The following is a 110727-nucleotide window of genomic DNA, read 5'->3' on the forward strand; positions in this document are numbered from 1 at the left end:
TTAAGAATGATGGAGGCCACTGTGTTCTTGGAGACCTTCAATGCTGCAGAAATGTTTTGGTACCCTTCCCCAGATCTGTGCCTCAACACAATCCTGTCTCAGAGCTCTACGTACAATTTCTTCGACCTGATTGTTTGGTTTTTGCTCTGACATGCACTGTCAACTGTAGGACCTTGTATAGACAGGTGTGTGCCTTTCTAAATCATGTCCAATCAATTGAATTTACCACAGGTCTCATAGCAAAGGGTCTGAATACTTACATAAATAATGTATTTCTGTTTTAGTTTTTTTTATCAATTTGCAAAAAAATTCTGACAACCTGTTTTTGCTTTGTCATTATGTGGTATTGTGTGTGGATTGATGAGAAAGAAAGTGAATTTAATCAATTTTAGAATAAGGCTGTAATGTGGAAACAGGGAAGGGGTCTGAAAACTTTCTGAATGCACTGTATTTCCACACTTTGATGTTGGAATAATACTGTGAAATTGGGAAAACTATCACAATGCCCTTTTAGTGTAAGAGCTGTTTGAAAAGACTACCTGACATTTTTGCCTGTTTTGCTGGAATTTGTGTTTTGGTCTGCCTGGTGACACCACCAGGCGGTAAATTAGTTAATATACCAATAAGAAAGCGTTTCAAAGTTTTCCCCTCCCCTCTCAGACCACTTCAAAACAGTCCTAACAATATTCTTGCTTGAGAAACTGTTATTTTTGTATATTTTTGACAATATTTATTGAAAACAATCACAGTGAGGTACTTCATTGTTACCCAGATTTGATTTGACATTGAGATAAAAATGGCTGCATTGGTCCATTAAGGAATGTTTAGTCAGTCCTGATGTTCGTCGCTCCCGAAACGACCGACTGGAGAGCAGCCATATTAAATTTTGCCATATTCAAAGCACTTCACTTCCATACCTTGTCGCTTAAAGCTGCGAGAAATAAACACTATTCGCTTTCTCTGTCTGTCTCTTTTTCGACGAAAACACTCAAGGAATGTTCAAGCAACCCCACCGCTCACACACTAGCTCTTGAGTTTCATTCACCATACCAGCAACCCCTCAGAAGAAGGCTACAGTCCAGAGAGGGTGTAACCTTACATTCCATCATTCTGCTGTGAAAGCAGCTAGCTATAGCTAGCCTATCACTCTGCTAATGCCCTGCTGGTGCACTGGGCCATTTTCATTCGGCACTAAACATAAGAAAAACGGTTGGAAACACGGAGGTACTACCTGGTCCAAAAACGATTTGCTAAGGTGTGCCACAATGAACTGGACCCTTGAAGTCTCCTCTATGCCTTCTCTTCCAAGTGTTCTCTTCCAAGTGTTCTCTTCCAAGTGTTGTAACACTGGGCAGTCTCATAGAGCAGCGGTTCTGTGCAGAGGAAATTAAAGAGTGTGTGTCCTAAAAATCACCCTATTCCTTATTTAGTGCACTACTTTTGTCTCTAGCCCTATGGACCCTGGTAAAAAGTTATGCGTTATGTAGGGAATAGGGTGCCATTTGGCAGGCAGCTTAAGCCTAATAGCCAGTAAAAAGAGGAGACTCTAAAGGGCACTAAGCTATGAAGTTACCCTCCCAAAGCCTTAATGATTAATGATTAAAATAGACAGAAGGGAGCCGCTATAGAAGGAGGCGATATCAACGGTAGGTTGTGTTGTTATTGAGTGAATGGAAGGGATTGTGTATGTATGTGTAAGTCGATATTTGAATACTCATTTCACTTTAGATCTCAATACAGACACACACTCATTTTAACACTTTATTGAGATCCAAAATGAAATAAAGCTTTCAAGTGTGTGTCTGAGCACGTGTGTGTGTGTGTGTGTGTGTGTGTGTGTGTGTGTGTGTGTGTGTGTGTGTGTGTGTGTGTGTGTGTGTGTGTGTGTGTGTGTGTGTGTGTGTGTGTGTGTGTGTGTGTGTGTGTGTGTGTGTAAAGAAAGAGAGCGAGAGAGAAAGAGAATCCCACACTGGTCTGAAGCTACTGCTTCCTCTGAGAAAATGCCTGAAAAGCCTAGAGGGATTTTCTTCTGAAAGGGAAAGCTTTTCTCCTCCCCCTTCTCAGGCCTTTTCTCTTACTCCCTCTCTCTCCTGCGCTCCCACTTGCTCCAAAAACACAGTGCTGCCAGAGAAGCTGAAACGTGGAGCCAGTGAAGCAATAGGCAGCTAGACACTTCACAGCTCTGAGCTCAACTTACTCGAACGGGAAAGCCACTAACGAATGGGAGTTTTCCTTCTTATTCTGGGTCGCAGACCACTGTCATGTGGACCTTCCATTATTGATGGCAGGAACTTGGCTATTGAGAAACATGGCAAGAAGACCTCTCTCTCACTGGAGTCAAATTGAAGTTATCTGGATTGGATTATAAAGAAAAACGTGAAGAAAAATTCAGCAGGATAGAAGAGATACTGTCAGAAAGATGGTAACAAAAGGCACTTTTTCTATTGGGCTGTCATGTGCTTTTGTTTCAGTTGTCTCATGTTACAGTACTTCTCCGGGTCTATGAGTTGTGGTGCTCCACTGACCTACTGAGTTAATAACCTGCGGGTTTGAACGAGTCCGTGTTGTCTTTCTCAGTGGCTTCTTCTCTAATGCATGAATGGAGAGTGTTCTGTATGCATTTTATTATTCGAAGCACACTGTTGGCAAACTGAGATATAGAGTACAGTATGGATTTCAAAGATGAATAGCAAAGCAAGTTAGCCTACTACTGCAGCAGGTGCTATGGCCTTGATAATGTTGAATAAAAACGTGTAATCTGAAAGAAATAAGTGAACGCTCACTACAAGTATTTACCAATTTCGATCTCCTAAAAAAGTTACACATATTAAATGCATTGCCCCTAAAGCACAATGCACTGTATGTTGTTAGGGACACTGTGTCATGCAGCTAACTGAACACATCATCCCAAGCCCCTCAGGTGTCCCTCCACTACTCCACTACTAAAAGAAGCTGCAGCACCGTGTCTTTGTTATGTTGCGACGGCAAAACTTAAGCCCTTTGATTCTAATTGAATTGATATGAATTGCACTCATCAACGGGATAGCCAATGACGGTATAGGGGCTAAGCAGGAGTATTTCTCACACTGGGCAGTATACAAGGCAGAGTGCTTTGCATTTTGGAATAATGTGATTCTTCAGTTCAGTGAGCTGCTTCTATAAACTCTGTCAAAGTCCGGCCCAGAACCCCACAGAGTCCTTTCTGTCTGTTGGGGACTAATCCTGGTCACAATGGGGACTAATTAATGACAGCGGTTCAACCACATGAAGAAGCCGAAAGTGGTGCGACCACTGAGACATGAATGGGGTTTTGGAAGGATGTGGCGTTTTTCAACTTTTATGGAGATGTTTTTGGCTCTATAATGTTGGAAGGAGGAAGACATAGCGGATAGCTTTAGTGGACTAGCGCTGAGATTGGAGTCATTCAAACATGTGCCAAAAACCTGGAATCTGAGTAAACAAAAGCTGCAGACGATGATTGTTTTCAACGCATTCTCAAAGCAAAAACTATGACGTCTGAATTTGTCTGATCATTTGCATAGCTTATAACGTGCATTTGTTTTGCAGTGCATGTCCATTTGATCAGCCGCCAGTTTTTGGCACTGCAGGGTTGATTGAATCCCAGGCCAAGTGATACCATACATGAAATATCTGTTCCACTTTCAGCTTGCATCGTTGAATGTTACAGTAACTTCCCTGCAACCTTGAGTGGGAGGTAGCAGCTCTAGACATACCTCTGTATCTTCCTTTCCAAGGTGTGTCCCTTAGTTACACATCTAATGTAGGCTTCACTCACTTCACTCACAGGGGCTACAGCTCAAACCGTTGCTTGGGAAATTGTGTGACTTCATGGCTGCAATGTTCTTAGAACTTCCTACATTGTGACTGACGCTGTCGTCACGTTCCGCCCACCTGATTTACATTTGTTATCCTATCAGTTAAAATGATTCGATTACCATACTGTGCCTGTTCTAGTTTTCCATTTTCCATTTTTTTTTTAAAGCTCAATGCTGTTATACAGTAATACTGTATGTTAGTCATTCACTACTTACTGGTCTGTTTGTTTAATACATGACAAATCACCATGTCAAGTAAACGATTGACTAAGAAAATTTAAAAATTCCTATCAAACTTCCTTGGGTCTAGATGCCACATCAGCATGTGTGCTCCAGTCAAACACAACTTGGTGGTCTGATGCCGAACAGATTGGATTTGGGACGCCACGCCAAAAGGGTTTGTCATGGGATTCAAACTGTATTCAAACGTCATGTAAATGATCAACCCCAGAGCCTGAGCAGCTCTTTTGGATGAATTCTCAACAGTTCAAAGTCAACAAATGTTTATTGACAGCTAAACACGTCTCTCCAATGCTCATAAATGACTGTGACAGAAACAACGGAGAGTACAACATACAGTATGAGAAGGTCATGAATTTTACAGGAATACAGGTCAATGATTTGGTTGAATCTCAAATTGTTGGCTATAGTATAGCATATACATTGTGGAACTCTTTCTTGGCATGTGCCAACACTATTTGACTCACTGAATCAACACTATTGATACAGTAGGCTATGTGAGAACTACTTTGTCCATTAAGGATATTTCACAATACCATGGCACAATACAGCAACATGATGCTCATAAAGTATGAAGTTGTGGGAACATATGTTTTTGGTTTTATATTGGTTTTGGGAACGGAGCCATATGTTTCCTTAATAAATCGGAGAGTGTTTTAAACACTCTGAGAACAGAAGTGAACATTTCACCTGTTCTGGAAACATTTATTTTTAGGTTGCAGGGAGGTTCTTAGAACATTTTAATCTGGTTCTTTGAAAGATTTCCTGGGAGCTCTTTTATTAAGAGGTTTTGGAATAACTTCTTTAAAACTTTCACTGAACGTTTCAATAAAACACTATTAATAACACTGCTAGTTTATTTTGGATTAACTTTTTTTTTAAACTTCAAGCACGTATAGGACACATGGAAATTCAGTTCCTTAGGCATTAATCCAGCCTGGTCAATAGAAACATTTCGGACATTTCTTCTCTTTCGGACGTTTGAAAAGGTCTTGAGGACGTCGTTATATGCCTTCCTTGGTGCTCAACCCCCACAAAATTTTTTATTAAATTAAAAATTAAAAATAAATAAAAACAACGACAAAACTGGGCACCAACTCTTGAGACTTGGCACTAGACCATGCTGCTTTGACCATTGCGCCACCTCAGTTCACAAGGCTCTAGCAAGCAGGAAGAGTACATGATGATACTTGATGGAAACGGCTCATTGTTTTTAAATATTTTGTTTTAAGCCTTCCCCAAACCATAGCCCTAACCTTAAACTTGGAATAAATGCCTAAATTTAACCCTTTGAGTTGTTTCTATTTTAACCCTGCAACCACACGGAATTAACCCTATAACCACGTGGAAATAATGCACCCAAAAATCGACTTTCATTCATAATAAAGCAAATTCCGAAGTGAAACTATGAGACCAACACATGTATTGTGACTCGAGTTCTTCACAGATCTGGGTCCAAAATTCTAACTTTTCACACCTACTCATTCAAGGGTATTTCTTTATTTTTACTATTTTCTACATTGTAGAATAATAATGAAGACATCAGAACTATGAAAAAACACATATGGAATCATTAAGTAACCATAAAAGTGATAAACAAATCAAAATATATTTTATGACAGCTTTGCACACTCTTGGCATTCTCCCAACCAGCTTCATGAGGGTGTCACCTGGAATGCATTTCAATTAAGAGTGCCCAAATAAATGCTTCACAAGAGTTCAAGTAAAAGACACATGTCAATGTCAACTGTTCAGAGGAGACTTAGTGAATCAGGCCTTCATGGTCAAATTGCTGCAAAGAAACCACAACCAAAGGACACCAATTAGAAGAAGAGACTGGCTTGAGGCCAAGAAACACAAGAAATGGATATTAGACTGGTGGAAATCTGTCCTTTGGTCTAATGAGTCAAAATGTGAGATTTTTTGTTCCAACCGCCATGTCTCTGTGAGATGCAGAGTAGGTGAACGGATGATCTCTGCATGTGTGGTTCTCACTGTGAAGCATGGAGGAGAAGGTGTGATGGTGTGGGGGTGCTTTGCTGGTGACACTGTCTGGGATTTATTTAGAATTCAAGGTACACTGGTTTGCGCTTAGTGGGACTATCATTTGTTTTTCAACAGGACAATGACCCAACACACCTCCAGGCTGTGTAAGGGCTATTTGACCAAGAAGGAGAGTGATGGAGTGCTGTATCAGATGACCTGGCCTCCACAATCACCCGACCTCAACCCAATTGAGATGGTTTGGGATGAGTTGGACCACAGAGTGAAGGGAAAGCAGCCGACTAGTGCTCAGCATATGTGGGAACTCCTTCAAGACTGTTGGAAAAGTATTCCTCATGAATCTGGTTGAGAGAATGCCAAAAGTGTGAAAATCTGTTGTTGGTATACTTTCAGAGATTGTTGAATTATTGGTGTCTATCCCAGTTTTAAGTTAACGTGGTGTTATAGATCCCCATGAATCCTGTGCTCTCCGTCTTGTGATAATAGAACTGTTGTAGCCAGCCAAATGCACTTCAAAGCTCGCCCACTTTTTAGCCTCAGAGAGATCTTGGCATTAGCAGAGAACAAGAAAAAAACATAGCAACTGTCAGTGCCGTTCACCTACATAAACATACACACACACACCACCCACCAGTGTCTCCACACTCAGTGTTTAATGAAGGCAAAATCATTCACTGTGATACCTGGAGTGCAAAGAGTAAATGGGATGCCCTACGGGCTAAGACTATCCCTATTAGCGCTGCGTCCAACGCTTTGGCCTATTTAACTAGGTGAAGGGTACTCTGGGAGCCATTACTTACAACTCCCAAAAAACAAACAAACAAGTATTTTTCCTGATGTTTTTCTCGGAAAGCAAGCAGAGGACAGCTTGGAGATGAAAAAATACAATGTTTTTTCATGTTAAGTGGGTCGTCAGTATTCAGCTGTCGAAAAAGTGCCCGGGAAAAAAACACATGAGCAATTTCATGGTAAAGGAATCGGAGTGTCAGCGTAATTCTGTTAATGTGGAATTGTCCAGATATGAAAAACATATATATTTTTAAAAGCTGCCCGCTGTTCCTCTCACAATGGGATATTTTTCTTTGGGTTGGTTTGCCAGAATTGGCATGTGAACCAGTTCCACAGGTGCACCTCCGCCAGGTGAAGCGGTTGAGGTGTAAGGATGCAGGGGCTCACTTTGAACACTTTTAAAAATCCTTCCTTCAAATTATAAATCAATATGATTCCATAGATGAAAGCTAGGTTAAACTTTAACTTTTACCTAGCAAAGCATTTCAAGATATTCAAGGAAAGGAGGAATTAACTATGCAATGTCACACTATGGATTTTTCATTTAAATCATAAGCATTGTTGCTTTTGGCCAAAATGTGACAGGAGATGGTTTATGGGAGCATTTAATTACACTAAGCCCATTGTCATCAGAGGCATGGCACAATACAGTATAGGCCTTAATGTATTTTATTCATCTGTAACTCAAGATTCAGATCATTTGTATTTGCCCTTGAATCCCAGCACACCAACAGGCACCTGTTTTTAATACTGGCCCTTCCGAGGACAAAGACAAACAAAACATCAGACACCCCTAACACTGCCGGAGAGTCTTAGAGGCTTGTTAATTAAAACTAGTGGTGTATACAGCAGGCCAAATCCATTTTCTAGCAACACAACATACAAGACTTTGCTAAAGCTAGATAGATGGATGGATGGATGGATGGATGGATGGATGGATGGATGGATGGATGGGTGGATGGATGGATGGATCGATCGATGGATGGATGGGTGGATGGATGGATGGATGGATGGGTGGATGGATGGGTGGGTGGGTGGATGCATGCAGGGACTTGTCTTGTTGGGGGCCTTCTTTATTAGGCGGGTTCAGCTTTAAAGGATTTAAAATGGCTTAGTTCAATTGTGTGCCCCTTTGCCAAAGCCTTGAGCCGTGGTTTACAACAGGGCCTCAGACAAAGACAGTACTGTCCCAACAACCAACGAGAGTAGCGCTCTCCTGAAGAATTAGAGGAAAAAGAGAAAGAAAGGAGGGGGTGGGAGAGCATGCTGGGAACAGGGAGAGAGTTGTTGCATGTTGGAAGCTTCTTATACCTTAAAGCAGTTTGTTCTTAGTTTATTTGCAAATGTGCTGCCCACGCATTATACATGTGTTCGCTGAAACAAGTATCCTGCCCATTTACTGTATATCGTACTGTCCTAAGTTGCTCTAAATGCTGATACATGAGGGATACGGCACAAGTGACACAAAGTGCATAACTCGAAAATGAGCCATACGCCCCGAGTAGGGCTCCCGAGTTGCGAAGCAGTCTAAAGCAAAGCATCTCAGTGCTAGAGGTGTCACTACAGACCCTGGTTCAATTCCAGGCTGTATCACAACTGGCTGTGATTGGGAGTCCCATAGGGCAGTGCACAATTGGCCCAGCATCGGCCAGGGTAGGCCATCATTGTAAATATTAATTTGTTTTTAACTGACTTGCCTGGTTAAAGAAATTAAATAAATTGAAACTGGAATTGCGTTTCAGTTATTTGATCTCTCTAACGGTTATTTTAGCTTTCGCTTGTTTTGGGAACAATGTGGAATTGGCCTGCCCACCACCTTGTGTCCACACAGACATAATAATGTGGTTTTGGGGAGATGTGTCGTCTGGGATTTGCTGTCTACCTGTCTGTCTGGCCAGACGAGCATGATGAGTCACTAGAGTTTACCAACGGGTCACTGCTCTTTCTCTAAAACCACAAACCATCACTTCTAATCAAAGGTGACATTCCTTGGAGCATTGCAGAGTTTATAGCCTACTTTCCCTGCGTACTGGTTAGGGTTGCGGTCTTTGGCCCAGAGGGGCTATTGACTTGCCTGTCCATCCCTCACAAGGGTTTGTGGAAAAATGTGAGGATTAGTTCTTGAAATCATGAGCCCATGGTATGTCGCACAAAGGAATAGTGGGTCATTTGGTTGGAGGTCAGAGATGATCTTTACACTAAGCACATTTGCATTTGTTTTACACGCCTTTAAGCTTTTGACCTTGCTGCTGATTACAGGGTTCAAACACTGCCAGTCTACACATAGCGTGACACACCTTGACAGGTTGTTTACATAGCCGATGAAATCCAAGAGCAGTCCTGCCTTCGTTGACCAGTGCCTAAGGCAGTAGAAGGAGGGAGGGAGGGAGAGAGAGAAAGAAAGAAAGAGTAGGTAGAGTGGGGGGGGGGTAGAGAGAGAGAGAGAGAGGGGGTAGGTAGAGAGAGAGAAAGAAAGAGTAGGTAGAGTGGGGGGGTAGAGAGAGAGAGGGGGTAGGTAGAGAGAGAGAGAGGAGGTAGGTAGAGAGAGAGAGAGGGGGTAGGTAGAGAGAGAGAAAGAAAGAGTAGGTTGAGTGGGGGGTAGGTAGAGTGAGAGAGAGAGGGGTAGGTAGAGAGAGAGAGAGGGGGTAGGTAGAGAGAGAGAGAAGGGGTAGGTAGAGAGAGAGAGAGGGGGGTAGGTAGAGAGAGAGGGGGTAGGTAGAGAGAGAGGAGGGGTAGGTAGAGAGAGAGAGGGGGTAGGTAGAGAGAGAGAGGGTAGGTAGAGAGAGAGAAAGAAAGAAAGAGTAGGTAGAGTGAGGGGGTAGGTAGAGAGAGAGGGGGGTAGGTAGAGAGATAGATAGGGGGTAGGTAGAGAGAGAGAGAAGGGGTAGGTAGAGCGAGAGAGAGGGGGTAGGTAGAGTGAGGGGGTAGGTAGAGAGAGAGAGGGGTAATTAGAGAGAGAGGGGGGTAGGTAGAGAGAGAGAGAGATAGAGGGTAGGTAGAGAGAGAGGGGGTAGGTAGAGAGAGAGAGGGGGGGTAGGTAGAGAGAGAGAGGGGGTAGGTAGAGAGAGAGAGGGGGTAGGTAGAGAGAGAGAGAGGGTAGGTAGAGAGAGAAAGAGAGAGAGAGGGGGTAGGTAGAGAGAGAGAGAGGGGGTAGGTAGAGAGAGAGAGAGGGGGTAGGTAGAGAGAGAGAGAGGGGGTAGGTAGAGAGAGAGAGAGAGGGGGTAGGTAGAGAGAGAGAGGGGGTAGGTAGAGAGAGAGAGGGGGTAGGTAGAGAGAGAGAGGGGGTAGGTAGAGAGAGAGGGGGTAGGTAGAGAGAGAGAGGGGGGGTAGGTAGAGAGAGAGGGGGGGTAGGTAGAGAGAGAGAGGGGGGGTAGGTAGAGAGAGAGGGGGGGGTAGGTAGAGAGAGAGAGGGGGTAGGTAGAGAGAGAGAGGGGGTAGGTAGAGAGAGAGGGGGTAGGTAGAGAGAGAGAGGGGGTAGGTAGAGAGAGAGAGGGGGTAGGTAGAGAGAGAGAGGGGGTAGGTAGAGAGAGAGGGGGTAGGTAGAGAGAGAGAGAGAGAGAGAGAGAGGACTATAATATGAGCTGTGTTCGAATACCCATACTAACATACTGTATACATACTTAATGAGTATATACTACATACTATATATATATTTTTTATTTTTTTTATTTTATTTTACCGTTATTTTACCAGGTAAGTTGACTGAGAACACATTCTCATTTGCAGCAACGACCTGGGGAATAGTTACAGGGGAGAGGAGGGGGATGAATGAGCCAACACACAATATATCTGTAAGCATATCGGAATTGGACGGTATTAGCTAAAAATGCCAACATCGGCATCGGCCCGATTTCTAGTTCAACACCGATGTGCAAACTGGATGTCAAAGCTGACGTGCATACCTGTATAACATAGGTAGATGACGTAATGACACCACGAAAAATATAGCGCTACACGTGCAACACAGCATTCCTAACCTAGCCCACAATGTCTGCTGTGTGGATCGAGCAGTCAACAAGTCGAGCAGTCATTTGAAAGAGTAAAAATTTCAGCGAGACAACTCAAAAGCTCAATCCATTAGCGCCAAGATAATGGAATTCATTGCCCTTGACAATCAACCGTTCTCTGTCGTGGATGATGTTGGCTTTCGCCGACTGGTCGAGCACCTTGAGCCCCGGTACACACTAAGTAGGTTATTTTTCAGATGTTGCCCCACCTGGAGTTGCACAGTATTGTTGAAATGCATATCCATTAGCTACTTGCTATGGGCGTCACTGATATTAGCTTCAAGACTGACATTTGGACCAGCGACGTCAGCCCCATGAGCGTGCTGAGTCTGACAGCACAGTGGGTCGACGAGGATTTGGTACTGAGGAAAGCCGTATTGCATGCTCAAGAATATGTTTGTTCTCACACCGCTGCTGCCATTTCAATGGCATTTGAGAACATGTTTCAAACTTGGAAACATGAACACTCCTAGCTCCATTCGAACAACTGTCTCGAGAAATAAGCTCAACTGACAATGCTTGACATGTATGATGAAATCTTGGTTGAGACTGAACAAATGAACAACGAAATATCGCAGCAAGTAAGTGAAAAAAATAGGTTTTGATTACGTTTTACTGGAAATTGGGACATACTTAAATGCCAACAAAATAACTTGGTCAGTGTGTGTGTCTTTCAACTATTTAACTGTACTAGAACGCTTTAAAGGTGGCAAAAATGTTAAATATCGGTTATCGGTATCAGTATTGTTTTTTTTTTGGCAAGGAAAATATTGGATCATATTGGTCATATCGGTGCATCCCTACTACATCATTTCAGTTGAGCGTACCAGAGCTTCGCCTGTCTATCGGAAGTTGATGCTGTTGCTTTGCAACCTCTTGCTAGCTTGTTAGCATAACAAATGACTAGCTAAACATTTTATGATTTCAGATGTGTTCGTAAATTCAATCTGTAGTGCCAGAGTGTGCTCTGGGCCTTCATAAATTCAGAGCGTTATCCGATTGTCCGGTATAAATTCAGAGCGTTATCCGATTGTCCGGTCTAAATTCAGAGGGTTATCCGATTGTCCGGTCTAAATTCAGAGCGTTGTCCGATTGTCCGGTCTAAATTCAGAGCGTTATCCGATTGTCCGGTCTAAATTCAGAGCGTTTTCCGATTGTCCGGTCTAAATTCATAGCGTTATCCGATTGTCCGGTCTAAATTCACAGCGTTATCCGATTGTCCGGTCTAAATTCAGAGCGTTATCCGATTGTCCGGTCTAAATTCAAAGCGTTATCCGATTGTCCGGTCTAAATTCAGAGTGTTATCCGATTGTCCGGTCTAAATTCAGAGCGTTATCTAATTGTCCGGTCTAAATTCAGAGCATTATCCGATTGTCCGGTCTAAATTCAGAGCGTTATCCGATTGTCCGGTCTAAATTCACAGCGTTATCCGATTGTCCGGTCTAAATTCAGAGCGTTATCTGATTGTCCGGTCTAAATTCACAGCGTTATCCGATTGTCCAGTCTAAATTCAGAGCGTTATCCGATTGTCCGGTCTAAATTCACAGCGTTATCCGATTGTCCGGTCTAAATTCAGAGCGTTATCTGATTGTCCGGTCTAAATTCACAGCGTTATCCGATTGTCCGGTCTAAATTCACAACGTTATCCGATTGTCCGGTCTAAATTCACAGCGTTATCCGATTGTCCGGTCTAAATTCACAGCGTTATCCGATTGTCCGGTCTAAATTCAGAGCGTTATCTGATTGTCCGGTATAAATTCAGAGCGTTATCCGATTGTCCGGTCTAAATTCAGAGCGTTTCGCTCTCGGTGCGTTCAGTGCGCACACTGGACACTCTGGCCGAGGAGTAGGGTTGATCCGAGCATTCAATGGCAATCAAGCACCCAAGCTAACTGGCTAACATTGGCTAGCTACTTCCAGACACAAATGAGAGAACACCCCACTCTGACCATTTTACTCGCCCTAGCAGAGCTGGTTAGGCTGTTTTCATGTTATCCAAGAGCATTGGTGACTGTAACTGTGCTGCTGGCAACAATTTAATTATGCTTTTTTCCCCAACGTTTACTGACACCGGCCATATTCAACGGGTGTTGTCGAGTGTTCGTAAATTCATTAGTTATTCTGCGCGAGAGTGCTCTGAAATCGGAGTAGATTGACAGAATTAACAATGTTCCTTGATACGCACAACGACTATACCACTTAGCTAAGAATGATGTGAATAATCAAGTAAAAAAGTTGGGTAGGTAGTTAGATATCAGACAGTTACTATACTGCCTGGCAAGTTAGATGTATTAGTAGCCAACTAAAATTAGGTAACTAAAGTTAGCTAACATACCGGTAAAGTACATACTGTTGTAATGCTATGCGGTTTGTAAGGATAGCATAGCTAACAAATTGTCAGCCAACATAACGTGTAACATAACTTATTTGAAAAGTCATTACTTTATTACAATGCTCAACATTTTCTGAAACATTTGTCATAATTAGTTAAAGCAATGACTTTGTATCCGCTCTCGTACGACTTCGGTTGCCATTTTCTTAAAATCTGAAAAGTTATGAAGCCACTCCCATTTTCTGAAGAATTGCATTGTGGGCCCTAAAAGAACGGAAATAGTGTCCACTGCATGTATACTTAGTATTTTGGCAAACTTAGTATGACATCCGGGAACTTTTGGCATACTAACCAATTCCATACTATGACTAATAAGCATACTATATACTGAATTCACATCACAAATAGTACGGTTAGTGCAGTTAGTATGAGTATTCAAACACAGCTTAACTCTTCAGTGCTTACCTCAGTGAAATACCCAGGGGACATCCCTCTGATAGACAGGACAAAGACCCACCCATCACGACAGATGCCACAGCAGAGAACAGACAATCCATGTCAAACAATGACCTTTGATTGAAAGGCTTCAAGAGTGTGTTGAATAGGGTTAAACCTCTGGATATACAGGACAATAGATGCCAGATGGAAAACCCCAGGATGTCTCACACACACACACACACACACACACACACACACACACACACACACACACACACACACACACACACACACACACACACACACACACACACACACACACACACACACACACACACACAGCAGGACTTACTTGAGTGGGCGGCAGGGTAGGCGGTACTGGAATGTTGCTGTCAGCTGGATTCAGAAGTAGTCTACTGTCTGTGTGGACTAGGGGGAATCCCAATAGTGTAATGTGCTTTCCTCTCCCTGTCTCCTCTCCTTTGTTTGCACTGGTCTGAAAGCATTAGATTGGTGAAAGTAATGTGGTAGATGCCCAACAAGGATTTGCTTACACCAGCTCAGTAATATCAGTGCAGGTAAAGGAGCCGAGAAGAGGAGGCTAATACCTCCTATTGAGATACATCCTCCATTATAATGCTTGTGGATTCAAGTTTGATTAAATATTTTGCTCTGGGTCTGGGTCCCTAACCCTATTCATTTTAGTTTTTTATATATGGAAATAGAGCTAGATACAGAAATATACTGTAGAGCTGTTATGTGTTGTCACAAGGATGTGGGGCAATGATAGTGCAAGGGTGTAAATGGGAGTTAACCAAATTGTTATAAGCCAGAAGTAATTTTAGTGAGAGAAAGCGCTGAAATACAAAGCAATACATCAATAATACTAAAAACAATGCAACAAACGAATTAATCCTCACCTTTCCCCTACACTATGGTATGGGGGTCGTTGTGGTCAAAATATTTTTCAAACGGGTTTCCTATTTTTCATAATCTGTTTTTGTTGCTGAGTTGTTTATACTATCACATTTCATTTAATCACAAATCATCAGATATTTGATTAAGAGGGCTGACAAGTTGCTTTGAGCCTGGCCAATGCTTAGCATGTAGTCAGAGGCCAAAGGGGCTGCTATCAGAGCCCCATCTGAGACACGGCTCCTTTATGCAAATACCGGACCCATCTGCCATCAAAGACAGTGTTTTCCCTGGGAAGAAGTCATGCTGAACTGTGCACGGCCCCAGCCTGTTTGGCATGTCATGCTGGCAGTTGGTCAAGTGTAATGGGATACAAAAGAACTCATAACACCAGACTTCCTTCCTCCACTCACTTTACTTGGCTTAAAGAGGCATTCTGAACTGGATCCAGCTGCGTCTCTATGTTTACTGTAGCTCAACGGGGTCCCACTCACCAGAATATATCACCATCCAAGCCACCCATGAGGTGGAATGAGTCAGGGTGAGAGGCAAAATGTCCAATGAGTTCAGCCTGTCTGGATTGAAAATGTATCTTGTCAGGATTTGGTCATTTTAGCCAGGTGTGAAGTTAATGAAAAGAGGCTGCCATTTAAGGTTATATTTCATTTTTAGCTTTATTTAACTAGGCAAGTCAGTTAAGAATAAATTCTTATTAACAATGACGGCCTACCATGGCGAAACCCGGACGACGCTGAGCCAATTGTGCGCCGCCCTATGGGACTCCGAATCACGGCCAGATGTGATACAGCCTGGATGTGGCGGTCAATGTGCCTGCTAGCTACTACTAGCTAGCTTCATTCATTGACAACACAGAGCTGGAACTTATGTAATATTATTTTATAGGTCTGTAATAAACCATTTATAAGGTATTTAGGTAACACATTACTAGACACCCAGTGTCATAACACATTATGACACGGTCATAACCATGTCATAATATGTCATAACAGCTGACATAACTTATCATAACAGCTGACATAACTTATCATCATATCTCATAATATGGTCACTAGTCTCAACGCCAACAGTGAAGAGGCGACGGAATCCGGGATTCTGGCCTTCTAGGCAGAGTTCCTCTGTCCAGTGTCTGTGTTCTTTTGCCCATCTTAATATATATATTTTTATTCGTCAGTCTGAGATATGGCTTTTTCTTTGCAACTCTGCCTAGAAGACCAGCATCCCGGAATCGCCTCTTCACTGTTGACGTTGAGACTGGTGTTTTGTGGGTACTATTTAATGAAGCTGCCAGTTGAGGACTTGTGAGGCGTCTGTTTCTCAAACTAGACACTCTAATGTATTTGTCCTCTTGCTCAGTTGTGCACCGGGGCCTCCCACTCGTCTTTCTATTCTGCTTAGAGACAGTTTGCGCTGTTCTGTGAAGGGAGTAGTACACAGCGTTGTACGAGATCTTCAGTTTCTTGGAATAGCTTTAATTTCTCAGAACAAGAATAGTCTGACAAGTTTCAGAAGAAAGTACTTTGTTTCTGGCCATTTTGAACCTGTAATCGAACCCACAAATGCTGCTTCTCCAGATACTCAACTAGTCTAAAGAAGACCAGTTTAATTGCTTCTTTAACAACAGTTTTCAGCTGTACTAACATAATTGCAAAAGGGTTTTCTAATGATCAATTAGCCTATTAAAATGATAAACTTGGATGAGCTAACACAACGTGCCATTGGAACACAGGAGTGATGGTTGCTGATAATGGGCCTCTGTATGCCTATGTAGATATTTCATGAAAAATCTGCTGTTTCCAGTTACTATATTTATTTACAACATTACAATGTCTACACTGTATTTCTGATCAATTTGATGTTATTTTTTAATGGACAAAAATGAAGATTTTCTTTCAAAACTAGGAAATTTCATAGTGACCCCAAACTTTTGAACAGTAGTGCATGTATTTATTTAATTATATTTTAAATGACTTTTAGATAATACACTTTATGACACGGTCAAGAAGCATTATGACCATCCTGTGTCACTTAGATTAAGAAAATACACTTTATTACGCTGTTAAAGAAACACTATGACCATCATAATCATATAAGCCAGATAGGCCTATCACGTACATTCCCTTATGTCAGTCATCAGTCAAAAAGAGGGTGTCTTGTCCTGCTCCTGAAATCTGCTCCTGCATTCATACCAGTCATTGGCAACAGAGCATTGGGGTAAGTTCATGTCTGACATCAGTGTGTTCAAAAATATAAACGCACCATGTAAAGTGTTGGTCCCATGTTTCTTGAGCTGAAATAAAAAATCCCAGAAATGTTCTGTACACACAAATATCTTATTTCTCAAATTATGTGCACAAATTTGTTTACATCCCTATAAGTGAGCATTTCTTCTTTGCCAAGATAATTCATCCACCTGACAGGTGTGGCATATCATATTCGTCTGAGGAGGGGTGCTGAGGAGTATTTCTGTCTGTAATAAAGCCCTTTTCTTGGGAAAAACAAAATCATTCAAAAATTGTTGAATGTTGCATTTATAACTTAATGACTCCAACCTAAGTGTATGTAAACTTCCGACTTAACTGTATATATACTGTACACAGTACCAGTCAAAAGTTTGGACACACCGATTCATTCAAGGGTTTTTTCCTTATTTGTACTATTTTCTACATTGTAAAACAATAGTGAAGACATCATCAAAACTATGAAATTACACATATGGAATCATTAACATTAAGTAACCAAAAAAGCAATAAACAAATCAAAATATATTTTATATTTGAGATTCTTCAAAGTAGCCACCCATTTGCCTTGATGACAGCTTTGCTTTGCACACTCTTGGCATTCTCTCAACCAGCTTCCCTGGAATGCTTTTCCAACAGTCTTGAAGAAGTTCCCACATATGCTGAGCCCCTGTTTGCTGCTTTTCCTTCACTCCGCGATCCAACTCATCACAAAACATCTCAATTGGGTTGAGGTCAGGTGATTGTGGAGGCCAGGTCATCTGATGCAGCACTCCATCACTCTCCTGCTTGGTCAAATAGCCTTTACGCAGCCTGGGGGTGTTTTGTGTCATTGTCCTGTTGAAAAACAAATGATAGTCCCACTAAGCGCAAACCCGATGGGATGGTGTATTGCTGCCCGAACGCTTCGGTAGCCATGCTGGTTAAGTGTGCCTTGAATTCTAAATAAATCACAGAGAGTGTCACCTGCAACGCACCCCCACACCATCACACCTCCTCCTCCATGCTTCATGGTGGGAACCACACATGTGGAGATCATCTGTTCACCTACTCTCCGTCTCACAAAGACACGTCAGTTGGAACCAAAAATCTCAAATTTGGACTCAAGGACAAATTTGACCAAAGGACAGATTTCCACAGGTCTAATGTCCATTGCTTGTGTTTCTTGGCCCAAGCAAGTATCTTCTTCTTATTGGTGTCCTTTAGTAGTGGGTTCTTTGCAGCATTTCAACCATGAAGGCCTAATTCACCCAGTATCCTCTGAACGGTTGACGATGAGATGTGTGTTTCTTGAACTCTTTGAAGCATTATTTGAGCTGCAATTTCTGAGGCTGGTAACACTAATGAACTTATTATCTGCAGCAGAGGTTACTCTGGGTCTTCCTTTCCTCATGAGAGCCAGTTTCATCATAGCGCTTGATGGTTGTTGTGACTGCACTTGAAGTGTTTCAGATTGACTGACCTTCACGTCTTAAAGCAATGATGGACTGTTGTTTCTCTTTGCTTATTCAAGCTGTTCTTGCCTTAATATGGACTTGGTATTTTACCAAATAGGGCTATCTTCTGTATACCACCCCTATCTTGTCACAATACAACTGATTGGCTCAAACGCATTAAGAAGGAAAGAAATTCCACAAATTAACTTTTAACAAGGCACACCTGTTAATTGAAACATATTCCAGGTCACTACCTCATGAAGCTGGTTGAGATAATGCCAAGAGTGTGCAAAGCTGTCATCAAGGCAAAGGGTGGCTACTTTGAAGAATCTCAAATATAAAATATATTTTGATTTGTTTAACACTTTTTTGTTGCTATATGATTCCATATGTGTTATTTCATAGTTTTGATGTCTTCGTTATTATCCTACAATGTAGAAAATAGTAAAAATAAAGAAAAACTCTTGAATGAGTTGGTGAGTCCAAATTTTCACTGGTACTGTATGTATAACATAAACATACCATTGACACGTAGGTTATGGTGTAATGGAATGTTTTGCCTTGTGTGATTGGTTTAGTGGGTTTTGACACTTATGTAGGTGTCATGACCAGCCATAAAATAACTACCGTAGTAGGTTTTGTGGGTTTTTCCACTCTATGTACAGTAGGTGTCATTAACAGCCATAGAATAACGCAGCTTATGTCACAACAGGTCTAAATATATGTGTCATGACAGTTATGACCATATTATAACAGGTTATTACAAGTTATGTCAGCTGTTATGACATATTGTGACATGGTTATGACTGTGTCATAATGTGTTATGACGCTTGGTGTCGAGTAAAGTTTTGCCAGTTTTATCAAGTCTGTGTTCACCATTTATGAATCATTAATCCCACATCTATAAACCATTTACTTATCAATAGTAGTCATTTTGCAGCCCCTAATCTAACTAGCTAACAAGTGATTTTGGGCACTGATAAACAGCGTGTAGCTTGTGCGTTATTTACAATAGTTTGACAGCTGCAGATGATGATGTTGTAGACATGTTATTGTTCTCAGAAATCAGCCCTGAGCAACTTCCCAACTCAATAGACTGTATGCAGACTAGTTTTACATGCACATTTTTTAAACTTGAGAAATACTACACCAAACACCTTACCTGGATGTAAAATTGTGCTACTAATGTCTAAATTATTTACAGATTTCTTGATTTTATCATAGATTATTTCTAACTATTTTAAGGAAGTGTGCGAGGAAGTGGGGGGGGGGTGGCTATGTTGTTGCTACGGTGACCCAGAAGGGACCAACAACAGTACCTACCAGGGCATGATATGCAAACATAACACACCCACATCAAACTACACCCCCAAGACAGCTCTTGTTTGGCTTCAGTCATGGCCGCTAGCATTACTTAATGAGCAGTCTTAAAAACGAGGCCAAATCAGGAACTGCAGTGGACGTTTAAAGCCGCAGTCTATAGTTTTATTTCTGGCAAAAAGTATTGATCTCAGCAGGGTTGAATGGGAAGGCCTTTGCGAGAATACTGATACACCGATTTGCTAATTGTTTTAAACGCACGTGTGTCTTGTTTGTCAAAATTTTTGCTTAATTTTGTCCTGAGCCCATAGGGGACAAATAATGGATAGACTGTATAGAAGCAAATATAGAACAATGTGCTGGCTCAGTCTGGTATACCTTCAGAGTACTTTTTTATTGAACATGGCGCTAAGTCTAGGTCAGAACTCATTCTTGAATGATGACTCATTCACAGCTGTTATACATTAACATCTGATGACCGGCCTCAAAGGCAGTTCTGTTCTTCAACTCCTGATGTATTTTGACAGATGTGCACAATTAGCAGAAATAAGCATTCTTTTCAGTTGAGTACGAAATCTTTCTAACAGACACAAAGATTTCATGTAATTAGGTAACTATCGATGGAGGTTCAATACAACCATAAGTTTTATTATTGTATTTTTTTATCCATGTCCTGTTGGTGTAATGTACTAATAATGTGAGCACAACTGCAAAGACATACCTCGACCTACATTAACATAATGGTCAAAGTAAAACCTTGATTATATCCTGTAGAACAGTGTTTTTTAGATGATTCCTGAGGGACAGACTCATTTTTGTTTGAGCCCAGCACTAACAAACCTAATCCAACTAATCAGGAGCTTGGCGATTATTATTTGAAACAGGTGTTAGTTCTAGGCTACAACAAAACATTTGAGCACCATGCAGGAATGGATTGAGAAATGCTGCTGTATAATCCACAGTGTGTTTTGCTCATGAGGGAAGTGCATTAGCAGGTTATCATACATTAGCATTTAGCATGACTTTTGAGTCATCTGGCATATATTAGCATAGCATATGTTAGCGTATCTCTCCCTCAGCCAGTGTGAGGCCTTTGAAGATGTTGGAGGCCTGTTTACCCTAGACCTCCCAGTGGCCTTGGCTAAGCCAGAGAGCTAAATCAGGTCAAGTCTAAAAACAGTCATTGCGGGATTGGAGATCAACACAGAGGGGAACTTTGAACCGACTGTGAGAGCTAGCATGCTTTTTCTGCATCTCTGTGCTGAGATATCCTATACAATCCAATATACAGTACACTGTGCAAGTATGAAACGTGGACCAACGCTGCCAACTGACTGTGCAAAATATGCAAGTTCTCTCTCAGTCCTAGACAAAGCCAATCGCATATTCAAGTCAAATACAGATGACAGGCCTACAAACCTAAAGCTCAGCTGCATTCAGATGAAATAGGAATCCAGTCTTGAAAATCCATGGAATTTCCAGGTAACTGTTTTCAGGTAGCATGTTCACGAATCCTCACAAAAACCAACAATTAGGCTGCGTTTACACAGGCAGCCCAATTCTAATACTTTTTTCACTAATTGGTATTTTGATCAATCAGATCAGCTCTGAAAAAGATCTGATGTGAAAAGATCTGATGTTATTGGTCAAAGAACCAATTAGTGGGAAAGCAGATCAGAATTGGGCTGCATGTGTAAACGCAGCCATAGCAATCCAAATAGTAAATGTGCTACGTAAATCTGACCAATTGTGTCCAACTGTCTGAAAACAATTAGTCAGATTTATGTAGCTCATCCCCAATCACATCATGTTATTCTATATTCTGATTGGTCCTTGAATCCATAGGAAGCCCATTTGTAAAAAGGATATGGGCTACATGTTTGATAATGAAGAAGCATTTCTCCAATAGCAAGCATTTCGCTACACCCGCAAGAACATCTGCTAAATATGTGTATGAGACCAATAAAATGGGATTTCATTTGATTTAAATAGATGAATATCCTTCTCTTCAGTTTGCTCCTCTTCCTTGGTTGGAGAAGGAGTGTTCCTTTCACAATATTCAACAAAATGATCAGTCTTTGGCTTTTTGGATATGTCTAGACTTCTAAAGGCTTAACAATATTAGGCCTAACAATATTCAAAGCATCTGTCAACGATCTACACAAAATACTCTGTCAAAGTGGAAGAAAAATTCTAACATTTGTAAAATAAGAATGAAAAATAAAACATTAAATACTATATCTCGATTAGATATGTATTCAACCTGTGTAGTGGAGGGTATACACACTTATTTTTCAGTAGGCATTACATATACTCACTTCTTAATCCCCACGATGCGTATCAAAGTAGCCATATCAATTAATAAGGCTGGTAGCAAAGATTAGAATGTTTAGCTTAAAATGTTGATAAACTATTATTTCTTCACATTTTAGGCGCAGCAATGTGCACACAGGCATTAGGCTACACGCACATGTTCCAACAAACAGTTTGCGGATAAACACTGTTCTGAAATGCACAACATACATGCAAGCAGTTTCATGGACAGATATGGAAAAATCCATTCGAAATGTAGAAAGAGATGCAACGAGATGCAACGAGAAAGAGATGCAACGATCTAAAGATGCAACAACTATCATGGGTTGCTAATATGACTAGGATAGTGACTTTGGCTGCTAGACAATGAAAGAAAGTTGAAAGAAAACCAATAGAACAAGAGAATGCATAATGAGGAAGTTTTTATAAAATAATTGCCTCCACGTTTCTATGGTGCGATTTTTGCTATAGGCTACTTTGAAGCAAGGTGAGACATGCCTCATAATATGAAGAAAATCTTCCAGGTTTCAAACAAGGAACAGGAACAATATAGCGATGCTAATGATAGGCCTAACCGTCTTCTGGCAGATGGAAGGGCTTTCCCAAAAACCTTCTCTATTAACTGTTAACTAGCTACAAAGTAGCTTATTCCTACCTGGCAGAATGATATCATGTAGCTTTGGCCTGGTGTTTTAGGTTATTGTCCTGCTGAAAGGTGAGTTCATCTCCCAGTGTCTGGTGAAAAGCAGACTGAACCAGGTTTTCCTCTAGGATTTTGCCTGTGATTAGCTCCATTTGTTTCTTTTTTATCCTGAAAAACTCTCTGGTCCTTAACGATTACAAGCGTACCCATAACATGATGCAGCCACCACTATGCTTTAAAATATGTAGGGTGATACTCAGTAGTGTAGTGTGTTGGATTTGACCCAAACATAACACTTTGTATTCAGGACAAAAAGTTTAATGCTTTGCCACATTTTCTGCAGTATTACTTTAGTGCCTTGTCGCAAACAGAATGAATGTTTTGGAATATTTTTATTCTGTACAAGATTTCTTCTTTTCACTCTGTTAATTAGGTTAGTATTGTGGAGTAACTATAATGTTGTTGATCCATCCTACGTTTTCTCCTATCACAGCCATTAAACTCTGTAACAGTTTTAAAGTTACCATTGGTCTCCTGAGAGGTTTTCATTCCTCTCCGGTAACTGAGTTAGGAAGGATGCCTGTATATTTGTAGTGACAGTGTATTGATACACCATCCAATGTGTAATTAATACATTCACCATGCTCAAAGGGATATTTATTCAATGTCAGGTTTTCTTTTTTTTACCCATCTACCAATAGGTGCCTTTCTTTGCAAAGCATTGGAAAACCACCCTGGTCTTCGTGATTGAATCTGTTTGAAATTCACTGCTCAACTAACGAATCTTACAGATAATTGTATTTGTTGGGTACAGGGATGAAGTAGTCATTCAAAAAACATGTTAAACACTATTATTGCACACAGAGTGAGTCCATCCAGCTTCTTCTGTGACTTGTTAAGCAAATTTGTACTCCTGAACTTATTTAGGCTTGCCATATGAAAGGGGTTGAATACTTATTGACTCTAGATATTTCAGCTTTTCATTTTTATTCATTTGAGGATAAAACAATTCTAAACATAATTCCACTTTGACATTATGTGATATCATGTGTAGGCCAGTGACAACAAATGTCATTCCCACAAAAAATCAAATTTTTAGTTCAGGCTGTTACACAACAAAATGTGCATAAAGTTAAGGGGTGTGAATACTTTCTGAAGGCACTGTATATGTGTAGAGTTAGAGAAATCAATGCGTATGTCCATATCAGTGTCACAGAACCTAAAGGGACATTACACTCCAAAATCAAACATTTTTCCGATGTTTTTCAACATTGTGGAACTGAATTTATCTTGACATTTGACTAATAAATATGACTGTTAATACCAATTCTTGGTATACAGTCTGAAACAAAGCACTGCAAAAACTTGGTAAGTTTCCTTACAAGCCAGAATGTTGAATAAAATTCAGCTGGTCGACCTTTGAGGCAAAATACCCAAAGAAATGATTACTTACCCTAGTTTTTAGAGCACTGGCGCTGGAGTTGAAATGTCGATCACCTGGCACATGCACAAAACCATGTAAACACCTGCAAGACTTCGGTGCATGTACTTCCGTCTTGTGCACATGCCTTAGGTTATGCACAAACACATCTTGATTGCCACACACCGAAACCTACATTTTGAAGTCAGTTTAATAATACTTTTGTCCCAAATTTCGACCAGCTGAAGGACGAACTCCACAGTATATCGTCAGAGTAAGTTCAAAGATAATTTTATTCAACATTTGTGATAGAAAAACACTTAAACATCCCTTGTCTATCTAAATGTGCATGACTATGCTGTACACCAGTGGTTCCCAAACTTTTTGAGTTAATGTACTCTACTGCAACTGAATTTTTCTCTGCCTGGAGTACTCCTGAAGTACCCCCTCATGTGCATTTTACCAGTATGCTGGTAAATGAGTCTTCTCAAGTACCGTCTGTGGATACGGTACTGGATGCTTCCATTCCGTCTGTGGATGCTTCCATTGTGTACAGTAGTGGTTCGCAACCAGGGGTACTAGAACCCCTGGTTGCGAACCACTGCTGTACACAATGGAAGCATCCCCACATTCGGGACTATTTGACAGTATGCTACTTTTTCAGGGGGGACAATGTCTAACAAAGTTTGATTTTGGCGTGCAACATCCCTTTTAGACTCCCCCGATTGCTTCTGTGTGTTTTGTTTGTACTATTCTCCACAGGTGGTCCAAGGAGCAGTACGCAGAGCGCAACCCTGGATAAATGTGGCCTAGTTCTTATTGCCGTGACTATCTAAAACAGACATATGTAGCATAGCATATACTGTATGTAGTAAAACTACCCTCATGCCTGATGTTAGTGCACAACGGTGCCCGTTTACACAACTTCTTTTCTATGGGGACCTGTGATGTGAAGGAGACCATACATTTCTTTGTTCTCTCACTCAGACCACGATTCTTCCCTTGCTTGAAGTGTACCAGCTTAAATTAGGTGCATTTTGGAAGGACATGAAACACAGAGCTAAGCATATCCAGAGCATACCAAAGGCTTTCTGATTAGTTTAGTTCCCCACTCAAACAAAAACCTTGATCTTCCAAAACGTCTGTTTTTAATTTCCCTGAAACTAAAAATGAAGTCAGAGAGTGAAATTATGACATTTTAGAGGAATGTTTTGGTTTTGGGGCATTGTTCCTTCTTTGCAGCGTTCCAATCACGTTTTGAGGATGTTGATGATTATTCTGAATACGAAGACACAACTAGAGGCTACAATGCCCCTAAAATTATATCCATACAGTTTACTTCAATGTTCAACATTTTTGGGTTGCTGACTCTAAAGTGATATTGCTTTGAGGCATTCCAGAGGGCCCAGCGCAGGAGTAAAAGCCAAGAAAGATATCTGTCCTGTGGCTTTACGTTTACAGATTATCTATCTTTTTGGACTTTCTACGGTTATGTGGACTTTCTTCAAACAAACCGGCGCTGTCAACACTAGTGGAGGTCAAAATATACACTCACCTCTGAAACTATTCACATACACACATACGCGCGCGCACACAGACACACAGGCACACACACACATATTTTGGGATTTGCACTCTGGCAAACATACCTGCATTGCATTCCAATTGCTGCAATGAAAAGGGTCAGGGTACGATGGCATTATTATTCACTCTTTGGTCATGCGTTCCAATCTTATATGAAAGTGAAATTAAATGAATTTGATGTTTGAACTTGTTGATGTTGAAGTTGACTTGAAACTAAAACGTTCCTCTATCACTCTCACTCACTCTCTCTCCTCACTAGAATCCAGAATCCCTGGACTCGTCCATTCAGAGTGCCCTGTCGGCCCTGTTCCCGCCCTTCGAGGCCACAGCGCCCACCGTCCTCAGTCAGCTGTTCAGGACCATCGAGGAGCGATACCGCGGTGATGCGCTGCACTGCCTGCTGGACTTTCTCATCCCGTCCAAACACCTCCTGGAGATCGTGCAGCAGGCGGCTTGTGTGAGTACACACACACACACACACACACACACACACACACACACACACACACACACACACACACACACACACGTGCATAAATACCCATACAACCAAATGCATATATACACACTCACTCACACACACATTGACACACAAAAACACACACACCTCTCTATCTCTCTCAGACAGACACACACACACACACAGAGAGAGAATAGATCGAGCAACTTGACTGTAACAGTAAAACTGCAGAGGTTTACAACTGAGGTTCTAGCTGTACCTCAGCAAAAAGAGATCAACAAAAGGTTTACTTGTCCATCAGGGGATAAATCCAAGCTGTTCTTTATGCTTCATCAATCCCGAATTCTATTATTTTCTGTGGTTGCTAGACAGACACGCAACTGAGCTGACATCGCTCAGCAAAGGATTATATTGTATTGTTTTTATTGTACAAAAAAAACAAGTCTAGAATACCAGGCATTTGTCTTATTGGAGGCTCAATAACAGTCTGGTGTAGGCCAGAATCAGTTTTCCATAACCTCAGCTCAGTAGTGTACTGACATAAAGGTGAATTTGAGGTGAAATAAATGGTGAATCTATCCTTCCCTCATTGCATTCCAGTCTGTCAAATGCAATTTAAAGTAGACATAAGCCTGATTTGTTTTGGATTCTAGTCTCCTCACATGGAACATGTTACATAGCTTAAGTGCACCCCTAGTGGGCACCCCGGAAATTTAAATGATGGATCATTTAATATTTTTTCTTCTAGTCCAGCATTAACACACCTGATTAAACTAATCAAGGGTGTTGATAATTGGTTGAGTTTCGCTGGTGCTGGGCTGGAACAAAAAAGTGCAGTCCTACCGCAGGACTAATGACGAAAAAATACTGACCTAAGAAATTGTAAATCCATGCAACTTACCCCCTCTCCAACCTCTCCCTTCCTCTCCCCAGGCTGCGTACTCGGATGTGCTTTTCCGATGTGAGGGCTGGCCCCTATGCCTCCGCGACAGGACCGTGATCCAGCTGGCCTCGCTCAACCCTCTTCTGCTGCGCCCCGGAGACTTTTACCTGCAGGTGGAGCCCTTTGGAGAACAGGCAGCCCGCATCGTTCTCAAAAGTCTCTTGGAGGAGGGCTGCCGTGAAGTGGAGGAGACCCCCATCCCCGAGATCTCTTACCCGTGCATCTTCACCCTTGACTGGCTGAGGGAGGTGAACGACGGCCGTCATGGCGCCCCGTTGTCCCGCTGCCTGCTTTCCACCGACCAGGGTGTGATGAAGGTGCCCTGGGCACAAGTGGCCATTCCAGAGTTTCTGGACAAGCCCAAGACCATCACTACACCAAGTGTTATCCGTGACGTTCCGTTTGAGCCGATGCCGTTGCATATTCCCTCCTCTTCCGACTCTACTTCTTCCGCCCTTTCCCTAGAGACCATGATCCTTCCTGCCAGGGATGGGATCTCTGTGTCTTTGAGACTCATGGATGGTACCTCGAAACTAATCAAGGGGGACCATGAAAAACCCATTCCCAAACCGCGTGCCAAACCACTAGTCAAGCCTGTAGGCTGGGTGTCGCCTAACACCTGGGACACCAGCCGGAACTACCGCGGGGTCGAAGGTGACTACGTGGATTTAGTGGAGTTCGCCAAGGAGAAAGAGTCTCTTACGGGATGCAGTAAGACTCCCAACTCTTCTACTCCCCCTTTGTTCAAACCAGTCAGGCCCCCTCCCCCTGTACCGCTCATGAACAGCACCCCCTGTGGGCGCACCCTCAGATTTTCAGAAGAGCCTTGCATGCCATGCAGCCAGAGGAGGCTAGGTCAGGGGTCTAGTGGGCAGGAACTAAAATGCAGGTACAGGGACTCCTACCTGGCAGCTCTGCGCAACCCAGTTCCCTTTGAAAGGGGGAGTGTAGGTCTGCTAGATGCTCTGGAGGAGTCTGGCCCCTGTGAAGGGGAGGAGATGGGCTTCAGGGGTCACGCCAGAGGTCCGGGTCAGGACCCTGGGGAGTGCTGTAACCACTATAAGGAGTCTATTGTAGGTCACGAGCCACACCAACATGGACACTTCGGTAAGGAATCCCCATTGGACCTAAATCACATACCACACAAATCCATCGAACCTGCCATAACTCACAAACCAGGAAAAAATACTAAAGAAATTCAAATAATCCATAAACTGTGCCAAGGGGAACCCTATCTTCAGACACACCACATGGCCCATCAAACGGGACCTGACTCAAAGGTAGCATTACCTCCGGCAATCTCTCACCCGGTCATGGTTGATGCATTCGAGTGTGACTACACCTCCAAACCAATTTGGAACCCAGAGGCGGTGAAAACCATTGGTAAACACAAAACCAAGCCTAGGTCACTGTCCACCGTGTCTGAGAAGGCCAGAGGAAGTCCTCTGGTCCATAAACTGAACTACAGGAGCCACAGTGACATCTGCCCAGAGATGATTCCCCCCAGTTCCCAGGTGGTGCAATGTAAAAAAGGCACGGCCTTTGGCCCGATGTCCCCCAAGCTGGACAGGCAGCAGTCGGCCAAGAAAGGTAATAGTGACTATGTACAGCATCCATATTAGAACGTCTCTCATTTGTCAGATGAAATTTCCTCAGTTATCAGTTTTCAGATGAAACAACTGGCAGTTTCGTCTGACAGCTGAGTGACTTCAACATATGAATGCCGTAACTGTGACCACTGTGAGAACTAACCGTTTAATAACATGTTTAAAGGGACGTTGATGTTGTTTGGGATAACAACAGATTTAGAATTAAATGAGCCTATACTTGCATTGAGTTGGCAATGAATTGAATCCTAGATACAGTGTCAGTAGATTTTTACTGCTCTGCAGTTGTATGAGATTAATGTTTTGTATTTGCCGAGGGTCGAAATACACACAGACACACAGAATTGCAACATTTAGGCTATTGTATTGTTGTACCACATTCAGCATACTGTCTTGCTTCATAAAAAGTGCATGTTTCAAATGGACACTGAAACCATCTCTGTGTACACCAACTAATTTAAACTCAACATTGACCCTTTTTACTGAAGAGAGTGTGCTGTGTCAAATGTCAGAGGATGCCATAAAGAGGCTCCCTATGATGTAGGGGTCCGGAGTGAATATGATGTTCCTGGGGTGGGATTCCAATTCCCCCTCCCCTGCTCTCTGGTCTGTTCTCCTTGGCAGAATGGCTGCAATCACTTCATTCCAGATACCAAGGGAGGAGGACAGAAATAGCTCTTATAAGGCTGTACTCTGAGAAGGGGCCATTAGGCAAGTGTCCATTGGCTATGGTAGTAAACATGACATTCCTTTAATGGAGAGAAACAGTTCCTGTTCCCTAAGCACTCACAAGGGCCTTAACAAGGACACTCAGAGGACTGTCAGTGAGCTAGGGAAGAAGGACAGTGCACTGTCCCCATTTCTTATTACATACTTCCTCCCTACACCCTCACAAGGGTACTTAGAGGTCTGGAGACATGTTAGTCAGAGACTATTGGACTGGTGAGGGACAGGGAGCACAGACAAGCCTTTGTTGGCTCTGGAAGAAGTTAGAATGCTAGAAATCAAAGCCAGGCTTAACAGCCTAAAAGTGTTTGGCTGCAAGGAGAGAGCAAGTCCAATGTCAGATTTTTTTTTTTCAAAACAATTTGACCAGGAAGACTTTACAGTAGAGCTTTGTTCTTCAACCCTGTGTGTTTCACAAACCGTGTCTATCTTCATGGTTAAATTGAAATTCATATGATCTGTCATTTCTTTTCACCACAAGATCCCCAGCCTGGCAAAGTTCAAACGCGGGCTATTGCACCCCCCAACAGACCTGACACCAAACCCCAGAGCCCAAAAACGAAGCTCTCAGCGCCCCCCATCCAACCCCCCTCCCCCGTATCCAGTTCTCCTCCATCTCCCTCCACCCAACACTCCATTTTCAGAAGCATCAGCGGCCTGCTTCACCTGGGCATTGTCAGTCTGCCAGGTACAGTGTTTGTTCTGCATTGCGTTTAGTGTTATCCAGTGTTGTCCAATAACAAACACTCATTTTCGTTTTCAGTTGTAAAACGTGTTGCTACGATCTGCCCTTATGAATACGACCCTGGTCCACACTTTTCTCCATCTAACCTCTCCATGACACCCGCTCTTGTCTCCTCATCCTCCAGGGAGCAGAGACAGGGTGGGCAGGGCCGTGCTGGAGGTCCATGGGGACAGGCAGGGCTGGACATCTCCTCTGCTGTCCGCCCATGAGGTGTGCAAAGTGCTACTCTACCTCCACTCCATCCCCAGGTAACACCAATCAATCCCTAATCATCTTCGGTGATAGTTCAAGGGAGTTTACTGTATGTGATTTTGTATATGGTGTAGGTGATCAACTAGTCTGGTCTGCCCTTACCTTACTATAATATACAGTCATTCATGTGTTGTGTCCTTTTACTAGACATTGAAAACACATTGTGTGAGATGAGAAACGAAATGAATGACATGGAAATTAGTATTTTACATTGTTTGGAAATAATTTAAGTGACCCTCTCAGTACTTTCTAGTGCAAGTTGTCAAAACATCCCAGTCATGGATTTTTGGTTATATTTTTTAACCAAAGGGGGGCAGTAAAACATTACTGTACATGTCTCATACACATGCCTAGTGCTTGAGCCCTATTTGAATACTATTAATGCTATTAATGCATCCTTCCTTCTTTACTTCCTTCCATCCTTCCTTGAAGTAATCACTGACCTGACATCGTTTGTGGACTCTACCTTTACATTTTTGTCATTTATAAGACGCTCTTATCCAGAGAGACTTACAGTGCATTCATCTTACAGTAAGATAGCTTTTTATTTTTTATTTTTTATGTAACCTTTATTTAACTATGCAAGTCGGTTAAGAACAAATTCTTATTTAAAATGACAGCCTACCAAAAGGCAAAAGACCTCCTGCGGGGACGGGGGCTCAGATAAAATAAATAAGTAAATAAAAAAATAACAGAAATATAGGACAAAACACACATCATGACAAGAGAGACAAAACAACACTACATAAAGAGAGACCTAAGACAACAACATAGCAAGGCAGCAACACATGACAACACAGCATGGTAGCAACTATAGCTAGGTGAGACAACCACATGTCACAGTCGTAGTAAGTACATTTTTCGTCAATAAAGAAGCTATCAGCAATGTCGGTGCTAGTAGTGCATGTTCTTATTTCATTTTTTAAATCGTCTAGCTTTACCACCAGCTGACATGGTCTCGGAGCTGGGACTATTTAAAAGCCAAATGTCCTCATAATACACATTTTACAGTCTAATCTGTTTACATAGCTTTAATAAAGGACACACTTTGAAGTTCAAGGTGACGGCTGCCTGGTTAAACAGATAGGCCCTTTAATGGTGTTGCCTTTGTGTCTCTCATTTAACCCTTTATGATGCATCTCATCGTGACAAACCACAATGACTGCCAACTGTCTGGTATGCATGCTTTGAAAGAACAGGGGGAAGGTGGGGGCTTGAGTGGAGGTACTCTCTCTGTGTGTGAGAGCTAATTATCAACATCCAGAAAAGAGACGTTCAATTCTACAACCACCTAAAAGGAAGCAATTCCCAAATCTTCCATAACAAAGCCATCAGCTACAGAGAAATAAACCTGGAGATAAACCTGCCCCCTAAGCAAGCTGGTCCTGGGTCTCTGTTCACAAACACAAACATGCCCCAGGACAGCAACACAATTAGACCCAACCAAATTATAAGAAAACAAAAATAGAATTACTTGAAACGTTAGAAAGAATGTACCAAAAAAACAGAGCAAACTAGAATGCTATTTGGCCCTAAACAGAGAGTACACAGTGGCAGAATACCTGACCACTGTGACTGACCCAAAATTAAGGAAATCTTTGACTATGTACAGGCTCAGTGAGCATAGCCTTGCTATTGATAAAGGCCCCCGAAGGCAGAGCTGGCTCTCAAGAGAAGACAGGCCATGTGCACACTGCCCACAAAATGAGGTGGAAACTGAGCTGCACTTACTAACCTCCTGCCAAATGTATGACCATATTAGGAGAGACATATTTTCCTCAGATTACACAGACCCACAAAGAATTTGAAAATAAATAAAATTTTGATAAATTCCCATATCTATTGGGTGAAATACCACTGTGCAATCACAGCAGCAATATTTGTGACCTGTTGCCACAAGAAAAGGGAAACCAGTGCAGAACAAACACCATTATAAATACAACCTATATTTATGTTGATTTATTTTCCCCTTTGCACTTTAACTATTTGCTAATCATTACAACACTATGTATACATACTATGACATTTGAAATCTCTTTATTCTTTTGAAACTTTTGTAAGTAAAAGTTCCACCTCCCGGGTGGCGCAGTGGTCTAGGGTCTCTGCGCCACCAGAGTCTCTGGGTTTGCGCCCAGGCTGGGCTGGGTTTGCGCACAGGCTCTGTAGCAGCCGGCCGCAACCGGGAGGTCCGTGGGGCGACGCACTATTGGCATAGCGTTGTCCGGGTTAGGGAGGGTTTGGCCGGTAGGGATATCCTTGTCTCAGTATGTAAAATGTATGCACTCTACTGTAAGTCGCTCTGGATAAGAGTGTCTGCTAAATTACTAAAATGTAAGTGTAATGTTAACAGTTCTTTTTGTATTGCTTATTATCTATTTCACTTGCTTTGGCTATGTAAACATATGTTTCCCATGACAATAAAGCCCTTAAATTGAATTGAGCGAGAGACCCTTTGAATTGAGGGAGGGGGGGGGGGGGGCAGAGACACAGGCAGAGGGAGAGGAGAGGTGAAACCACTAAAACCACGGAAATGACACCTCAATCAGGTAAAGTGAGAGAATGCCAAGATAGTGTGAACAACTTTCTAACATGCTCCAACTCACTTCCCTGTATTTTCCTAGAAAAGAGGTGCGGGACCTGGGAATGACAGTGGTGATCGATGCCAGGAAGAAACCTCCCCCCTCCTTCTTCTACAAAGCCCTACTGATGGTTCAGGTTTGGAAAATAAGAGTTATTCCTTCACATTAAGAGTCAACTGTCAAACTATAATCCATCTGCCGATCTAGATTCTGCGATAAAGAGTTGATAGTGGGGTGTCATACCATGAGGTATCTACTTTCTCAGGGTGTTAAAGGTCATGAACAGTCATGTTTTTCATGAAATTGTATGATATTTGAACGGAACCAGATTAAAGTATGACGACCAAAGTATGAAAAATGACAGTTGCTTCTACATTGATACATTTTGACCATAAAGTTACTGGTCCCTTCCCCCATGCCAAACACTTGGATTCATTTTAAAGAAGACAAGGTTAACTCTCATTTTAATACACCAAAGGCTACATGATATTCGCTTACCTAATTTAAATAAGTACCGCCTTGTGAACAACATCAGAGAATTATTGGTTGCAAAGGGGTGTAGTTTATATAGCTAGATAGCTACTGTACTGGTAAAAAAAATTGACTGTAGGATGTCAGCCGTTGTGACCCGTTTCAGGAAACTAGGCACATGTCGCGGGTCACTACTTCACAGGAGAGCCGTTTGAGCGTAAACTTTTCTTTTAAATCAAAATGCGTTTTTTTGGCAGAAATGCCTTCTGGAACATGTGAACTTTCATGTGCCTTAATAACAAACTTGTATGCCATCTGAAAATACAAATACAATTGTTAAATTAAGAGCGTAGTTGGTTTTGCCACAGAAAAAGTCAGAAACCTTCCCGCTACCCATGATTGGCTGAGATAATGAGTGGGCTGGACAGGCCAAGAGATGAGTTTGGATCGGTCTGCCATATAGCATGCTTCTGTCTATTTGAGCTGGTCTGTATGTCTAGGTAATCCTCTCTAACGCAGCTTAACAAAAATGTGTCTTAACAAAAGACTCTCGTCTGAGTGTGCCAGAGTGTAGAATAACTAATGAATTTACAAACGTAAATGGTCAAGAGTCTTTGGGTCATAACCACAAAATACATACTTGTCATCAATAGCTATTTTGAATCTGTGTTTAATATAGGTTTTTACAGGGGTGCTTGTCTGCTGTTGTTAGTACAGAATGCTCGGATCAACTCTTAAAGAGATGGGTGGGGCTAAAGCTTAAGAGGGTGTGAACAATGCTGAATGGGTGTAGTCAAAGAAGGTCTCTCCATCAGTAGTACCTAAACATTCAAAGGCTATTTTCTCAAAAGTAAGTTTACAAGTTTATTAACTTTCAAGGCAAAATTACTTTCCCATTGTTCCTCAACTCTAGTTTATGATATACCATGTTGTAGCTCTGAGTCTCTACTTTTATCCAATGTAAAAAACAAAATTTCAAATGTTGCTACATAAGACCGATTTGAGCCGGTCGGTCACAAATATAATTAAAAGCTTACACTAAACAACCAACCCGTCTGTACTAAAGAACAAGCGATGCAAACATTTTTCAATGGACCCTATATTCATATTGCATACATTGTGATGATCTGCAATGATGTCTTGTCCTGACATGTTTCCTTAATGGTCGTCTCCATAGGAACAAGCCCTGCATGCAGTCCGCATTGTGCTGATGCTAGTAGATAAAGAAGCAAGCCCTCACCCTGAAAGACACCCTGGACTACAGGTCAGAGGGCATACATACACACATGTGCAAGCACACACACACATAATTCTGTTTTGCAAGACACCATGGATTTGTCTAAAGGGGGAGGGGGGGTCCTCTCCTTGTCTCCTCTCCTTCATATACACTCATCTGAAAGCAATAGGAGGGATACGTCCTTTCCTCATTTTCAAAGCCTGCAATCTGGACTATTGAGACATGTCCACACGGGCCCTCACTCTGTAATATGACTGACCGCTCCCCACATGCCTCCTGTCAATCAGATGGACATGGTGACTTCTCTGAAGGCCCTGCACAAGCTGGTGGATGGACAACAGCTGACCTCTGACTTGGGCGGGACCTTCCCCTACAGCCACACTGATTGGCTGCAGTCTCATCAGGTGCAGTATAATATTTATAAATGGTTTCAACATATGTCATGGCCTCTTTAAATCGTTTGTATGGTCAAGATTTGTAGTAGATTTCTAGTAAATGGGATATCCAAGTGTCATCAAATTCCTTTTACATCGTGTTGACAGATGTAGGATCTTATTTCGATCAACCTGTTGCAGGAGAACTTTCCTGCAATCCAGGAAATGTAAAACTTGCAGTGTAGTTGAGGTTTAAAAAGGCCTCTTAAGTTTTTTTAATTTCCACTTAGAAATTTCAGACTACGAAAATGTTTTAAATCAACCCCTACATGTCCATTAATTATAATCCACATAATAATTCAAATTTCCTGTTGTTGCAAGATTAGTCAACAAGGATCTTCTCGGGAAAGTGGGCGAGCTTGGGCTTGTTTGCATAGCTGTTGTCATTGCTATTCCAAAGCATAAATACCCCCCAATCTATTGCATTGGCTTTGTTTTAAGTCTGAATCCTAAAATCTATTTTCTTAATCCGTTTCAGAAACTAATTTCCTTTGTGACGGACTTGCAAGGGGCAGCCCATATACTACATAGAGCAATCAAGAAAATTGATGGCAATCCAAAAATGGACACCGCCCAGGTAGTTACAGTTTCATGAAGTAACTTAAATAAAACATTTTTTTATTTTTTATTTTTATCTTTAGGTTGTTGTTGTTGTTTTTTGTTCAGGACGTCCAGCTATGTATTCAAGATCAGAAGAACTCAATGAAAGAGGTACTGCAGGACATCCGATTGGTTACTTTACAGAGAGAAGGTGGGGCCATCCTGGCCAGAATGAGGAGGGAAGAGTTTCGATTTGACAAGTCCGATGACTACAGGTATTGGTAATCAAATTCATGATTTGTTGTGGATAACTGATGTGTGACACCCATACAATTGTGAAAGCCCTACATGACACTGCCCAAGCTAAAACGGGCTTTGTGGCAAGTGACCCCAATTCATCCATCTCTATGGTATCAACCATCTAGGTGATGCCACGACAGCCATTTTGTGCCAGAACTCCATAAACCATCTATCATTGTGAAGTGGTGAGGACAGGAGTGAATGTTTGCTAACGTCCACGTCTTACTACAGTGACGCTTTGGAGTCAGTGACGGTCCTGTATAACCAGGTGGAGGAGAGTGTTCATACGCTGGTGATGAGGTCCAATGAGTCACTGCAGCACCTGGACTTCCTGCTCAAACTCAGGGAGGCGGAGTCAGATCTCGACACGGTAGGTCAGGAGGTTGCAACTTTACAGGACATTCAGATAGAAGTACAGTGTCTTCAGAAAGTATTCACACCCCTCCCCTTGACTTCTTCCACATTATTTTGGGTTATAGGCTTGATTTCAAAATGGACTAAATAGAGATTTTTCTGTCACCTGCCTACACATAATACCCCATAATGCCAAAGTGGAATTATGTTTTTTTACATTTTTACAAATGAGTTAAAAATGAAAAGTTGAAATGTCTTGAGTCAATAAGTATTTAAACCCCTTTGTTATGACAAGCCTAAATAATTTCAGGAGTAACAATTTGCATTTTTACATTTATTTTATTTTATTTAACCTTCATTTAACTAGGTTCTTATTTACAATGATGTCCTACCAAAAGGCAAAAGGCCTTCTGTGGGGACAAAACACAAAGCATGGCAGCAACACATGACAACAGAGCATATGTTGTGTTGCTACCATGCTGTGTTGTCATGTGTTGCTGCTATGCTATGTGGTTGTCTTAGGTCTCTCTTTATGTAGTGTTGTGGTTTCTCTCTTGTCGTGATGTGAGTTGTTTGTAATATATTTTTTTGATTGTATTTTTTAAATCCCAGCCCCTGTCCCGCAGGAGGCCCTTTGCCTTTTGATAGACCGTCATTGTAAATAAGAATTTGTTCTTAACTGACTTGCCTAGTTAAATTAAGGTTTAAATACAATACAAATAAAAGCACTGTAACAACAACATGGTAGCAACTCAACATGGCAGCAGTACAACATGGTAGCAGCACAAAACATGGTACAAACATTATTGGGCACAGACAACAGCACAAAGGCAAGAAGGTAGAGACAACTATACATCACATGAAGCAGCCACAACTGTCAGTAAGAATGTCCACGATTGAGTCTTTGAATGAAGAGATGGAGATAAAACTGTCCAGTTTGAGTGTTTTTTTGCAGCTCGTTCCAGTCGCTAGCTGTGGCGAACTGAAAAGAGGAGTTTAACCACATAATACACATAATAATAATATCACATAATAATTTGCATGGACTCTGTGTGCAATAATAGTGTTTAACATGATTATTGAATGACTGCCTCACCTCTGAACCCCACACATACAACTATCTGTAAGCTCCCTCGGTCGAACAGTGAATTTCCAACACAGATTCAACCACAACCTCTCAAACAAGGGCAACTATTGGTGGATTATTATATATATATTTTTTAATTAAAGCTGACCATTTTTATCCATTTGAGCATGGTGAAATTATGAATTACACTTTGGATGATGTATCAATACACCCAGCCACCACAAAGATACAGGCGTCTTTCCTAACTCAGTTGCCGGAGAAGAAGGAAACCAATCAGGGATTTCACCATGAGGCCAATGGTGACTTTAAAACAGTTAGAATGTAATGGCTGTGATAGGAGAAAACAGAGGATGGATCAACATTGTAGTTACTCCACAATACTAACCTAATTGACAGAGTAAGAAGAAGGAAGCCTGTACAGAATGAAAATATTCTAAAACATGCAATTTGACAGAGCTTGAAGAATAATTGGCAAATGTTGCACAATCCAGCTGTTAATCGCTGCCCCAGGTGCTTCTACAAAGTATTGACTCAGGGGTGTGAATACTTATGTAAATGAGATTTCTGTATTTTATTTTCAATAGATCTATAAAAATATCTAAAAACGTGTTTTCACTTTGTCATTATGGGGTATTGTGTGTGGATTGGTGAGATTATATATATTTTCCATCCATTTTGAATTCATGCTGTAACACAACAAGATGTGGAATAAGTCAAGGGGTATGAATACTTACTTACATTGTGTACAACAGACATTCTTATTTGTCACTTAGAATAGGAAACTACACCTGCCTGCTCTTAAAGATCGTACACTTTTTTTTCATTTTCGCCTAAAATGACATACCCAAATCTAACTGCCTATAGCTCAGGACCTGAAGCAAGGATATTCTTTATACCATTTGAAAGGAAACACTTTGAAGTTTGTGGAAATGTGAAATTAATGTAGGAGAATATAACACATTAGATTCCATCATCTTTGAAATGCAAGAACATGTAGATGATGGCCACCATACAGCAGCAGTGTGTGTGCAAAGTCTCAGACTGATTCACAGTGAACCATTACATTACTACACTATATATTGTATCAAGTCTGCCAGGAGTTTTTCCAAATGAGCCGAATTGGTCAATTTATACATTTTCAAGTACATAACTACAGAGAACATACCTTTTTTATTACCATAGCATTTTTGTAAGTTTACACATGGCAAGGAATGTCATACATGTTGAATAATTAGCTTCCCTACAGAAAAGACACTAACCTTCACACATCTAGATGACCGGGCGGGGTGGGTGTGGAGCCAAAGACAGCAGGGGTTCAAACTGAAGAACCCAGTTCCAACATTTGAATATAAAAATAGATTTGATCAAACACAGCTATGCTACCTGTTATCTCTGGGACCCTCAGGATGACAAATCAGAGCAAGATTACTGAATGTAAGTACATTATTTACCTTCAGAGGTGAATGTGTCAAACCAGTTGCCGTGATAAAAGCGTTTTGTGGTTGTGCACTCTCTTCAAACAATAGCATAGGTATTTTTTCAATGTAATAGCTACTGTAAATTGGACAGTGCAGTTAGATTAACATGAATGTATGCTTTCTGCCAATATAAGACATGGCTATGTCCTGGAAGGTTTAGCACTTTAGCAACAACCTTCCCGGTTTAGGGACACCGATCCCGTAGAGGTTAAATCAAGGGCAGCTAAAATGATTGAAAGAAAATGAATACTCTATTCACCTAGGTCTGATTAGTATGCCTTATGATATATATTTTTCTATCTGATTGTGTACTTCATAGGCCAAGATGTGGTTTAATACAGAAGGAGAGCAACAGCTAAAGGTTTCCAACTCAACTGAGGACACCCTGGAGAGTGTGAGCCAAGCCCTTCAGCACTTTGGCTCCTTCCTCACTCAAGCCAAGGTACAGCTGGGTTGGGGTTAGACTGTTTAATAAAGCTTATGAGGTATATTCAAGTCAATGATCGAAAATGGTTGTAAAACTCACGGAGTGGGCCTTTAAGGGCTGATTCCTTAGTTGAGCTCACATTTCTCTGCAGACCCCCTATTGACATTAGTGGAGGCTATTCGCAAAGGTCTGGTTTATGTAGAAACAGTTTTACTAGTCGGAAGTTTACATACACCTTAGCCAAATACATTTAAACTCAGTTTTTCACAATTCTTGACATTTAATCCTAGTAAAAATTCCCTGTCTTAGGTCAGTTAGGTTCACCACTTTATTTTAAGAATGAGAAATGTCAGAATAATAGTAGAGAAAATTATTTATTTCAGCTTTTAATTATTTCTTCACGTTCCCAGTGGGTCAGACGTTTACATACACTCAATTAGTATTTGGTAGCATTGCCTTTAAATTGTTTAACTTGGGTCAAACGTTTAGGGTAGCCTTCCACAAGCTTCCCTCAATAAGTTGGGTGAATTTTGGCCCATTCGTCTTGACAGAGCTGGTGTAACTGAGTCAGGTTTATAGGCCTCCTTGCTCGCACACGCTTTTTCAGTTCTGCCCACAAATTTTCTATAGGATTGACGTCAGGGCTTTGTGATGTCCACTCTAATACCTTGACTTTGTTGTCCTTAAGGTAATCAAATGGCTACCCGGACTATTTGCAAACCGTAGTCTGTTTTTTTTATGGCGGTTTTAGAGCAGTGGCTTCTTCCTTGCTGAGCGGCCTTTCAGGTTATGTCGATATAGGACTCGTTTTACTGTGGATATAGATACCTTCGTACCTATTTCCTCCAGCATCTTCACAAGGTCCTTTGCTGTTGTTCTGGGATTGATTTGCACTTTTCGCACCGAAATACATTCATCTCTAGGAGACAGAACACATCTTCTTCCTGAGCGGTATGACGGCTGCGTGGTCCCATGGTGTTTATACTTGCGTACTATTGTTTGTACTGATGAACATGGTACCTTCAGGCGTTTGGAAATTGCTCTGAAGGATGAACCAGACCTGTGGAGGTCTACAATTTTTTTTCTGAGGTCTTGGCTGATTTCTTTTGATTTTACCATGATGTCAAGCAAAGAGGCGCTGAGTTTGAAGGTAGGCCTTGGAATAAATCCACAGGTAAACCTCCAATTGTGTAAGTGGTGCGGAACTGGTGGCAGGGAAGTCATACGAAGGAGAGCAAAACTAGGTAATAGCCGGAGCAGTTTAATACAAAAACCCAACGGCATAAAGAAATAACCAATATGGGTACAAAACCCGACGCGCACCAGTAATCATGTGCACAAGCACTTACAACAAACAATTCCACACAAAGACATGGGGGGAACAGAGGGTTAAATACACAACACTTAATGAGGGAAATGAGAACCAGGTGTGTAGGAAAACAAGAAAAAACAAATAGAAAATTAAAAGTGGATCGGCGATGGCTAGAAGACCGATAACGCCGACCGCCAAACACCGCCCGAACAAGGCGAGGAACCGACTTCGGTGGAAGTCGTGACAAATTGACTCAAATTATGTCAATTAGCCTATCAGAAGCTTCTAAAGCATGACATCATTTTCTGGAATTTTCCAAGCTGTTTATTAAAGGCACAGTCAATTTAGTGTATGTAAACTTCTCACCCACTGGAATCGTGATACAGTGAATTATAAGTGAAATAATCTGTCTGTAAACAATTGTTGGAAAGATTACTTGTGTCATGCACAAAGTAGAGTTTTAATGACTCCAACCTTAGTGTATGTTAACTTCCGACTTCAACTGTATGTAGACCTTATCTCAAGTTAAGATTTGACTCTGAAGAGAGGAAAAACTTCTTTGACCGTATTATTTTGAGATATCCATTTCATAATTCATTTCCTTTTACTCCACAGCTGCAAGAAAAACACAGTTGGAGCATATTTCCTCAGAACAAATAACGAAAAACCTATTTATCACAATGAATTGCGCTTTTCAGAGCTTACGTAATGTGCAGATGGGGAGGAAAAGCAGGAGTTGTGGGAATTTAAATCTTTGTTATTCATCATAGGAGAAAAAACAGCAGACCTTGACACTGATGATGGAGGTTGAGAAGATTCTGGGTCCCACCAACTCTAACACTGAGATGGAGGTTTTTCGGACCGTGATGAACACTTTCAAATCCAATATGGCCGACTTTCTGTTGCGAGCAGAGAAAAGGCATACCGAGCTTGACAACATGGTGTATGTCTATCGCTTCTGTGAACAGGTTAGTTGAGCAATAACCTGGTTCTTTCAAAACCTCTTCTTTCTTTTTTACTCTTTTATTATTTTATTTGTATTTTATTATTTACTGGGTCAATTCCACTTAAATTCCAGTCAGGTACAGGATATGAATTACACTTTGATGGAGGACTGACAGGAATTAAAATGGAATTCATTCTAACTCTGCGTCATTTCTCCCATGATATTACTTTTACCATCACTACCACCATGTTTCTATGTTGTAAATCATATCATGTATGAACTGAAGGAAGGAAGGATAAATACATTTACGGACATGCCCCTTTTTAACCCCTAGCCACAACAGTCGTAAATCCCTCCCATCAATCTTTTCTGAACCCCAACTTCCCATCCAAGTAATACACAACAAAAACACTTCACTTCTAATACTTCTGAAATAACACTATGACACTAACAAATCTGCTCTCTGTATTGTTTCCTGTAGGTTGCTGCCCTAGCCAAGGAATGCAGGCAATATCTTGAGCAGGTAGAGACAGGGTGTTACCCTGCCAAAGCCAATCTAAGTACACTTAAGACCTACAAGGAGAGATTGGGTGACTGCTTCTCGGCTCGACACTTCCAGACTGTGAAAGCCAAAGCCTACAGTGCGAGGGGCTCTGGGGGGATGAGGCTGTGGAATGCAGCCTGGATCCAGTGCCAAGAAGTCAGCCAGCGGCTGGGGGAGAGATTGCAACAGCGGGGAGGAGCAGCCGGCAAAGACCAGCAGCAGCCCACAGCCTGCGGAGCTCAAGTGAAGAGCAGGGTGCTAGAGACAGGAAAGGAGAGCGAAGAGGAAAAGGAGGAGGAGGTGGGGGCCCCTTGCTCCCTCGCTCCGGCCTCAACTTCCCCTCAAGGGGTGGCCGATAACTCAGGGAGGGCCTCCCAGGACCAGATGGAGAGCAGAGAAAGCAATACTAGGGACTGCGCTCACATCACATGTTTTAACCTCCCTTTCAAAGCGGACTCGAAAGGGGGCAAAGGAGCCAAAGAAGTGTCCCAGTCACCTAAATTCCCAGGCAAAGAGGGGAAACTGATTCCAGTGATGCCTCAAGATGGAGGAGGTGGCCCAGGGAGGCGCCACAGCGAGGCGGACCTCAAGAGGGGGGATCCAATTGGCAAGTGTGAGGTGTTTCCATGGAAACACAGTGCCTTGGGGCGGTCCCTGAGTGAGGGTTCCTGTATGAGCTCTCTCCTGTCCTCAGAGTGTGGCTCCTCCCCCTTATCGGCAAGGCACTCCCATAGCCGGCACATAGTAGTGGCACTGCAGTCACCCCAAAACCCTCATGATATCTCCCGTAATGGAAGTTTCTGCTCTGGCCACTCCTGCTGTAAGTCAAATGGGGATAGGGAAGGTGGTGACCCCATACAGGTGTCTTCAGTGTCCTTGACTGACCCTAGTGGTGATGAGACACAGGAAGCCTCGTCATTAGCCGACACACAAGCTGAAGAAAATGCCAGCAATGTCCTGTGAGTGATGCACCTCCACCTTCTCAACAGCTATCAGAAAAATGTTTTCCCAGAAATGACCAGCATTGATGCGGTACAGAGGTCAATGCAACGCAGACCGTGGGGGATAGAAGAAGGATACCGGATTGGCGCACGTTCAACAAATCTGCTCTTACGCTCTTAAAATCCATCATGACGGATGTATTGTAACAGGCCCACAATGTGGTTACTAAAGTCTGATTTGGGTGTATTTGGCTATTTTTGCTGCATAACATTTAGAAGTAGTCCTTTTCAGGTTTAGAAGAAGTGACTGCTAAATGCTAACTCCCGTTCGTATAATCTGGTAGCATAGAGAAATCAGAGGTGTTAGTCAAAGTTGTTTTTAACTGTAATGCAGTTGATTGGTAATGATGTAATGATGACATGAACATGTATTCGGTTTGAGATCCATACAAGCATTACACTCCGATTTTTACCTCAACATAGTATGACAGACACATTTTAACAATAGCCTAAATGTAGGCTAATTTTGCTGGGGGACAATGAGGAGATTCGGGATCTTTCCCTCACTGCATCATTCCCCCAAGTGTTTCCATGGCATTTCCATTGTTTTGGCCGAGTTCCATTGACCTCTTTACAGCAGCTATGCCATTAGTCACACAAGCTATTATCAATCTGCAATTGTTATGGGAATGGGTTTATGGGAAATACATCTTAAATAAACAAAGGAAATTTACAGCATACAGTGTTAGTAGAAATGCAGCATCGAGATGGTTTCTCTTTGGGTCTTTGTTAGATTTCAGATTAAGATTAGTTGCCTGTAATCTTTACAACAACTACATACCGCACAGCAAGCGGTACCGGAGTGCCAAATCTAGGTCCAAGAGGCTTCTAAACAGCTTCTACCCCCAAGCCATAATACTCCTGAACATCTAATCAAATGGCTACCCAGACTGTTTGTAAGTCGCTCTGGATAAGAGCGTCTGCTAAATGACTTAAATGTAAATGTAAATTACACCACTGCTACTCTCTGTTATTATCTATGCATAGTCACTTTAATAACTCTACCTACATGTACGTATTACCTCAATTACCTCGACTAACCGGTGCCCCCGCACATTGACTCTGGACCGGTACTTCCTGTATATAGCCTGTTATTTTACTGCTGCTCTTTAATTATTTGTTACTTGTATTTATTTTTTTGTGGTATTTTTCGTAAAACTGCATTGTTGGTTAAGGGCTTGTAAGTAAGCATTTCACGGTAAGGTCTACACCTGTTGTATTCGGCGCATGTGACAAATACAATTTGATTTGATTTGATTAAGGAAATCGGTCACTGTTAATTTGTATAATCTCCTATAGATGATGTACAGATGTTCAAACTACCAACAAACTATCAACTGCAACTCTGTTGAAATGCAACAGCTTGCTAAAGTTACAGGGTTATGTTACAAGGTTAGCTTTAGGGTTAAAGTAAGTAGGGTGAGGGTAAGGGGTAAATTAGAGAACCCATTCTCCAAATTCCTCCTCCTTATAATTCCCAATTTCCTGTTTCTTGTGTGGACAGGAAGTTGCAGAGGATCATGGAGGAGCTGTTGTTGACTGAGAGGGAGTATGTACGATCTCTAGGCTACGTGCGAGAGCACTACTTCCCTGAGCTGAAGAGGCCTGATGTGCCTCAGGACCTAAGGGGCCAGGGGGGGAACATTTTCGGCAACCTGGAGAAGCTCCATGACTTCCACCGCCATCACTTTCTGAAAGAGCTGGAGGGCTGCCTCCGAGAACCCTTCAGAGTGGGACGCTGCTTCCTACGACATGTGGGTTCCCATGGTTACGAACCTTAACCGTGTGATAACTAAACCTAACTTGAAGCGGATATTTCAATCTTTTGCTCATAAATCCCCTGTTAATACAGTCCCCAAAATGTTGCATGTCAGCAGTCAAGTTTTCAAGAGCGCTTTTACTACAGAACAAAAACTGTGATGATGCGTTTTAAGTGAAGGACGGCACCCTTTCCAGGGTAGTGTCCTCATCGCTTCACAGAGAAGTTAAAATAGACAGTTAGTAACACTGGTATAACAGTATTTAGTAACACTGGTATAACCGTATTTAGTAACACTGGTATAACAGTATTTAGTAACACTGGTATAACAGTATTTAGTAACAGTATTTAGTAACACTGGTATAACCGTATTTAGTAACACTGGTATAACAGTATTTAGTAACACTGGTATAACAGTATTTAGTAACACTGGTATAACAGTATTTAGTAACACTGGTATAACAGTATTTAGTAACAGTATTTAGTAACACTGGTATAACCGTATTTAGTAACACTGGTATAACAGTATTTAGTAACACTGGTATAACAGTATTTAGTAACACTGGTATAACAGTATTTAGTAACACTGGTATAACAGTATTTAGTAACACTGGTATAACAGTATTTAGTAACAGTATTTAGTAACACTGGTATAACCGTATTTAGTAACACGGGTATTTAGTAACACTGGTATAACAGTAGTTAGTAACACTGGTATAACCGTATTTAGTAACACTGGTATAACCGTATTTAGTAACACTGGTATAACAGTATTTAGTAACACTGGTATAACAGTATTTAGTAACACTGGTATAACAGTATTTAGTAACACTGGTATAACAGTATTTAGTAACACTGGTATAACCGTATTTAGTAACACTGGTATAACAGTATTTAGTAACACTGGTATAACAGTATTTAGTAACAGTATTTAGTAACACTGGTATAACAGTATTTAGTAACACTGGTATAACAGTATTTAGTAACACTGGTATAACAGTATTTATTAACACTTGTATAACAGTATTTATTAACACTGGTATAACAGTATTTAGTAACACCGGTATAACAGTATTTAGTAACACTGGTATAACAGTATATTTTAATCCAACTGCTCTGAAACAAACAATCAACAAGTGTTTTACAATAACATTGCTTTACTTTTTGGGGTGAGAGACGTTTCAGTCTTTTTATTATAACTTATCTTTTCATCTCTTTGGCACTCACCAACAACAAGTGATGTGGACCGCATGCCACAAGTCAGGTCAATTATAATCTTGAGAAATAAACAGGCACGTAGGTTCTACAGCTGTGTAAAACAGAATACAACAATAATACTTTATAGTTTATTTGTATTTTCTATTGAATTCTGTGCTTCTACCCCTATCCAGAGAGAGAGCTTTGGTCTGTACGCCCTCTTCAGCAAAAACAAACCCCAGTCAGACAGCTTACTCATCAACCACGGCCATGACTTTTTCAAGGTGAGGACGTCAAATAAACTGTCAGAGTACACTGATATTACAGGATATAATGCAATACTCATCCTTATGTGAAGTATTTGTAGTAGAAGTCCCCCCGGAACAATGGTGTTTGCCCCAAAAAATTGAAATACCCTTTATTAATAGTATATTATAACATGCATGTCCTAACAGGGTTGGGGTCAATTCTATTTAAACTCGGTCAACAATCAAATTCCAATTTTAGAAAAAAATGCAATTGGAATTTCAGTTTTTAATTTCTGATTTGAATCAATTGATATGGAATTGTCCCGAACTCTGTTTTCCTAACACTCCAGCAAAAACAGCTGCAGCTGGGGGACAAGATGGACCTGTCTTCTTACCTGCTGAAGCCGGTGCAGCGGATCAGCAAGTACAGCCTACTGCTGCAGGACATGGTGAGGGAGTGCGGGCCCCACAGGAGCCGTGAGGAGGCCGAGGTCCAGCACGCCCTGGAGGTCATCCAGTTCCAGCTACGGCATGGCAACAACCTGCTGGCCATGGACGACATCCAGGACTGTGATGTGAGTGAGGATTGGGGAAGAGGGGATTGGAGGGAGAGGTATTAAAGGAGGACTGAAGAGTAACAATGTAAATAATGGCACTGGAGGAGATGGCTGCCGTTTTACGGGCCCCGAACCAATTGTGCTATTTTGTGTGTTTTTTCACGTTTTTTGTAACTTATTTTGTACGTAATGTTTCTGCCACCGTCTCTTATGATCGAAAAGAGCTTCTAGATATCAGAACAGCGATTACTCACCTCAAACTAGACAAAATATTTTTTCTTTAACGAGTCGGACACGAAGGATTTACCGGACCAGGCCCAAATCCCTGTCATTCGACATGAAGAAGAGATGCCGATACAGGGGACGCAAGTCCGGGTGCCTTGTGAGAATTAGTCAGCGAGTGGGTAACCCGCATCTACCATACGTTCTATTGGCCAATGTGCAATCATTTGAGAATAAACTGGATGAGCTCCGTTCAAGACTATCCTACAAATGGGACATTCAAAACTGTAATATCATATTTTTCACAGAGTCGTATCTGAACGACGACATGGATAATATATAGTTGGCTGGGTTTTCCGTGACAGAACAGCTGCCTCCGGTAAGACGAGGGGTGGTGGTCTGTGTTTAATTGATCAATAGCAGCTGGTGTGCAACATCTAATATTAAGGAAATCTCAAGGTTTTGCTCACCTGAGGTGGAGTATCTGATGATAAGCTGTAGACCACAGTATTTACCAAGAGAATTTTAATCTATATTTTTCATAGCCATCTATTTACCACCATAAACCGATGCTGGCACTAAGATCGCACTCAATGAAAAGTACAAGGCCATAAGCAAACAAGAAAATGCTAATGTAGAGGCGGTGCTCCTAGTGGCGGGGGACTTTAATGCAGGGAAACTTAAATCCGTTTGACCTCATTTCTACCAGCAGGTCACGTGGAACCAGAGGGAAAAAAACTAGACCACCTTTACTCCACACACAGAGACACGTACAAAGCTCTCCCTCGCCCTCCATTTGGCAAATCTGACCATAATCTGACCATGATCTATCCTCCTGATTCCTGCTTGCAAGCAAAAACTAAAATAGAAAGTACCAGTGACTCTTTCAATATGGAAGTGGTCAGATGACGCATATGCTACGCTACCGGACTGTTTTGCTAGCACAGACTGGAAAATGTTCTGTGATTTATCCAATGGCATTGAGGAGTATACCACCTCAGCCATCAGCTTCATCAATAAGTGCATCGACGACGTCATCCCCATAGTGACCAAAAGTACATATCCCAACCAGAAGCCATGGATTACAGGCAACATCCGAGTCGAGCTAGAGCTGCCGCTTTCAAGGAGCAAGACACTAATCCAGACGCTTATAAGAAATCCTGCTACACCCTCTGATGAACCATCAAACAGGCAAAGCATCAATACAGAATTAAGATCGATTCCTACTATACCGGCTCTGGCACTCGTCAGATGTGTCAGGGCTTGAAAACTGTTACGGACAACAAAGGGAAACCCAGCCATGAGCTGCCCAGCTAAATGCTTTTATGCTCGCTTAGAGGCAAGCAACAATGAAACATGCTTGAGAGCACCAGCTGTTCCGGACGACTTTGTGTTAACGCTCTCAGTAGCCGATGTGAGGAGGTCAACATAAACAGGTCAACATTCACAAAGCCGTGGGGCCAGATGGCTTACCAGGGCGTGTACTCAAAGCATACACGGACCAACTGGCAAGTGTCTTCACTGAAATTTTCAACCTCTCCCTGACCGATTCAGTAATACCTACATGTTTCAAGCAGACCACCATAGTCCCTGTGCCCAAGGAAGTGAAGGTAACCTGCCGAAATGATTATCGCCCCGTAGCACTCACGTTGGTAGCCATGAAGTGCTTTGAAAGGCTGGTCATGGCTCACATCAACAGCATTATCCCGGATACCCTAGACCTACTCCAATTCACATACCGCCCCAACAGATTCACACGCGCAATCTCAATCATACACCACACTGCCCTTTCACACCTGGACAAAAGGAACACCTATGTGAGAATGCTGTTCATTCACTACAGCTCAGCGTTCAACACCACAGTGCCCACAAAGCTCATCACTAAGCTAAGGACCCTGGGAATAAACATCTCCCTCTGCAACTGGATCCTGGACTTCCTGACGGGCCGCTACCAGGTGGTAAGTGTAGGCAACAACATGTCTGCCATGCTGATCCTCAACACTGGTGCCCCGCAGGGGTGGCGCCCCACTTAGTCCCCTCCTGTACTCCCTGTTCACCCACGACTGCGTGGCCAAACACGACTCCAACACTATCATTAAGTATACTGACAACACAACAGTGGTAGGCCTGATTACTGACAACGGTGAGACAGCCTATAGGGAGGAGGTCAGAGACCTGGCCAGGACAACAATTCTCTCCCTCAATGTGAGCAAGACAAAGGAGCTCATTCTGGACTACAGAAAAGTCCCCATTAACATCGACAGGGCTGTAGTGGAGCGGGTCGAGAATTTCAAGTTTCTTGGTGTCCACATCACCAATGAACTATCATGTTACAAACACACCAAGACAGTCAAAAAGAGGGCACGACAACACCATTTCCTAATCAGGAGCGTGAAAAGATTTGGCATGGGTCCCCAGATCCTGAAAAAGTTCTACAGCTGCACCATGGAGAGCATCCTGACCGGTTGCATCACCGCCTGGTATGGCAACCGCTACAGAGGGTAGTGAGTACGGCCAAGTGCATCACTGGGGCCAAGCTTCCTGCCATCCAGGACCTACAGTATATACTAGATGGTGTTAGAGGAAAGCCCGAAAAAGTGTCAACGACTCCAGTCACCCAAGTCTTAGCCTGTTCTCTCTGCTACCGCTAGGCAAGCGGTACCGGAGCGCCAAGTCTAGGACCAAAAGGCTCCTTAACAGCTTCTACCCCCAAGCTATAAGACTGCTGAACATTGAATCAAATGGCCACCCGGACAATTTACATTGACCCACCCCCCCCATTTGTTTTTACACTGCTGCTCCTCACTGTTTATTATCTATGCATACTTTACCGCTACCTACATGTGCAAATTACCTCGACTAACCTGTACCCCCCGCACGTTGACTCAGTACCAGTACCCCCTGTATATAGCCTCGTTATTGTTATTTTATTGTGTTACTTCTTATTATTTTTTACTTTACTTTATTTGGTAAATATTTTCCCCGTGTTATGCGGGGGAGCGCACAATGTCCCCAGTGCGCACACACAGCTCCTCGAATCGGCCGGGCTAGAGTGGGCATCGAGCCAGGAGGGATGATGCCGGCTCAGCGCATCTGGTCTCCAGTGCGTCTCCTCGGCCTGGGGTATACTGCACCAGCCCTACGCACAGTGTCTCCAGTTCGCCAGCACAGCCCAGTGCGGCCTGTTCCAACTCCCCGCACTTGCCGGGCTACAGGGGGGATCCAGCCAGGACGAGTGGTGCTAGCTCTGCGCTCGAGACCGCTAGTGCGCCTCCGCGGTCCAGTGCATCCGGTGCCTCGGCCAAGGACAAGGCCTCCTGCATATCTCCCCAGCCTGATGAGTTATGTGTCTGTGCTAAGCAGTAACCCTCCTGCATGTCTCCCCAGCCTGGTGAGTCCTGTGCCTTCTCCCAGAGACAGGCCTCCTGTGTGTCTCTCCACTCCTGTGGTGATCCATGGCAAGAGGCCTCCAGTGGTGATCCATGGCAAGAAGCCTCCAGTGGTGATCCATGGCAAGAAGCCTTCAGTGGTGATCCATGGCAAGAAGCCTCCAGTGATGATCCATGGCATGAAGCCTCCAGTGGTGATCCATGGCAAGAAGCCTCCAGTGATGATCCATGGCAAGAAGCCTCCAGTGATAATCCATGGCAAGAAGCCTCCAGTGATGATCCATGGCAAGAAGCCTCCAGTGATGATCCATGGCACAAAGCCTCCAGTGGTGATCCATGGCACGAAGCCTCCAGTGGTGATCCATGGCACGAAGCCTCCGGTGATAATCCATGGCACGAAGCCTCCGGTGATGATCCATGGCACGAAGCCTCCGGTGATAATCCATGGCACGAAGCCTCCGGTGATGATCCATGGCACGAAGCCTCCGGTGATGATCCATTGCACGAAGCCTCCGGTGATGATCCATGGCACGAAGCCTCCGATGAGGATCCATGGCATGAGGCCTCCAACGAAGGACGTCAGTCCGGAGCCTCCAGCGACACCCTCTAATCCAGAGCCTCCAGCGTCGCCCTCTAGTCCGGAGCCTCTAGCGTCGCCCTCTAGTCCGGAGCAGCCAGAGCCGCCCTCTAGTCCGGAGCAGCCAGAGTCGCCCTCTAGTCCGGAGCAGCCAGAGTCGCCCTCTAGTCCGGAGCAGCCAGAGTCGCCCTCTAGTCCGGAGCAGCCAGAGTCGCCCTCTAGTCCGGAGCAGCCAGTCGCCCTCTAGTCCGGAGCAGCCAGTCGCCCTCTAGTCCGGAGCAGCCAGAGTTGCCCTCTAGTCCGGAGCAGCCAGAGTCGCCCTCTAGTCCGGAGCAGCCAGAGTCGCCCTCTAGTCCGGAGCAGCCAGAGTCGCCCTCTAGTCCGGAGCATCCAGAGTCGCCCTCTTGTCCGGAGCAGCCTGAGCCGCCCGGCAGTGCAGGAGCTGCCCGTCACTCCGGCAGTGCAGGAGTCGCCTTTCACTTCGGCATAGCCGGAGTTTCCCGCCTGTCCGGCACTGCCGGAGTCTCCCGTCTATTCGGGGCCCGCTGAAAGGGTCCCCAGTCCGAGGTCGGCGGCGAGGGTCACCACACCAAAGGCGCCACATAAGTGGGCCAAGACTATGGTGGAGTGGGGTCCACATCCCGCACCAGAGCCGCCACCGCGGTGAAATGCCCACCCAGACCCTCCCCTATAGGTTCAGGTTTTGCGGCCGGAGTCCACACCTTTGTGGGGGGGGGGGGGTACTGTCACGTTCTGACCTTAGTTCCTTTTTTATGTCTTTATTTTAGTTTGGTCAGGGCGTGAGTTGCGGTGGGCATTCTATGTTGTTTTTCTATGTTTTGTTCTGTTGTTAGTTTTCTATGTGTTTGGCCTAGTATGGTTCTCAATCAGAGGCAGGTGTCAGTCGTTGTCTCTGATTGGGAGCCATATTTAGGTAACCTGTTTTCTATTGTGTTTTGTGGAATGGTTGTTTCCTGTGTTAGTGTTTGCACCGTACGGGACTGTTTCGGTTGTTTGTTTGTACTTTTGTTATTTTGTTCAGTGTTCTGTTGAGTTATTAAATATCTCATTATGGACACTTACAGCGCTGCACATTGGTCCGATCCTTGCTACTCCTCCTCAGACGAAGAGGAAATCCGTTACAACACAGTCAAATGTCAATGTACTAAAAAGGGTTCATCTTACCACAGATGCATCCTGACAGAATACAGCCTGCCCTCAATGTAATTTCTCTTCTCCTGTAGGTCAACTTGAAGGAGCAGGGGCAGCTGATTCGTCAGGACGAGATCCTGGTGTCCTTCAGAAAGAAAAAGTGTTTCCGCCACATCTTCCTCTTCCAGGACCTTGTCCTCTTCAGCAAGACTAAGAGGACCGACGTGGGCAACGACACTTATGTATATAAACAGTCATTCAAGGTATGCAGGTATACAAAACACAGCACAATATACCCCAATGTGAAACTTGAGCCAAAGCTACCTGTCACAGATCCCTCCGGAACTTTCATTACGCACACCTGTCCCCTATTCCCACTGATTGGTATTTGTATAAGTGTGCCCTTTGGTTTCCATTGGGCTGTCAATTATTGTTTCATTGTCCGTTGGTGTGTGTGAGTACCTGTGCTGTGTGTTTTGGCTGTCGTGCCATTGTGGATTGCGCAGATGATTACGCGTCTCGTCCCATCTGTAAATCATTGTGCGCATGTGTTATATATTCGAGGTACTCCTCGCTCTTTTGTTTGGGTAATTTGGGGTATAATAATAAAAAAATATTACGCATTCCTGCAGCTGTATAATAATTTATACCAGCGTGACACTACTTTCCTTGGAAATGATTGAAACACATGCTTACGTCATAAAAGGGCCATGTGGAGGCCTTGCGCCACATGAAAAGTATTATGTGACATTTCCAATTTGAGCTACTGTAGCTACCCTCCAAAAGTTTCACTTCCAGGCCCACTCTATTGCGTGGAAAACTGTATATGATTCACTGTACGTTAACAAATACCCTGTTTGTAAATGGAGAAGGAAACCTGTCTGTCTAGGTTGATTACTTTCAACATATACATACACTGTTATATCCACGTATAGTCCTTTATATGCCTTATAAAGGGTTTATGAACACTTCATAAGCCTTTTACAAGTTGTAGTTTGTTTAACCTGTTGGGGATGGGGGCGCTGTTTAGACTATTTATGCTAATGTGGCTAATTTTTTAAACGGCTTCCCACAAAATCCTTGATCGTACAATATGCATATTATTATTATTATTGGATAGAAAACAGTCTATAGTTTCTATAGGAGTTGAAATTTTGTCTCTAAGTGGAACAGAGCCCATTCTACAGCAATTTCCCTGACATGGAGTCAGATTTGAGAAACGTTGGCCACTTTTCTGAAGTCATTTAAACGGGCACTGTCGTTGCTATGACTATACGGACACTTCTTACGTCTTCCCCTGGATGCCCTTACGTGATGACGATTCCAACGGGCTCGATTGCTCGTTCACAGGCCCTACAAATGAAAAAAACCTTTAGCTAGCAAGTCTTTTCTTGCTGCGTAACGCGCGTGGAAGACACCGACCCTCTCCTGTTCCAAGCGTTAGTTTAGCCTGTTATATTTCTCCGGTCATCTTTTCACTCGTTATAGGAGTTACAAACATCACAAAGTAGTTAATTTAAAGCGTTTTATAGCAATTTATATCCGTTTAGTGCGATTTTGGGACATTTATTTTTGCAACGATGTGAAAAGTTGGGAACGCTTTTCAGTTCATCCCGAACGTAGTTGACATTTCCACATGGCAAGAGGACAGCTTTCCACCAAAAGACGATTTCTCCCAAGAAAGGATCCTTTGCCCAAGATACTGATGGAAGAACAGCTCAAGGTAGGACATTTTTATTATGATAAATCGTGTTTCTGTCGAAACATTTTAGTGGCTTAGGACGCCATGTTTTTTGACGTAGCTTCGCTTGGCGCAAACTGTATTGAAAAGTAAGGATAAATTAAAAAATGTAATAACGCAATTGTATTAAGAATTAAATTGTCTATCAATCCCTGTCCACCCTATATTTTTTAGTCACGTTTATGAGTATTTATGTATAAGAGTAGATCACTGTCTAAGTGGCGCAAGGACAAATTCTGACCAGCCGAGTTACATTTCACATTGTCTAACCATGATTTTGGTGGCGAAATATAAACATTTTCGATCAAACTGTATATGCATGTTGTAATGTGATGTTACAGGAGTGTCATCGGAAGAATTCTGAGAAGGTTAGTGAAAAAATTAATATCTTTTGGCGATGTTGACTTTTATCGCTCACTTTGGCTAGAATCAATGCTGGGCTGCTAATTGCTATGTGCTAAGCTAATATAACGATTTATTGTGTTTTCGCTGTAAGACACTTAGAAAATCTGAAATATTGTCTGTATTCACAGGATCTGTGTCTTTCGATTCGTGTATGCTGTGTATTTTTACGAAATGTTTGATGATTAGTAGTTAGGTAAACACGTTGCTCATTGTAATTATTCTAGTCCATTTGTGATGGTGGGTGCAATTGTAAACTATGCCATATACCTGAAATATGCACTTTTTTCTAACAAAACCTATCCCATACCATAAATATGTTATCAGACTGTCATCTAATGAGTTTTTTTGTTGGTTAGGGGCTATAAATATCTTAGTTTAGCCGAATTGGTGATGGCTACTGGTGTTGGTGGACAAATAAAAGATGGTGGATTATGCTAATGTGTTTTTAGGTAATAGATGTACATCTTTACATATTGTGTCTTCCCTGTAAAACATTTTAAAAATCGGAAATGTTGACTGGATTCATAAGATCTGTGTCTTTCATTAGCTGTATTGGACTTTAATGTGTGAAAGTTAAATATTTTAAAAAAATATTTTTTTTGAATTTCGCGGCACTGGTTTTTCAGTGGGGGGGGGGGGGGGTGTGCCGCTAGCGCCACGCTGATCCTAGACAGGTTAAAGACCATGTTTTCTGTTCTGACAGACCTCTGACATTGGGATGACCCACAATTCGGGGGACAGCGGGCTGTGCTTTGAGATCTGGTTCAGAAGGAGGAAGTCCCAGGACACTTACACCCTGCAGGCCGGGAACAGAGAGGTGAAGGTTGCCTGGACCAAAGACCTTGAGCGTATCCTCTGGGAGCAGGCTGTACACAACAGAGGTCAGAGTTACCCCTGAGATTAGTCAGCCAATCAGATCTCTCGTGTCCTAAAATGATCTGGTCTGTATTTGAAAACATTACTAGCAGTCAAATCCTTGCTTGCTCTGTTCTTATTTCCTCAATTCCTCTCAAAGGGCATTAGAGGTGACGGTCCCATGGAAAGACTATGAATCGTCCCCTCCAATGCACTTTGAGAGGAATGGAAAACACAAGGACTGTGGAAGAAAGGATTTGCCAGCTTGGAAAGTTTTCAGATCCAGCCACAGAGGTTAACCTACTATATTTTCCCACACTACCACTGATCTGAAAAGAGTTGATGGAATAAAGCAATGACTATTAAACCAACACTTTCAACTGTAGTCATGTGGAACAGACAATGAAAATAAGCAATTTCAGATTACTGGTATCTGGTATACAGCCCCCATTACTTGGCAAGCAACCAATCCGATTGTAGGACTAAGTGGAAGAAGGGAGGGTCTTGATGGGAAGCTCTTGCACCAAAGATCTATATTAAGCGCTGATATAATGTCCAAGACACACTGGTGGGATTGAGACAAGAACACAGCTATAGATTTGTTGGTTCTATGTTTGAGTTTTCTTATTGTGTTCCTCCCCTAGTAGGTCAATTACTTGCTTACTAAATCCTTGTTTTCGTCCCCTTTGGGACATAGGTAAGGCTATAATGAACTCCCTCTATTTCAGGGCTCGCCAACCCTGTTCCTGGAGAGCTACCCTCCTGTAGGTTTTCAATCCAAACCTCAGTTGTAACTAACCTGATTCAGTTTATTAACCAGCTAATTATTAGAATCAGAAAGTGGAAGGGGTAGAGTGTAGTGAACTTGTTTGTTTGCTCATTATTAAAGACCAAAATTGGCACAGTTTTATTTTACGTAAATACAAAAATATACCAGTTTTACTTGAGGGCCAAAATGTAGAAATCTGCACCATACAGGTTGCAAAATAGTTAGGAAGAGATTTTCGATGTGCCGATTCTGTGGCACATGGTTTATGAATTGATACGAAAAACAACTCTTGGTTAAAAGCATACTATTATACAAAATTCTTGCCACAAACAGAATGTTATGAATATGGGGCGTACAACCATCTCAGCTCTGCAGATTTTGCTACAAAGAGACAGAATCATTGGATCACTTGTTATTGCTCCTTTGTAGCTTGTTTCTGGTCACAGGTTCAAGAATGGCTGAAAAATCACAACATTTATCTAAAATGAACCCTAGAAATAGCACTGTTGGGAGATTTGAAAAACCATAGTCAGTCAATCAACAAAATAACAACACTTTTACTTCTAGAAAAATATGTATCTTTAACTTACAATCTGGAGATACTATGCGATTAGACAGGTTCAGGATTTTGTGAAGAATCACAGCACAGTTAAAAAATATATGGCACATGGAAATCATAAGAGGGCGGTTTACGGAGATAGGTGGGATGGACTGAGAGTATTTGAGGGGTGGGTTTACGGAGATAGGTGGGGTGGACTGAGTTGCTGAGGGGTGGGTTTATGGAGATAGTTGGGATGGACTGAGAGTTGCTGAGGGGTGGGTTTACGGAGATAGGTGGGATGGACTGAGAGTTGCTGAGGGGTGGGTTTACGGAGATAGGTGGGATGGACTGAGAGTTGCTGAGGGGTGGGTTTACGGAGATAGGTGGGATGGACTGAGAGTTGCTGAGGGGTGGGTTTACGGAGATAGGTGGGATGGACTGAGTTGCTGAGGGGTGGGTTTATGGAGATAGTTGGGATGGACTGAGAGTTGCTGAGGGGTGGGTTTACGGAGATAGGTGGGATGGACTGAAAATTGCTGAGGGGTGGGTTTAAAAGCTCATATTCTATAATAGTTATGACTGAAAACACTATGTATAATGTATCAGTACTATCTATCTAGATGTAATGTATATCAAAGTATCAAATTACTTTATTCTTACTCTGTAACTACTGTAAAAAAAAAAGCCATTTAAAACGTGTGTAGAATGTACATAAAATAAAAGTTGGGGGGAGGTGGTGTATGGGTTAATAATAATAATAATATTAGAATCAGGAGCGCTAGATTAGGGTTGGAATGAAAACCTATAGGATGGTAGCTCTCCAGGATCAGGGTTGGAATGAAAACCTATAGGATGGTAGCTCTCCAGGATCAGGGTTGGAATGAAAACCTATAGGATGGTAGCTCTCCACGATCAGGGTTGGAATGAAAACCTATAGGATGGTAGCTCTCCGGGATCAGGGTTGGAATGAAAACCTATAGGATGGTAGCTCTCCAGGATCAGGGTTGGAATGAAAACCTATAGGATGGTGGCTCTCCAGGATCAGGGTTGGAATGAAAACCTATAGGATGGTAGCTCTCCGGGATCAGGGTTGGAATGAAAACCTATAGGATGGTAGCTCTCCAGGATCAGTGTTGGAATGAAAACCTATAGGATGGTAGCTCTCCGGGATCAGGGTTGGAATGAAAACCTATAGGATGGTAGCTCTCCAGGATCAGGGTTGGAATGAAAACCTATAGGATGGTAGCTCTCCGGGATCAGGGTTGGAATGAAAACCTATAGGATGGTAGCTCTCCAGGATCAGGGTTGGAATGAAAACCTATAGGATGGTAGCTCTCCGGGATCAGGGTTGGCGAGCCCTGCAGTCTAGTTATTTCTGTCTATGGTATTATATTGTGCCTCGCTCCATGAATGGTTGACCTGTGACAGTTTATCTAGGTAAATGTTATTATTGTGGTTGGTTTGTTCCAGAGATCCATATGCAGGAGAGGGTGTTCATGGGTATCGGGAACAAGTCCTTCATGGATATCCAGCCTAGCGACACAGCCATCAATAACAGGGCAGTCAACTGTGCTCTGATGGGAAGAGGTACAAATCCATAGCAGACTATAGAGATTACATTAGGACAAATTTAATTCCATTGGAATTCAATTCATCCCATGACTTTTACGCATTCATTCATCAAATTAATCTAATATTGTAATTAGACTCTGAATGGATATTCAGATTAAGAATTTCACACCCTCATAGATGTTTTTGCCCAATCCTAGTTGTTCCTACTTTGGCAATTCTCTTGTTGTCCCAATCCCGTCCTCTCCCATCTCATACAATTTGATCTCATCTGGCCCTCCCAGAATCCAAGGCGTTGGCCTCCTCAGGGACGTCTGGCTTGCAGGGCAGGTTTCCTGTGCTGCGGCCAAACTCCTTTGGCTCTGGGAGCTGTTTATCAACCTCCGGCAGCCACTCCTCTTCCTCCTCGGGGAGAGGGTCCCTGGCCTCCCCGACGGGGGGGTACCTGTGCGGCCCGAAGCTGAGGGGGGTTGCTGGGGGTCAAGGGGGGTATTCGGAGCGCCCTGGCGTCCTGGAGGAGAATGACATGGACCAGGAGAGCGGGAGTCAGAATCTACTGAGTGAGTGGTTTTAATAAGGAAGGTAGCATGTTTGAAATGTAACATGTTAATTTGAGGGATATTGACTTGTATTGGTCTTTCGATGGAAATGCTTAAGTTATCATTTGGTGACACCAACCAGGTAAAGAAAACCAAAGCATGAATGGTTGTCTTTCCTTGTCCAAATCCTGCTTAAAGAGTAAGGAAACAAATGTAATTTTGTAATTTGGGTGAACTATCACTTTAAGTCTCATGTGTCAGACTCTCTTCCTCGCATTAAGCTGAGGCATCTGATGCCAACAGCGCAATATTTATCTTAAAACAGTGCAGAGGTGGAAGATGGCTGTAGATGGCTAGGTAACTGCTGTTTGACTTCACATGAAACTAAACTGCAGTTTTTAATCCTAGTGCTAAACTTGTGAATAGCAGCTAATTGCTATATGTTTGTAGAATGATAAGTCAAATATCGACTGAGGGGAATGAAGCTACAGAAGTGTCATAACTCTCCTGTGACGATCTGAAGGATCATGTTACAGTGGGTCCGCTACAGTGTGCTCTCTCTCGTAGAGGGGGAATGGCATGACTCTCCTGTGACGACCTGAAGGATCATGTTACAGTGGGTCCGCTCTACAGCGTGCTCTCTCTCGTAGAGGGGGAGAGCGGGAAGTCAGCTGTTTTATGTCATAAAATATGCTGCCCCTACGCTCTATAGTGTTCGAGATTGGAATGTAAACTGTGGAACACAGAGAGACCCTTGGAAATCAAAAGTTTGAATAATTAAACAATATTTCTATGTTTGAGAATGTGGGAGTGGTCTGTGGACACTTAAAGGACAGTCATGACGAGTGTGATTTATTTGGTGATGTCATGAAGGACGGGAAACACACATTACTGTGTCTTTGGTTGAGTACACTTCTTAATTATGGGGTTTACATCTAAATATTGTGAAACTTATGTGATTAAACATGAAACTATTTGTTAAAAGATGTAATGTGATGTTAACCTGTTTGGCGTGCAAGCCCGACGTTGGTACATTTATGACAACAGCCAGCTCAAAGTGCAGGGCGCGAAATTCAAAATATATATATTTTTAATATTTAACTTTCACACATTTACAAGTCCAATACAGCATATGAAAGGTACACATCTCGTGAATCCAGCCAACATGTCCGATTTTTAAAATGTTTTATAGGGAAGACAAAATATGTAAATCTATTAGCTAACCACGTTAGCAAAAGACTCCACTTTTATTACTCCATCAGTTTTTGACTCCATCAGTAGCTATCACAAATTCGGCCAAATAAAGATATAAATAGCCGCTAACCAAGAAAGAACCTCATCAGATGACAGTCTGATAACATATTTATTGTATAGCATATGTTTTTTTCAAAAAATGTGCATATTTCAGGTATAAATCATAGTTTACATTGCAGCTACATTCAGAAATTGCACCGAAAGCAGCCATAATATTTACACCAACGTCAAATACCTAATTACTCATCATAAAACATTTATGAAAAATACATGGTGTACAGCAAATGAAAGTCAGGCATCTTGTGATGCCAGACAATATTTCCGATTTATTAAGTGTTTTACAGCGAAAACAAAATGTAGCGTTATATTAGCTTAGCACAATAGCCAGAAACACTTGGGCGCCGGCGACTACGACAGATATATGAAATAACATCATAAATTGGGTCTTACTTTTGCTGATCTTTCATCAGAATGTTGAACAATGTGTCCTTTGTCCAGATGAGTCGTTGTTTGGATTCAGAATGGCAACTTTCTCTCTCCATTTAGCAAGCGCGCTAGCCGGGTTGCACGGATCTCTCCATGTAAACAAACGGAAGAGAACGGAACACGGCAAAACTCCCGAAAAAATGTCAATAATCTGATGAAACTGTATTGAAAAAACATACTTTACGATGATATGGTGACATGTATCAAATAAAATCAAAGCCGGAAATAATAGTCGCCTATAACGTCAGCAAAACAAAAGGCAACCCCACTGTCCAAATCGCGTTCTTCAGAGTACCGGAAATGGGGTACACGTCATTCCAAGAGGATTTATTCCATCCCAGATCGAGATAATCACCTCATTTCTTCTCTCACAGCCTTCTTGACACCCAGAGGAAGGTGTATGACGTGCATGTATACTAATAGCTCTTGTGCCCATTTATAGGCAGGAAGACGAAGAGAGCATCGATTTCAGACTTTGAACTTCCGGGTCAGGAAAAGTGCTGCAGAATGAGTTCTGTTTCACTTAGAGAAATAATTCAAACGGTTTTAGAAACTAGAGAGTGTTTCCTATCCAATGGTAATAATAATATGCATATTGTACGAGCAAGACTTGAGTACGAGGCCGTTTGAAATGGACACATTTTATCAGGCTACTCAATACTGCCCCTTGCAGCCATAAGAAGTTAACGTTCTAAATGAGAAATTACGTGTTTTCATATAAAGTTAACCAAATCAGGGGCCACGTGGGCATTGACATTACGTCGGCGTCATGGACCGCCCTTTCCTCAGAAGTGTATAAAACCTGCTCCTGACAAAATTTACATCAGACCAGAAAATATGGAGCTGACGCTACATGTTGAAACGGTTAAGACCTATAACTCTATAGGCCACGGAGACCAGACAGCGTGTAGCGTTGGCTACACGGCTGGAAATGGTTAACTCTGAGACTATCAATCACTACAGAATAAGAGTAAATCCTAGACGTAGTATTACTAGTCTGCAGCTGGAAATTACGTAAATCTAGTATGAGAATACCGACAACCGCGGAAGTATCTATTCTATGCAACGACCATCTGTCCGTCTGGCGTATCCATTACAACAGACACTATCCAGAGCCGCGGAGAAAGCTACAACCAAGAAATACATTGTGACTTCTGGGGACGTTAACTAGAGAGTCTCTGATGAATTGAATCTCCAGCAGACGGACCGGTGATTCCAACAGAGAAGACAACAACGACATACGGGCGTAAATATATACATTGCAATTATTTTCGAGTGAGAGGCCGTTCATGTGCAAAGGATTAGCATTTCTCCACCCCTTTCCATTGTCTACCAAGCCGTCATCCCGGTTTAGCCCACTACGGACTTATCAATGCATTGAGTTAGCAACCAATAACTATGTTTGTTTATGTATTTCTGTGATAATTTAATTAGTTAGTAAATAAATAATTAAGCCAATTTGTATATCATTGATTCATCATTTAGGCTAGGGTTCGTGCAGATATCCAAGGGTTTGCGATGTTCAGTAATGAGAACTGATGAGGTAATAATGCTACATTAATAGAAGACTAATTGATAAGATATGAAAATATCTGAAGTCGATTTTGGAAATAGAGAATATATAAACATTTTTCAGTGGTGCCCAGACTTCCTAGTTAATTAAAGTTTACATGATTAGTTTAATCACATAATAATAATTACACAGAGAATTTTATTTGATAATACAACAGTCTTCACATTAATGAAAAGTCACAAACACGACAGCAGCAAAAGGTTATCATGGCTGTAGTCAATTTTGCTTGTTTTCGCCTTTTTCAAAATAGCATTTTAGTGTTTAAATTGTGAAGAAATGTATTAAATTAGCTTTAACTTGATCAAAATTAATTGGAAGGGGGGTGTGGTCTGTCTGTTTTACTGTCTGGCTACTGTGGATGCCTCAACACAGACCAAATCTGGTCAAATTGGCTTTTGCCAGACAGGCAATAAATTCCATGTGTGCTTTATTATTAACATGAGAGGGGATCTATGTTCTACTATATGACGTAACTAAAGACAGAGAACTGCCAGGCACAAAGCGGATCAGTTTATTATTTTAAATCAGAATGAATAAGCACTCCTACTCTGAGATGGTTTATGAATATCGACCCTGGTGTATACAGCCCCTCAATTCTTTCAGATTAGAATGTGGACAATAGTCTTCAAGTTTCCCTTCCTTTTCCAGTGGACAGCTCCGAGTCTTCGGGAGAGAGCGTGAGCGGCTTCAGCAGCTCTGTCTCCTCTGTGTGCGCCTCCATCGTCAGCCTGAAGGAGCCTCTAGCCCGCAGACCTGAAGACAACGACCTCCACAAGGCTAAGAGTCCCATCTGGTCTACAGTAAAATCCACCTCACCCTCGCTCCCACCCAAACCACCTGGCCTGACTAAGGAGCCTCCCAAGGTGTGTGTTGAGACTAACCATGAGCTGTTAATTTTCCCATGAATATCATGCTATTAGGCTAAGTCATATGTTCACTTAAACCTCTAACGAGTCACAAACCCGGATCCGGGACCCCCCCATCAAAAAAGCTGACTAGCATAGCCTAGCCTAAAGCCACAGGGATATCATATAATAAAATGTTCATGAAATCACAAGTCCAAGACACCAAATGAAAGATACACATCTTGTGAATCCAGCCATCATTTCTGATTTTTAAAATGTTTTACAGGGAAGACACAATATGCATTTCTATTAGCTAACCACCATAGCAAAAGACACAACTTTTTTTTTCAACCATTTTTTTCCTGCATAGGTAGCTATCACAAATTCGACCAAATAAAAATATAAATAGTCACTAACCAAGAAACAACTTCATCAGATGACAGTCTGATAACATATTTATTGTATAGAATATGTTTTGTTAGAAAAATGTGCATATTTCAGGTATAAATCATATAAAATATAAATCTCACAAAAGCAACTAAAATAACTACAGAGAGCAACGTGAATTACCTAAATACTCATCATAAAACATTTATGAAAAATACACAGCATACAGCAAATGAAAGACAAAGATCTTGTGAATCTAGCCAATATTTCAGATTCTTTAAGTGTTTTACAGCGAAAACACAATTTAGCATTATATTAGCTTACTACAATAGCCAACCACACAGCAGCATTGATTCATGCACGTTAGCGATAGCGAATAAACCAGCAAAAGATATCAAAAATTTCACTAACCTTCTCAAAACTTCATCAGATGACAGTCCTATAACATCATATTACACAATACATATATTGTTTGTTCGAAAATGTGCATATTTAGCGGCACAAATCGTGGTTATACAATGAGAATAGTAGCCAAGCTACCAACAAAATGTCGGGAGAAATCTTAGGAGAGGCACCTAATCTAATCAATAACTAATCATAAACTTGACTAAAAAAATAGAGGTTGGACAGCAAATGAAAGATACATTAGTTCTTAATGCAACCGCTGTGTTAGATTTTTAAAATTAACGTTACTACGACATACAGCGTGCGTTAAAGCGAGACTGCACCGAAATTAATGGCGGAATAGTAGTTTTACATTTTTCAACAGAACAACGAATTAACATCATAAATAGTTCTTACTTTTTGATGAGCTTCCATCAGAATCTTGTGCAAGTGGTCCTTTGTCCAGAATCATCGTTGCTCGGTTGTAGATTGACGTCTTCAACTTAGGAATTAGCAGCAAACATTAGCTATGTGGCCCAGACGTGTCCAACTCTTCATAACGCAGCACAAAGAAATATCCGAAAATCGCAATATACTGATATAAACTGATATAACTCGGTTTAAAATAACTACATTATGATGTCTTTAACACCTATATCAAATAAAATCAGAGCCGGATATATCTAAAGCCTATAACGAGAGCTTTTCAGAATGCCATCCTGAGGTCTGTCTTGCGCCATGACGAACGTTGAAAAGAGTGCACCTCACGTTCCAAGACCCTTTATATGGCCTCAGATCACTGCTTACTGACATCTAGGGGAAATCGTATGCAGTGCATGTCGACTCATAGATTACATGCAAATTAATAAACTGACCCTGGAACAGAGTGCCCGATTTCAGATTTCTCACTTTTTGCCAGGAAGTTAGCTGCAACTTGAGTTCTGTTTTACTCACAGATATAATTCAAACGGTTTTAGAAACTAGAGAGTGTTCTTTATCCAATAGTAATAATAATATGCATATTGTACGAGCAAGAATTGAGTACGAGGCAGTTTAATTTGGGAACGAATTTTTACAAAGTGAAAACAGCGCCCCCATATTGACAAGAAGATTTATTAACCATGCATTGATGTTGTGCACCGGACACCAGGTCCGCCTTTCCTCCTGTGTCTCCCCTCTTCATCTCTATCCTCAACTACATCTGTACAGTTTAAATAAAGCATTAAAAAAAGTTGACCTTTAAAAAAAAAGAATCATGCTGTGATGTTAATGGGAGGCATTAACTGATGTTCTGGTAATTTTCCCCACAGGTTCAAATTGCAGTCATTGGGAAGTCAACTGAGGTTTGAGCTCTGAGTTTGGTAAGTTTGTCTGTAATGATGACATCACTCTGCACCATCTACAGTTGGCCTGTATATATGTTTGGCTATTTTCTAATATGATTTTGTGTTTGTGTTGCATGTAACTATTTTACACATGGATGTTATTTGTTTTCAGTCATTTTCCATAGGTTATCAAATTCAATCTTATTCGTGTATCTTTTTTCACAGATTTGGAATTATCCAGAACAGAAGGAAAGCATGAATTGTGTTACTGTATAAAGAGGAGTGTTATATGACTCTGTTATATGACAGTTACTGCACTCTACTTGTACCATTCTGTTTTTTTGTTTTGTTTTTATTTAACCTTTATTTAACTAGGCAAGTCAGTTAAGAACAAATTCTTATTTACATTGATTTACAAGGATTTTATCATTTCCCATTAACATGAAGTTTTATATTTTGTAAAAAAAAGAAGCATTTCTGTCATATTCAGTTTGTTTCTGATGTCAAGACTTTTACCCATGATCATGTTGTTGTGTGTCTTATTGGACCATTCAATATGTAGTAAATATTCTTACCACAGAACCTGTGTTGGTGTGCATTACTTCTACTTATGCTATGTTTGCATTAAATGTATTATTACATCTTTAAGGACCAGAAAGTCTGGATTACCAAAGTGTTTAGTATGTAAGTGTTTGGAAGTGACTCCCAAATAATCTGTCAATGTTAAATCAACATAAACCAGTCTGTGGGTCTCCTCAAAATGTCTTTCATATGAAGTTCAAAAATTATCTCCAAAAATTATGTCTTTCATACTGTCAGGTCTGATGACTTGCATGTATCACAGAGGAACAGGGAGGTTGTCTTCTATGGCTGTGGGTTTTGGCATAGATATGGAAATATAGCACACGTTCTATCCTGGCAAATGGCGTCTTCAGTTATACTATCGGGCAGCACCATCAGAGAGTAAGAAGCGAAGCAATAGGGTTCTGTCCATGTCCATGTTAAGCAGATCATTCATTATTAAGCAAGTAAGGAGTTTTTGTATGGGAGGCAATGAGAGAGTGTTGAATATAGTCAAGATAATAATGTATTGCTGTTATACCTGACGCTTATTTGATCTAATAGAAGTTTTGTAATGCTTAGGTTGTTACGAGTGTACTGATATAAGTGTGATGCACATGACATCCCAGCAGCTTTGAGAAAAAAATGGTTTATATAGGAGTTCGAAATTAGAGACGGTCTATGCATATTCATAGCATCTCACTTTCCACTGATTACAGGCGGTTGACGTCAACGCCCCTCATCGAATATTCAAAAAAGTATTAAAATAACTAAATGTGTCCACCAATCCAAAGAGAGGAATAGGCAGGAGCTTGACAGCTTGCTGTTCCGCTATGTGGACAACAAATCCCGTTGTTAGGGTAGAGACACAAGCTTCTCATCATAAAATCCAGTATCTCTGCCGCCATTGAAAGCTTTTCATCATTTTAAAGTAGTAAATGTTTTCTTCTTCTACTTCTACGAGTGTATTGGTATTTTGTAAATAAACTGGAAATGTGCATACCTAGTCTGCTGGAGTGTGTATAGTCTGAACAGGTATCTAGCTAAGGTTGGTGATTTACTGCCATCTGCAGTTATGGAATGTTTGCTCAGGGTTTAATTGAATTGGATGACCCCTCCTGGATGGAATTTTGTGATCCTTTCTTAACCCATAGCACGTTCCACCCAGGTGATGACACTATCCATGCTAAAATGGGCGCTATCTATCCAGAGCCCTCTTTCTCTATGGTTTAGGGAGAATTTCTGAGGAGATGGCTGCCGTTTTATGTGCTCCTAACCAATTGTGCTATTGTGTGTGTTTTTTCACGTTATTTGTAACTTATTTTGTACATAATCTTTCTGCCACCGTCTCTATCTCAGACTGGCATTCTAGGCAGAGTCCCTCTGTCCAGTGTCTGTGTTCTTTTGCCCATCTCAATATTTTATTATTATTGGCCAGTCTGAGATATGGCTTTTTCTTTGCAACTCTGCCTAGAAGGCCAGCATCCCAGATTCGTCTCTTCACTGTTTACGTTGAGACTGGTGTTTGCGGGTACTATTTGATGAAGCTGCCAGGTGAGGCATCTGTTTCTTAAACTAGACACTCTAATGTATTTGTCCTCTTGCTCATGTCACGTTCCTGACCTGTTTTCCTTGTTTTTGTATGTGTTTAGTTGGTCAGGGCGTGAGTTGGGGTGGGCATTCTATGTTATGTGTTTCTATGTTGGGTTAAATGTGTTGCCTGATATGGTTCTCAATTAGAGGCAGGTGTTTGATGTTTCCTCTGATTGAGAACCATATTAAGGTAGGCTGTTCTCACTGTTTGTTTGTGGGTGATTGTTTTCTGTGTCTGTGTATGTCGCACCACACGGGACTGTTTCGTTTTCGTTCGTGTATGTAGTCTGTTCCTGTTCGTGCGTTCTTCGTGTTTATGTAAGTTCACATGTTCAGGTCTGTCTACGTCGTTTTGTTGTTTTGAGTTTATTCAAGTGTTCATCGTGTTTTCGTCTTGTTATAATAAATCATTATGGATTCAACCTACGCTGCATTTTGGTCCGACCCTTAGACGAGCGTTACAGCTCAGTTGTGCACCGGGGCCTTCCACTCCACTTTCTATTCAGGTTAGAGCCAGTACAGCATTGTACGAGATCCACAGTTTCTTGGCAATTTCTCGCATGCAATAGCCTTCATTTCTCAGATCAAGAATAGACTGATGAGATTCAGAAGAAAGTACTTTGTTTCTGGGCATTTTGAGCCTGTGTCACGGCCGTCGTCGAAAGGAGAACAAGGTGCAGCGTGGTGAGCGTACATTTTACTTTTATTAGAAAGTCGCCAAGAAAACAACAAACGAAGAAACAACCGTGAAGCTTACAGGGCTATAGTGCCACTAACAAAGATAACTACCCACAATCCCAAAAGGAAAAAAGGCTGCCAAAGTATGATTCCCAATCAGAGACAACGATAGACAGCTGTCCCTGACTGAGAACCATACACAGCCAAAACATAGAAATATAAATCGTAGAAATAAAGAACATAGAATGCCCACCCAAATCACACCCTGACCAAACCAAATAGAGACAAAAAAAGGCTCTCTACGGTCAGGGCGTGACAGCCTGTAATCAAACCCATAAATGCTGATGCTCCAGATACTCCACTAGTCTAAAGAAGGCCAGTTTTATTGCTTCTTTAACCAGGACAACAGTTTTCATAATTGTTTTGGGTTTTTTGCTCCGTTGCACCCTAGTATTTTTATTACATTTTTTTATTTTACCTTTATTTAACTAGGCAATTCTTATTTTCAATGATGGCCTAGGAACAGTGGGTTAACTGCCTTGTTCAGGGGCAGAATGACAGATTTTTACCTTGTCAGCTTGGGGATGCGATCTTGCAACCTTTCGGTTACTTGTCCAAAGCTCTCTACTTGCACATTCATCTTCTGCACATCTATCACTCCAGTGTTTAATTGCTCAATTGTAATTATTTCGCCACTATAGCCTATTTATTGCCTTACCTCCCTAATCTTACTCCCTAATCTTACTTCACTGTATATAGACTTTTTCTATTGTGTTATTGACTGTACGTTTGTTTTTTCGCACTTCTTTTGTGTCGCACTTCTTTGCTTTATCTTATCCAGATCACAGTTGTAAATGAGAACTTGTTCTCAACTGGCCTACCTGGTTAAATAAAGGTGAAATATCGACAGTGGGGAGAACAAGTATTTGACACACTTCCAATTTTGCAGGTTTTCCTACTTACAAAGCATGTAGAGGTCTGTCATTTTTATCATAGGTACACTCCAACTGTGAGAGACGGACTCTAAAACAAAAATCCAGAAAATCACACTGTATGATTTTTAAGTAATTCATTTGCATTTTATTGCATGACATAAGTATTTGATACATCAGAAAAGCAGAACTTAATATTTGGTACGGAAACCTTTGTTTGTAATTACAGAGATCATACGTTTCCTGTAGTTCTTGACCAGGTTTGCACACACTGCAGCAGGGATTTTGGCCCACTCCTCCATACAGACCTTCTCCAGATCCTTCAGGTTTCGGGGCTATCGCTGGGCAATACGGACTTTCAGCTCCCTCCAAAGATTTTCTATTGGGTTCAGGTCTGGAGACTGGCTAGGCCACTCCAGGACCTTGAGATGCTTCTTACGGAGCCACTCCTTAGTTGCCCTGGCTGTGTTTTTCGGGTCATTGTCATGCTGGAAGACCCAGCCACGACCCATCTTCAATGCGCTGGATATTGAAATATTGGCTGGATTCACATGATGTTTGTCTTTAATTTGCTGTACACCATCAATTTTTCAGAATTGTTTTATGATGAGTATTTAGGTATTTGACGTTGGTGTCTGTAATTACTCTGGCTGCTTCGGTCCTATTTGTGACGGTAGCTGTGATGGTAGCCGCAATGTAAAACTGATTTATACCTCAAATATGCACATTTTTGGAACAAAACATAGATTTATTGTATAACATGTTATAAGACTGTCATCTGATGAAGTTGTTTCTTGGTTAGTTTGGTTGGTTCTTGGTTAGTTAGGTTCTCTTGGTGCATGCTACCTGTGCTGTGAAAAATGTCTGTCCTTTTTTGTATTTGGTGGTGAGCTAACATAAATATATGTGGTGTTTTCGCTGTAAAACATTTTTAAAATCTGACATGTTGACTGGATTCACAAGATGTGTATCTTTCATTTGCTGTATTGGACTTGTTCATGTGTGAAAGTTAAATATTTCTAAAAAATATCTTTTAAATTTCGCGCTCTGCCTTTTCAGTGGAATGTGGGAGGAGTTCTGCTAGCGGAACGCTGGTGCCAGACAGGTTAAGGTCTTGCTCACACCGGCTACGGAGAGCGTGATCACACAGTCGTCCGGAACAGCTTGTGCTCTCATGCATGCTTCAGTGTTTTTTGCCCCGAAGTGAGCATAAAAGGCATTTAGCTAGTCTGGTAGGCTCTCGCCACTGGGCAGCTCGCGGCTGGGTTTCCCTTTGTAGTCCGTAATAGTTTTCAAGCCCTGCCACATCCGACGAGTGTCAGAGCTGGTGTATTGGATTCAATCTTAGTCCTGTAGTGAAGCTTTGCCTGTGGGTATAGCGGGATTTCTTATAAGTGTCCTGCTCCTTGAAAGCGGCAGCTCTAGCCTTTAGTTCGGTGCAGATGTTGGCTGTAAATCATGGCTTCTGGTTTGGAAATGTAAATATGGTCACTGTGGGAATCACATTGTCGATGCACTTATTGATGAAGCCGGTGACTGAGGTGGTGTACTCCTCAATGTCATTGGATGAATCCCGGAACATATTGCAATCTGTGCTAGTAAAACAGTCCTGTAGCGTAGCATCCGTGTCATCGAACCACTTCCATATTGAGCGTGCCACTGGTACTTCCTGCTTTAGTTTTTGCTTGTAAGCAGGAATCAGGAGGATAGAATTATGGTCAGATTTGCCAAATGGAGGGCGAGGGAGAGCTTTGTATGCATCTCTGTGTGTGGAGTAAAGGTGGTCTAGAGTTATTTTTCCCTCTGGTTGCACTTGCTGGTAGAAATTAGGTAAAACAGATTTAAGTTTGCCTGCATTAAAGTCCCCGGCCACTAGGAGCGCCACATCTGGATGTGCATTTTCTTGCTTGGTTACAGCTCGTTGAGTTGTGCCAGCATCGGTTTGTGGTGGTAAATAGACAGCTATGATAATATAGCTGAAAATTATCTTGGGAAATACTGTGGTCTACAGATTATCATGAGATACTCCACCTCAGGCGAGCAAAACCTTGAGATTTCCTTAATAGTAGATTTCGCGCACCAGCTGCTATTGACAAATAAACAAAGACCACCACCACTCGTCTTATCAGACGTAACTGCTCTGTCCTGATAAAACACGAAGAAGCCAGCCAGCTCTATGTTATCCGCGTCGTCGTTCAGCCAAGTCTCGATGAAACATAAGATTTTACATTTTTTTATGTCCCGTTGGTAGGATAGTCTTGAAAGTAGATCATCCAGTATTTTTTCCAATGATTGCACGTGGGCCAATTATACGGAGGGTAGTGGTGCTTTACCTACTCGTTGGCGAATTCTTACAAGGCACCCGCCCTCCTCCCCTTTTCCTCTGTCTTTTCTTCACGCAGATGACAGGGATTTGGGCCTTGTCTTGACAAAGCAGTATATCCTTCGCGTCGGACTCATTAAAGAAAAAATCTTCTTCTAGTTCGAGGTGAGTAATAGCTGTTCTGATGTCCAAAAGCTTTTTTCGGCCATAAGAGATGATCACAGCACCATTATGTACAAAATGAGTTACAATCAATGCGAAAAAACAAACAAAATATAACAGTTAGTTAGGAGCCCGTAAAACGGCAACCCTCTCCTCCGGCGCCATTATTACCCTGCTTTCCGTCAATGTGGATAGAGGCGTGCTCCCTCCGCTGTCTCCTGACGTCCACAATCAGCTCATTCGTTTTGAGGGAGAGGTTATTTTCCTGGCACCACTCCGCCAGGGCCCTCACCTCCTCTATGTAGGCAGTCTCATCATTGTTGGTAATCAGGCCTACCACTGTTGTGTCGTCTGCAAACTTCATGATTGAGTTGGAGGTATGCGTGGCCTCCCAGTCATATGTAAACAGGGAGTACAGGAGGGGGCTGTGCATGCACCCTTGTGGGGCCCCTGTGTTGAGGATCAGCGTAGTGAAGGTGTTAAGGGTAGGCAACAACAAGTCTGCCATGCTGATCGTCAACACTGGGGCCCCTCAGGGGTGTGTACTTAGTCCCCTACCGTACTCCCTGTTCACCCACGACTGCGTGGCCGAATACAACTCCAACACCATCATTAAGTTTGCTGACGACACAACAGTGGTCGGCTTGATCACCGACAACGATGAGACAGCCTATAGGGAGGAGGTCAGAGAACTGGCAGTGTGGTGCCAGGACATCAACATCTCCCTCAATGTGAGCAAGACAAAGGAGCTGATCGTGGACTACCCCCAAGCCATAAGACTGCTGAACAATTAATCAAATTACCACCGGACTATTACATTCACCTCCCCCCCACCCTCCATTTGTTTTGTACATTGCTGCTACTCGCTGTTTATTATCTATGCATAGCCACTTCACCCCTACCTAAGATGTCATTGAAAATAAGAATGTGTTCTTAACGGATTTGCCTAGTTAAATAAAGGTTAAATAAATATTGTGTTACTTTGAATCATTTTTTATTTAGTTTATTTGGTAAATATTTTCTTAACTCTTCTTGAACTGCCCTTTTGGTTAAGGGCTTGAAAGTAGGCATTTCATGATAAGATCTACACTTGTATTCGGCGCATGTGACAAATGATTAGATTAGATTTTATTTGTTGCCTACCTTCACCACCTGGGGGCGGCCCGTCGGGAAGTCCAAGACCCAGTTGCACAGGGCGGGGTTCAGACCCAGGGCCATAAACTTAATGATGAGCTTGTAGGGTACTGTGGTGTTGAAGGCTGAGCTGTAGTCAATGAATAGCATTCTTACATAGGTATTCCTCTTGTTCAGATGGCATAGGTACAGTGCGATGGCGATTGCATCATCCATGGATATATTGGATTGGTATGCAAATTACAGTAAGTCTAAGGTGTTGGGTAAGGTGGAGGTGATATGATCCTTAACTAGCCTCTCATATCACTTCATGATGACAGAAGTGAGTGCCACTGGGCGATAGTCATTAAGTTTAATTACCCTTGCTTTCTTGGGTACAGGAACAATGGTGGACATCTTGAAGCTAATGGGGATAGCAGACTGGGATAGGGAGAGATGAAATATGTCCGTAAACACTCCAACCAGCTGATCTGCGCATGCTTAAAGGACGCTGCTAGCGATGCCGTCTGGGCCGTCAGCCTTGCGAGGGTTAACTTCTCTAGGATATGTGGGACGGTAGCGTCCCACCTCGTCAACAGCCAGTGAAACTGCAGGGCGCCAAATACAAAACAACAGAAATCCCATCATTTAAATTCTTCAAACATACAAGTATTTTACACCATTTTAAAGATACACTTGTTGTAAATCCAGCCAAAGTGTCCGATTTCAAAAAGGTTTTACGACGAAAGCACACCAAACGATTATGTTAGGTATGAGCCAAGTCACAGAAAAAGACAGCCATTTTTCCAGCCAAAGAGAGCAGTAACAAAAAGCAGAAATAGAGATAAAATGAATCACTAACCTTTGATGATCTTCATCAGATTACACTCATAGGACTTCATGTTACACAATACATGTATGTTTTGTTCGGTAAAGTTCATATTTATATAAAAAAATCTGAGTTTAGACGGGACGCTACTGTCTCACTTGGCAAAAAGCCTGAGAAAATGCAGAGCGACAAATTAAAATTAATTACTATGAAAATTACTATAAAATCAAACTTTCATTAAATCACACATGAAAGATACCAAATTAAAGCTACACTGGTTGTGAATCCAGCCAACATGTCAGAATTCAAATAGGCTTTTCGGCGAAAGCATTCGATGCTATTATCTGAGCATAGCACCATTGTAAACAAAAGAGAGAAAACATTTCAACCCTTCAGGCGCGACACAAAACGCAGAAATAAAAATATAATTCATGCCTTACCTTTGACGAGCTTCTGTTGTTGGCACTACAATGTGTCCCATAAACATCACAAATGGTCCTTTTGTTCGATTAATTCCGTCGATATATATCTAAAATATCCATTTATTTGGCACGTTTGATCCAGAAAAACACAGGTTCCAACTTGCTCAAACGTGACGACAAAATATCTCAAAGGTTACCTGTAAACTTTGCCCAAAAATTTCAAACTACTTTTGTAATACAACTTTAGGTATTTTTTAATGTTAATAATCGATAAAATTGAAGGCGGGATAATCTGTGTTAAATACTGGAGGAAAACAATGTGTAGCATGCTTTCTGGTCTCCCGCCTCTAACAAACAGGACACGTCGAGTGACTCTCGTTCAAGATGGCCGTACTTCTTCATTACACAAAGGAATAACCTCAACCAATTTCTCAGAACTGTTGACATCCAGTGGAAGCCGTAGGAACTGCAAGCAGCTGGTTTCCCAATGAAAATCCATTGAAAAGAGAGTGACCTCAAAAAAAAGAAAATCTGAATGTTTTGTCCTCTGGGTTTCGCCTGCTAAATAAGTTATGTTATACTCACAGACATGATTTAAACAGTTTTAGAAACTTCAGAGTGTTTTCTATCCAAATCCCCTAACAATATGCATATCTATTCTTCTGGGGATGAGTAGCTGGCAGTTGAATTTGGGTATGCTTTTCATCCAAACGTGAAAATGCTGCCCCCTACCCTAGAGAAGTTAACACGTTTAAATGCCTCGGGAGCGGCCCGTGTCGGTGGCAATATGTTATCCTCAAAGTGGGCGAAGGAGGTGTTTAGCTTGTCCGGGAGCAAGACGTCGGTGTCCGCGACGTGGCTGCCATTTCTCCTTCGCCAATGTAATCCATCCACCTGACAAGTATGGCATATCAATTAAACAGCAAGATTATTACACGTGTACACCTTGTGCTGGGTACAATAAAAGGCAACTCTTAAATGTGCAGTTTTGTCACACAATGCCAAAGATGTCTTCATTTTGAAAGAGCACACAATTGGTATGCTGACTGCATTAATGTCCACCAGAGCTCTTGCCAGAGAATTCAATGTTAATTTCTCTACCATAAGCCGCCTCCAAAGTTGTTTTAGAGAATTTGACAGTACGTCCAACCAGCCTCACAACCGCAGACCACGTGTAACCTCGCCAGCCCTGGACATCCACATACGGCTTCTCACCTGTGGGATCATCTGAGTTTAGCCACCCGGACAGCTGATGAAACTGAGGAGTATTTCTGTCTCTAATAAGTCCTTTTGTGGGGAAAAACTCCTTCTGATTGGCCGGGCCTGGCTTCCAAGTGAATGGGCCTATGCCCTTCCAGGCCCAGCCATAGCTGCACAGCTGCCCTGTCATGTGAAATCCATAGATTAGGGGCTAATGAATGTATTTCCATTGACTGATTTCCTTATATGAATTGTAACTCAGTAAAATCTTTTAAATTGTTGCATGTTGAGTTTAGATTTTTGTTCAGTGTATTTCCTAGAAGTAAATTGTAATTTGACATTGATGTACATTTTATTCCTGACATGATGACTGAATGAAAATGACTTCCCTATTCCCTATTGTCACACAAATGTATGCAGGAAATTGTGCAACTATTGTATAGGACGAGGTCGCTACAAGGTCAATACGTCAATAGAGTGTATGTGGATGTTTCTGTGTGAGTGCGTGCGTGCTTGCTCAGGCATGTGAGCACGCGCACGAGGGCGTTCGACGGAAGAAAACCAACACGCACAGATGACTTCCCAACCCACGTTATGCATTACGCCGTCAGCTTCCGCAAAATGGTCAAATGAGTCAACTGCCAATGAATTTTGGTGACGCGCATGACCACTACAAATATGACTTTCGTTCACAGTCAGAGTAGCTGCGCAGAGTAGAGAATACTTTCAAGAGCCTGACACAGACTATTACCCGGCTGTACATCAACGCGATAATGGCTCAAGGTAAGATTGTAATAACTGTTTGAAATGTTTTATTTGCATTGTTTTATTGAGTGTGTTGTATCTCTGTAAATCTTCTCTCTAGTACGTGCATAGCATTATTGAGCATTTGAACATAACTGTGAATTACATTTTTGAGTTTCATCAACAGTTTAACAACTAATGCATTTTCTTTTCAATATCAACGAAAAACTAGACAGTGGACAGTGGCAGATCATTTAAAATAGCTTATCATGTTATTGCTTCCTAAAATAAATACTTCCTTGCAGGACTGAGCCATATGCCAGAATATGTATCTAAATATTTGAATCATTTAGAGGATTTCAATATAACCTTAAAAGGCTGGTGAACAATTGATTCGTTTAGAAAAAAATCTCAAAACTAAACAGCAAAGTGAAACCTGATCCATCCCTTCACTATGGACCAGGGTTCTCCAAACTCGGTCCTGGGGACACCCTGGGTGCACCTTTTGGTTTTTGCCTCTGCACTACACAGACCGAGTTTGGGAAACCCTGCTATGGACAAATGATGGCAAATATCTTACCAGTAGCTGGTTTCTTTTATGCCTGCTACATTAGGTTAGGTTGCCATTGATGACCTTATCCAGCGGTGTCAATCAAAATTTGCCTGAGGGCCACATGTGCACAATTTAAAAATATTTCCTCGCCATCAAAATTTACACCAAATTGTTATTTTCCATTTAAAAAAAAAATGTTATTCTCCCTGGCTGTTTAGCTTTCATTTAGGTGATTATTAGCGAGCTGGACAAAGGCAAGAAACTGTATGAATCTAGATCCATCTTTTCTACACAGTTTCAATTTGGTTTTAGTTATTTTAAGGTATATTGAGTTTTTTTATCCCTCAAAAAAATAATACAAAAATAAATATACTACATGGCCAAAAGTATGTGGACACCTGCTCGTCGAACATCTCATTCCAAAGTCGTGGGCAATAATATGGAGTTGGTCCCCCCCCTCCCCCCCCGTTGCTGTTATAATAACCTCCAATCTTCTGTAAAGGCTTTCCACTAGATTTTGGAACATTGCTGCGGCGACTTGCTTCCATTCAGCCACAAGAGCATTAGTGAGGTCAGGCACTGATGTTGGGCGATTAGGTCTGGCTTGCAGTCTGCAATCCAATTCATCTCAAATGTGTTCGATGGAGTTGAGATTAGGGCTCTGTGCAGGCCAGTCAAGTTCTTCAACACCAATCTCGACAAACAATTTCTGTGTGGTCCTCGCTTTTTGCACGGGGGCATTGTCGTCATGCTGAACCAGGAAAGGGCCTTCCCCAAACTGTTGCCACAATGTTGGGAGCACAGAATCGTCTTGAATGTCCTGGCATCCTCCAAATCCAGATTCGTCCGTCAGACTGCCAGATGCTGAAGTGTGATTCATCACTCCATAGAACGCATTTCCACTGCTCCAGAGTTCAATGGCGGCGAGCTTTACACCACTCCAGCCAACGCTTGGCATTGCGCATGGTGATCTAAGGTGTGTGTGCGACTACTCGGCCATGGAAACCCATTTTCATGATGCTCCCGACGAACAGTTCTTAGGCTGATGTTGCTTCCAGAGGCAGTTTGTAGTGAATGTTGCAAACTGGTCGTCCCGTTCTGTGAGATTGCGTGGCCTACCACTTCACGGCTGAGCCGTTGTTGCTCCTAGATGTTTCCACTTCACAATAACAGCACTTACAGTTGACCTGGGCAGTTCTTGCAGGGCAGAAATTTGATGAACTGACTTGTTGGAAAGGTGGCATCCTATGACGGTGCCACGTTGAAAGTCACTGAGTTCTTCAGTAAGGCCATTCTACTGCCAATGTTTGTCTATGGAGATTGCATGGCTGTGTGCTCAATTGTATACACCTGTCAGCAATGGGTGGGACTGAAATAGCTGAAACCACTCATTTGAACATACTTTTGGTGCTTCTACAAAGTATTGCCTCAGGGGTGGGAATAGTTATGTAAATGGATCTTTCTGTATTTCATTTTCAATACTTTAGCAAAAATGTATAAAAACATGTTTTCACTTTGTCAGAATTGGGTATTGTGTGTGAATGGGTGAGAAAAATAATAATTTGAATCAATTTTGAATTCAGGCTGTAACACAACAACATGTGGAATACATCAAGGGGTATGAATACTTTCTGAAGGCACTGTAGTCAGTAAAACCTGCAAAACGTAATGTAAACCAGGGGGACAAAACACACTATCCTCCCCTGTGCCCAATAAAAAAACACACACCCCTCACCAAAGCAAAACAAAAAGTTAGACAACCCTCTATTTTGGATGCTATGCTGTATGCGTGAACACTTTGCCTAGCTGCCAACCTGCTTGCACCAATCTGCTGTAATTACAGTAAAATACTCAAATGCAAAACCTTCCCCTCAATGAATTTCAGGTGAGGTACACTGTAATATGACATACAGAATTTTCCTTGCCACTGAGCTGCCTGTTAGTTAAATTCACAGCAGCCTCTTTACAGTGCATGTTGGTGTGATAATGGTGTGAAAGTTCAAGTTTCAAGTTTTAATGTCACATGCACAAATACAGTGAAATGCCTTTCTTGCAAGCTCTAAATCCGACAATGCAGTAATCAATAACAATGTAGTACTAAAAATAACATAAGGAGGAACAAAAAACAGACAATAAATTGAAATAACAAAGAAGAACACAAGAAAGTAAGTAAGCATACTATATATAGGGTCAGTCAGTTCCAGTACCAAATATACAATGTGCAGGGATACTGGCGTGATAGAGGTATATACTGTATGACTAGGTGACTAGGAATAAGGATATATGATAAACAGAGTAGCAGCAGCGTATGTGATGATTGTATGTGAGTGTGTGTGCATGTGCATAGAGTCAGTATAAATGTGTGTGCATCTTATGTGTGTGTGAGCAAATGATGAAGTGATTGTGTGTGTGTGTGTGTGTGTGTGTGTGTGTGTGTGTGTGTGTGTGTGTGTGTGTGTGTGTGTGTGTGTGTGTGTGTGTGTGTGTGTGTGTGTGTGTGTGTGTGTGCGTGTGTGCGTGTGCGTGCGTGCGTGTTGGAGTGTTAGTGTGCGTGAGTATGTAGGGTCCTGTGTGTGCATAGAGACAGTGCAAAAGTAAAGGGTCGACTCAGATAGTTTGTGTGGCCATTTTGTTAGCTATTTAGTTAGCTATTTAGCAGTCTTATGGCATGGGTATAGAAGCTTTTCGCTTTTCGTCGTGGGTGAACAGGGAGTACAGGAGGAGACTAAGCACACACCCCTGTGGGGCCCCCTTGTTGAGGGTCAGTGTGGCGGAGGTGATGTTGCCTACCCTCACCACCTGGGGTCGACCTTAAGGAAGTCCAGGATCCAGGTGCAGAGGGAGGTGTTCAGTCCCATGGTCCTCAGCTTGGTGAAAAGCTTAGAGGGGACAATGGTGTTGAACGCTGAGCTGTAGTCAATGAACAGCATTCTGACAACTGCACCAACCAAAACTGTCATCCAACATCTAAAGGTTGGATGGGGTGAGAACTTCTTTTCACATTGCCATAACCACTAAATGACAGCTTAACATGCTGTCTATAGGCCATTGGGGTTGATGTCTTAACAGAACCAAATGTAATTTTTATATATATATAAAAGCAGACTTTTATTTTTCTGGCTCACCATTGCTGATGACACAAGTGTTGTCTCCCACCTTGTCAGCTAACCATAAGCTTTAGCCCAGTCGTATGCATCTTCAATGCATCTGAGGAATGTGTTTCAGAGGGAGTTAAGTGTTGCTAAGGGAACTTTGGGCTTTTAATAGCAGACAGCAGCTGTAACTGCAACCAGAAACTGTGGCGAACTTAATTTGTCCTTGGAATGATTTTGCGAAGCCCCTATGAACCCATTCAAACCTTTTACACCTTGCACACACACACACACACAAGCACGCAGACACATACAGACAACGCTGAGAAGCACGCATACACTATACAGACAGAGAAAGAGGGAGAGAGAGAGAGAGAGAGAGAAGAAAAATTAAACATGTTTATTATTTGTTTGTTTATTATCTATTTCACTTGCTTTGGCAATGTAAACGTGTTTCCCATGCCAATAAAGCCCTTAAATTGAATTGAATTGAGAGAGAGAGAGCTCTTGCCGCTTCATTCGTGATTAGGGAGAACGTATTTATTTTTCCTGGGATTTACTGTACCTGCTTCTGTGCATTTTTCCCTGACTAGGATCTTTCATTGCCCAGACCTTATTGGGTTTATTCTGGCCCAGTAATTCTGCTTGGCCTATAACAGGACACTTGATGTGGTGTTGTTCAAGTTTAGAAGACTGGAAGCAAAACAAGGGAGTGTAAGTCTCGAGTGATGGCATGGTGGAGATGGTGACCTCATGGTAGTAGCCTGCTCAATGGGGGCATGTGATCACATAAATGGGAAGACCCCCCCCTACACACATAGCTCACCTAGATCTCTGTCCGGAAATATATTTTTGCACTATTCATGTTTGTGACAGACTGTAATACACTGTCTTCCCAGTGCAATAGAACAAAGCAAAACAACAATAACTACACCTTAATTACAGAAACCGTTCCGTTTAAATTCAGACTGCACATTATCTTACATCAGCTTTCATTCCACAATGCGAGAGTGTCTAATAAAAATGCATTTTATTTGATACCAACTGTGTAATACAAGAATGAAAAGCAGCAATAAGTAAACTTTACCATTACATTGATTGAGCTTGCGTTGTCTGGACTGTGTTGTCGAAAACAACATTTTAGTTGTTTATCTGCTATCAATCTGCCTAATGGTCTCCAGATTCTAGGTTTGTAGTCCTGTTGCCTCTAGCTGTGGAAAAGCACAAGTTCCCAGACGCTTTATGACTGAGTAAAATAGGCTTATTGACAACTTAATTTCTCTTTAGGATGAAAGAGCTGGACTGGAGACTTAAGTTTGTCTCCTTTGAAAGACCACTTTTCTTCAACTACAAGGTGTAAAACACATGCACAATTCCCCACGGTTGGTCAAATGTAGAAGATACACTATCCAGATGTTCCTACAGAAATGGATTTGTCATACATGTAGTCAGGGTTGGTTAGGTTACTTTTTAAATGTAATATGTTACAGTTACTAGTTACCTGTTAAATTATAATCAGTAATGTAACTTTTGGATTACCCAAGCTCAGTAACATAATCTGATTACTTTCATGTACTTTCCATTTACTTCTCCCTTAAGAGGCATTTAAGAGGCATTAGAAGAAGACAATAAAGAATCTAGCAAACGCTTCTACAATGCAGCTCAAAAGTGATTGGTGAAACAAGATGGTAATGTTATATTGCGTGTCAGTGACTGATCAACCCAGCATACAGTGGTATCTTAACACTTCAAGTGTTAACCAGTGACCAGTGTTAGAACACCAAGCTTTAATGCACCATGCAAACAAAAACAAACCATTGGAAACAACTGTCACTTAGTCTTTGCTGTTATGTACTGTCTAGAACCAATAAGGGTACTTCGGTTTGATAGGTTTGGATTTCTAAACTTTAAATATTATTAGTCATTAGCTGTAACAAAGACCTGAGGGGTGCCATAGCCGAGGGGCTACACCAGAGGTTAATGTTTATCTGTAGGAAGAAGGTATATGGTGGGGGCAATTAAGCTTGGAATGTACTGAGTGTAGGGAAAGTGATCACATGTGGCAAGCATTGATAAGGGGAGAGAGCCATGGATTAGTGATGAAGGGGGTGGAGGGCAGGTCAGGTCACGTTAAGGAAGAAAGAAAAGTTTATGGCCCGTATCACTTAGTTTCCTGCCTAGCAAATAAAATATGCAATGTTTGTTCAGATGTGTAGAAGGAGACTCAGCATAGAAGAAAGGTTTACATATCAGTGCTTGTGTGAATATGTCCTTGTCTGATGCAGCTGTATTGACCCTCTGGGAAGAATAAACTTGGTTTGAGCTTTCATTGTGTCCGGTGAGTTTTAACTCTGAGAATAAGAACCTAACAGGTTCACCCCATAGGAGAACCCTTTGAAATCCCTGTTGGTTCCAGGTAGAACCCTTTGGGTTCCATGAAGAACCCAGGGTTCTACATGGAACCCAAAAGGGATCTACCTGGTACCGAAAAAGGTTCTATTGGGAACCAACCACTTTTGGAACCCTTTTCTAGGAGTTTGGGCATAACCTTTGTCACCTCACATTTTGTTTTCATGTCGTTTTCTCCTGCCAATATTATTTAACAACAACCAGTCTTGTCTTAAAGAAGCAGGATGACTGTAAATAGGAAATCAGAGGGTGGGATCTTATTCACACACCGAGCCCTGGGGACAAGGAGGTGTACAGTATTTGCTTGCACACCTCGCAGGGAGTGACAGAACACTGCTCATTCATGTTTTCTTGTTTTCTCTCTTGTGAAATACTTCCCTTTTTTAAATGAATCAATGAAAGAGTTCAAGTCTGTGTCTCTATGGGTTGGTGTAGTACTTACCCACTAGTGGTACTTGAGTAAATATAGTTCCCAAGATAGTTATTTGCAAAGCAGCATTTCCTGTCTGAAGGATTCCTATGATTTTTACGGCAATACAAGTCTTTCTGTTACACAACAGGTAAGGTTTTTTCTCTTTACACTCAACAACAGGAAGTGAACTCTTATGGTTAGTTTAAATAACAATGAAAGTCCTTCAATTCATGCCTGCTGCCAGAGATAAGATGGCAGAAGGTCTGAAAATGTCTGGAAACAATTTGCGTCAGTCCTTTAACCATTTGTCTAAGGCCTATTTACCACAAGTTAATTCGACACCCTTAATGATTTATCCATGCATACGTTTTATTCTATAGGCTATACACTTATTAATATGATTAAGTATACCATAGCTTATGTACATTTTCTTTAAAACTAAAACTGCTAAAGGAGTCATTTTGACAGCTCATGTATAAGAAAAATGTAAAGTCATGCCCCCCTCCGTCCTTGACACTTATAATGATGTTTAGGCTACTGATGTTTTCATCATTTGACCACACGTCTTGCTGACCATGCATCTTTGTGGTTGGGGTATTTTATTTATTTTGTTGTTATAAAAATAAGCTGTTGCCGTGTTCCAACACATATGCTTTTAGTTTCATAGTTGTAATAAAGGCATTCCCCAAATAAAATTGATTGAACATATGAAATGTTGTGTTTTTTGTGTGTTTGTTTTTACATACAGTATATCCTATAGTAAAATAAACTAATGGAATTGCTATGGTGTTCTAAAATTAATATTATATTCCAATGTTACCGAAGACCTTCATAAACAAAACCAAATTATTGTTTTTGCAATAGCATATATGAAATGTTCTCAATTACACTGTTAGAATGTTGGAGTCCGAATGGCTGGTCGTTAGCTTGAGTCCCAGTGGTTCTAGTGTTAACAGACATTTAGCAGACGCTCTTTCTGTAAAAGCACATAGTCAAAGAGCTGGACAGCTAGCATAAATACAAGCAACTCTCTCCTCAGAGGTTAGTAGAATACTTCATTGTAGTGCTAAAAATAGAATGAAGTACCAGAATTGAAATGCTACAAAACAATGTAAAGCAACTATTATAGACATTTCCAGAGTAGTAGTGCCGTTGGCGGTGAGAGAAAGGGGTGGTCTACTTGGAAGGAACCAGCTTTGAGAGTTGGGGAGCCAGTTTGAAGAGGAAGGTCATCAGCCTAGCTAAAAACAGGTAGAGACCCAATTGTCTTAAAAGCAATGGGGGAGTTTGGTCCACCACTGAGGCACCATGAAAGAGAAGACAATTAATCGATAAAATAATATTTGTATAGCACTTTTGACGAACACATTTGTCAGAAAGTGTTAAGCCTTATTATACTGAAGACTGGATTGACACCCCCAAAAAGTTCCCTTGTAACTGGCTGGGTCAATCCTGAGGTATTTCTACTCACTGTTTCCTTTCTCTCTCTCATCCATCTCCCAGCACTGGACATTGCCCGATGGGACCTGGAGTGTGAGTTCAACAACACAGACCACCGCACGGAGCTCAACGGGGTGGAGCGCCTCATCGTGAGAAGGGGCCAGCCGTTCACCATCAACCTGCACCTCCGCTCGGGCGTCTACCAGCCTGATGGCAGCGCCCTTGACCTCACCGTAGAGACAGGTACTGTGTTATCCCTGAGTTGTCGATTAATCAATTCCATGTGAAAAGCACTAGATAAATGTTATTGAATTTTTTATTAATCTAGTGCAGGCGTTCCGCTAGCGGAACCCCTCGACAACATTCCGCTGAAAAGGCAACGCGCTAAATTCTAAAATATTTTTTAGAAATATGTAACTTTCACACATTAACAAGTCCAATACAGCAAATGAAAGATAAACTTCTTGTTAATCTACCCATCGTGTCCAATTTAAAAAAGGCTTGACAGCGAAGCACAACATTTGATTATGTTAGGTCAGAGCCAAGTCACAACGACACACAGACATTTTTCCAGCCAAAGATAGGAGTCACAAAAAGCAGAAATATAGATCAAATTAATCACTAACCTTTGATGATCTTCATCAGATGACACTGATAGGACATCATGTTACACAATATATGTATGTTTTGTTCGATAATGTGCATATTTATATCCAAAAATCTCAGTTTATATTGGTGCGTTACGTGCAGTAATATTTTGATTCCAAAACATCCGGTGATTTTGCAGATAGCTACATCAAATCCCAGAAATACTCATAATAAACATTGATAAAAGATACAAGTGTTATTCACAGAATTAAAGATAGACTTCTCCTTAACCTGTCTAGCCCCGGAGTGCCGCTAGCGGCACACCCCCCCCCCACCCCCACTGAAAAGGCAGAGCCGCGAAATTCAATTTTTTTTTTATTTTTTTAAATATTTAACTTTCACACATTAAAGTCCAATACAGCTAATGAAAGACACAGATCTTGTGAATCCAGCCAACATGTCCGATTTTTAAAATGTTTTACAGGGAAGACACAATATGTAAAGATGTAAATCTATTAGCTAAACACATTAGCATAATCCACCATTTTTTCTTTGTCCACCAACACCAGTAGCTATCACCAATTCGGCTAAACTAAGATATTGATAGCCACCAACCAAGAAAAAACCTCCTCAGATGACAGTCTGATAACATATTTATGGTATAGGATAGGTTTTGTTAGAAAAATGTGCATATTTCAGGTAGATGTCATAGTTTACAATTGCACCCACCGTCACAAATGGACTAGAATAATTACAATGAGCAACGTGTTTACCTAACTACTAATCATCAAACATTTCGTAAAAATACACAGCATACACTAATCGAAAGACACAGATCCTGTGAATACAGACAATATTTCAGATTTTCTAAGTGTCTTACAGCGAAAACACAATAAATCGTTATATTAGCATAGCACATGTGCAAACATTACCCCAGCATTGATTCTAGCCAAAGAGAGCGATAACGTAAACATCGCCAAAATATATTCATTTTTTCACTAACCTTCTCAGAATTCTTCAGATGACACTCCTGTAACATCACATTACAACATACATATACAGTTTGTTCGAAAATGTGCATATTTAGCCACCAAAATCATGGTTAGACAATGAGAAAAGTAGCCCAGCTGGTCAGAACATGTCGTGCGCCATATTAGACAGTGATCTAGTCGTATACATAAATACTCATAAACGTGACTAAAAAATATAGGGTGGACAGCGATTGATAGACAATTTAATTCTTAATACAATCGCGGAATTACATTTTTTAAATTATCCTTACTTTTCAATACAGTTTGCGCCAAGCGAAGCTAAGTAAAAAAAAATGGCGTCCTAAGCCACTAACATTTTTCGACAGAAACACGATTTATCATAATAAATTGTTCCTACTTTGAGCTGTTCTTCCATCAGAATCTTGGTCAAAGAATCCTTTCTTGGGTCTAATCGTCTTTTGGTCGAAAGCTGTCCTCTTGCCATGCAGAAATGCACACTGCGTTCGGCATGAACTGGAACGGTGCCCAGAGATTCACAGTGGCTCAGAAATAAATGTCTCAAAATCGCACTAAACGGATATAAATTGCTATAAAACGCTTTAAATTAACTACCTTATGATGTTTTTAACTCCTATAAGGAGTAAAAATATGACCGGAGAAATATAACTGGCTACACTAATGCTTGGAAAATCAGTAGGTCGGTATCCTCCGCGCGCATGACGCACCAAGAAAAGAGTTCCTACCTACAGGGTTTTTTCATTTATAGTGGCTGTGATTGGGCAATCAATACCATTCAAAGCGTCATCACGTAAAGGCATCCAGGGGAAGACGTAAGCAGTGTCCGTATACTCATAGGAATAACAGTGGCCTTATAACTGACTCCAGAACAGGGGCCAAAATGTGTGAAATCTGACTCCATGTCAGGGAAATTACTGTAGAATGAGTTCTATTCCACTTAGAGACAAAATTTCAACGCCTATAGAAACTATAGACTGTTTTCTAACCAATAATAATAATAATATGCATATTGTACGATCAAGAATTTTGTAGGAAGCCGTTTCAAAAATTACACGATTTCCATAAATAGTGACAACAGCACTCCCTAGCCTTAACAGGTTAATGCAACCGCTGTGTCAGATTTCAAAAAAACTTTACGGAAAAAGCATAATCTGAGTACGGCGCTCAGAGCCCAATCCAGCCAAAGAAATATCCGCCATTTTGGAGTCAACAGAAATTAGAAATAACATTATAAATATTCACTTACCTTTGATGATCTTCATTAGAATGCACTCCCCGGAATCACAGTTCGACAATAAATGACTGATTTGTTCCATAAAGTCCATAATTTATGTCCAAATAGCCACTTGTTGTTAGCGTGTTCAGCCCAGTAATCCATCTTCATGAGGCGAGAGCACTACATCCAGACAAAACTCAAAAAGTTCCGTTACAGGTCGTAGAAACATGTCAAATGATGTATGGAATCAATCTTTAGGCGGTTTTTAACATAAAACTTCAATAATGTTCCAACCGGACAATTACATTGTCTATAGAAAAGCACTGGAATGAGAGCTAACTCTATCGGGACCGCGCGTCACGAGCCTGACACTCTGCCAGACTACTGACTCATTCAGCTCCCATTCCCCCCTCCTTTATAGCAGAAGCCTGAAACAAGTTTCTAAAGACGGTTGACATCTAGTGGAAGCCTTAGGAAGTGCAACTTGACCCCATAGACACTGTGTATTCGGTAGGCCAAGCAATCTCAGATTTCCCACTTCCTGGTTGGATTTTTCTCAGGTTTTCGCCTGCCATATGAGTTCTGTTATACTCACAGACATCATTCAAACAGTTTTAGAAACTTCAGAGTGTTCTCTATCCAATACTACTAATACTATGCATATATTAGCATCCTAGACTGAGTAGGAGGCAGTTCACTCTGGGCACGCATTTCATCCAAAAGTGAAAACGCTGCCCCCTAGCCCAAACAGGTTAAATCCTAAAGGTTAATCTTAATTAAAACATAAGATCATTTCAGTGTTTCCCCTAGACATTTCCAAAGGCATGACACAAAGGGTCCCAAAACAAACATCTACGGTTCCTGACAGCAGAAACCGAAGCCTGGGCAGGGTGAGTAATGGTAAACGAGGCAGGGTAGAGTGTCAGCTAGCTAACTGTTCTTTAAGAGTCAATAGTCTTATCACTGATAATTGGAGCAGGATCAAACAGTTTCGCTATCCTCTAAACAACAGTAGTGTCAGAGCTCTCGTCGTAATGAGGATCGGACCAAAGCGCAGCGTGGTAAGTGTTCATGATTTTTTTATTAACCAAAACACTTGAACAAAATAACAACATGAAGAAACCGAAACAGTTCTGTAAGGTGCATAAACTAGACAGAAAACAACTAACCACAAAACACAGGTGGGAAAAGGCTGCCTAAGTCTAAATCTTAACTTCCCTGCAAGTTTGAAAATACCTCATGCATGTGCTGCTGCATAGTGTGTGACACTATAACAACATACTCTCTGCTATATTTTTCTATTGTTTTAACCCCTTGAAGTCTAAGGCCTTTTTTTCACTACCTTTACATTTTTGGCTTCTACGGGCATTTCTGTAATAGGAACCATCCACAGGTATTCACTGGAGCTATCCAATAAGTCGATTTTGGAACTGGCTTGCTGTTTAGATTTTGACCAGAGACCCAGTCTGTAATACCTACATGTTTCAAGCAGACCACCATAGTCTCTGTGCCCAAGGACGCCAATGTAACTTGTCTAAATGACTATCGCACCGTAGCACTCACATCTGTAACCATGAAATTCTTTGAAAGGCTGATCATGGCTCACATCGACACCATCATTCCAGACACCCTGGACCCACTCCAATTCGTATACTGCCCCAACAGATCCATAGATGACGCAATCTCTATTGCACTCCACACTGCCCTCTCCCACCTGTACAAGAGGAACACCTATGTGAGAATGCTGTTCCTCAACTACAGCTCAGTGCTCAACACCATAGTGCCCTCCAAGCGCATCACTAAGCTGAACACCTCCCTCTGCAACTGGATTCTGGAATTCCTGACGGGCTGCCTTGAGGTGGTGAGGATAGGCAACAACACATCCACCACGCTAACCCTCAACACGGGGGCACCTCAGGGGTGCGTGATTAGTCCCCTCCTGTACTCCTTGTTCACCTACGACGGCGTGGTCGCATATGAACGCAGCACAATCATTAAGTTTGCTGATGACACAATGGTGGTAGGCCTGATCACCAAAGACGATGAGACAGCCTATAGGGAGGAGACAAAGGAGCTGATCATGGACTACAGGAAACGGAGGCTGAGCATACCCCCATCCACATTGACAGAGCTGTAGTGGAGCAGGTTGAGACCTTCAAGTTCCTCTGTGTCCACATCACTAAGTAATTAACATGGACCAAACACACCAACACAGTCATAAAGAAGGCACGACAATGCCTCTTCCTCCTCAGAATGCTGAAAAGATTTGGCATGGGCCCTCGGATCCTCAAAGTTCTACAACTGCACCATTGAGAGCATCTTGACTGGCTGCATCACCGCTTGGTATGGCAACTGCTTGGCATCCAACCACAAGGTGATACACAGGGTAGTGAGTATGGCCCATTACATCACTGGGGCTGAGCTCCCTGCCATCCAGGACCTCTATACCAGGCGGTATCAGAGGAAGGCCCTGAAAATTGTCAAAGACTCCAGACACCCACATTTAAAAATATCACATTTACATAAGTATTCAGACCATTTACTCAGTACTTTGTTGAAGCACCTTTGGCAGCGATTACAGACTCGAGTCTTCTTGGGTATGACGCTACAAGCTTGGCGCACTTGTATTTGGGGTAGGTACTATGGCAACGTGTTTCTATTGGCATTGGGAACTTGTTTATTTTCCCCAATGGTCATTATGATCTACAAAGTGATAAGGAGTAAGAAAAGCTAATGGTGAGGTCCAATGTTGTTTCAAGGAAAGGGAAACCGTTTAAGCCTGTTCAAATTTTCAGTGATAACGCTATTGACTCTTGCAGAATAGTTAGCTGACACTCTACCCTGCCTCCTTTAACATTACTCACCCTGCCCAGGCTTTGGGCTTTGGTTCTGTTGTCAGGAACCATAGATGTTGCGTTTGGGACCCTTTCTGTCCCGCCTTTGGAAATATCTAGGGAAAAACACTGAAATGATCAGATGTTTTAATCAAGATTAATGTGCCAGATGTAAGTAACAGTCATAAGAGGGGTGGAGTGGCCATTGTACAGACCACAGCAGTTTCTACAGTATCCACCAGTTTGAGAACAGGAAGAGGACCACTCCACAGGAAGCATGTGTCCTTTCAAAGATAAGGCTATCACAGTGAAAGTTAAACTATTTTTTAATGGGCTGTAATATAAACTTTAATACACATAACAGCCAAGGAAGGAATCTAAGTTGTTTCAGCATGCTGCTGAATGCAAAGGGGTTAAAAGGCGTGATTCTTTGGCGTTATGCCCAGTCTGAACACAATGGAATTTCATTTCAGGCAGTTTATCTTAACGGAGGTCACTTGAAGGAAGCTGAGTTTCCATCGTCTTTGATCCCTGTGGAATTGTCCACCATTTTCCAATGTTCTCGCTGAAGGGTTTGGGAATAGCATGTCAATTGTACTGTCTGAATTATGAAAATGTTTCATGTGTGACCTGAAAGCATCTGTGTGCTTCATATTTGTTATAATACAGTAAAGAACGTAATTCTTATAAAGGACAGCAACTTCTGTCGAGGTAATGACTTTTGTCAAGTCCTATTTAAACCCTCACTTTAGACTAATGAGATCCATTGACACATCTTATGACAAAGAATGACAGAATAGCTATGGCCAAAATTACTTTACCTCCAATGGTAAAATAAGTAGGTAAGCTCTAGTGTTTTGGCTTTGAAGTCCTTTACATCATCCCTAGTGTTCCATCTTTCCCTCTTTCTCTTCTTCATGTCCTCTACTAGGTCCCCAGCCCTCTGACCAGTATGGTACACAGGCCTCCTTTGGGCTGACCGACCAAATCGACACCTCCCACTGGAGCGCCGCCATCACAAGTCCCCCCGGGAACATGGTGTCCCTGTCCATCTGTTCCCCCCCGGACGCGCCCATCGGACGCTGGCGCCTGACCCTGGGTCAGGGGGGCAGGGTGGACTTTGTGCTGCTCTATAACCCCTGGTGCACCGGTAGGTAAACATTCCATACATCATTCTGTCTCTGAGTGTAGTAGGGGCTATGCATAGTTGAGTGGAATGCCTTAAGAGTAATTGACAGACGCAGAGACGAGACATAGCTATGCGGAATGTGTTGACAGTTGGAGAAATTGCTTGAGCCGTGCTGAGAATTAGAAAAGTAAGAGAGCCAACAGTCCAATATTTTAGAACATGTATGCGTACATGTTTTGGACTGATAGGCGCTTTAGATGTCTCTGTTACAAAGACAGCCAGCATGACCAATGGAGAGATGCAGGTTTACAGGAAGGATCCCACAGTGGGGAGAACAGGATGGATGAATGGATGGATGAAGGGTAGTTTTGGAGATGATATGATAATCATACAACGGAGAATGGGATGGATAAGTATTTTCCAGTATCTCTAAATGTTTAGCCCTATCATGTGCTGTATCTACAATACATGTTACACTTAGACATTTTATTACCTTAGACATCAAAGTAAATGGACAGCAGATTGTCTCATTAAAGATGCACTCTCAAACTTTTGTATCATTTCAGCCAGTAGATTTGAAAGTGGTGCTAACGAGCCAAAAGTGGTCCACATTTTTTGTGTTCTAATTCATCCAATTGCTTCCTACATCATCCCCTCCGTATGATATGTTACAGGTGATGTGGTGTACATGGACAGTGAGGAGAAACTGAGGGAGTACATCTTGGCTCAAGATGGTATCATCTACCGAGGCAGCTGGAAATACCCCATCCCTACACCTTGGAACTATGGCCAGGTACCAACAGCAGCACAGCTCTGATCGTTGTATAAACAGCCTCCTTGAGGAGAGACAAACCAGAATTTGGTGGTAGTGATAAAGGCTTGGCTTTTGAATTTGGCTTACGCTTACCCTGATAAGGGAGAAATAGCCATTCATCAAGAGATGTATGTTGAACTGCTTTCCAATGTAACTACTGTACTGTGCACTTTCAAAGGTGAGATTATGCTGCCTCATAGTACTGTATATTTAGAGATGTAGGATCTTAATTTGATCACCCTTTTGCAGGGTGATACTTGTAGTGTATTTGAGGTTTAAAAAGGAAGTTTATCATTTCCATTTTATTCTTATGAAAGAAATTATCAATCAACCCCTACAAAAATATCCAATAATTATAATCCACATAATAATTTACATTTCCTGTTGCTGCAGGAATATTTTCCTTCTGTAGGTAAGAAGCTCAAATTAAGATCCTACATCTGTATGAGTGGCCTGACAAGTTTGATAAAGTGAGAAGATAAATTATGGTTGAGAAGAACTTGTGATGAGTGAACTGTTGACTGATAAAATCCAATTGAGGCTATTTTCTTTCCACATCAAGATGCTTCCATTGGTTCAATCTGTGTATAATTGACAGATCATGATAATCCCACTGAGATGGTGAGACCAAGGTTCAATTGTTGATACAACTCATTATCTAATTGGTGTGTGTCATAGTTGCATATCGTGCACACTGTTGTTCAGCTTTACTAAACGTTTGCACATGATATTTTCAGAAGAGAATCAAAGACGAGAAGCATACTTCTAATCCTTTGATCTTTATTCGATCTTTTGCTCACCTTTGCATGCTTAGTTCCCTTTTGAAAATAAATAGCAGATTGATTTGACCTTGTGTGGTTTTCTCTGTGTGGTGTAGTTTGAGGATGGGATCCTGAATGCCTGTCTGAGAATCCTGGATATGAACCCGAAGTGCCTGCGTAACCCTGGGAAAGACGCTTCAGGGAGGAGAAACCCAATCTATGTGTCCAGAGTCCTCAGTGCCATGGTGAGATCACATCAATCAGTTTCACATCCTGTCATGCACTGCATTACACACTGCAGTTCATACAGTAGAATCGAATATAAAATATACACTTGAACATATAGTAGATGGCAAATAGCAAGGCTCAATATAACAAAGCTGAATGTGAAATGAAGAGCCTGACCATTGTTGTCCATGTCCCTCAGGTGAACTGCAATGACGACAAGGGAGTCTTGCTGGGCAGGTGGAATGATGACTATGACGGCGGGGTGAGCCCTCTGTCATGGAAGGGTAGTGTGGAGATCCTCCGGAACTGGGACACAAATGCCTGTCAGCCTGTGCGCTTTGGCCAATGCTGGGTGTTTGCAGCAGTGGCCTGCTCAGGTTAGACATAAATGCATAGACATTAAGACTGAGTTTTTTACATACTGTATCATTATATTATGTAAGAGACATTCTGTCCCCTTTTTGTATTGCACAAGACACCTTTAGTAACACATTCATCACTAAGATAAGGGCTCTGGGACTAAACACCTCCCTCTGCAACTGGATCCTGGACTTCCTGACGGGCCGCCCCCAGGTGGTAAGAGTAGGCAACAACGCGTATGCCACGCTGATCCTTAACACTGGGGCCCCTTGGGTGTGTACTTAGTCCCCTCCTGCATTCCCTGTTCACCCACGACTGCGTGGCCAAACACGACTCCCAACACCATCATTAAGTTTGCTGACGACACAACAGCCTGATCACCGACAATGAGACGGCCTATAGGGAGGAGGTCAGCGAACTGGCAGTGTGGTGCCAGGACAACAACTCCCTCAGTGTGAGCAAGACAAAGGAGCTGATCGTGGACTACAGGAAAAGGCGGGCCAAACAGGCCCCCATTAACATCGAAGGGGCTGTAGTGGAGCAGGTCGAGATTTTCAAGTTCCTTGGTGTCCACATCACCAACAAACCATCATGGTCCAAACATACCAAGACAGTCGTGAAGAGGGCACGACAAAACCTTTTCCCCCTCAGGAGACTGAAAAGATTTGGCATGGGCTCCGAGATCCTCAAAAGGTTCTACAGCTGTACCATCGAGAGCATCCTGACTGGTTGCATCACCGCCTGGTATGGCAACTGCTCGGCATCTGACCATAAGGCGCTACAGAGGGTAATGCGAACGGCCCAGGACATCACTGGAGCCAAGCTTCCTGCCATCCAGGACCTATATAAATTAATAGGTGGTGTCTATTAATAGGCGACAGCCCATAAAATTGTCAGAGACAATGTCTAGTCACCCAAGTTATAGACTGTTTTCCCTGCTATCGCACGGCAAGTGGTACCGGAGCGCCAAGTCTAGGACCCAAAGGCTCCTCAACAGCCTCTTCCCCCAAGCCATAAGACTGTTGAACAATTCATAAAAATCATTATCGGATAATTTCCATTGACTCCCCCCCCAGCCACCCCCCCCCCCCCCCGTACACTGCTGCTACTCGCTGTTTGTTACCTATGCATAGTCACTTTGCCCCCACCTACATGTTCAGATTACCTCAACTAGCCTGTACCCCCTCACACTGACTCGGTACCGGTGCCCCCTGTATATAGCCTCGTTATTCTTATTGTGTTACTTTTTATTATTGCTTTTTATTTTAGCCTAGTTGGTAAATATTTTCTTCTTGAACTGCGCTGTTGGTTAAGGGTAAGGGCTTGTAAGTAAGCATTTCACGGTAAAGTCTACACTTGTTGTATTCGGCGCATGTGGCAAATAAAGTTTGATTTGATGTGATTCTATGAATAGGGGGGCAGGTAGCCTAGCAGTTAAGAGCCTTGGGCCAGTAACCAAAAGGTTGCTGGTTCGATCCCCAAGCCAACTAGGTGTCCCCTTGAGCAACTTTACCCAAAATGTTTCTGTATATCACTGGATAAGAGTGTCTGCTAAATGACCTAACTGTAAAATATATACTTGTGTATGATGTATTTATAATGCCATATGTTAGACCTGTAGTAGAATAGTTGATGAGTAGTATTGGCTAACTGTACATGATTTATGTGCCCTCTCAGTTTCACGAGCCCTGGGCATCCCTTGTCGACTGGTCACCAACTACAATTCAGCCCACGACACCAATAGTGACCTGGTGATAGAGCGCTACGTGGATGAGAACGGACAACTTGTTCAGAAGTCCAGAGACATGATATGGTGAGACCTTAGGAGGACTATCAAATTGGTGGATTTCCACTCAGACAAATTCAATACAGAGCTAGCCATGTATTTGTTCATGCTTTTTGCCAACAATCTGGAAATAGTCAAGGCATTCCGGAGGTTGGGTATATGAGCAAATGTCCTTCAGTTGTAGCAGACCGTCTGGAAACGGTTAAGGGGTTACTATTGTTGTGTTGTTGTAGGAACTACCACTGCTGGGTCGAGAACTGGATGACCAGACCTGACCTCAAACCAGGTTTTGACGGCTGGCAGGTCATGGACCCCACTCCACAGGAGAAGAGTGAAGGTGAGGCCTAGATGGTATTGACAATAACCCCAACTACAATAACCCCAACTACAATAATCTCAACTACAATAACCCCAACTACAATAACCCCAACTATTTCAGATTAGCCCATAAAAGGGCCTGACCCCAATTCATGTGTAGTGATTCCAGAAAACTCCTGAATTGCTAATCATCAGGATATGGCTTCAGATATGTCATAAAAACATGTAATCTTCAGTTCCCTCACAGATTGTCCTTCTTTCAGGGGTTTACTGCTGTGGCCCTATCCCACTGAAAGCCATCAAGGAGGGCGAGCTCACCTATAAATATGACGCCTCATTTGTTTTTGCGGAGGTCAATGCTGACGTGCACACCTTTATGAAGAGCAAAGATGGCAGCACGAAGAAGATCATCAGCTCCGTCCAAGTGGGGCTGAAGATCAGCACTAAGAGCGTGGGCAGTGATAGGAGAGAGGACATTACACACCTGTACAAGTACCCTGAGGGTAGGGAGCTTCACTATGACACCACTGTAACATTCCACCAGGACACACAAATGTCACATTACACCACAATATGCCGCCAAGACAGCAGATTAGAAAGAATATGTGACTTTCCTAAGTATTTGAAGTAGTCTGTTCATTATATGTACAATCAGATACAGTATGGAGCTTCAAAATAAGAAATATATGGTGAAGTTCACTAAAGACTACTCTGGAAACAAGTTCTTATTCTTCCCTAAATGTGTCAGAATGTATCAGAGTTAATTTACAGTATATGAAAGCATGTATAACTTTTGCTTTCTGTGCCCCCAGGTTCTGACGAGGAAAGGGAGGCCTTTACAAAAGCCAACCACCAGAACAAACTACTGCAGCAGCAAGACAATGCTGGCCTGCTTATCGTCATCAAGGTTTCCACGGAGATGAGAAAGGGCTGTGACTTTGACGTGTTTGCCGTGATTACAAACAACACGCCCAATGAGAAGAAGTGCCGTCTGGTGTTCGGCTCCAGAGCTGTGTCCTACAACGGCATTCTGGGAGAGAACTGTGGGTTCAAAGACCTGCTCAACGTACAGTTGGCACCTGGAGAAGGTCAGTTGGCTTTGTATAATGGAAAGATTTGTGTATATATACACTGCCTACGGAAAGTATTCAGACCCCTTGACTTTTTCCACATTTTGTTAGTTTACAGCCTTATTCTAAAATGGATTACATTGTTTTTCCCCCTTATCAATCTACACATAATAGCCCATAATGACAAAGCAAAAACAGGTTTTTAGAAATGTTGGCAAATTTAAAACATGAAATATCACATTTACACAAGTATTCAGACCCTTTACTCAGTACTTTGCTGAAGCACCTTTGGCAGTGATTACAGCCTCGAGTCTTATTCGGTATGATGCTACAAGCTTGGCACACCTGTATTTGGGGAGTTTCTCCCATTTTTCTATGCAGATCCACTCAAACTCTGTCAGGTTGTATGGAGAGCGTTGCTGCACAGCTATTTTCAGGTCTCTCCAGAGATGTTCGATCGGGTTCAAGTCCGGGATTTGGCTGGGCCACTCAAGGACATTCAGAGACTTGTCCCAAAGCCACTCCTGCATTGTCTTGGCTGTGTGCTTAGGGTTGTTGTCCTGTTGGAAAGTGAACCTTTGCCCCAGTCTGAGGTCCTGAGCGCTCTGGATTAGGTTTTCATGAAGGATATATCTATACTTTGCTCCATTAATCTTTACATCTATCCTGACTAGTCTCCCAGTCCCTGCCGCTGAAAAACATCCCCACAACATGATGCTGTCACCACCATGCTTCACCGTGAGGATGGTGCCAGGTTTCCTCCAGATGTGACGCTTGGCATTCAGGCCAAGGTGTTCAATCTTGGTTTCATCAGACCGGAGAATCTTGTTTCTCCTGGTCTGAGAGTCTTTAGCTTCCTTTTGGGAAACTCCAAGCGGGCTGTCATGTGGCTTTTACTGAGGAGTGGCATCTGTCTGGCCACTCTACCATAAAGGCCTGATTGGTGGAGTGCTGCAGAGATGGTTGTCCTTCTGGAAGATGTTCCCATCTCCACAGAGGAACTCTAGAACTCTAGTCAGAGTGACCATCGGGTTCTTGGTCACCTCCCTGACCAAGGCCTTTCTCACCCAATTGCTCAGTTTGGTCGGGTGGCCAGCTCTAGGAAGAGTCTTGGTGGTTCCAAACTTCTTCCATTTAAGAATGATGGAGGCCACTGTGTTCTTGGGGACCTTCAATGCTGCAGAAATGTGTTGGTACCCTTCCCCAGATCTGTGCCTCGACACAATCCTGTCTCAGAGCTCTACGGACAATTTCTTCAGCCATTCTGACATGCACTGTCAGCTGTGGGACCTCATATAGACAGGTGTGAGCCTTTCCAAATCATGTCCAATCAATTGAATTTACCAAAGGTGGACTCGAATCAATTCGTAGAATCAATTTCTGTATACTTCTGGCCCTTCTTTGGACACTGTGTTAACTAACCTCCAGACGAGCTTCAATGCCATACAACTCTCCTTCCGTGGCCTCCAACTGCTCTTAAATACAAGTAAAACTAAATGCCTCCAGTCAAGTTGTGGAAACATCTCAAAGATGATCAATGGAAACAGGATGCACCTGAGCTCAGAGTCTCATAGCAAAAGGTCTGAATACTTTTGTAAATATATTTTGGTTTTTAATAACATTTGCAAAAAAAAAAATCAAACCTGTTTTCGCTTCGTCATTATGGGGTATTGTGTGTAGATTGATAAGGAAATTGTTTTATTTAATCCATTTAAGAATAAGGTTGTAACGTAAGAAAATGTGTAAAAGTCAAGGGGTCTGAATACTTTCCAAAGGCACTGTATATGTGAGCGTGATATACTGTAGCTCATTTAGAGTTTAAGATCATGTATGGAGTTATCTTTTCATGTTATTTCATGTCTAATGCTAATTTGTGAATGTGTGTCTGTGTGCATTGAAATCATACTGTCCAGTGTTCTATGTATCTGCTTATGTCAACATGTCAACATCCTGAGGAATTGGATGGTGTCTCACTTTCTCTGCTTTATGTCTCGCTCCAGAAAAGCGGGTTGCTCTTAGGATGAACTACTCCAAGTATGCAGAGAACCTCACTGAGGACAACTTGATCCGGCTGGCGGCTCTGCTCCTAGACTACAGTACCCAAGAGGCTTACCTCGCTGTGAGGAACGTCGTACTGGTTAACCCCGAGATCAAAGTCAGGGTACGGCCACTATTCTCACTACTTTAAAACTTTACAAAACACAAGAATACAGTGATTAACATGAGTAATAAGTATACTTGTTGCAGCAACCTCAGTGGAGTACTCTGACTAGGGAATCAAAAATGTTAAAGCTTTTGGTCCCAAGCCAAGGACGCTAACCACAGCTCCAAGATAACTAAGTTCCTTGGAAATACTCATGCCAGAACAGAGGTCACAATGTGAAAGAACTGTACCAGCTGGCATTGCAAGCTTGAGTGTAATTATCAGAGATATCAACAACAACAAAAAGATCCTACATCTGTAGCTAAAGACATCCATAGATAGTCAAGATATTTATCTAAACTTTCATAAAAAATAATCAACTGTCTTATGTCAACATGTGTCAACATCTGATAAATTGTTTGAAAGAACCGTTCCAGCTGGCATTGCAAGCTTGAGTGTGATTATCAGAGATGGAGCGTTCTCCATGTTCGCCTAGCCGATGAAATGCAATATGTCAAAGCATTAAGATAATTTATGTTCCCTGATATATAGATCCTTGGGGAACCCAAAGAGAACCGTAAGCTGGCGGCTGAGATCACTCTGCAGAACCCTCTCCCAGTACCGCTGCAGAACTGCTGCTTCACCGTGGAGGGGTCCAATCTTACTGGAGGACAGATCTTCACTGAGAGGTAGGAGCGAACCATGACAGGGTGACGTTTATTTCCAAACGGGACTGTTTACAGATCAAGTGCATTTACCGCTAAAAGTAACAACATAAGTGTAAATAGGACCTATTAGTGAGGGTCAAAGCAACAATTACATGTAATGTTTGTCAGGGATGTCTAAAACGATATGTATAATTCATAGACATATAATCAATCATGTTTTAGTCACCAAGTGGTGCATGCCCATGCCTTGGTGGAGTTGGAGGTGTTCATGAGAATGGAAATGTATGTTTTGTAGCAGACTCACAATAGTGTTTACATGTCAAAAGCAGACTAAAAGTCTTATTAGTGCTAAGTTGGATACTGAATTCCCAGCCATGTACAATTCAAGCACACTTTAACTATCCAAGTGTTTTGCCAAGACCACAATTTCATGAATCTTCTCAAAAAATGTTTTGGATTTGAAAACAAACACTTTCACCTCAAAGACTAGGAAGTTCGCTGGACGGAAGCTGACTGTTTCACCAGGTCGTAAATGTTTGTCTGAATTTATTCAGTATTTATAATAATAATTTAATTGTGAGAGTATCATTTTGTCAGAGTTGGTTTTCCAAGCATTCAGATGGTATAAGAGACCCAGATGCAGACACGGGAGACAGATGGTTTGAGTCTTTGATATTTATTATAATCCAAAAGGGTAGGCAAGAGAATGGTCGTGAACAGGCAAAAGGTCAAAACCAGTTCAGAGTCCAGGAGGTACAGTGTTGCAAGCAGGCTCGAGGTCAAGGCAGGCAGAATGATCAGGCAGGTGGGAACAGGCGGGAACAGAGTCCAGAAACAGGCAAGGGTCAAAACTGGGAAGACTAGCAAAAAGAGAATAGAAAAAGCAGGTGCATGGGAAAACCTTGCTGGTTGACTTGAACATACAAGACAAACTGGCACAGAGAAACAGGAAACACAGGGATAAATACACCAGGGAAAATAAACAACACCTGGAGGGGGTGGAGACAATCACAAGGACAGGTGAAACAGATCAGGGCATGACAGATGATTGTGATGAGTTGTGGGTTTGGTTGGCATGTGACTCCTAGATGTTTGGCTCCATGCGGTGTTACACAATCGAGATGAGAATATGAATGGATTTGTTCATTAAAACAGTTTTGAATGAGTTTGACGAGCTTCTAAAACATAATTAAATATCCTATACTATAATAGGGTTATTTAGCACATGCTTTAATCCAAAGTGTTTTCTAGTTCAGACATATATATATCTATGTAGAGAACTATGGCTGATACAATACATACACAGTCCTTGCTGGTCAGCTCAGCAAAATAATTACAATCACACTATCACACTAGGATCTACATTTGAGACAGTTTACTACAGAGGGAAAATAATCCTGCACCAACAGGAAATGTGAATTATTGTGGATTATAATTCATGGATATTTTTTGTATTTTTTGTATTTTTTGTATCTATTTTTCATTAGGGCAAATCAAGTCTGAAATTACAAAATGGACATTACAAACTTTATAAGCCTTTTTAAAACTAAAATACACTACAGGTTTGCATTTCAAGACTCAGAAACAAAAGAGTGATCAAATGAAGATCCTACATCTGTAGCTAAAGACATCCATAGATAGTCAAGATATTTAACCTGTTGGGGATGGGGGCGCTGTTTAGACTATTTATGCTAATGTGGCTAATTTTTTAAACGGCTTCCCACAAAATCCTTGATCGTACAATATGCATATTATTATTATTATTGGATAGAAAACAGTCTATAGTTTCTATAGGAGTTGAAATTTTGTCTCTAAGTGGAACAGAGCCCATTCTACAGCAATTTCCCTGACATGGAGTCAGATTTGAGAAACGTTGGCCACTTTTCTGAAGTCATTTAAACGGGCACTGTCGTTGCTATGACTATACGGACACTTCTTACGTCTTCCCCTGGATGCCTTTACGTGATGACGATTCCAACGGGCTCGATTGCTCGTTCACAGGCACTACAAATGAAAAAAACCTTTAGCTAGCAAGTCTTTTCTTGCTGCGTAACGCGCGTGGAAGACACCGACCCTCTCCTGTTCCAAGCATTAGTTTAGCCTGTTATATTTCTCCGGTCATCTTTTCACTCGTTATAGGAGTTACAAACATCACAAAGTAGTTAATTTAAAGCGTTTTATAGCAATTTATATCCGTTTAGTGCGATTTTGGGACATTTATTTTTGCAACGATGTGAAAAGTTGGGAACGCTTTTCAGTTCATCCCGAACGTAGTTGACATTTCCACATGGCAAGAGGACAGCTTTCCACCAAAAGACGATTTCTCCCAAGAAAGGATCCTTTGCCCAAGATACTGATGGAAGAACAGCTCAAGGTAGGACATTTTTATTATGATAAATCGTGTTTCTGTCGAAACATTTTAGTGGCTTAGGACGCCATGTTTTTTGACGTAGCTTCGCTTGGCGCAAACTGTATTGAAAAGTAAGGATAAATTAAAAAATGTAATAACGCAATTGTATTAAGAATTAAATTGTCTATCAATCCCTGTCCACCCTATATTTTTTAGTCACGTTTATGAGTATTTATGTATAAGAGTAGATCACTGTCTAAGTGGCGCAAGGACAAATTCTGACCAGCTGAGTTACATTTCACATTGTCTAACCATGATTTTGGTGGCTAAATATAAACATTTTCGATCAAACTGTATATGCATGTTGTAATGTGATGTTACAGGAGTGTCATCGGAAGAATTCTGAGAAGGTTAGTGAAAAAATTAATATCTTTTGGCGATGTTGACTTTTATCGCTCACTTTGGCTAGAATCAATGCTGGGCTGCTAATTGCTATGTGCTAAGCTAATATAACGATTTATTGTGTTTTCGCTGTAAGACACTTAGAAAATCTGAAATATTGTCTGTATTCACAGGATCTGTGTCTTTCGATTCGTGTATGCTGTGTATTTTTACGAAATGTTTGATGATTAGTAGTTAGGTAAACACGTTGCTCATTGTAATTATTCTAGTCCATTTGTGATGGTGGGTGCAATTGTAAACTATGCCATATACCTGAAATATGCACTTTTTTCTAACAAAACCTATCCCATACCATAAATATGTTATCAGACTGTCATCTAATGAGTTTTTTTGTTGGTTAGGGGCTATAAATATCTTAGTTTAGCCGAATTGGTGATGGCTACTGGTGTTGGTGGACAAATAAAAGATGGTGGAATATGCTAATGTGTTTTTAGGTAATAGATGTACATCTTTACATATTGTGTCTTCCCTGTAAAACATTTTAAAAATCGGAAATGTTGACTGGATTCATAAGATCTGTGTCTTTCATTAGCTGTATTGGACTTTAATGTGTGAAAGTTAAATATTTTAAAAAAATATTTTTTTTGAATTTCGCGGCACTGGTTTTTCAGTGGGGGGGGGGGGGGTGTGCCGCTAGCGCCACGCTGATCCTAGACAGGTTAACTAAACTTTCATGAAAAATAATCAACTGTCTAAATATGTATGCTGGGAATGTAGTGTGATAGTGTTACAGTGCATGTAGATAGAGTAACTTCTAAATATTTACCCTTCTTAGACTTAACTCCACGGTGGAACCTGGGCAGGATGCCAAGGTCAAAATCTACTTCACGCCCACCCACTCGGGCCTAAGGAAACTGGTGGTCGACTTCGATAGCAATAAGTTGTGTCACGTCAAGGGCTACAGGAACATCATCATCGGAAAATAGAGGACCCACCCTGAGCCTACACTCCATAAAACCTAATGAGAAAGAAGCCTTGTTACAAAATGTTTGCAAAGCAACATATTGCTGTTCTCAGATATATCTCACTTATCACCTATAGTTTTATACATTTATACATTTTATAGGATGTATAAATATTTTGTATGGAAAGCTTTAAATTGTAATACTTTCACATTTTTGCATATTGGTGTCAACAAATTCATATTGTAAATGAATATATTGACAATATAGTGCTACACACCTTTTTAATAAATACATGGAAAATAACATATTTCTATTTTTAGGGCTCTCTTTTTTGTCAAGAAAATCCACAATTTGTTGGGGTTAGAAATCTGTTCAAGTAAAGCTTAATAATGTAAGATTTGTGTTATGGTTATTGATACAGTAAGTGGCCTATGTTCTAAATGATGTATTGACAATGCATACATTTTTCATTAAGGCAAATCAAGTCTGACATTTTAAAGGGGAAATTACACATTTTAAAAGCCTAATTAAACCTTGAATACACTATCAATTTGCATTTTCTAATGTGCAGGAAAATTATCAGTATCAAAAGTGTGATCAAATTAAGATACTACATCTGTATGAAATGGCATAATGGTAACTATGTACTATTTGTATACTTAGTTTGCGGTAACTGCTATCATTAAAAGCTATTGGATTATACTATATACAAATACATTTAGATACCCATAAAAAGGTATTTGATATGCCCATGTATTATTTAGACAGACGCAGCTTTACAGAAGTCCCGCCAGCTCTGAGCCTATGAACCCTGTGTCAACAATTGTGCAAGGAGAAAAGTATTAAGCAACATGACCAAATAGGACTGATAAGTAATCTTTTGGCAAATACTTAGCAATTTCCTTGAGGACAAAAAGTTCACCTCCATCTTCTTGGCAAATCAAATCAAATCAAGTGTATTTTATATAGCCCTTCGTACATCAGCTAATATCTCGAAGTGCTGTACAGAAACCCAGCCTAAAACCCCAAACAGCAAGCAATGCAGGTGTAGAAGCACGGTGGCTAGGAAAAACTACCTAGAAAGGCCAAAACCTAGGAAGAAACCTAGAGAGGAACCAGGCTATGAGGGGTGGCCAGTCCTCTTCTGGCTGTGCCGGGTGGAGATTATAACAGAACATGGCCAAGATGTTCAAAATGTTCATAAGTGACAAGCATGGTCAAATAATAATCAGGAATAAATGTCAGTTGGCTTTTCATAGCCGATCATTGAGAGTTGAAAACAGCAGGTCTGGGACAGGTAGGGGTTCCATAATCGCAGGCAGAACAGTTGAAACTGGAACAGCAGCAAGGCCAGGTGGACTGGGGACAGCAAGGAGTCATCATGCCCGGTAGTCCTGACGTATGGTCCTAGGGCTCAGGTCCTCCGAGAGAGCGAAAGAAAGAGAGAAGGAGAGAATTAGAGAGAGCCAAGATTTTCAAAATGTTCATAAATGACAAGCATGGTCAAATAATAATCAAGAATAAATGTCAGTTGGCTTTTCATAGCCGATCATTAAGAGTTGAAAGTAGCAGGTCTGGGACAGGTAGGGGTTCCATAACCGCAGGCAGAACAGTTGAAACTGGAACAGCAGCAAGGCCAGGTGGACTGGGGACAGCAAGGAGTTATCGTGCCCGGTAGTCCTGACGTAAGGTCCTTGGGCTCAGGTTCTCCGAGAGAGAGAAAGAAAGAGAGAAGGAGAGAATTAGAGAGAGCATACTTAAATTCACACAGGACACTGGATAAGACAGGAGAAGTACTCCAGATATAACCAACTGACCCTAGCCCCTCGACACATAAACTACGCAGCATAAATACTGGAGGCTGAGACAGGAGGGGTCAGGAGACACTGTGGCCCCATCCGATGATGCCCCCGGACAGGGCCAAACAGGAAGGATATAACCCCACCCACTTTGCCAAAGCACAGCCCCCGCACCACTAGAGGGATTTCTTCGACCACCAACTTACAATCCTGAGACAAGGCCGAGTATAGCCCACAAAGATCTCCACCACAGCACAAACCAAGGGGGGGCGCCAACCCAGACAGGAAGATCACGTCAGTAACTCAACCCACTCAAGTGACGCACCCCTACTAGGTACGGCATGAAAGAGCACCAGTAAGCCAGTGACTCAGCCCCTGTAATAGGGTTAGAGGTAGAGAATTCCAGTGGAGAGAGGGGAACCGGCCAGGCAGAGACAGCAAGGGCGGTTCGTTGCTCCAGAGCCTTTCCGTTCACCTTCACACTCCTGGGCCAGACTACACTCAATCATATGACCTACTGAAGAGATAAGTCTTCAGTAAAGACTTAAAGGTTGAGACCGAGTCTGCGTCTCTCACATGGGTATGCAGACCGTTCCATAAAAATGGAGATCTATAGGAGAAAGCCCTGCCTCCAGCTGTTTGCTTAGAAATTCTAGGGACAATTAGGAGGCCTGCATCTTGTGACCGTAGCGTACGTGTAGGTATGTACGGCAGGACCAACTCGGAAAGATAGGTAGGAGCAAGCCCATGTAACGCTTTATAGGTTAACAGTAAAACCTTGAAATCAGCCCTTGCCTTAACAGGAAGCCAGTGTAGGGAAGCTAGCACTGGAGTAATATGATCAAATTTCTTGGTTCTAGTCAGGATTCTAGCAGCCGTATTTAGCACTAACTGAAGTTTACAGCTCTGAAATAGGAAGACAGTGTTCTGCATTAAGGAGGTAAATAGTTGGCAGTAGCTAGAGATATAAATCGGAACTTCCACGATGAGATAACGCATGTCAGCGTAAAGCGTAAAAACAAAGAGAGTGCCAACACCCTTAATCTGGAAAATAGTCAAGTCTATCATGAATGGACAAGCCACAGGTACATCTTATCCAGCTTGCACATTTGGTTCCTTGGAAGTTGTGGGAACATATGTTTTTGGTTTCACATTCATTGTAGGAACGAAGCCATGTGTTTCCTAACCGGTAAAATGTAATTTTTTAAAAATGTTCTGGGAACAGAAGTAAAAATGTTGCCTGTTCTGGGAATGTTTATTTGTAGGTTTCAGGGAGGTTCAGAGAATGTTTTGCTCTGTTTCCTTGAAAGTTTTCCTGGGAGGCTTTATTAACACTCTGAAAAGGATTTTTGAATAACTTCCTTAAAACTTTCACTGAATGTTTCAAAAATACTTTTCATAACACTGCTGACTAATTTGGGGTTAACTTTTTTGAACTCCAATCACAGACTCCAAGATGGCGTAGCAGTCGGACGTGTGTTTTGTCTTGTCCCGTCCTGTCTTGTGTAAATATAGTTTTTCCTTGGTTTTTTTTTGTATATATTTTAATATCCCTTTCCGGACTACAGACTCAATATACTCTCCTGCAACCTGCCTCACCCAATGTGGTACGGATCTGCTATTTTTATAAGAACCCGAACCCCCATCAAAAGCTATCCAGCTAGCTGGCTACTAGCTTTTAGTCAGTTAGCCATTGCTAGGCCCATCTGCTAGGCCCATCTTCTGGCTAGCCGAAGAGTTCCATCAGCCACTCCTTGGGCTACAATACCTATTTTGCCAATTGACCCATCACGACTGGACTACCAACGTAATCCGCCCGAGAGGGTTTTTCAACTGGCTCCTCAGTCGCGACGTCCCCTGAATGCTCACCCACTAGCCTGCTAGCCGCGGCCCGCTAGCTGTCTAGAGCACATCGGACTGTTGGCTTAAGAAGCCCATCGGACAAATTCTTTGGCCACTATACCTATTTTGCCAATTGGCCTGGTTTACCACACGGAGCCCTGCTGATCCGTCTGCCGACGTGACAGAACGAGGGGGCCACAACAGAATTTCTTCCGTCGCAACGTTCCTCTAAGGCCCTTCTGTTAGCTTGCTAGCCCCGGCCCGCTAGCTGCCTGAAGCTACTCACTGGACTCCTATGATCACTCGCTACGCATACCTCTCCCTAATGTCAATATGCCTTGTCCATTGCTGTTTTGGTTAGTAATTATTGCCTTATTTCACTGTAGAGCCTCTAGCCCTGCTCAATACGCCTTAGTTAACACTTTAGTTCCACCTCCCACACATGCGGTGACATCACCTGGTTTAAATGATATTTCTAGAGAAAATATCTCATTCATCGTCACTCTATGCACAGGTTTACCCCCACTGTATTCACATCCTACCATACCTTTGTCTGTGCATTATACTTGAATCTATTCTACCGTGCCCAGAAACCTGCTCCTTTTACTCTCTGTTTTGAACTTACTAGACGACCAGTTATTTTAGCCTTTAGCCGTACCCTTATCCTACTCCTCCTCTGTTCCTCTGGTGATGTGGAGATAATCCAGGCCCTGCAGTGCCCAGCTCCACTCCCATTCCCCAGGCGGTCTCATTTGTTGACTTCTGTAGCTGTAAAAGCCTTGGTTTCATGCATGTTAACATTAGAAGCCTCCTCCCTAAGTTTGTTTTATTCACTGCCCTAGCACACTCTGCCAACCCGGATGTCCTAGCTGTGTCTGAATCCTGGCTTAGGAAGACCATCAAAAACCCTGAAATGTCCATCCATAACTATAACATTTTCCGATAAGATAGAACTGCCAAAGGGGGCGGAGTTGCAATTTACTGCAGAGATAGCCTGCAGAGTTCTGTTTTACTATCCAGGTTTGTGCCCAAACAATTTGAGCTTCTACTTTTAAAAATCCACCTCTCCAAAAACAAGTCTCTTACCGTTGCCGCATGCTATAGACCACCTTCTGCCCCCAGCTGTGCCCAGGACACCATATGTGAATTGATTGCCCCCATCTATCTTCAGAGCTCGTGCTGTTAGGTCACCTAAACTGGGACATGCAAAACACTACGGCCATCCTACAATCTAAGCTTGATGCTCTCAATCTCACAAAACGTATCAATAAATCCACCAGGTACAACCCCAAATCGGTAAACACGTGCACCCTCATAGATATCATCCTAACCAACCTGCCTCCCAAATAGACCTCTGCTGTCTTCAACCAGGATCTCAGCGATCACTGCCTCATTGCCTGCGTGCATAATGGGTCAGCGGTCAAGCGACCACCCCTTATCACTGTCAAACGCTCCCTAAAGCACTTCAGCGAGCAGGCCTTTCTAATCAACCTGGCCCGGGTATCCTGGAAGGATATTGACCTCATTCCGTCAGTAGAGGATGCCTGGTTATTCTATAAAAGAGCTTTCCTCACCATCTTAAATAAGCATGCCCCAATTAAAAAATGTAGAACCAGGAACAGATATAGCCCATGGTTCACTCCAGACCTGACTGCCCTTGACCAGCACAAAAACATCCTGTGGCGTACTGCATTAGCATTGAATAGCCCCCGCGATATACGACTTTTCAGGGAAGTTAGGATCCAATATACACAGGCAGTTAGGAAAGCAAAGGCTAGCTTTTTCAAACAGAAATTTGCATCCTGTAGCACTAACTCCAAAAAGTTCTGGGACACTGTAAAGTCCATGGAGAATAAGAGCACCTCCTCCCAGCTGCCCACTGCACTGAGGCTAGGAAACACTGTCACCACCGATAAATCCGCGATAATTGAGAATTTCAATAAGCATTTTTCAACGGCTCGCCATGCTTTCCACCTGGCTACCCCTACCCCGGTCAACATACCTGCACCTCTGACTGCAACTTGCCCAAGCCTCCCCGTTTCTCCTTCACCCAAATCCAGATAGCTGATGTTCTGAAAGAGCTGCAAAATCTGGACCCTCTCTTCATAAAATTGTTCGCCGAAATTGTTGCAACCCCTATTACTAGCTTGTTCAACCTCTCTTTCGTATCGGCTGAGATTCCAAAACGATTGGAAAGTTGCCGCGGTCATTCCCCTCTTCAAAGGGGGAGACACTCCAGACCCAAACTGTTACAGACCTATATCTATCCTACCCTGCCTTTCGAAGGTCTTCGAAAGCCAAGTTAACAAACAGATCACCGACCATGTCGAATCCCACCGTACCTTCTCCGCTATGCAATTTGGTTTCAGAGCTGGTCATGGGTGCACTTCAGCCACGCTCAAGGTCCTAAATGATATCATAACCGCCATCGATAAGAGGCAATACTGTGCAGCTGTATTCATTGACCTGGCCAAGGCTTTCCACTCTGTCAATCATCACATTCTTATCGGCAGACTCAACAGCCTTGGTTTCTCAAATGACTGCCTCGCCTGGTTAACAAACTACTTCTCAGACAGAGTTCAGTGTGTCAAATCGGAGGGCCTGTTGTCCGGACTTCTGGTAGTCTCTATGGGGGTGCCACAGGGTTCAAATCCTTGGGCCGACTCTTTTCTCTGTATACAGCAATGATGTTGCTCTTGCTGCTGGTGATTCTCTGATCCACCTCTACGCAGACGACCCCAATCTGTATACTTCTGGCCCTTCTTTGGACACTGTGTTAACAAACCTCCAGACGAGCTTCAATGTCATACAACTCTACTTCCGTGGCCTCCAACTGCTCTTAAATGCAAATAAAACTAAATGCATGCTCTTCAACCGATCACTGCCCACAGCTACCCACTCGTCCAGCATCACTACTCTGGACGGTTCTGACTTAGAATATGTGGACAACTACAAATACCTAGCTGTCTGGTTAGACTGTAAACTCTCCTTCCAGTCTCACATTAAGCATCTCCAAACCAAAATTAAATCTAGGATCAGCTTCCTATTTCGCAACAAAGCATCCTTCACTCATGCTGCCAAACATACCCTCGTAAAACTGACTATCCTACCGATCCTTGACTTAGGCGATGTCATATACAAAATAGCCTCCAACACTCTACTCGGCAAATTGGATGCAGTCTATCACAGTGCCATCCGTTTTGTCACAAAATCCCCATATACTACCCACCACTGCTACCAGTATGCTCTCGTTGGCTGGCCCTCGCTTCATATCCGTCGCAAAACCCACTGGCTCCTGGTCATCTTTAAGTCATTGCTAGGTAAAGCCCCGCCTTATCTCAGCTCACACCATAGCAGCACCCACTCGCAGCACGCGCTCCAGCAGGTATATTTCACAGGTCACCCCCAAAGCCAACACCTGCTTTGGCCGCCTTTCCTTCCAGTTCTCTGCTGCCAATGACTGGAACGAACTGCAAAAATCACTGAAGGTGGAGACTCATATCTCCCTCACTAGCTTTAAGCACCAGCTGTCAGAGCAGCTCACAGATCACCGCACCTGTACATAGCCAATCTGTAAATAGCCCATCCAACTACCTCATCACCATATTGTTATTTATTTCATTTATTTTGCTCCTATGCACCCCAGCATCACTACTTGCACATTCATCTTCTGCACATCTTTCAACCCAGAGTTTAATTTGCCATACTGTAATAATTTCACCACAATGGCCTATTTATTGCCTCACCCCCCGTATCCTATCTCATTTGCACACACTGTATATAGACTTTCTCTATTGTATTATTGACTGTATGTTTGTTTATTCCATGTGTAACTCTGTGTGGTTGTTTGTGTTGCACTGCTTTGCTTTATCATGGCCAGGTAGCAGTTGTAAATGAGAACATGTTCTAGCCTACCTGGTTAAATAAAAAATAAAAAAAAGATAGGACACATGGAAATTCCTTTCCTTAGCCATTAATCATCCAAACATTGTGACACTCCATCAGTAAGATTTGGACCTATAGTCTTCTGTTCATTATCAATGGAATTAGTCCACTGAGCCACCAGGATGGAGCAAATGTGCCAGGTATTTTTGCTCATCCAAACCTGTTAATTTCAGTCTATTCACACAGACTCCATTTCAAAGGAAACAAGAACTCATTAGGATCAGATGTGGCCAATTAGTGGGCGTGGCCAACACACCTGAACACACTCAACAAGATAGAGGATATTGTCAACGTCGTGTGTATAGGTGGGTACAAGGACCCGTCGCACACCTATACACTAATAAAACAACACTTGACATACAACAATCTCTGACAAACACATGAAGGGAAACAGAGGGTTAAATACACAACAGGTAATGAATGGGATTGACAACAGGTGTGTGGAAAGACAAGACAAAACCAATGGAAAATGAAAAATGGATCGATGATGGCTAGAAGACCGGTGAAGTCGACCGCCGAACACCGCCCGGACAAGGAGAGGCAACGACTTCGGCAGAAGTCGTGACATTACCCCCCCCCCCCTGACGCGCGGCTCCAGCAGCGCGTCGACACCGGCCTCGGGGACGACCCGGAGGGCGAGGTGCAGGGCGATCCGGATGGAGGCGGTGGAATTCTTTTAACATGGAAGGATCTAAAACGTCCTCCACCGGAACCCAGCATCTCTCCTCCGGCCCATACCCCTCCCAGTCCACGAGGTACTGAAGGCCCCTCGCCCGACGTCTCGAATCCAAAATGGATCGAATAGCGTACGCCGGGACCCCCTCGATGTCTAGAGGAGGCGGAGGAACTTCACGCACTTCAGCCTCCTGGAGCGGGCCAGCCACCACCGGCCTGAGGAGAGACACATGGAACGAGGGGTTAATACGGTAATTAGTGGGCAGTTGTAATCTATAACATACCTCGTTCACTCTCCTCAGGACTTTAAACGGCCCCACAAACCGCGGACACAGCTTCCGACAGAGCAGGCGGAGGGGCAGGTTTCGGGTCGAGAGCCAGACCCTGTCCCCTGGTACGAACACCGGGGCCTCACTGCGGCGACGGTCTGCGCCAATTTTCTGGCGCCTTATGGCACGCTGAAGGTGGACGTGGGCTGCCTCCCAAGTTTCCTCAGCGTGCCGAAACCAATTGTCCACCGCAGGAGCTTCGGTCTGACTCTGATGCCAAGGAGCCAGAACCGGCTGATACCCTAATACACATTGAAAAGGGGTAAGGTTAGTGGAGGAG

The 110727-nt window shown here is 42.2% G+C and overlaps 2 protein-coding genes across 2 annotated transcripts; both read left to right on the forward strand.

Moving 5' to 3' along the window:
* Positions 1 to 2074: 2074 nt before the first annotated feature.
* On the forward strand, positions 2075 to 65334 carry LOC129815631 (uncharacterized). The gene is made up of 24 exons (XM_055869611.1): positions 2075 to 2422; positions 25795 to 25992; positions 26929 to 28528; positions 29753 to 29959; positions 30141 to 30264; positions 32890 to 32983; positions 34496 to 34582; positions 34843 to 34959; positions 35468 to 35566; positions 35656 to 35804; positions 36061 to 36199; positions 39068 to 39190; positions 41258 to 41455; positions 41915 to 42936; positions 44483 to 44732; positions 46129 to 46218; positions 46533 to 46757; positions 52172 to 52342; positions 54929 to 55106; positions 57861 to 57977; positions 58244 to 58519; positions 62460 to 62674; positions 64738 to 64788; positions 64978 to 65334. Exons 1-23 carry the CDS (start codon positions 2420 to 2422, stop codon positions 64774 to 64776), a joined length of 5721 nt encoding a protein of 1906 aa, XP_055725586.1. The 5' UTR covers positions 2075 to 2419; the 3' UTR covers positions 64777 to 64788; positions 64978 to 65334.
* A 9906-nt stretch (positions 65335 to 75240) lies between these two features.
* On the forward strand, positions 75241 to 102403 carry LOC129815633 (protein-glutamine gamma-glutamyltransferase 2-like). The gene is made up of 13 exons (XM_055869612.1): positions 75241 to 75348; positions 83279 to 83458; positions 89795 to 90013; positions 90667 to 90785; positions 91684 to 91812; positions 91995 to 92172; positions 93833 to 93968; positions 94175 to 94278; positions 94523 to 94762; positions 95072 to 95347; positions 97330 to 97490; positions 98025 to 98161; positions 101728 to 102403. The coding sequence occupies exons 1-13, from the start codon at positions 75339 to 75341 to the stop codon at positions 101876 to 101878; spliced, it is 2040 nt and encodes a 679-aa protein (XP_055725587.1). The 5' UTR covers positions 75241 to 75338; the 3' UTR covers positions 101879 to 102403.
* Positions 102404 to 110727: the final 8324 nt, after the last annotated feature.

Source organism: Salvelinus fontinalis, chromosome 18 (genome assembly GCF_029448725.1).
Source record: "Salvelinus fontinalis isolate EN_2023a chromosome 18, ASM2944872v1, whole genome shotgun sequence".
In the NCBI taxonomy this organism is placed as follows: domain Eukaryota; kingdom Metazoa; phylum Chordata; class Actinopteri; order Salmoniformes; family Salmonidae; genus Salvelinus; species Salvelinus fontinalis.

Bases quoted from the DNA above. Each gene is read 5' to 3' on its own strand.
- LOC129815631 (XM_055869611.1), top strand. The intron at 34,583-34,842 runs GTCAGAGGGCAT...CCTGTCAATCAG, and splicing joins AAAGACACCCTGGACTACAG to ATGGACATGGTGACTTCTCT. The intron at 44,733-46,128 runs GTGGGTTCCCAT...ACCCCTATCCAG, and splicing joins GACGCTGCTTCCTACGACAT to AGAGAGAGCTTTGGTCTGTA.
- LOC129815633 (XM_055869612.1), top strand. The intron at 92,173-93,832 runs GTTAGACATAAA...GTGCCCTCTCAG, and splicing joins TGCAGCAGTGGCCTGCTCAG to TTTCACGAGCCCTGGGCATC. The intron at 98,162-101,727 runs GTAGGAGCGAAC...TACCCTTCTTAG, and splicing joins GGACAGATCTTCACTGAGAG to ACTTAACTCCACGGTGGAAC.